Source organism: Siphateles boraxobius, unplaced genomic scaffold, assembly GCF_051911475.1.
Source record: "Siphateles boraxobius isolate OS27281-9 unplaced genomic scaffold, OSU_SipBor_1 68, whole genome shotgun sequence".
NCBI lineage: Eukaryota > Metazoa > Chordata > Actinopteri > Cypriniformes > Leuciscidae > Siphateles > Siphateles boraxobius.
The window spans coordinates 8,855,820-8,991,994 of record NW_027509195.1 but is presented as its reverse complement, the minus strand read 5'-3'; the positions used below and the strand labels follow the sequence as shown (position 1 = coordinate 8,991,994).

General features: G+C 38.9%; 7 protein-coding genes across 13 annotated transcripts; 1 reads left to right on the top strand and 6 right to left on the bottom strand.

Moving 5' to 3' along the window:
• Window positions 1–16,849: 16,849 nt before the first annotated feature.
• On the bottom strand, window positions 16,850–47,773 carry adnpb (activity-dependent neuroprotector homeobox b). 2 transcript variants are annotated; one of them, XM_077214625.1, is made up of 4 exons: window positions 47,388–47,773; window positions 37,019–37,134; window positions 20,871–20,963; window positions 16,850–20,761 (listed from the first exon to the last, which is right to left on the bottom strand). In XM_077214625.1, exons 2-4 carry the CDS (start codon window positions 37,124–37,126, stop codon window positions 17,948–17,950), a joined length of 3,015 nt encoding a protein of 1,004 aa, XP_077070740.1. In that variant the 5' UTR covers window positions 37,127–37,134; window positions 47,388–47,773; the 3' UTR covers window positions 16,850–17,947. The 2 variants fall into 2 exon arrangements, with proteins under 2 accessions (XP_077070740.1, XP_077070741.1); XM_077214626.1 differs by lacking the exon at window positions 47,388–47,773 and adding an exon at window positions 47,267–47,383.
• A 2,169-nt stretch (window positions 47,774–49,942) lies between these two features.
• On the bottom strand, window positions 49,943–53,013 carry dpm1 (dolichyl-phosphate mannosyltransferase subunit 1, catalytic). The gene is made up of 9 exons (XM_077214680.1): window positions 52,820–53,013; window positions 52,521–52,620; window positions 52,395–52,428; window positions 52,247–52,323; window positions 51,466–51,491; window positions 51,233–51,328; window positions 50,991–51,059; window positions 50,775–50,889; window positions 49,943–50,299 (listed from the first exon to the last, which is right to left on the bottom strand). Exons 1-9 carry the CDS (start codon window positions 52,948–52,950, stop codon window positions 50,195–50,197), a joined length of 753 nt encoding a protein of 250 aa, XP_077070795.1. The 5' UTR covers window positions 52,951–53,013; the 3' UTR covers window positions 49,943–50,194.
• A 131-nt stretch (window positions 53,014–53,144) lies between these two features.
• Window positions 53,145–82,801, bottom strand: LOC143722893 (collagen alpha-1(XX) chain-like). Its single transcript, XM_077214620.1, has 42 exons — window positions 82,685–82,801; window positions 81,592–81,713; window positions 78,709–78,813; window positions 76,239–76,382; window positions 75,012–75,167; window positions 73,433–73,621; window positions 72,651–72,818; window positions 72,127–72,246; window positions 70,682–70,846; window positions 69,941–70,099; window positions 69,676–69,845; window positions 66,626–66,755; window positions 66,047–66,192; window positions 65,820–65,949; window positions 64,607–64,746; window positions 63,981–64,107; window positions 63,761–63,900; window positions 63,493–63,625; window positions 63,267–63,409; window positions 61,634–61,763; window positions 61,381–61,497; window positions 61,105–61,251; window positions 60,342–60,398; window positions 60,012–60,050; window positions 59,512–59,650; window positions 59,287–59,429; window positions 59,057–59,166; window positions 58,165–58,323; window positions 57,507–57,584; window positions 57,316–57,402; window positions 57,136–57,189; window positions 56,561–56,656; window positions 56,423–56,476; window positions 56,272–56,325; window positions 56,124–56,177; window positions 55,962–56,033; window positions 55,810–55,845; window positions 55,663–55,729; window positions 55,342–55,530; window positions 55,166–55,243; window positions 54,549–54,707; window positions 53,145–54,442 (listed from the first exon to the last, which is right to left on the bottom strand). Exons 2-42 carry the CDS (start codon window positions 81,686–81,688, stop codon window positions 54,414–54,416), a joined length of 4,710 nt encoding a protein of 1,569 aa, XP_077070735.1. The 5' UTR covers window positions 81,689–81,713; window positions 82,685–82,801; the 3' UTR covers window positions 53,145–54,413.
• A 2,040-nt stretch (window positions 82,802–84,841) lies between these two features.
• LOC143722907 (solute carrier family 35 member C2-like) lies at window positions 84,842–98,164 on the bottom strand. 3 transcript variants are annotated; one of them, XM_077214655.1, is made up of 10 exons: window positions 97,771–98,164; window positions 97,188–97,328; window positions 96,882–97,032; window positions 95,396–95,459; window positions 94,381–94,453; window positions 91,817–91,985; window positions 89,295–89,378; window positions 88,803–88,978; window positions 88,452–88,581; window positions 84,842–85,730 (listed from the first exon to the last, which is right to left on the bottom strand). In XM_077214655.1, exons 2-10 carry the CDS (start codon window positions 97,296–97,298, stop codon window positions 85,603–85,605), a joined length of 1,086 nt encoding a protein of 361 aa, XP_077070770.1. In that variant the 5' UTR covers window positions 97,299–97,328; window positions 97,771–98,164; the 3' UTR covers window positions 84,842–85,602. The 3 variants fall into 3 exon arrangements, with proteins under 3 accessions (XP_077070770.1, XP_077070773.1, XP_077070771.1); XM_077214658.1 differs by having other exon boundaries at window positions 97,188–97,299; window positions 97,771–97,895; XM_077214656.1 differs by lacking the exon at window positions 97,771–98,164 and having other exon boundaries at window positions 97,188–97,351.
• taf13 (TATA-box binding protein associated factor 13) lies at window positions 97,257–100,302 on the top strand. 4 transcript variants are annotated; one of them, XM_077214677.1, is made up of 4 exons: window positions 97,286–97,359; window positions 97,694–97,741; window positions 97,838–97,932; window positions 98,889–100,302. In XM_077214677.1, exon 4 carries the CDS (start codon window positions 98,890–98,892, stop codon window positions 99,262–99,264), a length of 375 nt encoding a protein of 124 aa, XP_077070792.1. In that variant the 5' UTR covers window positions 97,286–97,359; window positions 97,694–97,741; window positions 97,838–97,932; window position 98,889; the 3' UTR covers window positions 99,265–100,302. The 4 variants fall into 4 exon arrangements, with proteins under 4 accessions (XP_077070793.1, XP_077070792.1, XP_077070789.1 ...); XM_077214678.1 differs by lacking the exons at window positions 97,694–97,741; window positions 97,838–97,932 and having other exon boundaries at window positions 97,257–97,359; XM_077214674.1 differs by lacking the exons at window positions 97,286–97,359; window positions 97,694–97,741; window positions 97,838–97,932 and adding an exon at window positions 98,653–98,775.
• Window positions 100,303–100,508: 206 nt separating this feature from the next.
• Window positions 100,509–104,783, bottom strand: tnnc2.2 (troponin C2, fast skeletal type, tandem duplicate 2). The gene is made up of 6 exons (XM_077214672.1): window positions 104,182–104,783; window positions 102,991–103,042; window positions 102,767–102,910; window positions 101,258–101,372; window positions 101,034–101,170; window positions 100,509–100,940 (listed from the first exon to the last, which is right to left on the bottom strand). Exons 1-6 carry the CDS (start codon window positions 104,182–104,184, stop codon window positions 100,909–100,911), a joined length of 483 nt encoding a protein of 160 aa, XP_077070787.1. The 5' UTR covers window positions 104,185–104,783; the 3' UTR covers window positions 100,509–100,908.
• Window positions 104,784–105,723: 940 nt separating this feature from the next.
• On the bottom strand, window positions 105,724–113,145 carry tnnc2.1 (troponin C2, fast skeletal type, tandem duplicate 1). The gene is made up of 6 exons (XM_077214474.1): window positions 113,040–113,145; window positions 110,763–110,817; window positions 110,453–110,596; window positions 110,208–110,322; window positions 106,765–106,901; window positions 105,724–106,253 (listed from the first exon to the last, which is right to left on the bottom strand). The coding sequence occupies exons 1-6, from the start codon at window positions 113,040–113,042 to the stop codon at window positions 106,222–106,224; spliced, it is 486 nt and encodes a 161-aa protein (XP_077070589.1). The 5' UTR covers window positions 113,043–113,145; the 3' UTR covers window positions 105,724–106,221.
• Between the last annotated feature and the right edge of the window lie 23,030 nt (window positions 113,146–136,175).

The following is a 136,175-nucleotide window of genomic DNA, read 5'->3' as shown; positions in this document are numbered from 1 at the left end:
CTGCGCATCAGATGAAAAGCATGGGGTAGTGAAAATCTCTCACTCTTGTGTCCAGTTTTGTTTTTACTTTAATATTTTATAGGCTCTCGCTCAGGAAAGCATAATAGTATTGTGCACTAACATACAGTGAAAAAATGTAATATATTGGAGTTTCTTAATGACTTCTGTGGGGTTTTATGTTGTCATTAAAGCTTTAGACATAGTCTTCCACAAACAAAATAATTCTGGCATCTCAGCATGTACCAAGGAGTTTGGTAACTGCATGGTCTCACGCCATTATCAAGTTCATCAGTCAGACTGGGAAATGAGAAGTCCTTTCTTCCAGTCTATAGCCATCATGTCTCTCTGGGAAGAGCTAGTTTCTTCTTAATGGGGTGAACCATTGAACCACACAGAGATCAGGGCAGCGATGCTGTACAAGGTCTATAGTGTGCCAATGGGATACGGACAGATGGCTGTGTAATTACGCAGGAACTAACCCGGTGCGTATGTAGCTTCCACTTTCGAATGCGAATATGCTCAATTATTCTTGTTTTCTCAAGAAAACAACTATCATGTCATTCCATGATAACTGCATGACAGATCAGAACAGAAAATTTTATGCGCTCTAATTTAGATGGTAATGCAACATAATGTGGAAAGAAATTCAACATCAAAGCTCATTGTGCTAAACACACTTTTAGCCTCAAGGAGTTCATTATGGCTAGCAACACAGAGCAGTAGATATCTAAGATATGGATATGTAATAATAATAACAACTGTAAATGTAAGGGATAATGTCATTTATTTTATTTTGTGATAATGTGACCGACTGAGTGTACATTATCTTGCTGCTTATAATAATCATAAATACACTTAATATACATAAACAAATAAATGTGTACATGAATAGTGATTCAAACTATTTTATAATTTTACCTGTACATAATATTAATCTGAGATTCAGTTAAGTAAAATTATCTTTTAGGCCTACAATGACAATGACATTAATAGTGAAGTCCTCTGAGGTCATCTTCACTTCATTCAATAACTGAGACAAAAAATGCCAGCAGTTGTGTTTGAATGAAGCAAGAAAATATGCGATTTTTTAGGAATCGGTTGAATGAATGATTCAGTGACTCATTCATAAAGACAGTCAGTTGTTTCGTTCCTAAATAAAATGAATCAGCTTTTTTGAATGAATCAGTTGACTGGATGATTCAATTGATTCACTTATAAAGACTGTTACTATTAACAGATTTGCTGTGTCCGAAAACTGCTCCCTATTTCCTATATAGTGCACTATATCGGATTTTGTAGTGGTGTCAGAATTCTGAGTGAACAACATAATTTCCTTACATTCCTATACTCTCTATACAGACAATGCACTCTGATTTCAAGTGTAAAATCAATATACACTTGGCAATAGACTATTTTCCATATTGCACCATGAGACGGTGAAAGACTTTTACAAATGTAAGAGTAACTTTTTACTGATTAAAGTACATAAAGATATTGTGGAGGGAAATGCTACAGATTGATTGATTGACAATAATTATTTTCAACTGTATTGTGTACTTAATGTATGTTCATACACTTGTTCATTGTTGTCAACAGTTATTTTGTTATGTTATTTTAAACAAATTAAACAAATAAAATAAGACAGTGCAGGCTATTTTTAATATAATAAACATAATAAACATGACAACTAGTTTTATTTTCTTTATTATGAACATACAATAAATGTGTGACAAATGAGTGAACAACTGAGCGATTCGGTTCGGACACAGTCATACAGTCTGACTGTCTGGAACGTGTACACAGACACTGAAATGCCACTCAGCCAATCAGATTTGAGGACTTGGATTCTTGTATAAAGCCAATGCAGTGTGACTTTGATAGTGCCACTTTTGGATAAAGACTTTTCAATACTATTTTTTTGGTTACACTTTATTTTAAGATGTCCTTATTGCAGTGTAATTATACATTTAAGTACTGAGTAATATTAATTAACTATGTGAACTTACTATAGGGTTATGGTTAGGATTAGGTTTGTTGTAGGGTTACTTGCATGCCATTATGCATAATTTATTATTACTATAGTAGTAGCTACATGTAACGTGTAACAAGAACACAGCAAAATAAAGTGTTACCTATTGTTCTAGTGGTTCCATTGAATGCACAGACATAAAACACCAAAATAAAATATAACAAAGCCTTACGTCAGACTTGTCTTTGACCCATGGTCCATAAAATGAAAAGCTCTATAATTAGCCATTGGGTTTTAAGAAGGGAGGAAATGGCCCCACTGGCACAGGCCTGTGTAAGACAACCTATAATTGGACCACAGGCACACCCATTGAACCAGCCACACAGTGTCCCTGCATCATGCATTACCATTTAATTGTAATCATTATATTGCCCAAATGCAGTTGCAATCGAAGAAGATCACGACTTAAACGACAATCTGTTCAATGCACATAAATAAGAAATCTGTGCAGTGGTTTACAAACACACACCGATCTGTTCATGTATTTCTGAATTAGGGATCAAAGGATGAAGGCAGCGGTTGCAATGCTATTCATCATACGGATATTTCTTGTGCTGGAACTAACACGCATTTGTCTTTTTCTGATAGCCTTTCAGGGTGAAATTTGGCTTTCGCCCACATGAGTTCACACTATGGCCTTGGGTTTGTGCGACAAAGCTTTCTTCAGAGAAAAATAATATCCTTCAAAAATATATAATAAAAATGTGCAGCAACTGTGATGTGCTTAAAGACAACATAGATTGAAATGGTGTGTGCTGGAGAGATCAAGAGCAGATGGATGTAATTCTCAACAATATGCTCCATTGAAACGGGTAAAACGAACTGTCTACAAATACAAATCTAACAAATAGAAACTGCAGGTCCTTGAATTAACTTAGTTACATAAAGGCAAAGCTTCTACAGAGAATATATGAAATAGGCTATTCTCTAATCTAAAAAGATGCAGAATAAGTTACGCAATATGCTTAGTCTGGTACAGGTTTTCTGATCGTACAATACGGTTAAAAGGAATCGTTCCCTGGCTAATGGGTTATTGGTCACGTGTACTAGATGGCCTTAATTATGAAGCTATATTTGAATGGGGATGTAGGGCAGGGATTACTCTGACATTAACTGAGTATAGAGGTAAATCATAAAGTGATATGTCCAGTCCAGCATTTGGGTCTGAATGTCATTGATCCAATACATGAACACACTGACAGTGGCGTATTTGTGTGAGCGTGACTTTTAAGTCATTAATTGGCTGGTTTACACGATTCTGTCCCAGCACACATTGATTAAAGTGAGTCGGAGGAGTTTATTAATCAACTGGACATTATGGCGAGGAGAAATATGGGACATTCGGTGATGGCTGATATTTTGGAAAAGGTGAAATTTATTTTGAAAACTGGATTTTTTTGTGTCTTTATTGGGATTTCTATGAGCACCTAAAAATAGGCACTATTTTTAGGCCTTTAGTGACTAAAAGCTGTCTTGTCTTCAGACAGAGGTCTCCAATTAGCCTGCTCTTTCCTCTTGGAGGCCATTGAAATCTAGTTTTCGGAGTACACACACATGCACATGCTATGCTACATCTCCTGTGTCTGTTTCTGTGAATGAAATCGCATACTCTCTTGATACTTGTTTTTAATAAATATTTACTTCATGACTGCTAAAAAAGTATGCTCCATATAGTATGAATGTGTGTAGTTTGAATATAATCTGAGCGAACTACATTCGTCATCTGACCTACCAGCAAAAACGTGTAATAATTGTGTCACTTTACTGTGATTTACAAATCCTCTCCCATGCCCTCATGGAATAGTAAAATGTCCATTGTATCCACACTTCAGAATCTCACCTGTGTTTTTCACCTATAGTAGGGAAGTAAACGATTTCTGGGGAAACCTATGTTATGCAGATAAAAGCTTTTTCAAATATTAATAAACAGTCAATCGGTTTTGTTCAAATAGTTCAAATGAGACGTGAAGAAAGAAAAAAGCAATGAGGACCACGAGTCTATTTCAAGATAAAAACACATAGGCTTACATGTGCAACTTTACCAGGGCCACTTCCACCATAGGTATTGAGAAGGACCCCCACCACCCACCCCAGAATAACTGTTTCATCTCCTTATTAATCTGTATGATGATATGCAGAAGACACAGGTTGTATTAGAAAATGAATGTATCTAGACCCAGAGCAGTCTTTCCCCCAGATTTTAGAGGTCACTAATAAAATGAGATGTACCCTGAAGAGAGAACGCATGAACTGGGTCAGAGTGGAGTTTCTTTCACTCACTAGGTGGGTTTTTTAAAGGCTTTTTAACTGTTTCATACATGCACTATTCAAACAAATGATAATGTAGGCTACATTCAGCCCCATAATAAGAGATACACCTGAAATCAATTGCTCTCTGTTTCCCCCCACAAGAACTGGAAAGGTTGAAGTGTTAAAAATAGCACAGAATTGTCTTTCTCTCAGTCCCTGGCCGTCTGTCTCTTCGAAGATAAATTCAAACTCCAATACTTTAATTAAACTCCAACCGAGTTACATATTTAAAATCATAGAACAACAGGCCGATAGCCTACTTTAGGCTACTTAAAATGATATCATAAAAAGGGGATGAAAAAATGTACACCCAGCAGGTGCATCAAAAAATAAACCTCGAGTAGGCTATGGCATTATAAATCATATTATGTAAAATATTTTAAACCGGCCAAAGCTAGTTTTCTAATTAGTTTGTCTCACAATTTTCTACAGAGTCCCTAAGGGGACACGGTGATGGAAAAGTACGAGATGGAAAAAATACATATTTAAAGTATTTTTAAGTTTTTGCGCTAGCTCGCTAAACTTCTCGCAAAAGTGGACGTTCAAGGGTGTGATTTCACATGAAAACTATGAACTGATGATGAATAATGGACTTATTTTGCCTAATAAAAAGTTTTGCTGATGTGACCACGCCTTGATATAAAAACCGAGAGACGCGGATATGACAGGTATGAAAGCAGTAACATTTTTAATGTCATTCATTTTTTTATGTGGTGACGGTTTTACAAAAGCAATTTAAGCACTTAAGGCACTTTATTGTGTAGCCTACATAGCTATAAAGTGGCAGGGGTTGCTTAAAACACCCTTTAGATTTGCATTTGTTCATTTAGCAGTTGTATCCAAAGCAGTAGCCTATTACAAATTAGGAATTGCCTATAACACGTGATTGATTTTAGATATTCACTAGCCTATAATCAATACAGCATGGCCTCAAGTGATGTGTGCAATATATAGGCTACATAATAGGCTATTAAACATCGATTATTCAGAAATTAATGTTAATTATTCACTGGCAGCATTAGTCTCTTCCTCATATTCTGCTACATTTGTCTGTAACAGGTTTCTGCGTGAAAACATTTCATTTGCACACGTCCCACTCAAGGTTTTTCCTTTGTATCCAGTTTGGCTCATCAATTTTTTTTGCAAGCAAAATCTCTAACCTTTAGTTCTCTCTCTCTCTCTCTCTCTCTCTCTCTCTCTCTCTCTCTCTCTCTCTCTCTCTCTCTTTCTCACACACACACACACACACACACACACACACACACACACACACACACGCTTCTTTAGCGTTAACTGAGGCTATGGCTGTTGCTTTTGTGTGTTGTTTCCCTCAAACTATTTCGCTGACCTTGAGCTTTATTATCAAGAGAATAAAGACTCTGCTTCACTCTGTTGAAGAAGATCGGAGTCATGTTGAGGCAGTATGAGAGTGACTGATTGAAACTGGTTTCTATTGACCAGATATGAGAGACCTAGAAACTGTAACCCTATATATATATATATATATTTCACCACTGTTTATAATCAAGGCACTGTCCATGAAATGAATGTACAGGCACATTGTCTGTGCTTAAAAACCAATTTTGGAAAATGAAGGATTAGATGAAGGAGGTGATATGTGAACAAAGATGGAAACATATCACCACCTTCAAGTTACAGACAAATTTTGCATAATGAGCAAAAGCTGTGAATAATGAATAATTTTAAAGAGAAAAAATTGTCAATAATTCATGACTCAATAACTGAAGCCTATTTTTTTTATATTGCATTGCTTCCATTTCGATCTTCTCCTCTCTGAATAAATGCAATTTATAGCCTAATCAATAGGCATGAATTGAAAAACTCTTTGAATTATTGATTTACCTTACAAATAGAAAAGTGCACTGATATCTAGCAGAGTATTTATTAATATTATTTTTTTGACTGCAAAATGACAGCAAAGGGATTCTTTAAAACATTTGGTAGACGACAGAGCTAATATCAAATATGTGGTGGATGTAATCCTAGTACGTGAAGCGGTAAACAGGCCATGTTTATAGTTCGGGCCATCAGGAACCCGGAGCGGGGCACAGATTGCTCTTGTGGCTAGGGACCAAAACAGGAGCAGAGTGGAGAACGTTCCAACTGTGCAATGGAAAGCCCCACTGAGATCCCCCTTACATAAGCACTCCAGCCTCAGTGCTGGCCAACAGGACCTATAACATCAGAACAGCCACTGATCTTACAGAAGTGCTACATGTATCAATTAAAATCTCACACTGTTATATGTATACAGAAGAAATGTTGAAGCAGAATGAATGAAACAATATTAAATGCGAGTCAGCAATTGCACGTTTAATAAGGGCATGAGGCTGCCAACACATATTTCAACACCAGCTCTTTTATTTTAGTACCCTTCTTTCTTCCTATTTTCCCTTTTGCTTTAGTTTTCAGCCTTGAATTGCAAAAGCTGGTTTTTATTGGCCCTGCACAACATCCTTTTTATAACACTGCCATCTAGTGATATAGACAACAACCTCATCCTGAATCTGACATTTTTACATCTGTCAGCAAGAGATTTTAAAAGTTTATTTTATTTTATTACAGTTTAATATTTCTGTGTAGTGATACAAATAACAATGAATCTGCAGGAAATGCAAAACAAAATTAAAATTCACAAAACCATTTTATTTTATATGAATGTAGAATTTTAATAAAATAATTAAAAAGATAAATAGCAATTACTTAAATGTTATTTACAGAAAACAGTATATAGCTATAAAAAAATTACTGGAAGGAAATGCTGAATAACCTAAATGTACAATAACCTTTTTTTTTACATTTCATTTATTTTATATAATTGGAAATTACTTAAATGTTAATTACTAAAAACAACATTTACAAATAACAACAATGCAGTTCTCTGAGAAATATGTTTTAAAATGCAGATCCTCAATTTGAATGAATAAGCCTGGTGACATTTACTCTAGAAACAGGCACACAAATGTTGACTCATATTTGAAGCAGAAGGAGCTTTTACGAGATTTCATAAAATACTTTTACACAGTTCTGTGCTAGAGCAACCTTTGAGCATGTCCTTGAATGTTTTGAGAAGTCAAAAGACCTCTTTGCATTCAGCAAAGCTTATGCTGTCTGTTTCCTTTCAAAGTCATTTTTAATGGTTAGTTGCCAGCTTTTTCCCTCACAGTAGTTCAGTTTTATGACCCAGTCCCTGACTCTCTTGCGTCCTACATTATCCATGCTCTTACCATGACCAAAAGACCTCACTTCTTCTTCTTCTTCTTCTTCTTTTCAAATTGAAACAACATGCTCCCCAAATAAATGTGCATGTTTTTCCAAGTAGAAGTCAGAGCTATATAAATAATAATCATTAACACATGTTTCAGTTTCTTCTGAAAATAAACAAACAGAAAACCCCATCTAAAAAAACTATAAAAACACAACAGCCATGAAAATGTTAACGTGTCAATAACAGTACCTTTCAAGGAATAGTGTGTGGGTGACTTTGGTAAGGTTTTCATGAGGTCATCATAAGGTACAAAAAGACTAAAGTAAGTCATCCAACTAAACAAATACAAATCCCTTAAACCAAAATTCCTATAGTATACGCACTCACCGGCCACTTTGGTACTTTAGGTACACCTTGCTAGTAACGATTTGGACCCCCTTTTGCTTTCAGAACTGACTTAATTCTTCGTGGCACATATTCAACAAGGAGCTGGGAACATTCCTTAGAGATTTTGGTCCATATTGACATGATAACATGATGCAGTTGCTGCAGATTTGTCACCTGAACATACATGAAGCGAGTCTCCAGTTCCAGCACATCCCAGAGGCGCTCTATTGGACTGGGATTTAGTGACTGTGGAGGCCATTTGAGTATAGTGACTGATTGACATGTTTAGGAAACCAGTTTGAGATGATTTGAGCTTTGTGACATGGAGCAGAAGATAGATACACTGTGGTCATAAAGGGATGGATATGGTCAACAACAATACTCGGGAAGGCTGTGGTGTTTAAATTATGCTCAGTTGGTGCTAAGGGGCCCAAAGTGTGCCAAGAAATATCCCTACACTATTACACCACAGCACTAGCAGCCTGAACCATTGATGCAAGTCAGGATGGATCCATGCTCTCTTGTTGTTTACACCAAACCCTGACTCTTATCTGATCTCAATCTGAACGATTTACAGAAATCTGGACTCATCAGATCAGGCAACATTTGTCCAATCTTCTGCTGTCCACTTCTATTGAGCCTGTGTGAATTGTAGCCTCAGTTTCCTGTTCTTAGGTGACAGGAGGGGCACCTGTGTGTTCTTCTGCTGCTGTAGTCCATCTGCTTCAAGGTTTGTCATGTTGTGTGTTCAGAGATGCTCTTCTGCAGACCTGGGTTGTAATGAGTGATCATTTGAGTTACTGTTGCTTTTCTATCAGCTTAAACCAGTCTGGCCTTCTCCTCTGACCTCTGGAATCAACAAGGCATTTCACCCACAGAACTGCTGCCCACTGGATATTTTCTGTTTTTCAAACCATTCTCTGTAAACTCAAAGAGATGGTTGTGCATGAAAATCCCAGTAGATCAGCAGTTTCAGAAATTCTCAGACCAGCCCGTCTGGCACCAACCAGGTACAGTCACTTACCTTTCATTCTGATGTTCAGTTTGAACTTCAGCAGACATCTTGACAATGTCTACATGCCTAAATGCAACTTTTTAAATGCATTTTAGCGAGGCAGGTAAAAATCTGAACAGTCCCATCAGTATCAGTACTGGTATCAGTGATACAGCCTTTCATTCATAGTGGTAAAAAGATGCAATTAAAAAAAGATTAAAACTATACTGTCTTTATGTTGTTTCTACATTATTTTGGAGATTCAATGTGGAACATACTAAAACTATACTGACATTAACATACAAGTATGTATAACTGTATAAAAAATAGTTGATTTTAATCAAAAACATTATGAAACATATTTGCTTCATAATGGTTTTATTGTGACAACATGACACATAATAGGTGTATATATACAATGTGTGGTAAATTATTTTAAAATATGTCTATCTTCTTGATATTTAATAGGCTACTTTTTTAATGAATCCATCATATTGACTCCAGAGGCCTGGATTTTGAAGGTCTTGTTGAATTCTGTACACTAGTGTCAAGTGTTATTATTTATATAGGCTACTATTATGAATTAGATTGTTTGTATGTTTTCAATTTGATTTTAGTTTGAGTTTTTGTAAATGTTTTTTTTATATATTTCTATTTATTGAATTTTACCATGACAACATTTCATATGAATTATATGATTTTTGAAAATAGTTTTAGTTAAATTTTTTTTTTGTTTAAAGGTGACATATTATGCACCTTTTCTCAAGATGTAGCCTAATATAAATGTATGGTGTCCCCAGTGTTGTAAACCTTGTTCTTCTTAAGTGTAGGAGACTTAGAAAAGAAAAACCAGGAGACGTTGGGATTGTATCTTTTAAGAAGGATTGTTTATTTGCTGTAGTCTGCTTCATCCAAAATCTTACCCAAGTCTAACTAAGGCAGTATACATTTTAGTTCATATACCCTTTCAGGGGGAGGAGCTAAAAAAAATTCTGTTGTAAACCTTGTTCTTCTTAAGTGTAGGAGACTTAAAAGCGAAACACCAGGAGACGTTGGGATTTTATCTTTTAAGAAGGATTGTTTATTTGCTGTAGTCTGCTTCATCCAAAATCTTACCCAAGTCTACCTAAGGCAGTATACATTTTAGTTCATATACCCTTTCAGGGGGAGGAGTTACATAAAGGTGGAGACACTCTGAAACAAAAGCATGTAAATGAGGCATACAAATTTAGGAACTTGCCCTAGACTGAGAGTGTTACCAATCCTAATCCAATCAGCATAACAGTGTAATTTAAATATCCTAATCCAATCAGCCAGACTCTTCACCGATACCTTCACATTATCATAGAGCTTAATGGCCAGGCAGTGCATAAAGACAAAAGGTGATAGTCTCAGTGCTCTGATCAATTTAACTTACAACAGAGAGAGCAGGACAGACAGGAACAGGCAGGTCTGTGACATCAGATGAGAAGTAACAAAACGGTTAATGTCCTATGCCTCAAAATGGTAACTTTCTCAGTTAAAATACTGTTGAACCTAAATTAAAACATTTTAATTATTTTGTAAGACTACACCAGAATGTGTCAAAAAAAACCCCAGATCATTTATTATAGCTTGACAAATTTAAAAAACACACCGTTTTGTGTGTCCCTTTAAATGCAAATGAGCTGCTGCTGTAATATTATAATAAGATCCCCTTCCTATGTCAGAAGTGGAGCGAAATCTGATCGGCTTATTTTTTGACATGCTTACCAAAACAAAGTTACAGGGTTCTCACTTTTAACGTTTTCTGGGTTGGTAGATGCACCGGGGACCCAATTATAGCACTTAAACACGGAAAAAGTCTATCTACAACCACAACACTGGTCACTCTGTTCATATTCCTGTTAATATAAATTCATATCTTCATCTGTTGTTGATTAGTAGTAAAGCTGAATGTGTGTGTATTATATATACCTATATCCTTTTTTTATGTCACATGACGTGTATTATTTGTCAAATGTTTTTGTGTGTAGGCCCAATTAAGGTGATTACCTGTTTCTATTTAAAGTCGACTTTACTCTTCATTGGTATTGTGACTGATGAAGACCTGAGGGTCGAAATGTTGTGCTATTAACACATTCATTTGGAGCACCTATTTTCATTGTGCGGACTTCACGCTTCTTTTTTCGTTAATATAAATTCATGACCATATATGTTGACATCACAGAATCCGCTTGTTAAGACATTATGTAAGGAAGACTGTTTCTGGATTCAAGCCTATACTTGTTTCATTTGAGAATACAATCTCAAGAGCTGTTTATGAACTCAGTTTATTTATTACACATAAGCTATTAAACAATTAAGCTATTAAACACATGGGTCAATTTACTGTAGGGTGCCTTTTGGTGTCCTGAACATAAATAACTAATTTTCCATTATAACTTAACATACAAATGACTATGAAAGGGTGTGTTATATAAGGCTAAGTGTTTTTATTCATAGCAGTAGCATTATTTGGCTCTTTAGATACATTTTCAAGATTTTCTATAGTTTTGATTAAGAGGATGTATGTTATTTTGCTATGTCCCAGGCACTGCTCATCAAATTTGAATGAGAGTTAAATAGTCAAATCATATTTATTTATTTTTTATTTTTTCCTATTAACATTTTGTTTAATAAGATATTACTCAAATTGAGTGTATTGATCAGTTTATAATAAAAACAATATTTTTATTTAATAAAAAAGAAGAATTTGTCCATGTCCCTTAAATGGTTGTCCACCCTGTCGTATTGTGGAATCTGCCCCTTTAAGAATAGGCCACCCCCATTAGTGACATCAGGACAACAGATTTTTGTATCTCTTCAGTGGCGGGAAATGCAACTGCTGAGGTGAGTAGCTGCTGATTTTACAACTAACAAATTTTCTTCATATGAGTTTGCTTACTTGTTTTGCCAAAGCTTAACATGTCCACCCTGTCGGCATAAAATATACTGGAAGTGATTATAATACAATAATTTCCAAATATGTACGTTTTAATATACCAAATACTCTTCAACAACCAGACTAACTATTTACCTAGTCACAGTTTGTTGTAAGCTAATATGCTAATTGAAGCTCAAAATGTCCACCCTGTCGTTGTTCCAAAATGTCCACCCTGTCGGCCACTTAGACTCGATAGGGTGGACATACACATGACAGGGTGGACATAGCATTCATTTGTAGTTAATATTGCAATTTATAGAAATGTTGGTAACACTTTATAATAACTGCACGCTATTAATCATCAGTTAAGCATTAGTAAACAGGTAATTCATCATTTATAAAGCATTAATAGACATTAATAAGCAGTTTATAAATACAGCAATAAATGCTTTATTCTTGATTTAAAAGCATATCTATAATGTGTTTAATAATTGTATTTTCATACTTTATTAATGATCAATTTATCATCTCTAAATTAACTATTGCATTATTTATAAACCAGTTATTTAAGAGTTGTCAGTGGTTCATAAGATTACTTAGAAAATGTAAGTAAATGATCAATAAACTATTTAAATGTACATTCATACATCTTATTATTCAGACATATAGTAATAGTTACTTAGTGTGTTCATAAATGCTTTATTAACATGCATTCATACTGTAATTCAGGGTTAATTCAGGTATGTATAAAGCATTTAGTAGTGGTCGGTTAACTATTTTTGTGAGCTCATTTAAAGTGAGGACTAGTTATGCCTTGTAAAGGAGGCATAAGGAGATTTAAAGGCTGTTAAATATTTCTATGTTCTGTATCACTGTGCTGTGTTTGTTTAATTTTTCTGTTTAGAAGATAACTGAGTCTGTAAATCTCCTTTATAAATGCTTTACAAGGCATGAATAGTCCTCACTTTAGATGAGCTCACAAAAAGAGTTAACTGACCACTACTAAATGCTTTATAACTACCTGAATTTACTCCATTTACTTACACTTTCTAAGTGATCTTATGAACCACTGACAACTCTTAAATAACTGGATTGTAAATAATGCTATACTTCATTTAGAAATTATTAATTAATCATTAACAAAGTATGAAAATACAATTATTAAACACATTATAGATATGCTTATGAATCAAGAAAAAAAGCATTTATAGCTGTATTTATAAACTGCTTATTAATGTCTATTAATGCTTTATAAATGATGAATTAACTGTTTACTCATGCTTAATGATTAATAGCGTGCAGTTATTATAAAGTGTTACCGAAATGGGATATTACATTTTATGGAAACATATAATATAATATAAAAAGACAATATTTTGTTATATAAAAAAACATAAAATCATTGCTGTTCTCAGGACATGCCTCTGAGTGCGGCAGAAAGTGCACGGCAATGCAGAAAACGCCGGGATGCAAACCCTGAACAAAGAGATGCGTACCTTAAGAAAGAAAGGGATAGATGGAGGAAAGATAGAGATACAGGGAAGAAGAAAGTTATTAATGACCTCACAGAGAGAGGAAAACGTTTACAAAGGAAAAAATGGAAGGAGGCAAAGAAAGCTGCCAGAGCAAAAGCCAGGACAATAGTGGAGTTGCAGACTCCAACTCCAGAACCACTGGAGCTGGACTGTCCACCACAGCTAAGTCCCTCAAGGTTAGTATAAATGTAGTATGGGAATAATATAAAAAAACATAACTCTCAGCCAAAAAATGTATTAATTATAGTCACCTAATACCTATTATATAGCTTCCCTGGTTATATTTGAATAATTTAGTTAGGGATGAAATAGGCCTAATCAACAGTGATTGGCCTAAAAACCTAACAGTAATTTATGTATTCTAGGCAATACATTCAAGGAAAAAGGATTCGAGAAAGAAGAAAGAAGAAAATTATGAAAGAAATGAAAGAGTTGAAAGCAAAACTGGCAAAGGAGAAGCGAAAGTTTAGATGAGAAAGTAAAGAGAAAGAGTTTAGATGAACAGGAATCTCTTCTTTAAAATGACTTATTGCTTGTTTTATTGTTTGTTAATGTATATCCAGATTTCTTTTCAGAAGTGTGTTTCTCTGTTATGTGGTGTTTACATTAGGATTTTAGTTAATGTAAAACCCAATAGAACCACACTGGAATACATTCAGGCAAGGGTCAACTGAAAGATCGAATCGTGTTCTGAACACAAATGTATAATTTATTTTTCTAAATATCAGTTTTAGTTTTTAAAAAACTAATTGTTACATTTAATGTACTTGCTTTTTCATGTTTTGTTATTATAATTTTCTTTATGTCAGAATCAGAAAGAGCTTTATTGCCAAGTGTGCTTGCACACACAAGGAATTTTCCTTGGTACTGAGGCTTCCAGTGCACATATACAAATACAGATACAACAAGTAATACTAATACAAATAGTTATGTTTACATTTTGCTGAAAAGACGGGCAGGTTTTTGAACTCCCTGCCTGTTTCATCTCAACCAGAGAGGCCATTCTAAATTCTCAGTTATATCAATGTGATCGAGAATGTAATTATATATTTATTTTTTTAAGTTGAATTAATGTTTTATTGTTATATTTTGTCATGCTTTTGTGTTGTGCTTTATGTGTCCACTCCGTCGTGTGCTTGTCCACCCTGTCGTGGGCTCGTCCACCCTGTCATCTTGGTATTTTTAAATAATATTTAAAATAGTAATTTAATCATACCTATATAATCCATTGTGCAGGGTGTGGGGGCAATAACATGCAAACAAAAAAACTGCATCCAAATAATCAAATATTTCTCCAAATAAGAAAAATACATGTGCAAATTGTATGAGTTTCTTTAAAAACACATGGTTTGCATAAAATCTTTTATGTATTTATAATTCGAAAGCAAACAAATAACCCTGTTTACGAAAGGGACATCAAACCTTTCATAAAGTATCATTTGTATCTTAATAATGCAATGAAAACACATTTAACAGTAATTTATATGTCCACGACAGGGTGGACATTTCTATGCTTTATGCTCTAAAAAATGGCCCATAATTAAAAAAAAAAAATTGTGGGAGCTCAGATAATATATTTATTATAGTGTTTGAGTGTCTACTATTATGACATGACGTAAAGCGAATGGTAAATTAAAATCAAAATGTGTGAGTATTGTGAGGGTTGAAAGGCACTATGGTGATATTGACCCACATACTCTATTAAATACTTATGGTGTACACTACAGTCCACGTGTTAATGTACCAATATTTTAACGATTCATAAAAGATGAATCACTGTCCGCCCATCTGAGATATGGAAATAAAGGTTAGGATCCAAATTTTTTCAGTAGCATTACATCACATCGGAAGTGTATATTAGCAACTTTTCCCCCCTCGCTTTTGGACCCAGAAGTGATGGTGTTTGATGTGAGACTTAACAGATAACTCAAAAGAAAGAACAGATTTAAAGCATGTGCAGTAGTGTTTCAGTACTGAAAGTCAGGACCTCTCCACCAGAAGTTGCAGAGCTCCTCTGTAACTGTAGGAGGCACTATAGAGTTTCCCCACAGACTTTCTCATGATCTCCTCTAGTCAGGCTCGAGTTCCCCTCCCCCATTTTGATCCTGCTCTGTGGACACGCACAGGCCTCCATCTGCCAGCCTGATAGGTCTCGTTTCAGTCTCTCTCCGCCAGTCCCCAACCCTTCCACACCCACTAACTGGAGCACACATGCTGCTCTCTTTCCCTCAGACTCGCATAGCAGAAAAGGGTCATTCTTTGAGAGTGACAGTGCACAGTCATAGCATCCCTCCATTTTGAAACCCCTACAATATATTATATTCTTTTAATAGTCATGAGTTGTTTGACCTCCAGGTCACAATCAGTACAATCCATCTACTCCAGCACATCCCAAAGACTTTCAATGAATTTAAGGTCTGGAGTTACACAAATCCATGTGTAAAAATAATTCTTTATGCTCCCTCCAAACCATTCTTTCAGTTTGAGCCTGATGAATCTGGGCTTTATCTTCCTGGAATATGGCCATGATTTGTCTTCCTACATGGTTGTTTAAGAAATGAAAAGCTACACACTCCATAATTTAGGGTTACATGAACTGTTGCCAAACATTTAAACAAAATAATCACTGCAATAAAGATCCAATCATTGACTTCTAAGCATTTGCTTATTTCAATCCAAAAATTTAAATCCACTTTTTTTTGACCGGACAGTGCATGTCAGCTTTCTTTTACTGTTTGTCATCAAGGCAAAAACAGCACTTATGCTCACGGTAGCTCCGGCGACATGATCGCAGGGGTTTTCTCCGGTTCTGAACGCGATGACTGGTCACCACACATGCACTGAATTTGTTCAGAATACATGTAATGCACATGTAAACGAGTACGTGAATCAACATTTAGTTGCAATCTAATAAATAAATAAATAAAAATTAGTGCATATAAACATATAGTGAGTTGTGGACAGTCTTAGGCATATTTGTGTGTGTAAAGTAAAAGCCTCGGTTTATCAACATGTCCCCTTTTTCACTTGTCATTAAAATACCCTTTTTAGCAATCCAGTACATCCTACTTAGAAATGAAATATTACAGTGATAAAATAGGTTGTGAATGATGTTTTATGTTGACTTATAAAGACATGTGTTAAGCAAAAATTATGTGATTAAATGTTCATTACTGTATACAAACTCTGTGCTCAAGCAAATGAATAAAAGCGAGATCAGAGAATTGGATTATGAGTTATGGGTTGAGGTTAATAACAGTGTTACTCAATTATCAGGCCAACCTACACAACTTTTTAGAGAGAATATTGAATATTATACATAATACTTTCCATTGGTTCACAAAAAAATGTCAACCCTGAAATGTGTAGTTTGCAGCAGTTCAAACCAGCAAAACCAGAAGTTCAAAGGGAAGTAGAAAAAGACAAAGATGATAGAGACTGACCAGGGTTAGAACCAATGTGAGATGGACAATACAGCACTTTATTCTTCAGAAATGCTTGCCGTGACAAAGAAAAATAGAATAAAGGGGATAAACAAGGACAACATAGACTGGAGGTTACAAATTTTAAACATACAGAAAGTTAGACAGAACAGAGATGCTCATTCTGGACCCCAGGTCACAACAGAGTCTAGCTGGAGGAAATTAAAAAAGAAAAGTGTAACTGCTATAAAAAGAAAACAAAAGCAGTCAGCAGAGGCTGAACCAAACACAGGCAAGTCTACTTAGCACAATGCAACAGTGGTCAATTTCAATTCCAAATACGTTAGGGCAGATGTGGATGTATGGAAAGCTGCTCTGGAAGCAAAACACAAGTTACAGGATGGTGAATATATTTATAAAAAAAAGATGCTTCAATTATAAACAGGCAAAACAAAAGCAAGGGATTAGGTTTATTTTATTTTGCATCATTTATATTCTGACTATTTTTTTTTTTTTTTTAGCAAAATGCTATACTTTTGTTAATAAAAGTAAACAGAAAAAAAAGCCACTGAAGCCACATCCATTGTCTATGTGAAACAATGTAGAGCATATAAACGTTAAGTGTGAGCACAAAAAGTATAGCAATTTTTTTTTTTAGCATTGAGTACACCTACACATCTCCTTAGACATATCTAAAAGACTGTACAAATATACACTACCAATGCTATAGGATAACATAAAATTTAATAATACCTGTTGGTTCTAATAATCACTCCTTCAGCCACACAAGCGGCTGAATGAACATGAACAAGTATGGTTATGTTTCTGGGTGTTAAAGGAACAAACTGAAGGCAAATCATGTATTGTTTTGTGAATGTTGAGTGTTTTCTTTCCCTGTCCTGAGGAGCTCAACCCCTGCTTCCCAATCAAACAATTTTCATTCATCTTCATACTTCAAACTGTAAAACATGACTTTTTTGCCTTTCTCAAATGGCTTTAGGTGTTGAGGGAAAAGCAGATCCTTATAGCATCTGTAAGGTAACCAAGGTCCAGAACCAGAAGTTCAATGAGGCAGCATTGTTGGTGTACATCAAAGTACAGCAAAAGTATACATGTGCATTAACCCTGTCCAGAAATCAGACCTGTTGCTCGGTTAACTGAGTCTCTGATTGTTCATGTTTGTTTGTAATACCTGACTGACATTCACCCTTTCGTTGCCTCGTTTCATTTAACAAGTCTTTCGAACCATAGCCGTTTTCGCTGTGGGCATCCTCCTGGATGTCAGAGTCACTGCCATCCCCTTTATCAGTTGTCTCTGGTTCCTCACTAAGCGACTGTATATTTAGACTAGCATTTTGCGCATTCACCTCATTATCGCTGTCCGAGTCGACAGCAATTGGTTCAGTATTGGCAAGTACTCCAGGTTTTAAGGTGCTCTTCATTGAATCATTGCAGTTGCTCCCTATGATGGCATTTTGACCATTTGAGTAAAGCGAGGCTTTAGCGGAACCCCTTGTTAGTGTCCCATGCTTCTGCTGCAGGTCACCATTGGTTGTAGCTCCTTGCCGAAAGCGAATGGCATTTGCAGATCGGCCTATGCGATACTTAGTAGTTCGTCTTTTATGGTCATGTTTATGGTTCTCGAAATAGCATTTTGGGTCAAAGTTAATGGGCTGATGCAAATCTACAATGTCTTGCATTTTAAATCCCAGGAGGACCCGAGTGTTTAACGTTTCACAATTTAGCATGCATCTCCTCCTCCTATTTGAGAAGTGACTCGCAATGTCAGATTTCCAAAGCCAGAGACTTGACGCAAGCTTCTCCACCTCTTGGCGAGTGGGGTAAGGCTGCTTGTTGAAGTACTGAGTGAGGAAAGCTTTTCGTGTCTCGTAGGACTCATTCTCGTAACCCTTCGGGTCCAAGGCAAAGACTACAGGTTCGTCTTGTTTTTCAGTTGAAAGTGGTGGGCTATGACCAGTCTGGTCATCGGTTCCGGATTTTCTTCTCTTTGGCTCAGTTTGGTCTAAATTTGCTAAACCTGCCCGTTTAAGACCAGCCCCCTGGGCCTGTGCAACTCTCGCAGAAGGAGCAGGCCGGCCGTTCTGGGTTTTGCTGACACCCCGGCAGTGCACTAGATGCAAAGTGATAGTTGAAGCAGTCATGTTACTAGTGTAGACACCAAGGCAATGGATACACTTGTAAGTCAACTTCTTCTCCACAGGATGAACCGTCTGTATAACTTGATGGCGGTCCCGCAAGTGGTGAGCTAGAGAATCTGAGATGGGTCCCTTAAGAATAGAGAAGCAAAGAGGACAAAGTGTTTTGCCTACATCCTTCTTATAAGGTACAGCCGCTTGAGGTGTAGCCTTAGCTGGTATGGCGTCTGAGGCATCTGAGGGTATCTTTGGGACTTGTGTGGTAACCTGTTTGTTCCCCAGCAATGATTGTGGTAATGCGTTGTTTTGGGCATGGAATGCCACAGATTCTTCTGGGGCATCCCGCATGTTATATGTGGTGACGATCAGCTGGACATTCTTGGGATTTCCCTGCTGAAGCGTGAGGTCAAAAGTAAGTGGGGAGTCTGTCCGTGGCCCGACGGATTCATTGGGATGTACCCCACGCATATGCGTCACCATTTTTTCCACATCATTGAATGTGGCCCTGCAGTGCGGGCAAGATAAGCCATGTATCAACATGTGGTTAAGAAGCGTGTCGCTGGGTAAGTAACGGTTGCAGTATAAGCATTTACTGGTGAAGTTGTGAATTTTCATGATGTAGTTGGCCACCGCCGGTACCTTTTCTGCTTTGTGCTCCTTTTCAAAATGAGAACTATACATGTTTTCTGGAAAGAGCTCATTGCAGATGGTGCAGATCTTCCATTTCTGAGTGTAAGATGTGCCGATGACAGAGTTGCCCTTCTTGGAGGTAACAGATGACACCGTAGTTGCTGCTGCCTGAACTCGAGAGTTCAGTTGAGGGATCTTTAGTATGGAAGTGGATGCAGATGCAGAAACCGGACTGCGGAGACTAGCAGAAAGCTGTGGTTTGCTTGTTTGAGTCTGCTGTGGAATTGAGAGCTGAACCTGTTGTCCTCCGATAGTCAAGGATTGTGTAGTCCCTGGCTTCAGACCAAATGCCCCCTGTTTCAGGTGAACACCTGACAGGACACCACTTGAGTTCAAACTTCCTTTAGGAATGACAATTCGGCTCAGCTGCTGAGTGGATAAAGGCCGTACCCCAGTCACTACTGTACCCTTTGGCATTACACCAATGAGGCCCTTATCACCCTGAGCTTTAGGGGACACCATAATCACAGGCTTCATCCGAGGTACCACTACATTGGTGTGTCCAATCATGGCAGTGACTTGATAACCAATGCGCTCATGGTCCTCAATGACATGCTGCACAAGGGCTTCATAGGTACGGGGTACAAAGAGGCACCGTTTGCAGTGGATGGCTGTGCTCGTACTGTTGGCACCACCAGAATCAGCATTGCTCCCTGTACCAGAGCCTGCTGTTGTCCCATTGGGTGGCATTATCTTCTCACCAGGCCTCACCAAGTATGGTGCCGCTACATGTTGAAAATGTTCCCGGTAGATATGCTTTCGCACCACATTATATAGTGGGTCTCTGTAAGTGCATTTCTTGCAATAGTACACGGCTTGCTCTATATTATCACGCGTTTTATCCAGTCGAGCACCATCTTTCAAACCAACTCCTGCTCCCTGAGGTCCTCCAACATTCTGGCGCACCACATTGGGCATATGAAACAGTCTAATGTGTGTCTCCAAAGTCTTTTTGTTCCCATTGTAAGTGCAATAGGGGCAGTTCAGGAGAATGCGGTTTTCAAAGTCCTCACTGTGCACATTACGAAAGTGACTCTTGTAGGCAGAGAAAAATTTGGAGGAGAATGTACATCCTGAACAACAGAAAGGCTTTGAGCGGTAGTCCTAAGAAGACAGAAGACAAATGGGTAAGGAAAATTTGAGATGTGCTCAAAAACAAAACAGACAAAATATTATTTTCCTTTCTTTAAGTAACACTTAAGATACTACTCACTTGTGATTTGGTCATTGAGGGATCCCACATACAAACATCGTCCCATGCAGTGTTTTTAATGTAAAACTCATTGGGAACAAAGTCCTTATAGTCCTGTATGGGAAAAATAAAAATAAAGAGTGAAAAAAACTTTATATGGTTGTCTCAATACAATAAAGATTAAGACCATCAAGTATTTTAGAAGAATTTTATCATATACTTTTGTACTTCAGTGCAAATAAGAGAAAGTTGTAGAAACAAAAATACAGAGAAAAAAAACAGACACTGCAAATAAAGTATGGTGAGCGGTGTTAGAAAAAGAATAAGGAATAATCAAACTGTGCATTCACAATGTTGCTTAATTTTTTATCAGCAACAAAAACTAAATAAATCATAAATATTCAATATACTAATGTAAAATATAAATATAAAATAAAGTACAATTTAAAAGATGGAACTAATGGTGCGTTCAAGTGGTGCCACCACAATGTCCTAAATAGGAGTGGGAAGCTCTGGATTTTCTTTAAGCCCCGATCTTTACGCGTTGGGGGCGTGTCAGTGAACAACATGGCAGAATACCACAATACTTAAAGGTATTTAGCAGTGATATTGTCAGGCTTTTCTATTTACAGCGAAGTAGGGTAATTGCCTACACAATATATTATAGCATAATATTATAACAATTAGGGATGCATGGCCGACACTGAGTTCATGTACTTGTAAAAAAAAAAGAGAGAGAGAGAGAGAGAGAGAGACAGACAGAGACATCGAAACATCCAAAGCGCGCCCCCCGAAAACCAGGGTCTCAGCGAGCGAATACTGTACTGAATTGTCTTACACGTCGCTTGCTTGTACGGAAGAATTCAAGTGAACGTCGATCGTATATTCAAATGAGGTCCGTGCGTTCGGTCTTAAAGGGGCAGCAGTCTTATAAACCTGCTGCTGTTTTAATGTTAATCAAACAAAGGACAAATAAATTACTCACTGCTCTTGACTAAGTAGGCTACCTTTTGTAACTTGACAAAAATATCCATCTATAGGCAACAAAAGTACTGAATTTATTAGAAACAAGGCAGGCAGCTTTTCTATCAATCTCAAATCTAAAAAAATCCCTGTTTTCTATGACCTACATTACAATCAAAAGAAACTGTACTATATGCTAGCAGAAAATGTACGCTTAATGTAAAAAATAAAATTAAAACATAAATGGTAAAAAAAGGGAGTTAACGATTGGTTGCAGATCAGTATCGGCTGAAAATCACATTCTGTGACTCGGTTGTATTCACACTAGGCATGATTGCCTTGTACAAGGGCTGCACATTATTGAAAAAAATTGACATTTTGATTGATCTATATAAAATTGATATTTTGTTTTTCTGCTAATATATATACACACACTTACCTAAAGGAGTATTAGGAACACCATACTAATACTGTGTTTGACCCCCTTTCGCCTTCAGAATTGAATTAATTCTACGTGGCATTGATTCAACAAGGTGCTGAAAGCATTCTTTAGAAATGTTGGCCCATATTGATAGGATAGCATCTTGCAGTTGATGGAGATTTGTGGGAGGCACATCCAGGGCACGAAGCTCCCGTTCCACCACATCCCAAAGATGCTCTATTGGGTTGAGATCTGGTGACTGTGGGGGCCATTTTAGTACAGTGAACTCATTGTCATGTTCAAGAAAACAATTTGAAATGATGCGAGCTTTGTGACATGGTGCATTATCCTGCTGGAAGTAGCCATCAGAGGATGGGTACATGGTGGCCATAAAGGGATGGACATGGTCAGAAACGATGCTCAGGTAGGCCGTGCCATTTAAACGATGCCCAAGTGGCACTAAGGGGCCTAAAGTGTGCCAAGAAAACATCCCCCGCACCATTAAACCACCACCACCAGCCTGTACAGTGGTAACAAGGCATGATGGATCCATGTTCTCACTCTGTTTATTCATTCTGACTCTACCATCTGAATGTCTCAACAGAAATCGAGACTCATCAGACCAGGCAACATTTTTCCAGTCTTCAAATGTCCAATTTTGGGGAGCTCTTGCAAATTGTAGTCTCTTTTTCCTTTTTGTAGTGGAGATGAGTGGTACCCGGTGGGGTCTTCTGCTGTTGTAGCCCATCCGGCTCAAGGTTGTGCGTGTTGTGGCCTCACAAATGCTTTGCTGCATACCTCGGTTGTAACGAGTGGTTATTTCAGTCAAAGTTGCTCTTCTATCAGCTTGAATCAGTCGGCCCATTCTCCTCTGACCTCTAGCATCAACAAGGCATTTTCGCCCACAGGACTGCCGCATACTGGATGTTTTTCCCTTTTCACACCATTCTTTGTAACTGCTGAACTTCGCCTTATGATAGCCAGAGGCAGGTGCCTGAGCTGAAAAGCAAAGTTATGATCCAACTAGCCGGCAGAGGCGAGCTTTATTTGTGGGAAAAAATACAGATCGGCTAGAAGGCACTCAGTGTGACACAAGCACATACATAATCTAGATACGAACTCGTAGTTCAACTAGCATCATGCTGATAGTACATTGGAATGCAATGTCGGGACCTGTAGGTTGTAGAACCTGATAAATGTGGACGGTGAGGCCCAGCCTGCCGCCGCACAAATATCCTCGATCGGTATCCCGCTCGACCATGCCCAGGAAGAAGCCACACTCCTGGTGGAGTGTGCTTTGACTCCCCAGGGGAATTGAAGTCCCGTAGCTTCATAAGCCAGTGCTATAGCCTCAACTATCCAGTGAGAGATTCTCTGCTTTGAAACGGCGGAACCTTTCGTACGGCCGCCAAAGCATACAAACAGTTGTTCTGTCTGTCTGAATAGGGCAGAACGCTCCAAATACACTCTGAGAGCCCTAACGGGGCAGAGTAGATTAGCGTCGTGTTCGTCTGCTGGAGACGATAGCGCAGTTAGGGAGATAACCTGTGCTCTGAAGGGAGTGGTGAGCACTTTAGGAATATACCCGTGTTTCGGTCTAAGGACGACCCTGCAGTCGTTAGGTCCGAATTCTAGGCAGGCAGCGCTTGTCGGAAGCGCGTGCAGGTCGCCCACTCTCTTGACCGAGGCGAGTGCCAGCAAGAGCGCAGTCTTAAGCGAGAGCTGTGTAAGGTCCACGGTTCGGAGTGGTTCGAACGGGGGCCCTTTAAGAGCGTCTAGGACAGTAGCTAGGTCCCCGATCGGCAATGAGGGTTCATCCTCCTAGCGCCCCTTAGGAAACGAATAAATTAGGTAGTTTCTTCCCAATGGACGTTCCATTACAGGGTCGTGTGACGCTGTGATGGCCGCCACATATACTTTGAGCGTGGAGGGGGTGCGGCCCGCCTCCAGAAGCCCTTGTAGAAAAGAGTACGTTCGTAATCTCGCATGTTTCAGGGTTCAGGCCCTTGGCATTACACCAGTCACTGAACACTTTCCATTTCTGAGCATATAAGCGTCTCGTGGATGGCGCCCGCGCCTCAGCGATGGTTTTTAGTGCTCCGCTCGTGAGGTTCCTGGGAACCCGTTGAGGGGCCATGCATGAAGGGCCCACAGATCGGAGCGGGGATGAAATATCATCCCGCTGGCCTGACTGAGGAGGTCTGGCCTGAGTGGAATCGGCCGTGGTGCAGATTGCATTTGCATCAGATCTGGAAACCATGTTTGGTTCTTCCAGAGTGGGGCTATCAGAAGCACTGCGTTTTTCTCCTCTCTGACCCGACTGATGACCTGTGGCAGCATCGCGATCGGGGGAAAGGCATATAAGGGGCGGCTCGGCCAGCTCTGGGCGAGTGCGTCCATGCTTTTCGTGAAGAAAAGAGAGCAGTGCGCGTTCTCCTTGGAGGCGAAGAGGTTGATCTCCGCTTTGCCAAAGGTTTTCCATAATCACTGAATCGTCAGCGGGTTGAGAGCCCATTCTCCTGGGAGAATCTTGTCTCTGGATAGCATGTCTGCCCCCTGGTTCAGGGCGCCTGGCACATGCGCTGCTCTCAGCGAGCGCAAGTTGTGCTGGGACCATAAAATGAGTCTCCTGGCCATTGAATGCATGGAGCTCGACCTGAGTCCACCCTGGCGATTTATGTACGACACTACCGTCATGTTGTCCGTTCGGACCAGGACGTGTTCGTTTTTTAGATGTGGAAGCAGGGCTCTGAGAGTTTATGTGTAGGCGCTTCTCCGGGTTTGACCAAAAGCCGAAGACAGGCCTGCCCTTGTAAAGGGCCCCCCAACCTATTTTGGAGGCATCTGTCGTTATCATCTTTCTCCTTGTGTTCACACCCAGACTCACGCCTGAATGGTACCAGTCGGTACCACTGGTACCATTGCGTGAGTAGGGACGCGGCTCTTGAGCCAGCGTTGAAGAGGGCGCATATCCAACAATCCTAGCTGGAGATCGGCCGATGCTGAGGCCATGAGACCGAGCATCCTCTGAAACCGCTTGACGGGGGCGCGCGCGCCCGCCCTGAATGATGTTGCACGGCGCCGGATGGTGAGCGCGCGCTCTGATGAGAGACGCGCTGTCATTTGCATCGAGTCTAAAACTATTCCCAGGAATGAAATCCTCTGGCTGGGAGATAGTATGCTTTTTGCAAAATTGATTCTTAGACCCAGGCATTTTAAATGGCTGATAATCCAAGATCTGTGTGTTATTAACTGACTCTCTGATTGTGCTAGGACCAGCCAATCGTCGAGATAATTCAGTATTTGCTCTCCCCTTCGTCTCAAGGGGGAAAGTGCTGCATCCATACATTTCGTGAATGTACGGGGAGCCAGGGACAGGCCGAACAGAAGTGCTGTGTACTGGTAAGACTGTCCCTCGAAAGCGAATCTCAGAAACGGCCTGTGATGAGGCGCTATTGGAATGTGAAAGTAAGCATCTTTCAGATCCACTGAGAGAAACCAATCTCCTGGGCGTACTTGCGCGAGGATATGCTTGGTTGTTAACATTCTGAACGAGCGAATCATTAGTGCTTTGTTCAGGTGTCTGAGATCTAGGATGGGGCGGAGACCGCCATCCTTTTTCGGAACGAGAAAATAGCGGCTGTAAAAACCTTCCTCGCTCATAGAGGGAGGAACAGTTTCCAGAGCGCCCTTTTCTATTAGTTTGTGCACCTCGGTGCGTAGAACATGTGAACACTCCTTTCTCACTTTAGTCTCGACCACAGTCGTAAAACGTGGTGGTCTGCGAGCGAACTGGAGCGAGTATCCGTGCTTTACTATATTCAATACCCATTTCGGCATATCTGGAATGTTTTCCCATGCCGCTGCGTGTACAGATATGGGCTGAATACAGGCTAGGGGCGAGCCGCTGTGACGTAGGGACCCGGCCAGCGAATCGCCTGAGCTCGTAGCTCTCAGAGGCGCGGGCGCGCGCTGAGCAGCTGAGTGAATGGGCGCGTGTGTGATTACAACAGCGCGCGCTGTGTCTGTAAAACTCGCAGCCTGAGCTGGGGTTGTGTTTGACACTGTAAGGACAGTGTTTATAAGTGGTGTAACCACCCAGAGTTTGGTTCCTGGTTTTCTTTCTTCGTTGGTAATACCACTACTATGCAGTAGGCGGCTCTAGGTGTCATACTCCCTTGTATGTAGCCATGTAGGAGAAGAAGTTAGGACAGGGTGTGGAGAGGGAAGCATGGTTCTTCTCTTTATGTTCACACACTTTGTTTAGAGTCCAGATTGAGAAACTATTGTTTCAAGCTCAATCAAGTAAGTGTTTTTCTTTGTCTTATTTGTTATGTCAAATAACTGAGGTTATTTCTGTGTAAGCTGTGCTTAGTTTGTTTTGGGGGAAGGGGTTTCGGCTATTGTTTGGTTTGTGACCAACATTTAATGCTAGTATGTATTTGTTTTGTTTGTAAAAGGACTTTTTGAATGTCATCTGTTTTTCATATGTTCGATGAGGCTCAAGGCTGGAATTCGACTTGGAACATGAGAAATCTATACACTAAGGATAGTGTTTTCAAAGCTTGACTGCAGTCATTTGGAATCAATGTGGAATACAACTTGTAACTGCTTCACCTCTGTCACGGGACGATTATTCCTTTGCTGTCCATCACTGCCAATTGAACCATTGACTCTATGATACAAAACCTTGGATGTACTCTATGGATTACAGGACAATGAAAAACTAAGGTTTTCATCTAAGGTTTATTTTCTTGCTACTCATCAGACAGTATTGCATTAGTGTTAAGCTTTAGGGTATGTTATTGTATATTCAGTGTTTGCTGGGTGATGAAGACATGTAAATACTTTTGTGTGGGTCATCGGATATAAAATGAAAGCATTTCTATTGGCGTATTGAGGTTTATCTTTCAACTGTTTCTTCGCTCATTATATTCTCAACAAAGTTTGGTCTGTGGGGCCCTCCCTCAAAATTATCTTGTAGCTTGTCTCACTAGGAGTGAATAGGTAGACGGTTACAGAATGGCGCCCGAACAGGGACCTGAAGGCCATCTCGATTTTGAATTAGTGTTTTTCACAGTTTTTTGGTCACTTAGAGCAATCTAACTGTCATCTGCCATGGATAGGGAGGGGGCTGTACCTAGTGAAGATTTTACCTCTGAATCTTTCATTGCCAGAAGAGAACCGCTGAAAGAGTTGATAAACACCTTCAGTGATCTGTATCTCGACTCCGTTGAGGAAAATGAAAGAGTTGTGAGTAGTGTTCCTGAGGATGATATTCTTTTTCTACCTCCACCACGATTGTAAATGGATGAAGAGGCAGACCGCAATCCTTATTCATCAGTGACATCCCTGAATGAACGCATTGCTAAATTAGAAAGTCATATGGCAGACATCACACAGGAGGTGGGTGAGCAAGTTTCTTGGGATAATTTTGATAAACAATGTAAAAAAATGGAAGATAGGATGACATATCATGTCCAACGGGAGTGTGAGAGGGTTAAACTACAATTGGAAATGTTAGTTAAGGATTTGGGACAGACCATGGTAGATTGTTTGAAAAGAAGAGATCGGCAATGGGAGCAAAAATTTCAAGCGCTGAGAATGTCTTCATCTACTCCAAAAATACCAGAAACCAATCCACAAGATAGTAAAACCCATCCTCCATCTAGTAATAACTTACATGACGTATAACTTACAACCCAGCCATATTAACAATCAGTCTTTAGTTCAACATAACCCTCCTGTAAAACTTGATTTGCCCAGTTTTAGCAATACCCTTAATGACGATCCAGTTCGAGCGGTGTGAGGAATACTTTGTTGTTCGACCCCTCAGAGATGACGAAATCCTGGCCTCACTCTCGGCTGTACTGAAAGGAACTGCAAAAGATTGGTGGATGGCAGAGAGGAGAAATGTGGTCAACTGGAAACAGTTTAAGGAGAGATTCCTGCACTCATTTTTAAGTGAGGACTACAAGGATGTAGCAGCTAGGAAACTGCTAGAAAGGAAACAAGGGGCCAAGGAAAGCCTCAGAGACTTTGCATTCCAGTATCGTGCGTTGTGTTTGCGATGGAAAAAGGATATGTCTGAGAGAGAAATGGTTCAGGCAATCCTGAGAAACTGCAACCCGCGGCTTGCCAGTTTGCTACGAGGAGCTGTTAAAGATGTGGGAGAATTGGTCAGGATTGGGACACAAATTGAGCGAGACTTTGATGAGTCCAAAAGGTATTGGAGTCAGGTCAATGGGGTGGAACAAAAGAAGAAAATGGCTCCTGTTCAAGAACCTCAGCGAAAGTTACCACAGGCTGGCAACAGATTTGTGCTACTCAATCAGAGTCCAGACCTTCATGCTTATAAGAACATCACCCTTCCCATAATTCTCAGAGATAGCTATATCATTGCCATTGTTGACACTGGAAGCACTTTTTCACTAATCCAAGAATCTTTGTGGAAGCGGTTAAATCATCATGAGGAATGTCAATCTAGTGGAGGCCAATCAGTCCTGCTGGCCAATGGACTGAGACAAAACTCCTTAGGCAAGGTCAGTTGGAGATGTGAAGTTCAAGGACAGGGTGTGGATGTAAATTTGTTTATCATGAAAGATGCTGATCTAACTATACCTGTTATTCTGGGAATTGATTTTCTGTTAGAATACAAGATGGTATTGGATTTTCACAAAGTCCAATACTGTATGCCAGCAATTTCAGAACCAAAAACTTTTCCTTTCCCACAACATGATGTTCAACCCTCTTCATATTTCTGTCTCGCTCTACCGGGATCTTCTTTTGATTAAGAAACCTGTCAGCAGATTCACAGTTTAGCCCAAGCATCAGACACAGATCTCCCTACACAAAAAGAGATAGAGAATCTCTTGTTAAGTTGGCCTACTGTGTGCACCCGGCAGATTGGTCGAACTAATTGTGTAAAACATTGTATCATAACCGTAGATGAGATTCCGACAAGAAAACGTGCTTACAAGGTTTCACTACCAAAGCAGCAATTCATCGAATCTCAAGTGCAAGCACTATTGGACAAAGGAATCATCCGACCATCTACTTCACCTTGGGCATCACCGGTGGTTATAGTTCAAAAGAAGGATGGAAGTTCTAGATTCTGTGTAGATTATCGAGGTCTTAACAGCAAGACGCATCTGGATGCATATCCCATGCCTCAAATTCAGGACATCCTCGAATCTCTCCATGGAGCAACGGTTTTCAGCACCCTAGACTTGAAAAGTGGATATTGGCAGTTGGAAATGGATGCAGAAAGTATTAAAAAAACGGCCTTTGTAACATCTAATGGGCTTTATGAATTTCTTTGTTTACCTTTTGGCCTGAAAAACGCTGCAGCATCTTTCCAACGGCTGATGGAATCGGTCTTACGTGAGGTGAAAGGAAAGTGTTGTATGGTATACATCGACGATATCGTTGTGTACTCCAAAAACATTTCAGAACATCTCCAGCATCTACAAAAAGTGTTCACATGTCTTCATAAAGCTGGTCTCACCCTCAATCTAAAAAAGTGCAACTTTATCCAGAAATCGCTCTCATTTCTGGGACACATTGTGACACCGGAAGGAGTAAAGACTGACCCATCCAAAGTCTCAGCAGTCGAATCATTTCCTATACCACAATCCATCAAAGATGTTCAAAGGTTCCTAGGTTTAGCTGGTTGGTATCATCGTTTCATACCCCAGTTTTCCGAAAAGGCAGCTCCATTGCATGCACTAAAAATAAAAAAATGCCACATGGGAATGGACTGAACAATGTCAGCAAGCATTTAACTCCATAAAACAAGATCTTGTGCGAGCTCCGATTTTGATTACCCCTGATTTCTGTAAGCCTTTCAGAGTGCAAACCGATGCAAGCGATATTGGATTAGGAGCTGTTCTTACCCAAGAGTCTGATGGAGAAGAACACGTAATCGCCTATGCATCTCGGTTGTTGAGAGGAGCAGAGAAAGCTTATTCTGTGCCGGAAAAGGAATGTTTGGCAGTAGTTTGAGCCGTGGAGAAATGGAGGCAATATCTGGAAGTACAAACGTTTGAGGTAGTAACAGATCATGCAGCTCTGACATGGGCATTCCAACATCCAAAACCTTCATCACGTCTCATACGATGGACCATAAGATTGCAAGGTTTTCATTTCACAGTGAGGTATCGGAAAGGTCAGTGCAATGTGGTACCTGACGTGTTATCCAGAAGTCACAATACTCCTCAGGATATGTTGCTCATCGCTACTGCTAACAAAACCATTTCACCACCATGCAACCTACCGGCTGACCTCTCACAAATTGCCACAGCTCAAAACAGTGATGTTGAGATTCAAGAACTAGTCTCTAAAGCAGAAAAACAAACCATTTGTGACATGGCCAGAGTTCATTATGTGATGGAAAATGTTTTTTTATTTCGCATTGTGCGTGATGGTAAAAAATGGCAAAAACTCCAATTGATCATACCTTCGGCACTACGGCAGTCCTTTCTGCAGTACGCTCACGATAACCCTTTGAGTGGACATTTGGGGAAGCTCAAAACTCTACTCAGGCTACTTGAAACTGTGTACTGGCCTAGCATCAGGGCGGATGTATGGAAGTACTGTAAAGAATGTCAAACCTGTCAAAAATACAAACCATCCATGACTAAGACATCAGGTCTGCTACAAAGTACTCCTATAGTTGAACCTGGATATATGTTGGGAGTAGGGCTGCAACAACTAATCGATAAAATCGATTATAATCGATTATGAAAATCGTTGTCAACGAATGTCATTATCGATTAGTTGGTCTGCTTACGTCACGGGGAGCGTTTACTGGTACGCACACACACGCAAGGTCTCTCTCCCTCAGGCGCTCTGCCGAGCGCGCGCGCTACACGGTTTGGAGCAGTCTCTTCTGTCTCGCATGCGCGCTCTTGCTTGTGCGCTCTAGATTTCATTTCGGGAGTTTGAACTAATTCGCGGGCATCAGGGAGCCGCAATCAATATGCGGGAGACTCCCGGGACTTCCGGGATGTCTGTATTTTGTCTCGAGCATCAGGTTGTGCAATCAGTTCGCTCGCAACGTAAGTGATGGATTAAAATAGCGCTACCGCAGAAATAGGTTAAATTAAAACGGTGTTTACAAAGTGAAGCATTAAATACAAAGGCAGTTAATAACAGCAGCAGTAAAATATTGTTTTTTAGTCACTGTACTCAGTGGTTTTCAGCGAATGCTTGTGCACTAATGCATAATTTCTCCTGTCCTTTACTCAAGCCTGTTAGCTTGCTGGGTAACGTTACCTCCATTCCGTTCTCTTTTTATAGCATTTGTCTACTAAGTTTTAATTGTTTTTCAAACGCGATCTACTGCGGCTCTACGTTCACACAATTGTTTTCAGTCTTTCTATATTTATTTAATCAATTTATCCTTATATTATATTATTTTATATATTATATATATAATATATATTATATTCTTTATCCTTATATTCCTTATATATAATTAATTTTAAATAAAAATTAAATGAATTATATATTTTAGATGTTTTTAGTTTGTTTTTAGTTCAGATATTCACATCTGAACAACATGTCTGTGTAAATTTGTTTTAACAAAAATTGTGTTAAAACATAATATGTTGGATATCATTTTTTTAACAATAATCATGTTTGTCAACTTGCCATCAGCAATTATCATTACAAACAATGCAAATATTGATATTAGTAAAACTCAATGTGTGGCTTTTGCACTTTTTAAAGTACACTTTTACACATAAATACCCTGATTTACGGTTTTATTTAGTTATAATAAAAAAAAAAATCTAATTTAATTTCTATCCGATTAATCGATTAATCGAAAAAATAATCGTCCGATTAATCGATTATCAAAATAATCGTTAGTTGCAGCCCTAGTTGGGAGTGGATCTTTCCCGAAGAGCAATAAACAACACGAGTACCTTCTTGTTGTTGTTGACTACTTCACCAAGTGGGTAGAGTTATTTCCTTTGAGGACTGCTAGAGCATCTCACATTGCTAAAATCTTAATAGATGAGATCTTTACTAGATGGGGAATACCAACCTACCTTGTGTCAGATAGAGGTACTCAGTTTACCTCACAGCTCATCGGCATTGTCTGCAAACAGTGGGGGGTAGTTCAAAAATTAACCACTGCCTACCATCCTCAAACAAATTTGACAGAGCGAGTCAACAGAAACGTAAAAACAAACGATTGCGTCCTATGTAGAGGATCAGCATCGACAGTGGGATAAGTGGTTAGGCGAATTCAGGTTTGCAATTAATTCTGCCTGGCATGAAAGTACAGGGTTTACGCCGGCAGAAATAGCTCTGGGACGGAAGTTGAAAGGACCAATGGAAAGAGCCCTACAACAGCTACCTGATCCTAACAGTCCAGTTTACCCTATACTGGAACGGCAGAAGGAGCTGGTCATTTTGGTGAAGGAGAATGCGGAAAGAGCCCAGATTAAGCAAAAAAATACTACGATCAACGTCACAAACCAACACAATTTCAGGTTGGAGACGCAGTATGGGTACGAACGCATCCCTTATCCAAAGCAGATGACGGTTTAATGGCAAAACTGTCCCCTAAATGGAAAGGTCCCGCTAGAATTGTAAAGAAGTTGGGTCCGGTTAATTATCAAGTCTCCCTTGTATCTGCCCCAGATATTATTGACACATATCACGTGCAACACTTGAAGATTTGTCATGGGTTTGTTAGTTCTTCTAATGAGGAGGTAGATATGTAACCACCCAGAGTTTGGTTCCTGGTTTTCTTTCTTCGTTGGTAATACCACTACTATGCAGTAGGGGGCTCTAGGTGTCATACTCCCTTGTATATAGCCATGTAGGAGAAGAAGTTAGGACAGGGTGTGGAGAGGGAAGCATGGTTCTTCTCTTTATGTTCACACACTTTGTTTAGAGTCCAGATTGAGAAACTATTGTTTCAAGCTCAATCAAGTAATTGTTTTTCTTTGTCTTATTTGTTATGTCAAATAACTGAGGTTATTTCTGTGTAAGCTGTATTTAGTTTGTTTTGGGGGAAGGGGTTTCGGCTATTGTTTGGTTTGTGACCAACATTTAATGCTAGTATGTATTTGTTTTGTTTGTAGAAGGACTTTTTGAATGTCATCTGTTTTTCATATGTTCGATGAGGCTCAAGGCTGGAATTCGACTTGGAACATGAGAAATCTATACACTAAGGATAGTGTTTTCAAAGCTTGACTGCAGTCATTTGGAATCAATGTGGAATACAACTTGTAACTGCTTCACCTCTGTCACGGGACGATTATTCCTTTGCTGGCCATCACTGCCAATTGAACCATTGACTATGATACAAAACCTTGGATGTACTCTATGGATTACAGGACAATGAAAAATTAAGGTTTTCATCTAAGGTTTATTTTTTTGCTACTCATCAGACAGTATTGCATTAGTGTGAAGCTTTAGGGTATGTTATTGTATATTCAGTGTTTGCTGGGTGATGAAGACATGTAAATACTTTTGTGTGGGTCATCGGATATAAAATGAAAGCATTTCTATTGGCGTATTGAGGTTTATCTTTCAACTGTTTCTTCACTCATTATATTCTCAACAAAGTTTGGTCTGTGGGGCCCTCCCTCAAAATTATCTTGTAGCTTGTCTCACTAGGATTGAATAAGTAGACGGTTACAGTGGGGGTGCATAAACAGTGGTAGGCACACTCGTCACTTTTATAATGTTTCCCGCTTTTACTGGGGGTGAATTTATAACTGTGTGAACAGTGCTTGTGTGTAGTGGTGCGTACATGACCGTAGGCACGTGATCTACATTCATGGGGCGCGCAGCCTGAGCTGGGCATGAATTTGGAACTGTTTTGACAGTATCTGGGAATGCACACTCTGTGGACATGTGAACCCTTAGTGACACAGGCAGAAAAAGACTCTTTTTGTGTTTTCTGTGCGTCGCCGTAAAAACGGCGTTTGTTTGCAGGTGAGCGAGCTCTTTGACTGGCCCATTGACTGCTGTAAGGACATATCCAGCCGCCTGTAAGGGGACTGGGTAATGTTTGAGCTTTTGCAGAGAGAGTGGTCCGGCTTTTGCGAGACACGCACTCTCTCTTCTCATTCCTGTGGCTAGGACGGCTTTCGAGGCTCAGGGTTCAGCACAATCTTGGGCCGAGGACCCCGTCGCTCAGAAGGCGGCTTGCGGTTGTGAGAGCGCGAGCGGCGTCGAGCGTCAGCCTGAGGCGCGGGCTGAGAGGCGGTGGGAGCTGTTCTAGCCCGCTGCGGCTGTGGCGGTCTCTGTCTGCTCTGCGATGAGCTGGAGCGCTTGGGCAGGCAATGGCGCATAGCTTGTGAAGCGTTCTGGGCCTCAGTGAAGCATTCGGCGAAACCCTTAACCGCCGGTCCAAACAGCCCGCTGGTAGAGATAGGCGCGTCGAGAAATGGCGGCTTATCCGCGTCCTTCAATTCCGTCAGAGTTAACCACAGATGGCACTCGAGAACAGTCAAGTTAGCCATGGCACGGCCAATAGACTGGGCGGTGGCCTTCGTGGCTCGCAGAGCTATATCAGTTGCGCTGCGTAGGTCCCTGAAGGCTTCGGGTTCGGGGCCAGACTCGTCCATAGAGCGGAGAAGATTGGCTTGGAACACTTGAAGTACCGCCATTGAGTGAAGCGCTGATGCAGCTTGGCCGGCGGCGGCGTAGGCGCGACCGGCGAGAGCATAAGTAGTGTGGCAGGGCTTCGAGGGGTGGGAAGCTTTGGCTTTCCATCCGGTGGTGGAGGGCGGGCAGAGATGATTGGCCAAGGCCTCCTCGAGGGGCGGTTTCCCTCGTAGCGTCTTTTACTTTGCGCCGTCCACAGAGGAGAGCGAAGAAGAAAAAGAAGGCTTTAGGCGCGCAGAGTGGGGGGCTTTCCACGACTTGGTGAGTTCGTTGTGAACTTCCGGGAAGAAGGGAGAAGGCCTTTGCCGAGGGGCCTGCTAGCGCCCTTGCAGAAACCACTCATCCAGTCGGCTCCGGGTTGGTTCTTCGGGAAAAGACCAATCGAGCCCGAGGTCTTCCACGGCCTTAGAGAGGACACGGATAATCTCGGTATCCATGGTGGAGCCCCCGCTCGTGCTAGCTAGCGTCGACGGGGCGGGGTCGAGAGTGGAGCCCGGCCAGTCGTCCGATGCAGCGTCGATGGACAAGCTGTCATCCATTGCCCCATCGTCCTTGAAAGTGTACTGTCCAAGTAGTTATAGAAAAAGTTTGCTGTCGTAATGATGACAGTAGCGCAAACAAATGTAGTAGGTGTTCCGTGCTTCGGAGCAGTTAGCGATCACACTACATGCGTACCCTGCCTAAGCTCAACTAAACTGCTAGTCAAATGAACCAGACTTTGGGGGTCAAACGTGCTCGGGAGAAAACGATCCCAAATTAAAAACTGTAAAAAGTCGCCACCCACGCACTTGTAAACAGTATACAGATTACAAACCATTGCGCCACGTTCTGCTTTTTAACTTCGCCAAACATTCGTAAACCATAGTAAAACCACACATTGTTATTTAGAGCTGGTTATCTTGATTCAAATGAGCCCATATACAACATGACATGTTGCGGAGATCTTAAGAAAATCCTCACATAGTGATATGCCTTTTTCCAACATCATTTGAAAGTTAAACCAATGGAAACTGGATCTCGGGTATGATGGGTAGGGACAATATGTCTAGACCATTTGGACACTGTTTTATAGCTGGAGCGCACTAGGATTGGATTGATCGGTCAGATTGACAGGTCTTGATTTAACATGCGCCATAAAACAGAAGCGCACAGCTGAAAAAGTGCTGGAAGATGACTCATCAACCAGGATCTTATTACTTCTTGTTACTTATTCTGTTTTTTTTTTTTAAATTCTTGTTACTTATTCTATGAAATTATAAATATGTGTATGCTTTATTGAGGCATTTACACATGTAAGTAGTTCTTATGTTCAGTAAAATACTCAGATCACTTGTTTGGAGACTAACGGTTTTTAAACTTTTGATAAAAAGGCTAAACACAAGATAAAAGATAAACACAATTTTACCCACATGCAGTTGACATGATTGTGAACAAGCCCAAAACTAATTCTATGAACTGTCATATACTTTCTAATAGTCATCATGTCAAGCATGTATAATAACATAATAAATCAATAAAGTGCATGGCTTTTTCAGGGGTTTTCTTAGCATTGTAACATAAGAACCTCCAAACATTATCAAAATCTATTTTCTTCAAAATTTGAAAGGTTTTCTATCAAATGAGACCAGACACGTACTTGACAATACCTAAATATCACTTACTTGGCACCACTGACAAATGTTCTTTGTATTGTAATCATTATGTTCACAACTTGCAATAATTACTTTTAACAAGCTCATTGTTTCATCCTAAAATGAATAGATGTTAGCTATGTGCTTGATTTATCATCTTAGAACTATACATTTCCAAAATATGGATATAGTGACCTCTGATAACAGACCACTCTAAATTGTAATGTAAAAACAATATGCTTTGAAGCAATATACAAATAAATGTGAACTGAACTTTTATAAAGTTTGAATAATCGGGATTGGCCGATCATGATGACAAGAAATTGGTAGTCGGTCTCGGCTGCAAAAATAATGATTGGAGCATCCCTAGTAAAAAAATACTAACACTGTGAGACAGAATGTAAAATGGAAACACAAAATTTGTGTTCTGTCTTAAGGTGAATCATATGGTCCATGATAGTGAGTATGTAGTACTTCCTTGCCTATAGACATTTAACAAGTAAAACATCAAATTTACTTACATCAATGTGCTCCCTGCAAAAGTCCAAGCCAATGTCACCCAGCACTTTTTTCACATTTTTCCTAGCTCTCCTTAGACTGCTGAGGTTGTTCACTGGGAGTTGAAACATTCTGTCACCTGAAATAAATCACATTATTACCATCACAAATGAGTAAACATTTTGTATTGTTTGAATGATTTCAGAGAACAATTTTTTTTACATCATTAATTGGTTATATCAATTATATCAATATCTCACTTATGACACTATCAATCTGACCATCACTACTGTACAATAATCCAGACCAGAAACACAAGCTTCATGTCAGAGAAATGGTCAAAAGGAGAGAAAAAGGTCAAAAAGCATAACAAATGAGTCAGTATCTTTCTTAAAATCCTCATCACAGCCTGGGAAAATTAGCTTGCTAATCACAAAATGCAAAAAAGCCAACTTACTTTTTACACCATACAATATTGCTTATTTATTTACATCAGTGTTTTCCAACTTTTAATGTCTTATGACTTCACCGACACCACCGCCAACAAATTTAAAGATGAATGACATACAGATGAGACATTTCACAATTGGAAACTAATTTTCAGCCTTTGTATGGTGGCATGTAATTATCATCAAAGGTACTACTTATACAAATGAGAATGTCAATGAGAACAACGAAAATACTAGGGCTGCCCCCTAATAGTCGACTAAATGTTAGTCGACGAGAAGAGGCTTAGTAGAAGAGAAATTAAAAAAAAAAACTCCACAGGAAGAGGAAGTCACGCAGTACGCGAGGGACAGATCATTAATGGCGGGTCCTTGTGGTAATTACTGTAAACCCTGTCACACAGAGCATTGATCCCGGGAAATTGCCAGAACGCCTTCTGTGTGAACGCAAACACGACCCGGGATTGATGCCGGGTTGGGGACCTAGTAACATTGCCGGGATCAGTCCATACCTGTCCACATTGAACATTGAAAATAAGGGAGATATCCCAGACTCCATCCCCAAAATAAGGGATTTTTTACACGATTCTTACCCACAAACTTTAAAAAAAGCACTAATCATTAACAGTCTAAAGAGTTTATAACTACATATAGGCCTACATATGTGAGAGAGAGAAAGAGACTGTGTGTGTGTGTGTGTATGAGAGAGAGAGAAAGAGTAAGTGTGTGTGTGTGTGTGTGTGTGTGTGTGTGTGTGTGTGTGTGTGTGTGTGTGTGTGTGTGTGTGTGTGTGTGTGTGTGCGTGTGTGAGAGAGAGCTAGAGAGAGACCGTGTGTGTTCGGGGTGTGACGGTAACTGTGAGACCGACGGTTATAGTTGAACACCGTCATTAGAACTCTATAACCGCCAAAACAGTGTTATTAAAATATTTTTTACAAACATTTTTTATCATAGAGAATGTTTAAATACTAATATCAGCTTACGAGGGAAACGGAGGCGGAGTTAGTGGTGCTTCAGAAGATCGGAGGCTGCTACTGCTGGAGATGATTCGGGAGAGGTCTGTGCCCATTTACCGATCAGAGCGCACGCTGACTCGGAGTTATGGTTAAGCTTTGTTTATACCATGGTTTCGTCGCGTCAGCACGAGCGCGAAGGTGCACACGGCAAAAATGACGAGTTGGTTGCGCAAGACAGGTGTTGTGCCGAATTTTGACTCCCTGCCAAATTATTACCCCCCTCGTTGAAATCAGTATCTGATTGCCTAATCCTAACCCCACCCCTAATCCTAACCCCTCCCCCACGACTAATCCTAAACCTACCATACTAGGGGGGTAATAATTTGGCGGGTGTCAGAATTCGGCACCACACCGGCAAGACCCCATTTCGCTTTGCTGTGTGCACGGCTTTTTTTTAACAGCACGCGCGGCGCCGCATCCGAGGGTGAACGACTTCAAGCCGAATCTGTCCGAGGTTGTAGGCCTACGTCTCACACAATCAGAGCGTAAAAATACGGGATATTTTACGGGAAAAAATACTAAAACGTGATGACGCTGAAGTGAAGTGAAAGCAGGCTAGTGAAATGGTACGTAATGTGCTAGTTTATGATCGAATCAGAGAAAAAATTGCACAAGCGTGGTTTCTCCAGAGATAATATAGCCTAGAGGATGAGACTTGGGAAAACACGTGCAAAGGATGTAATAAGGGCATCAACAGTCATAATTAATTGGAAAGAGTTTGAATTTTCAGCATCATTATTACTTCAGTGTCACGTGATCCTTCAGAAATCATTATAATATGCTGATTTGCTGCTCAAGAAAAATTTCTTATTACTATAAATGTTGAAAACAGTTGTCAGGGCCTGAAATTCGTTTTGGAAAATTGGGGGGGGGGGGGGGGGGGGGTTGTCCCCCTTTAGGTGATTCTTATGGGGGGATTTTTTAATTTGAGGGGGGGGAATTTTTAAAAATGACATTATTTACCTAAACGTTTGCTCACTCATTGTATTTGTGTCTTTACAATGGGGTCTTTTTTTTTTAGTTTACACAACAAAAGGAAGTTTGATTTCAATCTTTTAATTAAATTGAAAAAATGTGCACAAATAAATACATGACATAAAGAGAAAAGTTTAGGTTAACACCAGTATTCAGAAATACTACAGAAACGGAGAAAAGTAATGAAATGTAAAATAACATGGAATAGTCTTTTAGTTCTGTATAATTTGAATACATAGGCTATTAATCCTGATTCCTTACAATTAATGCTATCTTCTGTTGTTTTATATACAATAATGACAGACACATTTTAGGCTACTCTCACTTTAAGAGCTAGTGCACGGATCCATCAAGGGGCCGTTCACGTTGCGTGGAAAACGCAGTCCGCGCCACTTTCTCCTCTTTTAAAAAGGGCTCCCCGTTGCTAAGCAATCATGAGCCATGTTCTGATCGTTCAAATCGTGCGGGAGGTTCAGTTAAATTTGATTTTACAGTATACCCGTCAGCCGTCATTAGACTTCATGAATGTGAGAGGACTAAGCTTTTGTCAGAACAATGACAGAGGTTATGGCTGGCGAGGATAAACAGGAAAGAAACTCCCTCAAAACAAATATAAGTTAACACTTTGCAGTTTGAATGATGTCCTGTATGAACAAAATGACGAGGTATTAAAAACATACAAAAACAACATTGTTTCCACTGTTTGATCGCGCCCGCGCCCCCCTCTCTCTCTCTCTCTCTCTCTCTCTCTCTCTCACACACACGCACATTCCAGCATTGCAATCTCAGATTATGTCCCTAAAGAACCCGCGTATAAAGTAGTTCCGCATTACATAAATTAATTTGCACGCAAGTTTTATTTATTTTTATATTCATGCACTGAACCATGATGCCCGTACCGTTTCGGTTCAATACGAATACATGTACCGTTCCACCCCTATTCTTCAGTGTACAAATAAGTACATGCATATAACAGAAAGCACCGATGACTGTTTTAAGGGGAACATAGGAATTAAGTTGTGGAGGCTATGGCTTTTAATAGACAGTCTAGCATCATGCTACATTTGCTATGATGACTAATTTTCCATTGATTGCACTTGAGCAAACGTCACCAACCCAACCCTCTGCAAACTGATTGTACACCTCCAGTGATTTCCAGGCTCGGAATTGCTCACATGTGTAAAAACTCCTAGGCAATACCAGATAATGGTACACATGAAAATACTGTATCTGAGGCAAAGCTGCATAAATCAGTGGTCAGTGCTTCCTTCGTTAGCGCACACGGATCCACACCATTTATGACTGAAATTTTTGCATTGTACCTCTCCCTGTCTTGTGTTAATAGAGTCTCTTCATAATCTCTGTCATTTTGTCTCTTCATGATTTGCGTAACATTATAAACAGAAAGAAATATTCGAAATTTGCTGGTAAAACTTTGTAAACACCACAGATTATGCAATCAAAGATGGTGTCTCCGGGGAGGTCACGTGACATTAGTTGGCCTGTGGGAACTATGTATTGGACCCACTCACTTTTACCATCTCTAATTCAGCGCATACATGGATTTCTCGGCGACGTCATCACTGCTTGTGCACGCAGCCAGGGGGCAAAAGACCCGCGGTCTTCGTACCGGAGTAAAGGGTTTCTGCTGGCAGATACATTTTGATAGACGTACCCTGCCATGCATTTGCAGTTAGCCGTAAGGATGTAACCAAGGCCCTTATGGACATACACCCAGGCATCAGGCTTTAATGCCTTGCTTTTGACTAGGGAGCACATCTGACCTCAACACGCAAAAATCCGGTGCAGCATCAAAGTATTTGACGAGCTGCACATGACCACATAGCACATAGTTGTATGCATCAAGGGATTTGTACGCTCTAATCATTTCTCTTGTATACACACTTGGTGTCTGAATTAGACAATTATATATATACTTATATATGTATGGCCTGATATATATATCAGGCCATACAATTGCTGGCCACTTGTCATCCACAAACCAAAGATCGTCAGGTATTGCGTAGGGATCCGGCAAGATTTCACCATTGCTGAGAGTACGTTTTTTTATATAATCGCCACGGTCGGAGGTACTACTTCCCACATAATCCATCGTCAAATCTTTGATTTACAGTTAAGTAACGTTATATGTGTGCAGTCATGATATGTTGCAGGTCGTAAAGTAACGTAAACAAGGTTAACTTATATAAAAGCAAATTCGGGCTCTATAGAGGCTATTACATTACTAACTTAGTCTAAAATGATAATTCATTCATGCATCACCGTATTTCTGGATTTTGATTCGTAAACAGTTGGATCCAAACAAACAGATCCAACTCTGAAATTGCACTTTATTATTGAGTCAACAAGAAATTACAAACAATGCGAAATCTAAGTTAATTACAATGTTCTTTTACAGAACTCGGCATAACAGATAGCGTTTTTTGCCCCCTGGATGCGCGCGCATCTGGTATTGTTCGTATACAATAGGGTTGGGCGGTATTACGGTAATATCGTATACCGCGGGGTCTTAAAATAGCAACGGTATCAGTTTCAATACCGTCATTACCGGCACTTATATTTAATAAAATATAATTTATTCAATGCCTAAAAATGCTTATGTAGTTGTCATCAAGTGACAGTGTGGAGGAGAAAGAGAGAGAGAGAGAAGGGAGAGGCGGTAAATACTGAAATAAAAAAGGTGACCGCGAGAGATGGAAACACCTCTAACCTAATGTCGCATCTCCGAAACAACCCCCCACTCACTGCTGCGAGGATGCATTTTGCCCCGAGTTCATTAAATAAGTGCATTAGTTTATATTTTTTAAAATATTATAATGTTTTTTTTTTTTTTACGTTGGGATGCATCGGGAGTCAGACATTGACCACTTAATTAAGTTTCATTTTGTAAAAGGCCTTTCTTTAAAGTGAATTTCGTTTTGTATAAATTGTATCTTAATTTTAATAATTTTTTATCAACCAATTGCCTGGACTTAATAAATAAGAATCAAATATAGCAGACAACATAATCATGACATGATCGTGTGCTGGCGCGCCGCGGTCACTTGCATTGAAATCTCATCATAAATTAACCGAAACTCAGTGCATGTCTCACAGACATGACAGATAGGCCTATATCTAAATAAAGCTTGAAATTTCATTAAATGAAACAATTCAAAACGAAAAGAAATAGGCCACTCGCTGATTACTTAATCCATGATGTGCATTTCTCTCTATGCGCTTTCATACGGAAATGGCGATCATCAAATTCATTAAACGAAACTATTCAAAACGAAAAGAAATAGGCTAGCCTATTCTCTGATTATGTAATCCATGATGTGCATTTCTCTCTATCGTTCACCATGGAGATGGCGATTCGTCAATTTCTCTAAACGAAACAATTAAGGAAAAGAAATATAGGCAGCATACTCTCTGATTAATCCATGATGTGCATTTCTCTCTATAGGCGCGTTCACTACGGAGATATCAATCGTCAAAATTATTTGGCGCCACCATATTATAACGGCCCACGTATTAAAAATAGTCGAGTCTAAATAGGGCTCCGGCTCATAATTACATTTAATGCCGTCAGCCGGGATCAGACACAACGTGCACGGGTTGGCCTTGATTTTTGTTTTGGTTTTTTTTGCCCGATCTGGTATTCAGTTTCTGAACGGTGTAGGCACAAGCCAACAGTTTGGTGACGCTGTCTGAGCTTTATGTCATAATTTTTAATTAGTCACGGTAATACCATATACCCCGGTAAAATAGGGAGAAGGTTTGACGGTATCAAAATTTGGATACCGCCCAAGCCTAGTATACAAGAAACCCGTGTCCACTTGAGGAATGCCCTAACAAATTAAACTCCATTTCTGCCGAATCATTATATTTCTCAACGAGTCGCAACTGACGAAAATAACCGCCCGTTGTACTTTTCCAGTCAAATATTGCGTTGCAAACATCAACAACAGCTTTAAGTTGTCAATGCTGGCAAATGACCATGTTATCAGCAGCGGGATAATCCACGGATAGCTGTGCATTTAATGCGTGACGTGAAGCGGAGTTTAGTTGTGCAACCCATTTTGAGAGACAGAAGACGCTGCATTGGCGGCAACGCTGAATTACTCATGCTGTTTGTGAAATTGTGTCTTGCAGCAAATTTTAAAATGACTAATTTGATTTTATAATCTGTTAGGTTAAATTTACTCATACAACCTACATGCTAGATTGAATGAATGTTTGCGGGAATTTCCCGCATTATAAACGCAAGACCTGTAGGAATGATTAAAATTATGCGCTATACCCGCGCCGAAATTCGAGCCCTGAGTTGTGCTGCTTAATATTTTTGTGGAAACCATGACACTTTATTTTTCAGGAAAGGTAAAAAAGTACAGCATTTATTTGATATTGATTTTTTTTTTACATTACAGATGTCTTAACTCTCACTTTTGATGCATCTTTGTTGAATAAAAGCATTAATTTCTTGTATTCTGGTATATATATATATATATATATATATATATACACACTGTGAAATTTTTTTGTTGTTGATTCATTACATTTTTTCTTTTGTCAAATCAACTTAGATAATTTATGTGGTTCAGATAACACAATATTTTGAGTTTGTTGATCAAACCAATCTCCTTCATTGTAATAACTATTTTACTTTTTTTTTTTTTTAAGTTAAACCTAAAAGGAAATCACACACACTATCAATACTTGCAAAAAGCATCAAAAAATATTGATTAGCAACGTTTCGGTCTCATAACCTGCATCAGGTTTACCAACTTAAATGATTAACCTTCCTTATTTTAAGTTAAACCAACAATATTTATTTACAGTGTACATATTTTACTAGGGCTGCAACAACTAATCGATAAAATCGATTATAATCGATTATGAAAATCGTTGTCAACGAATGTCATTATCGATTAGTTGGTCTGCTTACGTCACGGGGAGCGTTTACTGGTACGCACACACACGCAAGGTCTCTCTCCCTCAGGCGCTCTGCCGAGCGCGCGCGCTACACGGTTTGGAGCAGTCTCTTCTGTCTCGCATGCGCGCTCTTGCTTGTGCGCTCTAGATTTCGGGAGTTTGAACTAATTCGCGGGCATCAGGGAGCCGCAATCAATATGCGGGAGACTCCCGGGACTTCCGGGATGTCTGTATTTTGTCTCGAGCATCAGGTTGTGCAATCAGTTCGCTCGCAACGTAAGTGATGGATTAAAATAGCGCTACCGCAGAAATAGGTTAAATTAAAACGGTGTTTACAAAGTGAAGCATTAAATACAAAGGCAGTTAATAACAGCAGCAGTAAAATATTGTTTTTTAGTCACTGTACTCAGTGGTTTTCAGCGAATGCTTGTGCACTAATGCATAATTTCTCCTGTCCTTTACTCAAGCCTGTTAGCTTGCTGGGTAACGTTACCTCCATTCCGTTCTCTTTTTATAGCATTTGTCTACTAAGTTTTAATTGTTTTTCAAACGCGATCTACTGCGGCTCTACATTCACACAATTGTTTTCAGTCTTTCTATATTTATTTAATCAATTTATCCTTATATTATATTATTTTATATATTATATATATAATATATATATTATATTCTTTATCCTTATATTCCTTATATATAATTAATTTTAAATAAAATTAAATGAATTATATATTTTAGATGTTTTTAGTTTGTTTTTAGTTTAGATATTCACATGTGAACAACATGTCTGTGTAAATTTGTTTTAACAAAAATTGTGTTAAAACATAATATGTTGGATATCATTTTTTTAACAATAATCATGTTTGTCAACTTGCCATCAGCAATTATCATTAAAAACAATGCAAATATTGATATTAGTAAAACTCAATGTGTGGCTTTTGCACTTTTTAAAGTACACTTTTACACATAAATACCCTGATTTACGGTTTTATTTAGTTATAATAAAAAAAAAAAATCTAATTTAATTTCTATCCGATTAATCGAAAAAATAATCGTCCGATTAATCGATTATCAAAATAATCGTTAGTTGCAGCCCTATATTTTACAAATGTATAATATCTGTTTTACATGTAATAATAACAAAGCAAAATTGAAATCATTCATGAAGTAAAAGTGCTTCAGTACATGATGTCTATGTACTCCTGGTTGGGATGGCACTGTTTCAAAATATGATGGCACAACCGAAAAACACAAACACATCCAACAAATCTGTGGCCAAAATTCTAAAGCATCAGCACTGCAGATCTGTGCTCTAACAAACATTTCGTAAATGAAGAAGTAAACGTGCACAACCGCAACGCTAAATAACTGCCCACTGCAACCTTCAGAAATGAGGTCAAAGATCAACTAAGGTCAAAGGTCATGAACCTATTTGACCTCTCTTCATGGAAAACCTGCATCAGCTCTAGGCCTCACTGATGACAAGCATCACACAGTACACCCTGCTTGAACAAAGAGCAGCAGTTTCACTTCTGCACTGAATGGGGGCTCTCTTTGGTTAGGCGTTTCTCATCTCCTCACTGACTTTCTCCCATCCTTTGTAGATGGCGCTAGAGAACAGCTCTTCCTCCATGTTATATAAGCCTCTCCCTGTTCTGCCTGCCCTTTTTCCACTCCCTTTTTAGTGCAGGCTTCTGCATTACAACCCTGGAATGGCGCCTCCTGTTGAGGCAACAGCAGAGGCCAGTGCATGGGAAGCCATTTCTGCAGTGTGGAGGTTATTTGATTATCCCCTAGAATACAGATGACTTGGTAAAACAACCGCAAAACTCAACTTATAAAACTGAAAATTGAAATATATGTGATCTGTCAGGTTGTGATTATCTTATGGTCGTCCATATCCAAAAACATGAACCCTGTGTTAATGAGGAAAACATAGGCTAATGCTGCCAAATACATTCAGCATCATATGTTCATCAAAGGCCCAACACCTGTACCAAAGTAAAATTGAATATATATATATATATATATATATATATATATATATATATATATATATATATATACATACAAGCATTGCTATTTGTTAAATGACATTTATACTACAACTACCAAGGATGGTAAATACTAAAGTAAAGTCCAAACTGACAATTCATAGACCAACCATCAACTGCATAGAGGAAAACCAAATACACAAGTAAATAACAACACACTGACGAGGAGAACAACTGACCAATTAGAGTCCAATAACAGTCACACGTTGAACTGTTTGGTTTGTTGACATGTCAAACGCCATCAAATCCAGTAAGCGCCAAGTTTGGTTCGTTATTAGTAAAACTACGACAGTTCACCAATGTATAATAATAATCATATTCAAATAATTAACCCTTATGTTTTTTCAAAAACACGACTTCCTTTTCCTCTGTGAAACACAAAGGGAGCTGTCAGGCAGAATGACAGCCTAAGCCACCATTCAGTGCATCTTTTCCCATGCAATAAAACTGAATGGTGACTGAGGCTGTCGTTCTGACTAACATAACATCTAATATTTAATTTAGTATACCAAAGAAAATGGATTTAGAACAACATGGGGTCGAATAAACGATGACATAATTGGTTTTATTTTTTTGGTGAAGGTCCCTTTAGGAATTGATTCGATGCAGCGCGAGCTATTCGTGATGAGTTAGCCTAGCAAACTGTCATAGCAAACGGATTTTTAATAATGAAACTTGGGTGAGTGAGTCTGATATAGGGTCTGTGTAAATGATAAAACCCCGTTCGGCTACCAAACCCTCAGTTACAGTTACAACGGTAAGAACATATAAAAACTTTATTTTTAATTCATGACCTGAGAGAACAGCTCAACAACTGTATGGCACATGCAATTAGCTACAATTTCCACCTGAGGGTCGGGTTTACTCCCTCCAGCTTTCCTCCGGGTCTTAGAAATGAATTACCAGGTATCTTAGTTGATTCGGATTCGGTTTCTTTTTCCCCAAACCCACAGCGATGAGAGAGTTTACCTGGCCCGCGCTCCCGCAAGCTGCAGCCCGTAATGTCACTTTCCCGCCTCCCGAGTTGAGCGTCTCGTCCTCCGCTTCACGGGCGGACACACCACGCCGAAAGAGGGAGCTCGACTCCTGTCACGGGCCGACCCAGAGCTGTCTGTTTCCCGGGAATGAGCTGCTGCAACTCATCTAGCACTGCCTGTGCTTGTCTACGGTGGTCCTGGAAGAAGAAGGAACGTGAAGCGCCGAGCGCGTGCTGCGTTTGCGATGATGCACAGTACACAAGACGCGCGAGAACGGTATAATTGACAGCAATTAACGTAATCCCCCATCCACTTAAACAATACGACCCGGTCCAGTACCTATACTATCCAAAATGGCGTGTGAAAAAGGGCGGAAGTGACATGTGTGTTTGATTAGCATAAAAAAGCATTGTGCCGACGGAGAGGTGTTTGGTGTGGGATTATGAGGTGAAAGGTGTCAGAAGACCACCAATCCAATATTAACCATCTACCTTAGCTTACCTGAAATGCACAAGTGTGTCTGTGCTTGCATATAGCCTTTTATTAAATGCTCCCGAAATTGGTGTAAACAGCCCCAGGATGCAGTTACATGAAATGAACCCACAGGGGGCGCTATCGGCTGAAACTTGATTGGGTAGAGGTGTATGCGTCAATTCTGCATCTGGTATCTACCCCCGCAGAGAGTCGGATGTATACAGTGCCTCAGTACTCAGCCAGCATCGGAGCATCATGAGTTCGGGTGGTGGCGCTGTACCGCGCTCATGCGCAACTCACCGGGACTACTTCTGCATGTCAAGTGCTGGGGTTGCAGGCTGTGAGCCATGGTGATTCCCCCACGCTCTGGGCCTTGAGCTCTAGAGATATACCCCCGTGGTGGTGTAGAAGAAAGCTCATCCAGAGCAATTCCTTACATTACACAAGTTTGGGGTGTCATTTGGGACTGAACACTCTAAAGTTTTAGAGTCTAAACCCATTTAGGAGAAAATCATTAATTTTGGTCATATAATAGTGTAGACACTTACTACTCTAGATTGAGGGCAGTATCTCATCATAGGATGTAGCCTATGGTTTTGACACTGTGACGTTGACTCATGTGTGAAATTCAGGGCACAATACAGCATTATTTTACAGTTTGATCAGAAAGCCATGTAAGTTAAAAGTATTGTACAAATATTATACATCCAGAAGATTGTCAAAATACATTGGATAAGCAAACTAATTTTGCAACATAAAATGTTTATTTCAGGAAATGCATCTTTATAGCCACTCATAAAAGTACAACATTGTTCTGAAGGGTTTTCCCAGGCTGTTAAAAAAAATCACTAAACATATAAATATTCTAAAATGCTATTTTCAGCGCAATGCAATAGAAGCAGTATTTTGGGTTCACCAAAGAACCTTTAGAGAACAGTTCTTAAATTATCATTTTTCTGTGAAGAACAATTTACAGGGCTCCAAACTAACTTTTTTTTTTTTACTAAGAACACTGTAGGCCCTTACTGAAAAATTATTGGAAAATGTAGAGGCACACCTTAAATCAACACGCAACATAATTATCCACATTTAAAGCTTTGAAGTGCAGGAAAAAGTTGTGTGAAGCACTTGAAAGTTCTTGAATTTCACACTCAAAAGGTTGCACGAACCCTGAAATGAATAATGTAAAAAAACTATGGGCCCTATCATACACCCGGCGCAATGCAGGTGTTTTCTTCCCTAGTTTCAGCCCGACGCAGTTATCATTTTCACGTCCTGTGTCACGTCGTTTAAATAGCAAATGCATTTGAAAAAAAGGTGTGTCCTGGCGCATTGTTGGCGTGTTGCTATTTTGAGGCAACTGAAATAGACTGCGCCATTGACCAACTGAAGCCTGGTCTAAAGTCAATGGCACAATATTGTTAGTGTTATTTAAAAAGCGCATTAGTAATACGCACCTATCTCCGTAAATTACGTAATCAGATTCCAAAAATGAAGTATTTGTAATTAGATGGTACTACATTTTAAAATAATCACACTACAGTTACTTTTTTATTGATTAAATGTTATTCTCACAATGGCAGCAAATTATTAATTTATTGATTTTCCCTACAACTTTATCTACATTTTACCTTTCTAAAGAAAAGCCTACTACTTAGGTTTTCCAGGTTTGTGGAATTGTACACACAGACCTCGTGCTGCGTTGTCTATTACAGCACCGCACTGTGCAGCTCCAATGAGTAGCAGTTTTGTTTTCCACTTTCGTTTTGTTTACCGTTTGATGTTTCTCATATGCAGAAACAGAAATGGCAGCTCTTTTATTAGTTGGGCAACGTGGTCGCACCGGCAGGAAAAAAAGGACGCAAGCACATGCCTGGAGCCTCGTTTTAATAATCTAAAGAACCCCTTTCTACTATAAAGATACGTTTGTGCAATGGAAAGGTTCCATGGATGTAAAAAAGTTCTTTGTGGAAGAATGCCAATAAATAACCTTTTAAAGAGTATAGCCTAGAAAATGCAGTGTATATAAATTAAGCCTTAGCACTTCCGACACCAGAAAAAAAGCCAGCTTCCTCAATTTGGTCCTTTTTATTAAAATGTAGTTTTTTAAACATTTTAATATGCATTTCGAAATATAGTCTAATGATTAACCAACATAAATGAAAGGTGGCAAATCCAAACAATCCAAAAGCTACTGTAGCCTGATATGCGACATATAACTCATCAAAATGAGCTAATTATTAGGAAAGCATGAATATTAGATTCACAACAGTGATCATTGCTGATCATACATCACAACACTAAACAACCAAATGAGGTCAAAGTTCATGTAGTGGCAAAAAGAGTGAACAGTCCTTTCAGGAAGGAGACGATTTCATTTCCACCTAATTTGGACTCCCCATAAACACGATCCACAAATGAAATAGGAACCTGTGTAATAGACAGACAAGACCACTTTCAGAGACCCATAAAATAAAGCAGTCTGATACTTTAAAATAGATTCACTTGAAAGTATAAATGCATGCAATGTAATTTAGTTCAGTATAATGTATAACAGTAATAGTTCACATTCATAACAGTCTTATAATTATGTAAATGCATTATCTAAAAACATTTAGGCCCGGTTTCACAGACAGGGCTTAGATTAAGCCTGAGTTTATTTAGGACATTTAAGTAGCTTTTAAAACGTGCCTTAGAAAAAAAAACATTATGGTGTGCTTCTTGAGACAAAACAATAGCATTGACATATTTTAAGATATGTCAGTACAAGTCGCTTTCAGTTAAAAAAGCTCAAACATGCATTTTAGTCTGGGATTAGGGTTAAGCCTTGTCTGTGAAACCAGGTTTTTTATTTATTTTGATAACAACAACATTAGGAAATGCAGAATGAGCGATGTGTGCTGACCTCCCCAACTGTATAGCCCAGTTGTCTTGCACGGACAATCATCTCCATCTGGAACACATAGCCTTTTGACACACACTGCTCTACTAGTTTTTCAAGAACCTCTGTCTTATAAAGCCTGAAACACATGATAGGAGGCAGTAATACAATCATGTAATATAAAAAACATGATGTTTAAATTTTTTTTAAATAATAATTCATTTATTAACATGCACTTACCTAAAACTCCCTGTGAGATCAGATGCTCCTGGTCGGAGTAGCACTTGTGAGATAAAGTTTGCCCCACGGCTAAAAATAAAATAATCGCCACAACAAAACATTGATGTGTGGCAGAATATGTGTATAAGTGGTAGTAATAAACTATATAGATAAAGTTTCAAAATGATGAGAAATTTCTAATATATTTGGCAATTATTAAAAAATGTACTTTCATCATTCAACGGAAATTTCCAGGCAAATACCTGATGAGTTTCCGGCGCAGATCCCATCCATACACACCACCGTCTCCTCTGTACCTTGTGCCAGACACCAGGTCAAATCCACCCTCTTTCTGTTTTCTGATCAAAGAATAAATCCATGTGAGTGGCTGCTATACAATTGTATGTGATAATGCTATTATAGCAAAACTACAATGAGCAGATAAAAAAAGTATTTAACAGTAGAACCATGAGGTAATAGAAAGGAAATTACTTACTCGATGAACTGTGGGATAAACTTTGGCTGTGAGAGAGAAGAAGAAAAAAAAATCACTCATTGCACATAAACGCTCCTGAAGATTTCACTCAGTGAAGCAGAAACAAATGATTTATTTAAATTTATGAAAATACGAGTAAACTTGCTTGAAGCAATCCAAAACTTTTTGACAAATCAATTTTCAAGACATTTTCAGTGGTTCTGAAAATTCATTCATATTCAAACAGATCTGCTAAGAAGCCATTCAGACTAATTTTGTGAACCAATTTGAATCTAAGGAAGCCAATTTCTGCTACATAAGAAGAAGAAAAAACATTTGATAAATCATAATTGACAAAAAAATTATAATTTTGTTATGCGATTAAAAATGATTTTGGCATAAATACAATTTTATTTTTGTCTTCACAATGACTTTTTATCTCATAATGACTAAGAATCTCATAAATACATATTTTTATGTCATAATTATTATTTACCAAAGCATTATTTTTTTTTTGGTGTCAGAAATGGGTTTCCTTAGATTATATAAATGAAATATTACTCACTACTGCTCAGGCTTGTAAGCATGTACTATATCCAAGATAAATATTTCACCAATTAAGAGTATAACTAGGAAAATATTTAAGGCATTATAGAACTTTTCATGACATAAATTTCCATGACTTTTCCAGACCTGGAAAACACAAATGTTTGCAAATATTTCCAGCTTTATTATTGCGGTAGGAATCCTGAATACCAGGATTTACTCTAGGAGGTACAAAACAGTATCGAGGAATTCTTACATGATGTGAGAGATCTGCATCCATAAGGATAACGAAGTTTCCTGACGCATGTTTAATGCCGTGGATGTAAGCCGTTCCTGAAATGACATGAATTTAAGTCAGGCTATGTAGCTCTAAAAGAAGTATTAAGACATTTGAGTCTATTTACCTAATCCCAGTTTTTGTGCTCGCGGTCTCAGGAGCTAAAACGAAGAGATATGCAATATTTTCATGAGTTCTTTCAACATTCGACGAGCTCTCAATCATGTGGAGAGTATTATTATGCACAACTCACAATCTTGTCAGCTCCGTAAATCTTCTGCAGCTGCTCGGCGATCTGCAGTGTTCCGTCTGGACTACCATCATCAATGACTATTATCTCGTAGTTGAAGCCACTGCATTAATACATGGTCATTTGAATAAGAATGCTCTTTTTAAAACAAATGACATATATTTTCTTCTCAGGGACTCTCTAATCAGATGATAATGTTGTGTAATGTCAGTGACACTTCATCAGTACGACTTCTAAAATTTGACAAGTGGTTGTTTTCCGGTTCTTGCCCATTACAACAATACAATTTATGTTAACGTTACCTCTCGCCGAAGTACTTCACTAGCAACCACACTATCAATGGTAGGTTTTCTCGCTCGTTGTAGGTTGGCAGTAAAACAGAATATTTGTCAGACTGCTCTCGGGTCTTCGCATTGGCTCTCCGGCTCGCCATGTTGGCGACGCGTCTCCTCCGACAAAATAAACACCGGATGTTTACATCAGATACGCAGTCCGTGGAAATCCCGGCTTCCAATTCTTTGGTTCCGGAGCTAATAACGCAAATAGTGTGAGTGAAATGCATAGAACAATGATCTTGTACAGTTGTACAATTGTAATGTCTTGTAATATAATTCACAATACAATTCGTTTAAGCATAAAGGTTTAAAGCTTTAATTTGCAGTAAAGTTGTATGTTGGAGACACTTTACATTGGGAATGGATAGTTTTAAGAAATCAATACTGTTCGAAGTTGCAAGCAAAATGTTACAATACGAATTAAATATACAAAATTTGATAGTAATTAGCCCTTTACTGGGCACACACAGTTAAAAAATAATGGGAAATGTTTTTATTTCTTTGCAGTTTGTACACCTTCTCGCAATTATAACGATAAATAATTGCATTGACATCTCACATCTGTCATTTACAATGAGATAAAAGGCTTTCCTCCAAACACTCATAGATTTTGTGCAATGTTGATTTGATCTGTTAAGCATGTCATTTGAAAATATATTATATCAAAAATATACGCTTGCCAATAAAAGTTTCATGAAAATGGTATTTTGTAAACAGCAGTGATAACTAGTTATATTGTCTGGAACCACCAAGGTGAATCCGAACTTTAACTTTCATTGACAGCATGACAGATCTGAGGTGAGTCAACTCTTTGATCTTTAACAGTTTCATTTCATTCAGGTTTACATAAACATGTATTATCAAAAACAAAAGACCATTTCACTTAGTATAATCCTATAAAATACTATGTATGAACAGCACTTTTACATATGTAAAAGAAAAAATATATATATAATATCACAGTGTATTTCATATTAACAGATGTATTGCTCTTGTAAAATATTTCTTATTTCATATTTTTTTTAAAAACACTTAATAAAAACCCCCAGAAAGAGATCAAGAAACTGGAATAGAAAATATTGAAAGTAATATGCCTTCAACAATATACATTTAAAACACATATAGTGCATTAAATACAATAAAATACATAAAGTAAAATAGTTGAAACAATCTTAGTGCGGATATTGTTCAGTAACACACTAGTTCCTCGTCTGGATACCAAAATGTCTGTCTCTGTAAAATAGAGTCTGAGTGTGTTGTGAGTTCCTCTGTGCCGAATAAATAGTTCTGCACATGAATCTGCTGTTGTGTCGTAGCAGCAGATCAGGTTGAATACTGGGTAACACAGACAGGGTCAAGGATGATCAGTGCTTTGGTGGTCTCAGAATGGGTGTATTGAGCTGAGATCAGCTACCACTTTGAGAAAATAAAGTTAAAAGTGTCCATCAAAAGGCTCATTCAAAGTCAACGTCTGAGAGAATCACTTTATCTATTATGTCACGCAATGTCTTTCTACAAAAGAGGATTCTGCAGTGCTGAAGTAAAAAAGCAACTTTTCAACTCAGGGCTGATATCCGAGGTATGGATCCTCTGAAAAAAAATATGAAAACAGACAATTGTTCAGACCCAAACAGACTCATAGTTCAAATATAAGCTTACACTGTTTTTCACGGTGGTCATGATGACATTTCTTCACCTGCAGCCGGGGGTCCTTGATAACACCCACTGTTGTCACATACACCAGGGGGGCCGATTTCACCTCGCTGACCTGAAGCTCCTGGAATACCTGGAAGTCCTGCTTTACCATCCTCTCCTTTGGGACCTGGTTCCCCTGTTTTAGTTTCGCCTGGAGGTCCTGGTGAAGCAGAAATAGTGGTGCAATTAACACTTAACAAATCATTACAAAGACATTATCTGGGTTTATCCGGAAGCAAAAGTATGTAAAACAACAAGACCTATTTTCAGAAAAGCATCTGAAATTCAAGAGTTGGGGGTCAGTAAGATTCACCACAGAATCCTGAAAAACATTTATCCCGGTTTCCACATATTATTGTGGAAATCTAACAGACCGAATGATAGTGCAAGTCTTAATATCTTAAACAATTGTGCCTCTCGGGTAAATTTATCTTATTTGAAAAACTTTTAGGTATTTTTAGGAAAACAAGACAAAAACACTGATTAATAAAAACAATTTGTTGCAGTGTTTTTTACACTTTTGGTACAGGAAACCTAAATATGATGATAAAAATGATGATGACCCCATTAAACAATTTTACCAACACAGCTGTGCAAAACACAAATATATTTCAATACCTGCAAAACCCTTTATTCCCTGTGGTCCCAGCATATTTGGTCCTGGAGACCCCTTCTCACCCGGCATACCTCTGCGTCCTAGAAGTTATTCACAGAATTAAGTACATAATTTAAATTCAAAATGCGACTATCATCAGATGTAGAGTTTCCCTAAGAAAGAAAGTGTTGAGGCTTACCCTGCTCACCAGGGTACCCAAGTTTCCCAGACTCCCCTCTGCTTCCTTGTCGACCCTGAGGGCCTCGGGGTCCAGGTGACCCTCTTCCCCCTGGTATACCAGGCTCTCCTGGTGGCGCTACTGGTTCCTGGATAGGCACTGGTTTCCGATTCATCTCATTCAGAAAAGCATCCAACTTTAGCACTTCATCTAGAACACAATTTATTATTAACTCATAATTAAAATGCAGTTACTCAGGCCAAGATTCCCATTAAAGCTGCTTTTTAAATTCTGCATTTACTGTGATTGAATTAAAACAGATGTAGTCATTGTACTACATACTGTGCACAAGCTTTTCACAGGCCTGTGTAACGAGCTGGTAGATCATGGTAAGAGACTGTGGCTCGCCCTAATAAACAGAAGAATCATTTAAATGTAATCATCTGTTTTAAGGTTTGCAAATAGCAAACATGTCATTTTGTAACCTACCTTCTCTCCTCTCTCACCCTTACTTCCAGAAAGACCCTGTGAAAGAGAAAAAAGTATGTGGTATTAAACATTAACCAAAAATCTTTTCTGGAGTTCTATCTTGGCTGGATTATGTGGATCAAGGACATAAAGAGTAATTGAGTTTTCCTCACGGTGGGCCCTACAGAACCTAGTGGCCCTCTCTCTCCCACTGGCCCTGGATGACCAGGCATACCCTGGAAACCCTACAAAAGTGTAAACATGGATGTAAAATAGAGGGCAATAAAAGCATGCATTAGATACTCAATGAATGCATATAGGTAAGGCTGTCTTACTCTTGGTCCTTGGATTCCTGGGCTTCCAATGTTACCTTCCACTCCTCTGGTCCCCTGTGGGAAATTTATAAACAGAAAGATGAATGACAGATTAAACAATTCAAATGCACATAGGAAAATAACAACCTTGAGACACACAGACACTTGCCTTAGGACCAGGGATGCCCTCTTCACCTTTCGGACCAGGAGGCCCTGGTAAACCCTGCAAACACAAAGTGAAGAAAGAGAGAGATATACCTGAAATCAGCATGAAAAACACTTCTAATATGATCAGCTACAACCGTGGCCTAAAAGCTCACCTGACTCCCAGGCCTTCCGATTTCTCCTTTTTCCCCTCTTGCTCCTGGTGGACCCTTATATAGACAAAGAGAGAGTTTTAATCAGTTCCAAATGCTCATATGCATTAGCTGTTCTCTGTAGAACAAGTGTAGACATACCGCTTTGCCCATTACGGTTATTCCTCGTGGACCAGCAGATCCAAGAGTACCAAAGCCGCCTTCAGGGCCCGGTTTACCAGGTGGGCCCACCTCACCCTGAAGAGATGCAGAACAGGGTCATATGCAAATATGCATTAAATTGATTAAAACTGACAGGAAATACATTTATGACAGTTTATATTACAAAATATTTCTGGTTCAAATAAATGTTCTTTTGAATTTATTTTGTCCACAAAAATATTAAACAGCACAACTGTTTTAAAAACTGAAAATCAGCATATTAGAATGATTTATAAAGGATCATGTGACACTGAATACAGAAGAATGATGCTGAAAATTCAACTTTGCCATCACAGGAATTAATTACATTTAAAAAAAATATTTAAAAAAAAAAATATTTCACAATATTACAGATTTTACAGTTTAGATCAAATATATGCAGCCTTTCAAACACCTTACCCACCCCAAACATTTTGAACGGTAGTGTATAATAGTCCATTATCAGTAATAAGAAAAATGTGGTGGTGTGGGATGTTGGTTCAAACCCCACCAACTCTGTATGCGAGTTGCCCTACCTTTTGGCCCAACTCTCCCTTTTCTCCCTTCTCCCCACGAGGGCCAGGTCTCCCCTAAAAACAGGCAAATCATTACACTACTAATTATCAGAACACTAATTATTCCAACCAACTGTTAAAATTATCACGCAAACTATCTAATGTCAGTGTCGGATTCAAAATGCAGCTTTGTAGACTAACAGGTGGCCCGATGTCTCCAGGTGCTCCAGGGACATCGGTGGTGCAGGTGCAAGCATAAGCAGGGGCTGGACAGCTCTCCTCGTCTCTCTAGAGAACAGAGAGTGAAGCAACTTTAAGGCATCCTGCACTACATAAAGTAAGTCAGTGCCATCCATATTGAGATGTTAACTCAACCTAGATTGATTGTGTACCTGTGAGGGCAGATCACAGCAGCTGTCTTCTGATGCCCAAGTAGTGTTGCACACGATCTCAAAGGACTGCAGCTGAAACTAGAGAAAAATACAATGCACATGGCCTTAATATGTGTTTGTTATATTTGGGATCAGCAAGATGTTTTTTAAAGGAATTAATACTTTTATTATACAAGGATGCATTAAATTAATCACAAGTGACAGTAAAAACATTTTTAATTGTAATTTTTTTTTAAATTAAATTAAAATTATGTTTCAAATAAATGCTGTCTTTTGAACTTTCGATTCATCAAAGAAATAATGAAAACATGAATAGCGGTTTACAAAATATATTAAGCAGTACAATTGAAGGATCATGTGACACTGAACACACTGAAGACTTGAGTAATGATGCTGAAAATTCAGCTTTGCCATCACAGGAATAAATTACATTTTTAAATAGAAAACATTTATTTTAAATTATAATAATATTTCACCATATTACTGTCTTTATTTTTGATCAAATAAATGCAGCCTTGGTGAGTTCTTTCAAAAACATTTTTAAAAATCTTACCGACCCCAAACTTTTGGACGGTAGTGTATGTGCTGTTTGTATATTTTTATATAATATTTGAATATGAAGTGAACAGTATGTTTGTGGTCATGAAGTGAGACTCACAGCTGCAGATCCGCTGTGAGGTCCACGTGTCCTCACTAGTTTACCCAGCATCTCAAAGCCATCAGTAGGCAAAGTTCCCAAGGGACGTGCGGGTCTCTCACCAACCCGCTGGCAGTCTACAGACAGTGATACGCTCCCCTGACTGACCGACAAATGGATCTACCCATCAAATCAGATAAAGAGAGAAAAAGAATCAGTGGCAGCTTTAGTGTTGTATCTCTTTTCTTCCCTTACTAAAAGACTCTTCTCCAAGTCCCGCCTTAAACCATTTCTGCCCATTCCTACCTAGCAACATTTTTCAGACAAGTGTTTGCTCTTTTTTAAGAAGGATCAGCGTGTTTGGACAGTTTTTAAACACTTTTTTGTCGAAATCCTTCAAAAAAATAGTAAAGGTGGGACTTAATTAGTAAAGGCTTATCTTTAATAAGCTGGATTTTTTCCCCTAAACTTTCAAATGAAGCTTTTCTCTTTTTTTGCTGTTCACAAGCGTTTGCCTCCGTTCTGATTTCAAATTATTGTTTAAAGGTGCAGTAAGTGTTTTCTGAGAAAAGCTGTTGAAAGTGGAAAGGACCGAGCACCAAAACACTCATATAGCGTACACCCTCATGAGGGGGGAGGGGCCTGTGTTACACAGTGTGTTTACGAATTTGGGGACGGAGCTATAAAGATATGAGTGCGATCCTTTTGGGCAGGGCCGTGTTTGTTTTGGTGATTTCAAATATCTAAAAAAACAGTTTCTCAGAAATCGCTTACTGCACCTTTAATTTTTAAAACATATTTAAAGTAAAATGCCACATAAAAATGTTTTGAAATGCCACAATGCACACGTACAAAAAAATAACCAATCATTGTCAGAAACGGAGCATCAGAAACCAGTAACTTTAGCACAAACCTTATGAAAACTGCCGTAGAAAACCGAGTGGACTTGTGGCTGGTCAAAGGTCAGTTCCTGTATCTCTCCTCTGTAATCAAGACTGAAATACAGCAGAAGCTTCTTCACGGCTAAATAACAGAACAGAGAAGAAGGATCTAATGAATTTGAAAAGGGATTTAAAAATTCAATAGTCTGGCTTTGAATTCAAACCATTCTTGAATTTATCTACAAAATGTCTAGGTGCTTACGGTCCAGCACTACCCCCATCTTGGGCTGGAAGTCATTGTCCGTGAGCTGCCAGAGGGCGAAGGGTTCCCGGGGTGAATCCTGCAAGAACCTAAAGGCCATGCTGATGGTGTGTTCTGGAGAAAATCCAGCCGGGTGGATGAAGCTGAGATAGACATGCAGGGTGTGAGCGGTGACTGCAGGGTCTAACTGGGCTGTTTAATGAAATGTCTGCTTGTGTTTCTTACCCTGTGCTCTGGGTCAGCTGTACGTCTCTATAGAGGGTGTAACTGGGCAAGGTGCTGAAGATGAAAGGTTCAGCTGCCACACCCTCAACAGTAGAGTGAGCTCTCGGAGTTAGACCGAATGCTTCCATCATGTTGAAACCTAGAAAACACACACACACACACACACACACACACACACACACACACACACACACACACACACACACACACACACACACACACACACACACACACGTAGTGTTTCCATGTTTTATGGGGACTTTCCATATCCATAATGATTTTTATACTGTACAAACTGTATATTCTATTCCCTTACACTAACCCTACCCCTAAACCTACCCATCACAGAAAACTTTCTGCATTTTTACATTTTCAAAAAACATCACTTAGTATGATTTATAAGCTGTTTTCCTCATGGGGACCAAAAAATGTCCCCACACGAACAAGGATTTCAGATATTGCCATCCTTATGGGGACATTTTGTATATTTAAGAATATACCTTTAATCACATGATTTCTGACTGTCATCTCAGGACACACTGAGAAAGAAAGAAAGAAAGACAGCATGTTATGTTTAAACCAGCGTATAGGCCTGTTCACACCAAAAGTGAAGCGGAAAAGCAAAGCCAATTGCATTCAGTAAGTTTCCATAGATTGATTAATAAAAAATGATCCACTCACCAAAGAAAAATAGCTTTGTTCTGATGTCAAATTAATTGGTTTAATATGAATAGATCAAAAAGGTATGCATTGTTTCTATTCAAAATCTTCTTTGCACTGAATATTCATGAAAATATTTGTGTTTAGTATAAATTGCCCTTAACTCTTACCTTCTCTTTGTATGGGATGCAGACGAGGAGGAACCTGAATTCTCACCGGAGCAGTTGCTTTAAGAGAGAATTACATGCTATTACCCAGAAGTGGACAGTAACAAAGTACATTTACTTGAGTACTGTACTTAAGTACACTTTTTGAGTATCTGTACTTTACTTGAGTATTATTTTTTTCTGGAAACTTTTTACTTTAACTTCACTACATTTGAAAGACAAATCTCATCATTTTTACTCCACTACAATTCTTTCAATGTCCTTGAGTAGAAAGTTTTTGGTTGCAGGGGTTGCATTTTGGTTGGAAATGAAAGTCGGGTTGACGTTGGAACCCGACTGATGTTGGTTTCTAATGTCGTCAACCCGATTTTCATCTTCAACGTTGGGTTTGGACTTCTAAATGTGAATTTTGTCATTGTTTTGGAGCACACTAGCTTGTAGATAACAGTAAGGCTAACATATTCATACTAAAAGCCAAGAAACTTTAAATAGGGCTCTATTTGAGGGAACAGCCATTTGGGTGTCTGAAACCATTGTGGACGTTATTAAGTGCACTTATTCAATCTCACATTCAATCCCACTACTGGAACTGTGTTTCAGAAATAAATTTGATATTGATATGAGGTTAGGTAGATTCAGAGGCATACTGTACAGTAAGTATTACATACAACAATAATAAAACAATGATTGACATTTACTTTTTACTTATAAAATAACATCTGTTCTTTTTTTGGGCAAAAAAATATGTGTCAAACAGGATTCTGACCTGTGGGGTGAAGGATGGTAACAGCAGCGCCCTCTACTGTTCCCAGACGGGAGTGCACACTGATGCGGTACACCGTTTCAGACTGCAGCTCAGAGAAACAGTGACTGCTGCTAGTAGCATCTACTATCTCCTCCTTAGTCTGTTTATCTAAGCACAAACGTACAGAGTGAGAAATAAATGACACAAAACAAACTGCCTGTTCTGCTAGTTTTCCAAACACGCACACACAAAAAAAAGCTCATGATGCATTATGATGGTTCATTTCAGAGCTGGTACCTCTGAGGGCCTGGATGACTATGCGATAACCACTGACTGCTGGTACAGGCCTCCAGGACACACATATACTGGAGTGGTCAGACCGCACCACACTCACGCTGCTCACCCGCAGGCTGGCTGGTTGTGCGGAGAAACACATAGGAGATTAAGTACAAGACATTGTCTGGTAGTGCAGTGGGATGGGCAAAGTACATACACACACTAAAGATACTGTACTGATGTGTGTGTGTGTGTTTGTGTGTGTGTGTCTCACTGGTTTTCCCCTGGGCTGAGGCACTGCCGCCCTCTCTGCTGCGGTACTCAGCAGTCACCAGCACACTGTAACGAGTGTCAGGCTGCAGATTCTGAAGCAGGACGCGCCTAGAGCTGCCTGGCAATGACACCTATTAAAAATAAACAACATTACACCAAAGATTTAATTTAAAATTAAATCATTATGATTTAATTTTAAATCATAAAGGGCCCTATACACCCAGCGCAATGCAGCACCAGGCGCATGCACCTGCACCTGCAGCTGCGACCCGCATCTCTCTGTAGGCAATGGCGTGGTGAGCTGGTGCCTGCTTACATCACGCAGTACCACAACATCCAATAGGAATATTTAACTGCAGAAACCACCATTCAACCTGAAGAGGGCAGCACTCAGATGTTTTTACAACATATATTGTAGAATTAAAACACTTTATACCCAAATGTCAAAAAATTTATTTGAATCAATGAACAGCATTAAAGCCCCAGTCTTACAGATCATTAACTAAAAAAAGTTGTTTTAGGGTTTAGTTACCCGTTAAACTGCGTTCGCTTTAGACCATGTGCTTAGATCGTTAAAATAGGGCCCACAGTCTTCAGTGTCACATGATCTTTCAGAAATCATTTTAATATTCTGATTTGATGCTCAAGAAACATTTCATATTATTATCAATGTTAAAAATACATTTGTGCTACTTAATATTTTTCTAGAAACCATGATAATTGTTTTCATTATTTGTTTGATGAATGGAAAGTAATATATAGGATACAAATCTTTTTTATAATTATAAATGTTTTTACTGTCCCTTTAGACCATATTCATGCATACTTGCTAAATAAAAGTACTAATTTCTTTTTCTTTTTTAATCTTACAGACCCAAAACTTTTTAACACTATATCATTTTAGTTTTTTTAGAATTAATCAAGATGGGTTGTAAGATTTCATAATATATGGTGTTAAATTGTTGTAGTGTAGTTTAAGGTTTTTTTTTTTCAATTATATTTTTTATTTGTTTTTCACTTATACATTTTTCATTTAGTTGTTGAGAACTAGATCTTTACATTGTCTGAAGAAAATATGACTGGTGTTTGGCCATTCAGAAGTCTAAATTGTCAGGCCATTGCTATGCGGTTGCTCAGGCTGTCACTAGTAGGCTTCTTTGGACTTTCAGTTTGTTTTAAATTTGCCACGTGTGTTTCCCTGTCTGAGTTTCCCGCCACCAATCTGTATCCATGGACACGGATCACCTTCCTGACAGCTGCCTGTCGTTTGTGTTCATTATCTCTGCGTATTTTGCTCCTGCCTGTATTCGGTTCGGTGTCCGGTATTGTTTGTGTGATACGCTGTTTGTGTTATACACGCTTTTGCATCTGTTTGCCTGTCTCTGGAATAAATTACATGTTGAAACTTATCTTCAGCTTCTGTCCTTCCTGAACCACCCCGTGACACAGGCAATTTAAGTGCTTTTTGTAAATGGTTGCTACAGTGTTCTTAATGTGGTTGCTATAATAGCCCACCACAAATAACATCAGGTCCCTCAATATGGAGTCTATAATGCAAGTTGATGGAGAGAAGGCAATTCAACTACATGAAGGCAATATAAAATAAAATGTTTCACTCTTCTAAAAGCACTCACTGTGTTCTCCCTCATATCCCCATTGATGGGAGTGTATGACACACGGTACTGAAGCACATGAGCGTTGGGGTGAACCCACGTGACCATCATACTGACTGCTGTCTCCTCTGAGATGGATAGACTGCTCGGACCACCTCCAGACACTAAAGCAGCACAAACAAATGCAACAAAGTCATTTATGTATTGTAGTCAAAGTTTTTTTTTATATATGCGTTTATATACTTACAGGTGCTGTATCGTATCGCCACAGCCTCACTCTGAGCCCCATCGGCATATAATGCAGAGAGTGAAATCTGATATTCCTTATCTTCCTCAACCTCTTCCAAGATTGCCCCCTCACTCTCTCCATCTACTGTCAGCTGGAATATACCCATGAATTACCATCTATTACCAAATTACTCTAGCTTCTTATAAAATTCAGGTAGTCATCAAAGCTATTTCAATCAGTATTGACTGCACACACATAACACTGAAGTGCTAGAGTTGGAGCGAACCTGCCTGAGGTCTCCTCCACTGAGGGAGATCCATTTGATGAGATAAGAGACCACATCATCCGCCGCGGCTTCCCATCGCACTGTTATGTCACTGCCAGAGAAGTTAGTGACTCTCAGATCTGAGGGAGCCGGGACCCTCACTGAAATATCAAAGAGCATTTAAGCAACAATCCAAACTGGAGTCAAAAAATGAAACTTGTCAAAAATGTGTGTAACTTACAGGTAGTGACATTAGCTGTGACAGGAGTGGACAGGCCCTTTTCATAGAGTGACTGGACTGATACCAGATACCTGGAGAGGGAAGACAGATTCTGCAGCAACACTGTGTTCACACCTTTGACCTCCACCTGAGAAACAGAGAGAATGAGTATATACTGTACACTACAGCACAAAAGTTTGGGTTTGATACATTTTTTAAAAACATTTTAAAAGTCTTTTATACTCACCAAGGCTGCATTTATTTGATCAAAAATACAGTAAAATCAGTAATATTAATGCATCAGTAAAATATAAAAGTCATTTATTCCTGTGATGGAATTTTCATCATCATTACTCCAGTCTTCAGTCGCATGATCCTTTAGAAATCTTTCTAATATGCTGATTTTGTGGAAACTGAAATGGAAATCTTTTGTAACAATATGAAAGTCTTTTGACCAATTTAATGCATCCTTGCTGAATAACAAAAACATATATATTTCTTGGGAAAAAAATCTTACTGACCACAAACTATTAAACAGTAGTCAATACTAGTGTTACTAAAACATGACAAGAAAGAAAGACTCAAAACTGTTCGGCACATCAGAACCTCATGAAAAACCTAACAAGAGACTTTTGGGATCTGCTTGCCTGCTTGACATCACTGCCATGATTGGTGCTGTAGATGATGCGGTGGGCAGGAACATCGACAGCTCCAGGGACCCATGTGACCTTCAGAGTGCTATGACTGACCATGGGAAATTGCAAACTGAGAGGAGAAGGCAATGGGACTGAAAAAAACAGACAGACGAGAGAAAGAACAGAGGGAATGAGCAAAAGACAGAGAAAGAGGTCTGCATTCCCATGGGATTCCTGCAGGACTTAATTCAATTTGGTGGAGCAAGGGACGATACTTCTGGTGGGAATCAGTTCTCAGTTTCCTGTACTGGTGGGAATTCCCATTCACAAATTTTTGTGAATTGTTTTTTTCAACAAATTGTTTCAAAATGATTCAGTGATTATTTTATATCAATCACCACAGGGTTCAACAAAGGTCCTTTTTACAAAAGAGCGTTCAGCATTTGTGTCCAGAGCAAAACCAGTTGGTGTAGAAATTTTACCACCAAATAATGTTTAATGTTTCCATTTCCAAATTTCATTTTTTGTTTACCTTTGAGAAACAAATAGGTTAATGTAGTCAACTGAACATTTTTGATAATCAAACAGTTTCCAATGACTTTCATTGTATGGACAAAAAAAACAATAAAACCGCTTTTCCACCATCGGGCCGAACCGGTTTGGTAGCATTCCGTGCCGATCTGGCCTAGCCGGTATGGATAAATACCGACCACTTTATGGAGGATGATCAGATCAGATATTTCTTTTAATTTTATTATCATCTTGCATTTACTTCGCTAAAATAGCGCTGGCAGCCAGGCAACAGACAAGTGACCAATCCTGAGTGATGATGTCACAACACAAACTCTACGGGAAAATCCAGGCTGAGAACAGTTTGTAATTTTGCCATACCGAACCAAGCTCATACAGTATGGAAATATAACTGGAACTGGTCCTTTACAGTTCTTAGAACCGTTTGGTTTAAGACATTTCTCAAAATATCCCTTTTATGTTCCACAAAAGAAAGGAAAGTCATACCGGTTTGGATTGACATGATGTTGAGTAAATGTTGATGTAATATAGGGTTTAATAAAAAGATCTGTCACACATAGGAAAACACCATATTTATGACACCGTAGAAAAAAAATGTAATTGCGGGAAGCGTATAAAAGTGTATGTAATCAGGAAAATCAGTTGTGCACAGACCTAATTTCTACGTAAATGCTGATAAAGAATCGATAATTACTTGTGGTTCCGATGGCTGTGATTGGGTCACTAGGGTCCTCATCATACAAAGCATAAAGTGTGACTGAGTAATCTGTGGATGGCATCAGATCCAGCAACTCCACATCCGTCTGAGCAGGTCCAAACTTCACCTGGCACAAAAAAGCACAGGAAAGGCCTCAAACAGATTTAACATAATTAGAAACCCTGAGCCACATGTTGAGTCATCACAGGATTCCAGACTCACACCTCTTTGGCATCATCAGGTTCTCCATCATTAAGAGCTGAGTATAAGGCCATGTACTGTGTGGCTCCTGCGGCTGGTTGCCAGCGCACCCGCAGACTGCTGGGGGAGGAGGCGGTGACCTCTAGAGCTTCAGGTATCGCCAACGGTACTTTAAAAAGGAGAGCAATTCATTAGACCAAAATATAATATTAGCATACAAATTTGAGCAGGAAAGTTTTAGAAAAAACAGCATGAATTTTTATAATGACTTTAATGAACTTGAGCTGCATAAACTCCACAAGTTTGTGAGAAACCTGATGATCATGTTCTCCAGAATGATTTGAGATGATCCAGAGAAGCTTCAGTAGAAGAAAGCATATCTGACCGAATGTTCAAAAACTCACATGATCAATGTCACAAATGTGCTTATTTGATCAGTGACCTAGATATAGTGCAGAATCTGTAATATTTCTAAATCATTTTTATCATATCCTTTACTGTATTCTTATTTCCAAGTTTTAAATCCTAGATTTTCAATGTGGTCTTGGAACAGCATATATAAGGAAATGTTATAAATTAGCATTTTCAATGCTGAAACTCACACGTGGTGAAGGTGCCTCTGAGAGCAGAGCCCACATTATTCTCATAGACGGGGAAGATGGACAGGTGGTACTGTGTCTGTGAGGACAGTCCTGTCAGCAGTGCAGTGGAGTCCGTTCCATTCACCACCACCTGAGATCAATCAACAACATGACTACCATGCATGCATGAAGTGAGTTTTCTGAATGCAATTATAACTACAGCAGAGACAATGTCCTGTAGGTGGCGCCAACAAACCAACCTTTCCTCAATTCCTGGGGCCTCATGTATCAACACTGCGTACGCACAAAAACACGGCGTACGTCAGCTTTCACGTTCACGGCCAGATGTACTAACAGTGAAATTAACGCGAGAATGTGCGTTCCTCCACGCCGATCTCATGTCTGGCGTACGTACATTTCTCATAGTTTTTGTCCGTTGGCGACTCATAGAGGCAATAAAGTGAAGTGGCAAACATTACACTACGAATTGTTCTATCGCACCACCAGCTGTCAGATATTGCTTATAATTTGTAATTGATCAATTATTTGACATATTATTGTCACACAAGTCTTATTAAAATGTTCTATTATAATTATGCAATTAAGTAAGAACATATATAAAGCATGTGCAAACTGATACAACCCGTCTAGCAATGGCAGCGTTGGCTTTATTAGAGGACATTGCTATGGCAGAATCCGAAGAGAACGAGTTTTTAGGGACCACAATGATTTTCTGGCCCACGATGATGACTGGCTTATCAGCCGTTTCAGATTTCCACGGCCTATACTCTTGGAACTCTGCGCTGAGTTGGGTCCGAATTTGGAAAGAGAGACAGTGAGGAGCCACGCATTGCCCGTTCCTTTACAGGTGCTTACTACACTTGGTTTCCTGGCAACTGGTTCTTTCCAAAGAGAACTGGCAGACCGCTCAGGAATAAGCCAGTCGTGTTTGAGCCGTGCAATGCCAGCTGTATGGGACGGGATCATCCGCTTGTCTACCAGGTATATAACGTTCCCATACGATGCAAGTGACCAGCCAAACATTAAAGCGCAATTTGCTGCGATAGCCGGTTTTCCTAATGTAATCGGAGCGATCGACTGCACACATATTGCTATAAAGGCGCCATCTGAAGAAGATTTTGTATATGTGAATCGGAAACATTTTCATTCAATAAATGTGCAGATTATATGTGATGCACAAATGCGCCTAACAAATATTGTGGCAAGGTGGCCTGGGGCAACCCATGATTCATATATCCTTACAAATAGCATGGTTGGGATGAGACTCCAAGCTGGCAGGGTGCGCGATGGGTGGCTACTTGGTAAGTTATGCATTTAAATGTATGGTTCTATCTAAAAGTTTAATTTTTGTGTGTTATTATTCAACTGCCCATCAGGAGACAGTGGTTATCCACTAAAGACGTGGCTGTTAACCCCCTCACCAACCCACAAACTGACCGAGAGCGCAGATACAATGATGCCCATTCTCGCACTCGGTCAGTTGTGGAGCGGGCGATTGGGCAGCTGAAATGTCGGTGGCGTTATACCGCCCTGACAAGGTTTGCCACATCATACTGGCCTGTGGAGTGCTGCACAATGTCGCGCACAGGCATGGCATACCCCTTGGTGAGGTGGCAGCACTGCCACATGACTCTGACCCAGGACCAGTATATGTGCAGCACAATCAACAAGCCATTCAGGCCCGTCAACGTGTAATTGCGACAATATAAATGGTACTCAGACACAAAGTTCATTTTTTCACCAATTCCTTTAATGAATGCCTTATTTCTGTGAGTGCGTCAGTGACATTTTTCAGGTGACTGTTAATTTCTCCAATGGCCCTAACAATTTGCTGTTGTGACTCCAGAACAGCATGCGTCAAGACGCGGCCAGATGGACGGGCTTCAGCACTGGGGGGAGCATTAGAGACACCGGAGACGCTGGACTGAATGGGCTCTGGCTGCTCGGGTGGTGGAGACTCTGGTGGTGCGGACTCTGAGTGCGTGCCAGTGGACGTTCCTGCTGTTGTTCCTGCGGTTCCTAAGTCCAAATAAACACAGCCACATGTTAACAGTAATTTGAATCGGTTCCTTATTAATGGGTACACGCATTTGCAATAAAAGCAGTGGATACGAAAAATCTCTGGTGTACTTTTTGCTACATTGCATGCATTTTAAAATTAAAATGGTGGCTGGTAGGCTATATGTATCAAAGTTAAGGAAATACATTTTACATTAGTTACCTTGCTGGCAGTCCTGCAGTATATCCGAGTCTCCCACATCAACGGATACGATTCCAGAGATTAACGTGTCTCCTACAATAGAGGCAACTCTCTGATCAAAGGGTGAAAGTTCATCGGCCCCTGTACCACCGCCTGTTCTGCCCACACTGTGGCGGTGCGCAGCAGTTCTCCGCTTAACTTCCACCTTTATGTCAGACCATTTCTTCTTCAGTTCATTTACAGTGCGACTCTCAGATCCCACCGCGTTGACGGCATCAGACAAACTCTCCCACTCTTTTTTCTTTCTTTTGTTATTCATTCCAGAGGACAAAGTTCCAAATAAAATATTTTTTCTTGTTTCTACCTCTAATAGTAGGACTCTAATTCATTTTCAGTGAAATTTCGTTTCTTGCTTGTTTTAGCCATGTTCTTGCAGGTTTCTTTTTCCAAATTGGACTAATTACCATATTTAAATGATTTAATTGAGGGAGGAGACTGGGTGGGGCGTTGTGCTCGTGCATGTGCGCTCAATTTTACGTTAATTGGGATGTACAAAGAGAATATGCGTGGGAACCTTCGTACGCAGAGATTCATACATCTGTTTTTTTTTGTGCGTACGCACATTTACAGCTTTGTCCGTACGCAATGTTTTAGTATGAATTCAACGCAAGTCTTTGTACATGAGGCCCCTGGTGCTCCAAAGACAAAATAAACACTGCCATCTGATACAAGAAATTATAGCTTTTTACATATTTACGGGAAAACAGCCTCAAGTGTGTATCAATGGGCGGTAGATGCCAACTCTTAGTCTAACCTACGCAGACATTTTAGTGCTGGACACTTGGCACACCTCTTTCAGACTCTGTCCTTCAGCTGTGTGATAAACGACTCTGTACTGTTGGGGACCTTTGCTGGGGGCCGTCCAACGCAGGCGCACCTCTCGTGAGCCTAGTCCTACATACCGCAGATCAGATGGGCTGGGATAGGACAGAACTGGGTCCTCAGTGGGTCGCTCCATTCCTTTTTACAAAAGATATTTGATGTTTCGTTTAAGTACATAGAAGAAATTTGTAGGATCAATATAATGAAAACAAATGTGTGTGTGATTGACCTACTCTTCGCTTTTATACGGTCTTCAATCTTGCCACAGAGGATGCGTGCTAGTCTTCCCACCAGTTTACTGAGCAGAGGAAAATCATTCACGTTATATACATTCAACTCCAGTGGTTCAGACGCCACCTGCCTCAACTCTGCCTCATCTGCATTTTTCACACCTGGACATGAGTGGGAAATAAATAAAAATAAAAACATAAATATATGTATATATATACATTACTACAACAAAGGTCATTTTAAATATGTAATATCATATATATATATATATATATATATATGATATGATATATATATATATATATATATATATATATATATATATATACACTCTACCATTCACAAGTTTGGTGAGAGTATTTTATTTTAAAAAGATAATTTTATTCAGCAAAGATGCATTAAATTGATCAAAACAAGTGACAGTAAAGACATTTGTGATGAATCAACATTGATAATATTAAAAAAATGTTTCTTGAGCAGAAAATCAGCATATTAGAATAATTTCTGTAGGATCATGTGACACTGAAGACTGGATTAATCGTAATAATATATCACAATATCACTGTTTTTACTGCATTTTTAATCAAATAAATGCAGTCTTGAGACGTTTTTAATAAACATCACAATCTTACCAACCACCAACTTTTGCACAGTAGTGTATTCATTAGCAAACAGTGTTCATCTTCATAGCCTCTCTTAAATTCATTACACTCCATGTGCGATTTGCTAAGAGAGGGTCTTACCTATAGCAATGATCTCCACACCGGCATTCTTCAGCCTATTGGCTGCAGCAATGGCATCATCCTGTGATTTCCCATCAGTCAACAGCAGCAGGAATTGTGGGGTGTTGGGCCGTGCCCCCACCTCCTCCTTTAGATTGTTCTCAAGAGCGTGGATTAAAGCCTGACCTTAGGTACAGACATCATGATGTTGAAAATGGACAGGGAAGTAGTTCACATTTGCAGACAAATTCAAATATTGGTTTCATAAAAGAATCGTATCATCACTGCTGGTTCTGTGCAGTAATACGTATTAAGATTATTAGACAAAAAGCAATAAACCACAAGATGCTGTGCATTTCAGTGACTTTACAATGGTCAAGAGGTGTTCTTTGGAACGATGAAACCCTCTTTACCACAGGAGAAATAATTGCTTATAAATAGTGACAATGACAGTATGATAAAAGACATAAATGTTTAATAGATATTAAAGTGCCCCAATTTAGTTTTTTTCCAATATTCCCTTTCATGCAGTGTGTAGCTGTTTGTGAATGTAAACTTTCAGCAAAGCTGTAAAGTTGTGTCGAAAGTACATAATCGACTCTGAACCGCCTTTACGAGTCGTTTGTGTTTTGAATCCTATTGCTTTAGGGTTCTACGTCACTTGAAGATACATTTGTATAATGCCCGCCTATGTTGTATATTGTCTACCAGCGAACAACTTGTCCAGCCCACAACATGTTGTTTTACTGACGACTGCTTCTCAAATCTCGGAGTTCAACACAGGATTCGCAAAACGCTTGCTCTTGAAAGATGGGTCAGTACCCAGTTTATTTGGACCAGCTTGCTCCTCACAATCTCCTCACAACGTGTAAGTATGAATAATTATTGATGAATATAGTTTCTACTGGTTGTTCAAAATACTTAGTTTTGTGTTTTATATTGTGTAAGTTACCGGCTAACTCACGTTATTACCGTCAAATAGTTCTTCTAATCAGCAGTGGGCCACTATTACCTAAAACTCTGTCTATTAATGCAGATTGTCTGTCATTCTTACTACTTTGAGTAAAGATAAAGGATGGAGCAAGATTTGTTTTACAAGCGTTTGTTACATCAGTCATTCACGTTAGAGCTGGCTGAACATATGTACGTTATTGATACAGTTCCCACATGTGCACCGCAATAAATTAGAAATATACACATCGATTTTTTGATGGACATACTCTTGTTAATGCTGATGGTGAGGAATTACAGTTAAACCATCTCATAATGTACCTTAAACTGAGTAGCGTATCACTGAGGAACATATGGTATATTTAGACCGATAAATTTACAGACAAATGCTGTAATGGGTTTATATGTTTGTCAAGCATCATTATACATTACTATAGAACGTGCATTCACAGGGGTGCATTTAAGTTTATTAATATCAGGTTGGTAAGCAATATAAGGGTAAAATATCTAGTTACCAGTGAAAGTGTTGCCTCCCTTGTATCTGAAGTTCCTGATGGCCTCCAAAAGCGGTTCTCTAGAGGTGAAGTTATTCAGATGCCACTCTGTGCGTGGATCTCCACTGTACTGAGATAATGCTGAAACAACAACAAATTTAGTTGTTAAACAGTAATGATGTATTCTATTGATCAAAGGTGACAAATCAGCATATTATAATGACTTCTGAAGGATCATGTGACTGAAAATTCAGCTTTGTATCACAGGAATAAATTACATTTTAAAATATATTTAAATAGAAAACAATTATTTAAAACTGTAATAATATTTCACAAATACGACTGCTCTAACTGTATTTTTGATCAAATAAATGCAGACTTTTTGAGCATAAAAGACTTTTTGAAAAACATAAACAAATCTTACATTTTCAACACTAGTGTATAAACTTTAATTAAGTAAATATTTAATTGAATAAAGTTGAAATGTTACTACTAAAATGCACATCTGACACCGCAATGTATATATCCATGAAATAGCATCTCACCTATCTGCACGCCCTGTGGGCCGATGTAAAAGGGGACAGCCAGGCCCTCCAGGAAGTCACGCACTTTTCTGAAGTTTGTGCGGCCGATGCTCCAGGATCCGTCCACCAGAAGGACCAGATCTGCCTCAACGCCAGCACTGCATTCAAACGGCTTTCGTGTGGAAACAGCTTAAGACACATTGGGCAAGATTCAAACTCTGCTGTTTTAATAAGGCAACATAAACTGAGTGTGAGAATGTCTTTTAATGTCTCTTAGCCTGTGCATGCTTGCAGTTATATTTTACTGTGAGGGATATTTATGAGTCTTTTCACACCTACAAACATTAAGCAATCATCTCTGCTCCTATATCAAGCACTTTGTGAAGTGATTTTTGCAAGATAATTGTTTCTGTCAATACATATACAGTATGTGTGTTCCTCCACAGTGCATTCCAATCTATGCGTGTGTTTTTTATAGATGTGAGGAAGGAGGGAACAAATTTCAGCCCTGAGGGCCATACGAGGGGCCTTGATAACAACCTACAGTGTCATTAACTCTGGTTTGTCTCTAATTCGGTTATTAGCCCTCACTATACAGACACAGGAAACATCAACACAGCTCATTAACTCTGTTAAACACTGACCGTAACATGTTCCTGTATCACGGGAGACTCTTTGAGTCAATGTGCATTTGACATTTATATTCACATATGTAAGAGGTCAATAACATTGTACATTATCTTTTTAATAGCTGTTTGTCCATCTGGTTTATTTTTAATCATCTGAAATGTGAGTGCTATAACCTGTGACAGGTTGGGTTGGGGTGGTTTTTCTCGGTTTGTTGGTGTTGGTAACCTCTTCTCTCACTGACTTCCCTCCATTATCTTCTTGATCATTTTTATCCTCATTCTTGGATCGATTCTTGTCTTTTTTTTTCTTTTCTTTAGGGCTTCTGTCAACTTCCGGCTCAAGCTCAGGTACAGCAGGAGGCTCTATAGTAGCAGAAAGACATTACGAGTGAAAGATAAATAGCTAAATAAAATTTTTAAATGTACTGCAGCTAAATAAAGCAATCTTGTCTCAGATTGATCCAAAATTCATAATAACTGCGAAGCTGAGTTTTAATGACCTTAAAAGTGGGTGAATTTGACTCATGACAATCAACACATTTGTACATATAATTGTGGTTATAAATGGTTAAATAGATGGAAGACTAATCACAATGAAGTTTACAAGAAATGCAAGAAGACCATATGCAAGTCGGTATACAAATACAATTATTACTATGACACCATCACAGAGGTGGAGATTTTAAACTTTAATCCTAAATGTATTTAAAAGTAAAGTTTACACACACAAAAAAATAAAACCAATTATATAATATCAAAAGCTTAAATTACCTGCAAACCAAAATCTGAATGTATGTTAAGTGGTTTCAGAAGAATATTTGAGGATTGTTTGAGAGATATCAAAATACAGAGTATAGCTAGTGATGGTGTCTGCATTCCCACACCCCGCACATGTGGACAGAATCCCTTCCTTGTCCTGTCCTGTCCCATTAAGGCACCATTGATTACAGGTGTTTGGGGGTGAATGGACTCTTATTAATAGGTTAGTGAAGGAGCTGGCGCCAGTTCAACTATCTGTAGCCCCGCCAGTAAAAAACGGATAATGACAGAGAGGCCGTGGGACAAAAGCTCGGCACAGAGTTACTTGCCTTTGTACTCCTGGTTGGGCAGAAGCATGTTTGGTTTGTCTAAGAAATTTTCATAATTTTAGTAACACCAATTCACACATCTGGAGCTTAGAGTGAAAACTGCAAAACTGATAAAATACACTGATATTTCCCACTGAAAATGCAATTTATTTACGTCAAGTACTTCAATTATTAAAAACAGAAGTCCTCAGTGAAAATGTTGTATTTATAAATGTTTTATATTGAATGTTTTATATTGAATGTTTTTATGATGTTTTATATTGAAAATGTTTTATTTATGATAATGTGCATAATTAGGCCTAGAACACAATATTATGAAATACACACTACAGTTTTAATGTTTGAGGTATGCTCACCGAGGCTGCATTTATTTGATCAAAAATACAGTGAAACAACAATATTGTGTAATATTATTACAATTTAAAATAACTTCTCATTTAATATATTTTAAGATGTCATTTATTCCTGTGATGGCAAAGCTGAATTTTCAGCATCATTACTCCAGACTTCAGTGTCACATGATCCTTCAGAAATCATTCTAATGTGGCGATTTGATGCTCACAAAACATTTCTTATTATTATCAATGCTGAAACGGTTGTTATTGACAAACACATATATGGTTAACTCCTGGGAAACAGGCAGAAAATGTTAGCGGGTTCTCTACCTGTAGTCGTTGGTTCTCGGTAGAGCACGGTGGGAAGGGCTGCTAGAGCCTCCGTCACGTCATCCACTTCTCCAGAGCCAGAGCCAATGGAGGGAATTTTCTTCTTCTGCTCCCTGTTCCCGCTGCGGATCACCTCTTCCTCACGCAATCCATCGACTGTGAGAAAATGAGGAACAGGGAAATTGAAAAATACTGGGAGGAGGATATGAAAATAAACAGATAAAGTGTGTGAAGGCCTATAAGTTAAATGTCTAATTAATTATATAATTATATAATATTATAAAATTTATTGGAAACTATTTGGCAAATCAGATTACATAAAACAAGTAAACCGTGTTTAAGCACTATTTTGTTAACACCAACACCTTTTTGACATATAAGCAGATCCACATCGAAAAACAGAGTGGATGCTTTGGCTTTTATGAGAGAACAATGGAATAATCCCCTATCAGACAAGCAAGCATGACCCTCTATCCAAACCTGTCCAGACCTGCACGCTCGACATAGTAACCTACTCTCTCTCCCAACCTCTCATCCCAACGTTTCACAGATGTTTGGCATAGTCTGCATCTTTTGACAATGACAACACCAAGCTCTTATGAAATAAAGTCCAGTCTACATTCTTATTTTAGCACATTCACAATTTCAAATGCAAAGCCTGGTTCTTTACTAAGGCATTTCATCATCTGATATCAGGTTTCTTTCAGGGTGGTCGTTTCGGTGGAATATTACTGTGTTTAAAAGGGAATTCCAAAAGTGTTTTGTGCCTGTAAAGAAACAAGAGTCAGTCCCAGCCTTTAATCCAGCAGGAATCCACCATTTGACAGTGTCAATTACAGTTCCCTGAACACTGTCTGTGTGTGTGTAGTTTGTGATGTGTTAAAACAAGGAATGGTTTCTGTACTTTGGGTCTGTGTTGACAGCTTCTGACCACTGGGAACTATGACATAAAGATTTCTGCTTCTCGCAGAAAGTTCCCCAACCACCAACAACAACTGGATGGGAAACCTCTAGCGCTGATATTAAACTTTGAGGTGTACTCTACCCCTTTTTGATACAGACATGAATGATTCCTCAAATCATGTGGCTTGATGTGCAGAGATTTATAATTAGTTTCCCAAAGTAATCACACTTATTATTTTAGCCTGGCAGATGATAAAATGGGTGAAAAACTCAAAAGAAGTTATAGGAACCACATAGCAATGTTCGGTCATCCTCCACTCTTACTGGTAAAACGTCTTTTTGCAACGAGTTTCTCCTGTGTCCCATTGAGCACCAGGACTTGGAGGAGGTATTCCTGTCTGGAGTCCAGGCCCGCTACCGTGGCCCGGCCGCGTGTAGTCGTCAGCATCAGCTCTGGCTGTTGAACCTCTGGAAAAAAAAAATATTTAGATTTAAAGCTCATTTCAGTCAGATCTTAACAGTTGGAGCAGCATGTGTCAGTGAAGATTATTTTTTAAATTCACAATGTAACACAGCTTTGGAAAGTGGCTGATATCAAAGTACATGGTTATTAAAATACAGTTCACTTTGGACTCCACATCAAACCTGCAGTTCACTATTGGTCAGAGGGTGGAAAATACAAAAAAAATACACAATTCAGACTGTTTTAGGCAACAGAAAATACTTAATATTTAATCGAGATGTCAGCATGTCTCATTTCAGAAAAGTAACCATTATAAAACTGAATGTTATTTCTCATGAGGTGTAAATTATTGTAATTTCATTCTTAATTTAGAATGTAATGGCTGCTTTTCTGAATAGAGGCAGGCTAAATGACGCTATGTTGCTGACAAATGTGACCTCTGGAGGGAGCGGACTTCGAAATGAGACACAGCATGGGGTTTTCATTTCAAGGTACTGGGGAGGGGAGAATTATCGGAAGTAAGGCATTATGCTTATTACACAGAAGATAACTAAATACAATCAAAATATGGCAGTGTGAGAGTTTATTACGAAACATGATTGCCTATTTCTGTCTGTCTCTGCCTGGAGCACTGTGGGGCATGTGTGGTGTTTGTTTTGCTGTGTGAACTTTCTCGAGACTGCAACAGACCTGTCTGGACTCACCTAACTGAGCACAAGGGCGGAACAGTAGATAAGAGAGACAAAGATAAAGAGAGAGAGAGAGAGAGAGAGAGAGAGAGAGAGAGAGAGAGAGAGAGAGAGAGAGAGAGAGAGAGAGAGAGAGAGGAGACACAGAGAGAGAGAGACAGAGAGAGAGAGAGAGAGAGAGAGAGAGAGGAGACACAGAGAGAGAGAGACAGAGAGAGAGAGAGAGAGAGAGAGAGAGAGAGAGAGAGAGAGAGAGAGACAGAGAGAGAGAGAGAGAGAGAGAGAGAGAGAGAGAGAGACAGAGAGAGAGAGACAGAGACAGAGAGAGAGAGAGAGACAGAGAGAGAGAGACAGAGAGAGAGAGAGAGAGAGAGACAGAGAGAGAGAGAGAGAGAGAGACAGAGAGAGAGAGACAGAGAGAGAGAGAGAGAGAGAGGAGACACAGAGAGAGAGAGACAGAGAGAGAGAGAGAGAGAGAGACAGAGAGAGAGAGACAGAGAGAGAGAGAGAGGGGGGGGGAAGAGAAGTGGTTTCACAGACACATACAGAGTGGTAAAAGACAAGATGAAATGTCAGACAGAGGTGATAAGAGCAAAGGCTATGACTATCCTCATTCCATCATCTCTCAAAAATCCTGCTTTCCCATTCCTCACCTGTTCTGAATGCTTATTCATGTGCCCTCATTATCTTTAATCAAAATAGAAACAATGATCCAATCAATTCCTGATGGACAAAAGATTATTCTTGTTCGAGAAGCCATTTTACTTGTTTACATGGCACAATAGGGAATCACAACTTCTGTTTCATGACGACTTTAAAAATGAGTAACATAGTTTGATTTATTTACTGACAAGTTTGTTTCAAAAGTGTCAAAATGCGGCTGGTAAATAAAATAAAACTGAGTGCTTCAGTGGAATCCAGTTTCTGTTATGTGTAGCGGCCAAAATGTGGGTGTTTCCTCAGAGCAGCGGAGGGTTTAATGTGCCCTGGAGCCAGCAGGTACGGCTGCTAAACACTTCACCTTTTTGAAACATAATGTACATTATGAATGCACATTGAATACACTGCTGTTCCAAAGTTTATGGTAAGATTTATTTATTTTTTGAGAGAGAGAAATTAATACTTTTATTCAGCAAGGATGCATTAAAATGTTACAAAATTACAGTAAAGAATTACATTGTTACAAAAAAATGCTGTTTTTTTTACTTCTTATTCACCAAAAAAGTCAGAAAGAAATGTATACGTAATATTACAAAATTATATTAAGCAGCATTAATGTTTTCAATCTTGGTAATATGAAATTTGACACTAAAGACTGGAATAATGGCAGCTGAAAATTCAGCTTTGCCTTCACAGTAATGATTTGCATTTTAAAATATACTGAAAATCTTAAATTCTTTCAAAAACATAAAAAATCCTGCTGTGCCCAAACTTTTGAACGGGAGTGTACCCATGTTATAGCATGCAAAGTTTTTGTCCACAGCAAAAAAAAAGCACTTCAAATGTAAAAAATGCCATCAAGTCAAGCATATGACAGTGAGAAAAAGTAACAAAAAGTTAAAAAGTGTAAATGTAAATGTTACATTTAGTAAGAAGTAATGATGTAATCTTAATGATTTACCAGTAACTAAAGCGGTCTCACCTGTGATGGGCCGCACACGGACCTTGTAACCCTGCACTGGCCCTTCCGCCTCCTTCCATTTCATCTGCAGTCGATCTTCAGACAGAACAGTCAGCTTCAGCCGGGCTGGAAATGCATTCAAAGACTTTACAAAACAAGCTTTGTGGAAATGCAACGTAACAACACATTATTAGCAAAGAAACAGATCTATTACGACTGATAGACATTTGATATGTCTGATGTGTCCTCTATGACAAAACAAGCATGTAACTCCTAGAGAGAATCATGGGAAAAGAGGCCTGTATGTGGGACTAAGATATGTACGTCTTGAAAGATCAAAGTATTCCTCTAAAAGCTTCTCAATGGCTTTTTTCACGCCTCTAATATTTAAACGGGAAGTTTTTTTATTCATTCCTCCTTTTCCTTCATCACTGTTCTCTTGCTCAACTCTGCCCTTGTCTTCAGCTTATCTGCATAATTTCCACATGCCAGCTTGTCACAATCCCCTCTTTCATGTTTCCTTCTCCGTCTTTCCCTCTCCCCAGCTGTCCGCGAGTGCTCAAAGCAGGCCCTGTAATGCCCCGCAGGGTAACAGGGGGTTGAGGACCACAGGAAATCTGCTTTTCGGTGGGGTTGAAGGTCAGCCTGAAGGGGATGCATGCATGTAACGTCATAGCCCAGATGAGTTTTACAATGGGTATGACCCCAAAAACATGAAGATCTTTGTCCCCTCTTACTGTAGTGTCTTTAAACTCCGCATTATGTCGGGGGAATAAAATCAGAGAAATGGAGAAATGATTGTTACATGCACTGTAAAATAAATAAATAATTAACAATTTTTATCAGGTCTTTGTCTATATTCTTTATCAGGTAGGAAAAATATGCTTCATATATAACGTAACATCTAAATTAACAGGTTTAATTCGGGTAAAAATATATTTTATTTATTTATTTATTAATATTATTATTATTATAAAATGAGGGAATGTTGAATTCTTAGGTTGCATGCACTGTAAAAAAAATTTATCAGGTATAGAAATTACAATTAATGTGGTAACATCTAAATTACCAGGTTTAATTTAAAGCAAAATATTTTGTTTATTGTTATTATTATAAAATGAGGGGAATGGTCAAATAATTGTTTTCAAGCATTATAAAAAGGGTTTTTATCAAGAATAAAAATATGCTTCAAGTGGGTTTTTTTTTTTTACTTGAATTAAGTCTACTAATTAAGATATTTTATTTATTATTATTATTGATGTTATTATTATTGTATAAAAATGATGCTTCGTGTGGTAAAACCTAAATTAACAGGGTTACTTTAAACAAAAATATTCATTCATTCATTTCTAATGAATGGTGAAATGCGTGGCATTATGCATTAGAAAAAAAATATCATGAGGGATAATATATAAAAAAATATGCTTCATGAGGTAACGTCTAAATTAAAAGGCTTAATTCAAGTAAAATATTTTATTTATTATCATTATTATTAAATATGGCAATCAACTGCATTAGATAGGCTAACACAAATGAACATTAGTTTTAAGGGTCAAATCTGGTAGAAATAGTTCCTTAAGGTAACAACATTTTTTACAGTGGCAACAAATAAATATCCATGCTCTGCATTAACTGGCAGTGGATCAGAGGCAAAAGGAAGCTTTCTGGCCGACACAGCAGCACCACCAACCCAGAAATCAACAAATGTGCGGCCAAATGCTCAGACAAAAACAGTGTGGAAAACACACGCACAGCATGTATTCTCTAGGGAAGACAGAGATAACAAGAGGCCTAGAAAGGACATAAATTATTCCAAGCTTTTTAAGGCAAATTTCTTTCCCAAATGTAGCAATGTCCACCAAGAGCTATGTGAAGTTGTCTAAGGATTCCGCAATGTTGCACAAGGGCCTCGGGCAGGAATTCTGCATTCTAAAGCCTATTCTATTCTGGTGTGCTGCTAACCAAAAATTGTCTTTCCTTGGGGAAAGTTACAATTTAGACAAGAGTTGAATTAGTATCATTTGATTTTGGCTAAAAGTGTCTTTAGAGTCTAAATATTTATTTCTAACTGTTATAGGTTCTTCATTGTTTTGTGGGGTTACAATACACTTTGTGGGTTGTAAATTCTGTCCCCTTAGATAGACTTTTAGGAATGCAGTTGACATTCCACAAACAAAACAAAAGATGTGTGTTTTCTGGCAGTATTGGAGATACTATCAAAATTACAAAGACAGAATAAAACATTTGAGAATGCCTTTACTAATAATATTTTCTTTTTATGTCTGAATTAACAGTTAAGAATATAACTAACATGTAAGAAACATTATACAATTATACACTTGACCTTTGAATGAATTAAAAAGCGAATGTATTCCTGTCCCACAAAAAGAGCTATATGTGGATTGTTATTTTGTGGGCATGATTGCTACAGTGCTACTTGACCCTTTATTTCATTTTGAAGTGCACAGGCCTTGCATTTTGGTTATAAACGAGGACATCTAATTATGGAAACATCAGGCACCAGCAATTATCCATGGCTCTTAAATTCTGAACATTTTCAAGGATGCAGAGACGTGCGTAAAAATACAGAAATAGCAGAATTTTAAGTGTTAAGGGACTTAAGTCCACAGGGATAAGGGACTTCAAATGTTAGTTTATCGTTATCTGCCTTTATTTTTATTTTTAAGTGTGCATGACCATTTCCCCCATACTTACATTTAGATTACCTTTGATTTTAGTTTTCCGTGCTTTACTTTTCATATATTTAGACAAAATAGCATTAAGCCATTGATAGTACATCAGCCATTTTTCTGTTATCAGTCACAACATGCAAAATAATTCTCAACATCAACCAGAATTGTAATATTGTGTATATTGGTATATAGGTAAAAGGAAACATATAACCTTGGGTATGAACTTCAAAAACCAGCATAAGGAGAACCGTCACCAGGGTGAGTGTCATTCGTTCTGGGAGGACGAGAAGAGATTTGTGGGCCGTCATGATTGTGCTGGTATTAATTAAAGACCTGTGGGAAAATAGTCACTGTGAGCAATGCGAAAAATGAGTGTAACTTTCATTCACTTAAAATAAACATCAAAGCGAGGTGATCATAATAACATAAACAGCGGTTATGGACGTTGGCACCGTAAAGCTGATGTTCTCTGATGAAGCTGCGTACAGTATTCCAAACCCTTTAATGTAACACAACTTTAAATATACCATCCTAAACAATAAGGGGAAGAGAAAGAGAGGGCGAAAGAGATGGGACATTTACAAAAAAGGCTGCACCAGAAGTGGTCATTACAGGCCCATTGAAGACAATTACAAGTTGAGGGAGGGAAAGCTGAACACCTGTAACCAGACATGTCTGCAAATCCTTAATGTAAAGCATGTAATTCAGCAAGTGAACCGACTCGTTAAAATCCGAACTGTCCACATCAAAAAATCAATGGAGAAAACAGCAAATCTTTTCAGTAGTGCTGGTCTGATTCACACAAATATTATGTGTGAGAAGTGCAATTATTTGGCACCTATTTTAATTGGACTCCTTCCCTCCCCATGCTTTGGGCCATAATAACACGGCATTTACATGCATTGGCTTGTTGTACTGACTAGAATAGAAACAGATGAAATGGGGAACTTTAAAGCTCCGAATCGTCGAATCTGTTGTGATACCACACCTAAAGTGAGCTGTCGAAAGCTATTACCGCTAACTAACGTTACCTAAGAGCATTTTGAAACCTAGAACTGAAGCAGCCCACATGAACTGCGCATTAGGTGGTCTACTGTCTTTCGCATTAACTCAAACATTACATGACTTAACGTTATATAGATAGGCTGCTCAACTCTGTTAATACTCGGATACCTGAACCACTAGAAACAATTACAGCAAGTCAAATGGAATTCTAACTTTTAATTTTAATACAGCAAAGCATTGGGAAACACACACATAATATCTGACTCTGATAAGGGTCTATTGGAAATAAAGTAGTTTACCTGAAGCGTGTACCTGACGCATTCCACACACAGGTATGGGATGTTAACGCATTGAGTCCCGGTCACTCACTTCCCATTCGCTCCCGTTTAATGCTCTACTTCGGTTGGGTTAGGTGTGAAATATGATACGGGTGCAGTACCCTCCTCTAGTAATATAGAGGCGGAGAATATATACTCAGGGTTGTAGGCCTATATCAGCTGTTCTGCAAAGCGAGAGAGAGAGAGAGAGAGAGAGAGAGAGAGAGAGAGAGAGAGAGAGAGAGAGAGAGAGAGAGAGAGAGAGAGAGATGCTGTCGAAGTAGACAACTCAGTTTGTTTTGAGAAACAAGCCCTAGATTACTGTAAATTTAAACTTCCATAACTTTTTCATACTTAAAATTTTTGAAGTGCTTTCACTTCAGTAATAATCTGCTGATTGTTTTCTTTAAAACAAGACCAAACTTCGGTCTATATTCCCAAGCATTCTTGAATTACAACCATTTAAGTTTGTATAGTGCATTTTAACGTCAATTATCAAAAGGGGGGGTGACACTTAAGGGGTTAAACTTTTGCAGATAAAATCAAATAACTTTTATTAGATTAAATTGTAGTTTATCTGTGATGCATTTTTATAATAATAATAATTATTATGCTGCACTTTTTGCTTAACCTGCCAATTTCAAACCATTATGCTAATACAGGTTATGGTTAGCTCAGGTTATGGCTGACAAGGGTAGGGTAGGTAACACCTTTAAAAAGTGTTACAACCATCCCCCCTTACATACAAATAAAAACATTTTCTTTTTAATGATTTTACAGAATGCGTAGACAGTGGAAAAGAAAGACAGATGTGTCCCTGCCAGTGGTTTTTTCTTTCTTTCTTTTTTTCTCAATTTGATGAGGTTTCAGGTCAGGCAGATCAGTTGTCAGACGACAATGTTGAAAGCCAGTGGTGAGGATTCTGAGACCAGACAATGAAAACTTTTATGTTGCCTGTATGTAGCGATTTGGCAACTCAAAGCCAAAGGAAGTGTGGGTAAAATGTGCCCTATGTAGTTTCTGGGCCCACCCAGTCTGCACTCCAGAGTTAAAAACACAGATTATTCACTATTGTTACTCTGATTGAGAATATTCACACAGACACACAAATTTACACTTTTTGTTTTTTTGTTAGTCCTACATGTTCTTTACAGATAAACTGCAGTTTAGTGTTCATTAAGCATAAAACCCGCTAAGGAAGTTTGTTCTAGTATATTTTATATATATATATATTTACAGACACATGCACACAGTCAAACAGAAAATGTATTTGAGCTGTGGTCAATCACAGAAAGAGAGGCATTATTTTGTATTGTTTCAGTGAACCTAGTGGGGTAGATTGTAACAAAAGCACACCATGTATTTGACATCAATTCATAAGGACTGTGATATTCTTAAAGAGGTTTGAATGGGTGGCTTTTTGTATTAAACAAATGTGGGTACTTTCTATAAAAGTTTGAGCACTCAAGCTCATAAATTCATTGTGTTACAGATGCTGAAGCAAAAAGTGTTACAACCATACCCGGTCTTGCCCTAATGCACTTATTAAAGAGCTGTCAGGGTAAACACACTTTATTCGTCAGAAGACCACATTTTTGGCAGTAACAATCAGAGGAGGGGACTAGCGATGGAAACTGTACCAGTCTTTTAACAAATTAGACTTTAAGCTTTGAACACGTAGATAATCCTAAACAAACAAACAAAACAAAAATCGGCCGGTAAAGCATCTATGAGTTGCCGAATGTAAATTAGTATGTTGCATAATGCCTTTAAAAATAATTAAATAAAGTTTACTTGCGCTGCATGTGTAGATTTATGCGAGACTGAAACATAAATTCCACTTAAGTGAATTCATTACCATCTCCTGAAACAACTGTTTTCTCTTGATCTTCAGACTATTTGGAACTGAACAGGCCCTCTCTGACTTCATGATTAATCCACTAAACAAACTCAATGAAGTTCATGAATTTATAGACTTCCCTCTACCTGCATGAAAACTCCAAACAAATCTAATTAGGCTATATAATCTGCTTTGCTGAATTCTGCCTCTAAGAGTTGATAACATTTGCTCAACCATGAAGTGAATGCATGTCATTCATAAAGCTGCCTTCAAAAAGTTAAAAGGAAAGGAATTCATGATGGAAGAAATCAAAGTTCATTTTATTAAAAGAAAACTCACATTCTGTGTCATATTTAGTGAAATCATTATTTTAGGCAACTGAAATAGAATTTATATTTAGTAAATATAAAATAAATCCTTTATAGTCATGTAAACAAATGTGTAAGGCCACTAGGAGATTGGTCCTGTGCTGCGTTTGATGCCACGTCAGTTTTAAAGGTATAACTTACCTATAAACTTAAAAAGTCTAATTTACTCATCCTAGTGTCTTCCAAAACGTGTGACTTTTTCTTCAAAGGCTAAATTCATTTTTTATTGCAGAATGTCTATCATACGGCTTCAGGGGCCTTGGAATATTGCACACAATTCATATGAATTTACAATTTTGTAGCTTGATAGTCCCTGGTCCCCATCCACTTTCATTCTATGTAAGATACTCTTAAAAACATCTCCTTTTGTGTTCCACAGGAGAAAAGTCATACAGGTTTGAAATGACAAGAGGGTAAGCAAATGATGACAGAAGTGAATTTTTTGTGTGAACTATACTTTTAATCACCCAGTGGCTTTTAAGAGTCCTGTCTTCCCAAGAGCATAGTGTCCTCTCAGCATCCTGGAGAGGCAGACAACACGAATGTACCCTCGTACATTAGCTGTATAGTCTCTTCTCATGCTTATTCATAACACATCTGAGGCTTGTTCAGTACCTGTGGTCAATGTGACCATTGATATGAGCCTTTAAAGCAGAACATTCCATGAGTAGGACATTCATGTCTTTCTCAAACTAGTAAAGAATCTCATGCTCCTCTTCATCATTGGTGTCTTCACAATAGTCGTCTTTTGTTTGCAGAAGTGGAAGCTCAAGGTCTGGGTTGTCTCTGACTGGTAGTTGTCTCACCATGAGGCCATTTCCTATAAAAAGACACAGAGATGCACACACACTAAGAGCAGCACACTAACAAACAAAACAATTAGTGTTTCAAAAACAAGCTTTGAGCATTTTCTTCTTCTAGAAGCCTGAAACCTTCTAATGCCTAGTGCAGACAACACGATTTTAGCCCGATTTTGGCATGATCCGTTTGACGTAGGGTATAGTGAGGATTATGACAATGGGCGTTGGGATGCAAAAATCCATAATATTATCTCGTATAGTGTGTCATAGTTGCTGCGATGCTTCACAACGAAATACTAGCACGTTAAATTATTTTTCAGTTTTCCACAGCTTTCAAACATACAAAAGCTATGCCAGTACTCCAGCCTTTATGATGTTTCCCAGAGGGACTACCACGAAATACCATCAAAAAATATAAACGATAACGGAGACGCTTCAGCAACCCGGTGAATAGGCAACATTTATTTTTACTATTGGCTAAAAATAAAAATATGTTACAAGTTCTCTTTGGAGAATTCTACTTTCCTCCTCGTGCAATCTAGAAATGTGTCAACTGTCAGGTTGTCTTTTTTGGGGGGGGCTTTTCTGAGGACAAGACATCCAGTGCAAAACACGATGCTTCGGTAGCCATTGTTTGTTTACGCTCACAACACCTGTCGGGTGATAGTTCCGCATTCTCCATGACATCACACACGCAAGTCAAAAAACGCATAATCTGACAGTGACTATTGTAACAGAAAATATTGTGTCAAAACCGCAATCATGTGTAAGACTGCCGACCTGACTGCTGTCCAGAAGGCCATCATTGACACCCTCAAGCAAGAGGGTAAGACACAGAAAGAAATTTCTGAACAAATAGGCTGTTCCCAGAGTGCTGTATCAAGACACCTCAGTGGAGAGTCTGTGGGAAGGAAAAAGTGTGGCAAAAAACGCTGCACAACGAGAAGAGGTGACCGGACCCTGAGGAAGATTGTGGAGAAGGACCGATTCCAGACCTTGGGGGACCTGCGGAAGCAGTGGACTGAGTCTGGAGTAGAAACATCCAGAGCCACCGTGCACAGGCGTATGCAGGAAATGGGCTACAGGTGCCGCATTCCCCAGGTCAAGCCACTTTTGAACCAGAAACAGCAGCAGAAGCGCCTGACCTGGGCTACAGAGAAGCAGCACTGGACTGTTGCTCAGTGGTCTAAAGTACTTTTTTAGGATGAAAGCAAATTTTGCATGTCATTCGGAAATCAAGGTGCCAGAGTCTTGAGGAAGACTGGGGAGAAGGAAATGCCAAAATGCCTGAAGTCCAGTGTCAAGTACCCACAGTCAGTGATGGTCTGGGGTGCCATGTCAGCTGCCGGTGTTGGTCCACTGTGTTTTATCAAGGGCAGGGTCAATGCAGCTAGCTATCAGGAGATTTTGGAGCACTTCATGCTTCCATCTGCTGAAAAGCTTTATGGAGATGAAGATTTAATTTTTCAGCACGACCTGGCACCTGCTCACAGTTCCAAAACCACTGGTAAATGGTTTCCTGACCATGGTATTACTGTACTCAATTGGCCTGCCAACTCTCCTGACCTGAACCCCATAGAGAATCTGTGGGATATTGTGAAGAGAAAGTTGAGAGACGCAAGACCCAACACTCTGGATGAGCTTAAGGCCGCTATCGAAGCATCCTGGGCCTCCATAACACCTCAGCAGTGCCACAGGCTGATTGCCTCCATGCCACACCGCATTGAAGCAGTCATTTCTGCAAAAGGATTCCCGACCAAGGATTGAGTGCATAACTGAACATAATTATTTGAAGGTTGACTTTTTTTGTATTAAAAACTCTTCTTTTATTGGTCAGATGAAATATTCTAATTTTTTGAGATAGGAATTTTGGGTTTTCATGAGCTGTATGCCAAAATCATCAGTATCAAAACAATAAAGACCTGAAATATTTCAGTTGGTGTGCAATGAATCTAAAATATATGAAAGTTTAATTTTTATCATTACATTATGGAAAATAATGAACTTTATCACAATATGCTAATTTTTTGAGAAGGACCTGTACATTGTCATATGCAGTGTAGTGTTTTAAATAAAATGAAACGTGTTATAATGTCTTACTGATGACAAAACAGATGTTGCTCACTGAAGCTTTTATTCAGTCTCTCTGAAAAGCCTGCGTCAAACTGTGACTAGTTTAAAAACGAATCTGCAGTAAAAATGAAGCGAACAAACAACTGACGTGATCTGACTGGAACTTCGTTAAAAATAAAGTTCATCCATGCTTTCTTAATGTTAAGATCACAAGGATGTTTTTCCACAACGTGGCACTTAGAGGCATCTCTATCGTTTTGTTGCTGGAGTAATCCAGTGTTTTCTTCTGTCTAGTATTTTCTACTACATGACATGCGCAAATTGGTGGGTGGGGCTAAAGAGGCATGGTATAGAAGTAGGCACTGACTGTCTTTCGTCACGCGATGAGGTAAAAATTCCAAAGCAAGACACTTTCTGAGCTTGGTTTCAATAAAAGCTGTTTTTGTACAAATTAAGTTCTGAAACTTACAGGATGTTTTTATAGTACAATTACCTCTTATGTCAAAACATCATTGATTCTTTTTCAATAATCTGTTACACTTGAAAACATCTGTTGCTACTTCCATTTCATTGCGACTTAAAGTTGCCTTTAGCATTATACCCAAACGCCTGTAGAATCATTGCATAATAAACATTTACAGGCATAATCAGGATTATGATTGTCTTACCTTTGTTATAGAATGTTTTGAGGCTAATATGCAGTGTTATGCCAGAGAGACACACAACAAAGCCCAACCAGTTCACTGTGCTCATTTTATCCCCCATGAACTCCACTGCCAGCAGCAGAGTGCACACCTCCTACAGAGAGAGACAGAGAGAATGTCTTTGTGAAGAAAATGAATGGTTTACGTCTAATGAAGGCTTTAAAACCTAGCCGAGCTAATGAGAAATGGACATTAGGATGAAGAAGCAAAAAGTTTCTGCAGCTTTTTATATTACTTATAGGTATGTACAATAAGAAAATTGCAAATAAATTGCAATCAAAAGCAAATAAGAAAATCCTTATGATGTATTCTCACCTTAAAAATGCCTGCAATGGATAGCGTGAGGCTGGATGTGCGGGACACCAGCAGGAACTCGGAAAAGCCCAGACCAAATGCCAGCATGCCACCCACAGACAGAGTCACCAGAGTGTAGAGTAGGTGTGAGAGCTCACTGACCCTGAAGAGCTTCTCTGTGGTGCTCACACTCAGTCCTACTCATGAATGACAAGATGAAGAAACAGGCAAGCAACAGGTTACTTGAGACACAAATGTACTGGTAACCAAGAACCATAGCAAATGGCAAAAAAGGTCCAGTTGATTTTTTTTTTTACCCCAAGAGGAAATATAAATTATATATTGAATCACGAAGTTGAAACGTATTTTAGAACCATTAAGATGTATTTGTGAATTTAATTTCAAAGGGGGAAAATATATGATATGTAAATTGTAAAGTATAACTAAGTATATGTTATGATTATATATATATATAGATTTTGTTTTTTAGAAAAAACCTGGTGCCTGACTGACCCTCATTGAGAAGAAACAGAGGAAAGAGGCTCAGGAACATAAGGGGCTGTAGATGATACATGGTGTCTATGGGGTTCTGAAGCCCTGCGTGGCAAAGAGAAGTACATAAGAGTCACGAGAATTGACCTTTCGCCGGCCCCTCCCCCAAAACGGCCATTGTCCAATCACACATCATAGCAACTGTTACTATGTGAGCAGGTCATAGTAGGTCAAACATTGAGCAGGTCAAACATTGACTCCAAGCAAGATGGTGAAGCGGTGCGCCCACAGCGTTTGTAAATCGGACACTAGGTACCCCGAGAGATTGTCTGGAGGAGTTGTGTTCTTTCCGTTTCCAAAGCCGAAAACACAACGTGAGCGGTGCCTACAATGGATAAAAACAGTGTGGACGGCCCCACTCCCAGTTAAATGTGTCGAACGTGGTTAAAGGTACAATATGCAGGATTTTTCGCCACCAGGGGTCGCTAACCTCTTACAATAACAAAGGCGTATATTGATGACGTATATTCCACATTAAGCTGAATTATGGATTTTGTCGTCAAGCTGATGGATCTTTTATAGATGAGTGAATACATTGATGTTTTTAACATGACTGTGGTATGAAGCAGGGCGTGATTGCTAGACGTATACCAGCGCCACACGCAATGCGAGTCCGGCGGATATAAAGGAATAAGGACATTTCATTCTACCAAACTACACGCAAGTGCTGAATTAATAGCAAGTGCTAACAGTAACAGAGTTGGACTGGTGACCCAAAGGTTGCAGGTTCGATTCCAGTACCGGCAGGAATATGACTGAGGTGTCCTTGAGCAAGGCACCTAACCCCCAATAGCTCCCCGGGTGCCACTCAAGGCTGCCCGCTGCTCCGGGTGTGTGTATCCACGTTTGGAGTGTGTGTGTGTTCACTACTCACTACTCTACTCCTAATATGTGCACTTACTTGGATGGGTAAAATACAGAGGTCAAATTCCAAGTATGGGTTACCATACTTGGCCATCACGTGTCACTTTCACTTTTCACTAAGTATGTTAAGCTAGATCAACATTAGAATAACATACAGATCATATTCTAACATTTCATAATGTTGAACTAAATAATATTGATTCGTTTTATGTACATTTGCTCACCTGTCTAATAAAGTACATGCAACACTCGCGTCTCTGTCAAGTCAAAGTTAATCGCGGACGTGGAGCTCTCGGCATCTAGAAAGATGTTGATCTTCATTTTAGTCCTTTTTTTGTCTCAAAGTCTGCTTGCCATGGTCCATAATGTTTGAACAAAACAACAACAGCGTGAGCATCCTGCTAAGCATAACCCAGTTGTCAACGTCTGTCCCCATGGTTACTATGGCAGTACGAGGTCAAACCTGGCGGAAACCGAGGGTAACGCGGATATGACGCCATTGCCTGGCGACTCCTCACAAGGCTGCTCACAAGCCCCGTTTCCTTGGTTAAAATCGCAATTTTCTCACGATTTACAAATAGTTTGAAACATTTGGCATATTGTAAGTAATCAACTTAACAAAACATTTAACATTGGCCTAGTGGTTTTTGGATATTTTACTGCAAAAATCCTACATATTGTACCTTTAACTGGCGTGCACTATGAGTGAGACTGAGACACTGGGATTAGTCAAAGAAACATGGAGAAAGCAGATCAAGAGGATCCACAAAGGAATTACGTTTTCTAAAGGGTTGTTGTTAACATGATATTTTCAGGGGGAAATGAGCAGCAGTCACTAGCCGTGCAGCACCGGTAGACTACAGTTTAAAGGAGTGCACGTTCGCAACGGGGAAAGCCGTGAAGCTTACTTGACAACATCAGTTCATATATCAATATCTTAACGAATAGAAATAACCTTATATAATGTATGGTTATCTGCATCTTTCCGTCTCTTATGTATAGTTACTTTTAAACATGAAAATCGCATTCAGCATGACACGCAAGCGGATGCCGTGGTAATGAACAACCTGCTTGAATGTATAATCCTGTATATGAGGCAAAATTACTTAATAAGCAGCGTGAGTTATATATTTCTAACTCCAAACAATTAGCCACTGAACCAGCTTATAAAATCTTCTTCAAGGCTGTGCTGGTTGCATTTGAGGTAACTTAACGATACAGGTCATGGGGTTTCTCAGATTTCGCTTGAGATCGGTATAAGCATAAGCCTCGATAGTAGTCGTGTCTCCTTCATTGCGTATTTTTATATTTTGAATATATCCCTCCGCTGCATACTGTAACCCCTTTTGCCTCGATCTGGAGGATATCGCGGAGGTATTGCTCCAAAAAAGGTCACTGACACGCACGGGATACCTCTTCCCGTCATGGCAATCTATGGCGCTGGTCGTGTTTGACCATTAGTTTGACGGGCGTAGTAACAATAACTAGGGGGCGTGGCTTTTGCGAACGGTCAATTCCCCACTTCACCATACAGTCCAAACACAGGTCATATCAACATGCTAACACAGTTCAGTGATCTTAACAGAAACTTTCAATGTTCTCCTCACACCAAGACTTACCAAGCTCTGCTTTCTGCATGAGCACTTGAGTGAGAGTCCAGCGGATCCCTCCGATAAAAGAGGCCAAAAGGACCATAAGGAAACCCTCCAGATTAAACTGAGTCGACTTGAGAGTGAACATGAACAGACCGCTGGCTATCAGCAACACCACCAGGATCAGGAATGGGTTCTGTTGGGTTCAAAAGAGTATGGCAGTACACATTACCTACAACAAACACCAAGCCAAAAGAGGGGTCAAGTCCTTCAATATCTCTCGCCCCAACATCTTGTTTGAATAAGAAATACATCAACACAAAAAAAATAAAACTGCATTCATGACATTTCATGGTGTCTTTAATGCAGCCAAAATCAAACGTGGTCTTGGACTGATTTATACTGACATGATTTTACCCTCTTAAAACACTGGTAGGGTGATCACCTGGTTATTGCTCAGTTGCAGGACAGTACATGTGATTTTGCAGGACAATGCGGGACACGTGTTAGAGATAAATTTACTACTATTATTCTATGTAAAGATTCAATTACATTAGCTGGAAAGCATATTTGCCATCACATTGGATGATAACATTTGAAATAGTTAATAAACAGTTAAACTTACAGGATTTTCGGGATTGTCAAGCAAAATGTGGGACAGGTGGCCACCCTACACACCGGACATGACCGTTGTCACGCTGCAATGCACATGACGCTACAAAGCGACCGTTGCAAATCCATTTGACCTTTGTATCAGAAGTAGCGAGTGCTTAGAGTACATCGGAAAAAGAACGGGCATCAGTTTACAGTCTGGAATTTTTGAATGCTAACACAGTTCAGTGATCTTTTCAGAAACTTTAAATGATCTCCTCACACCAAAGCCTCTTTCACATAGAGATTTCGGAAAATACATGGATAATGTGTCCAGGGATCGTTTGATTTTGGTTAATTCACATTGCCAGTGATTTTCCGGAATCTGTTCACACACATCCCGTAAAGACACGTGACGGTAGGATGTGACGTGTAACATACACGTCAAAAACATGTTGTGGTACAACAGCGGAAATGTTTGCATTGCTTTGAACAACATGGCTCGACCATTTTTTTCCGGATTCGGTCGCACACTAATTCATTGGGTACCGTTCTCAGCTCTGCTTCATTACAGTTTGCAGACATTTTTTCGTTCTTTCTTTGTTGTTGACAAACACAAACTTTCTTCTAAGAGCAACAGAGTCGCACGATAACTACATTATTGCGATGGCACGTGCGTCATCACTACGACACACCCCTTACGGCATTGGTTCTGGCTTTTGTTCACACAGGGCACGTTCCGGGACTGATCCCGGCAATGTTACTAGGTCCCCATCCCGGCATCGATACCGGCATCAAACCCATGTCGTGTTTGCATTCACACAGAAGGCACTCTAGCAATTTCCCAGGATCAACGAGCTGTCTGGAAGGGGCTCAAGACTTGGTCATAAGGTCTGTGGTGAACAAGCTCAAGACACAACCAGTGTGATGCTAACTGCCGACAAATTGGCTGTTGAATAAAAGAAAAAGTTAATTTCAAACCCTCAGATCAACTAATCAACTTAATCTGTGTCTGTAAAGGTATGAACCAAATGGCTCACACAGCCAAGTGCTCCATAAAATTAGAAATTCAAAGGGATACTTTTTCAGGGTCCTAAGTGGGTGGTAAAGTACAGTCCCTTTTTTCTTTTCGTATACAGCTGTATGATTAGGCTTGGAGCTAAACTCTGCAGGCTCTATAGGACCGAAATTACCTACCCAAGGACTTGCCACTTAAACTGCTCAGCCAAATGCAGAAAAATATAAAAACTGTTGAATGTACTTCATTAACACAGTGGGAATGCATTCTCTTTAAAATGCCTTGATGTACTTTAATTCCATTAAGTAATGGGGGGAATTATTATATGGACAGTAGAGATGCGCGGATGGGCTATTATTTCATCTGCAACCGCATCATAAAACTCATCATCCGTCCGCCATCCATCCGCACCAACGTTTTTGACCAAATTTCCCGCCCGCCATCCGCTAATACAAGGCGCTGCTAATGACAGCCCCGAGACTAGAAACCGCCCGCCACCCGCCCGAATTTAATTTAAATATTTTTTTCCGTCACGTCATCCGCAGTTTATCCGCGGACTCCGCGGCTATAACCGGCTATAACCGCGCATCTCTAATGGACAGATATGGGCAGAGAACAGCCAGTTCAGCAAAGATAGCAATGAACAAAAATGATGATTTCAGATGCAAAACCTCTTTTCTTTTTTATTATTTAAGCATTTCAATAACTGACTAATAACCTTTTCATTGCCATTAAAGTGAAATTACTGAACCTAAATATAGAGCCTGATAAAAATGCTCATTTAAAAGAAAAATGTCAGATGGACTTTTTGCATGTGAAGTCTTCAAATGTCTGAAATAATGCATGTTGCTGCACCTTGATGCAAACTTTACATATGCAAAATGTATGTTTAATGTATCTGAAGTAAAAATAGCTTCTTTTGAACGATAGCTTCCTTTTCTTTACTCCTTTATTCAAGAATCAAGTGTATAAACACACTTACCGGCTCCTCAAGTTTGAAGACGAGGGAGAAAAAGAGAATGAAGAGAACTGCTGAAGACTTGGTCATGGTGTACCTACACAGGAAACCCAAAAATCCCGGGTAGTTTTAATTTAACTTGCATTTCCTGAAGCATACATATGTACATACAACACAGGTCAAGAATAGCATACAAGTTAAGGCTGGAATAAACTACACGACTCAGAGTTTAGCTTCAGAGTTTGATCCCATCCCTTCAGGGAAAATCAAACATGTTTGATATTTTGAGTCGATTTTAGATCACAGATAGTTTTCATTGTCATGCATCTCCTAACAATGAGACGGATGTTTCTGCATAAGTTTGTTTAATTTGGAATGACTTGAATGTCTGGTAGTGCGTGATGCTCAGTCATTTAGTGATGCCCAGTTTGTCTCTGTAACCATTTACAAAGTTGGCAACTGTATGATGCCTAGTGTTTAAAAATCTGTTAGAATTCTAAACACACATTTAGTTTCTTCTCAGCTCCATACAAGATGGATGTGAATTGTTTAAATATAAGCACAGAAGACTAATCACAGTATTTAGTCACAGTAATCACATTTAGTATAAAAATTTTAAGACAATCTTATCAGACAATGTCAGAGAATTATTTTGCAATAATGACCAGCTGATTTTACATTTCTCATTAATCATATAACTACTCAATAGCAAATATATTAATAAACGAAGAAGACATTAATATTCATTTTAATTTACATAATTTTGTGAGAAGAAGTGTCCTATGAGACAATATTTGAAAACTGAAACAGCACTAATATATACATTGATTCATACATTTTTATAATTGTAATGGTCATTACACAAAATATTTGACTGCACAATCAAATGGCCGACCAATCAGAATCAAGTATGTAATAAAAAAATATGATTTCACATCTAACACTGAGAATATCTACAAAAAATGTTTGATTGTCTGCGTGTCTGTAGTACTTAGGGTTAAGGGATTTTTTTGTAGGTAGTAATAAACAACATGCTTACAAACTAATAGTGATGAAAAGGAAGCTCCAGTTGGACAGTCCAATATCCAGCGCTGTCGCCAGGGCTGATGGACAAAGACAAACAGTTGTATAGATATTATGAAACACTATCTCACAATAATAAAAATGTTAGTCAGGATGAAATAATCTATGGTAAAACCTGAACATGAATTGATCATGAATGTATGATGCTGAGGGTGCAGTGTTTCCAACACATAGACTAATTAGTGGTGGTGCGCCACAGAATCAACACCAGCCGCGTTTCGTTATTCTTTTTTTTTTTAACGCCATTTAAAACACACAGCGTATTCTTTTAGCTGCATTTCCTTTCCCTGCTCTCCCTCCGTCTCTCTGTAACTCACGTGTCTTTCTGTCTCTCTGTAACTCACGTGTCTTTCTCTCTCTCTCTCTCACACACACACACCCACACACACACAGTCTGTCTCCATGAAAACGAGATCATCCCTGGAAGCATGGAAGCTTTGCCTATTTGGTGAAGTGAAGACAGCTGGCGAAAAAGGTTGGCATCTCGTGAACACCTTTACACAATCACACATTAAAAAGTGCTATAAAAAATATTTTATATTCTGAATACAATGTTGTCAGTGTGTTAATGTTGGAGTCCAGACCCGACCCTTAGCAAACAAGCAATTGTGCCTTCTTTAGAAAGTTAACTAATCGCAAGTTTGCGGTACAATGCAGTTGGGTTGCCGAGGTCAAAACACTATGTGTAGCAGCTGTGAATCAAATAAACTTATTATAAATAATGTTATGTCCTTTTTTTATTCTTACACTGAATGTTTGCTGCTTCAATCTAGATGAATATTGAAAATTTTCCGCGACTGAAAAAGGCACGTGTTGAGGATGAGGAAGCAAGCCCTGCAAAATCAGGTGCTCTGACAAAAGTTGCAGACTTTGCAGCAAGTAGGCTGTTTATACTAAATTTAGTATAGTGTGTGAAATCTGTAAAGCTGTGGGATTTGTATAGGGTGTGTATTTCAGATAGAAGATGTGTAGATTTTTGGTACAGGAATGTGGATTTTGTAGAGGTAAAGAAATTTGAATGGGGTGTGAATTTTGTATAGGGTGTGTAAATTCCGTGAAGGTATGAAGCATTTTTGATTAATATTTAAAATAATAAAGTTCTGTGTAACGAATAATAAACGAAGGAATTATTTTGAACGACCCCAGCACAAATTGCTTTCTAATCTGTGGGAAACACTGGGGTGTAGTTAATTTATAGCAAGCAAAAGATAATGGTCTTGTGGACAAGCCCCTGAATATTCAAGCAGAGAAAATCAAGCAATTAGATTCTCGTTCTTGGCACAATCAATGTGGACTTCACCCTCCCAAACTGTGTTGGATAAAACCAGCTATCTTTTTGTTTATCTCTTCAGCAACCATTATGACACACATTCCAACACATTTTTGGTCTTTGGACTCACTGAAAACTTTTTTCTAAAACAAAAAAAAAGAAAAATGGTCACCTGTTGGGGCTACTTTAGAAAGGTAAACCTTCCAAGGAAGAATAACTCGAGGCTTTCCCGTCCAGCACTGCATGGCAAAGCGTGTCAGTGTAGAGAAACAGAATATTATAGCAAGATGGACCAGGGTCATGAACAGAGGAAAGTGGAAGTCCTGGGGCAAAAAAACAACAAAAAAAAACAGACATTATACAAAACCAAACAGAACAAATAAGTGCTCTCTCAAAAAAAAAAAAAAAAACAACAACACTTAAATTCAAGTTTCAAGAAGGAAAAGGCGGATTTTTATGCAAAAGAACTACAACTCACCTTCATGAGCCACTTGTTGTAGAACGTTATGCCAATGGAAAACACATAGTAGAAAAGCACCAGGCCCACAGTGCGCAGCGCCCTGCAGAGGAACTGCATCGGCCACGCCATCCTGGACAACCCGGATACAACAAGGCGCAGCTGAGAGAGCACATGTTAAAAAGAAAGGAAGGTAATAAGAAGTAACCAGAGCCAGTCACAAAGTGTTAACATGTGGAAAATCAAACTCTGAGTAGGTTGATATGAACATGCAGTGCCAAAAATACTCAATGTGCGCGACTGTGTCGTATTGATCAGAGAAGCACTTGTTGAAAAGTGCAACCAAACAGCTGTAACGATACCGTTATAAAGACTGGTTAAGTGCCTGCTGAAACGTAGATGTCTTGTTTTGTTAACGTTAGATATTTAAGCAATAAACGCTAAGCTAGGTTTCTTTTTTTACTAAAGTGTTGTCCTAAGCCCTTGCGAGCACTAAAAACCTTGTTACCTCACTGATGCTTTGACAGTTTACCCACGCTGACTGTGCCATTTACAGCTAACCAGTACTAGCTAAGGTCGGTGTCGTGATCACATATTTTCTTACCTCACTGTTTACATAGTCCTTGTAAACGAAAAGCTAGTAGCAGACACTATGTAACCATCTCTTGCAGGCGTGCTTCTTCTTACAGCACTAGGGTGACATTAGCGCGCGAGTCTGCCATAGATTTGTGCAATTCAAATAACTTGTTTGTGAACCTAACATACGGTCAGTCAGACACCCCTGTGTAGTTACTTCTGCTATGACGTGGACGTTGCTCTGCTGACACATGCGCTGCAGCCCGGGAAATTTTGAAATCTAAACAGATTACTCGAAATGTTTTGAAATTAGATATTTATTATCATATTCTTCTGCTGCTCGGAAAGTCGGAATGCTTCTATCAGCTACGCGTTTGCTCTGTTACATTCGTTCTTTTGTGTTCGATTTTTTTTGGTGAATCAGTTGAACCGGTCTAGACCTAAACAAATCTTTCTCGAATCAAACTGAGCCGACAGCTCATCAAAAATATAAAATAAGATTAAATTAAAAAAGCCAGTTCAATGTTTTACTTTTAAATTTTCTTTAACTCAAATAAAATAAAATAAAGTTGTTTTTTTTATCACTACACTTAGTCAATAAACTGAATAAGAAACACCACCGTATATAACTTTAAACAGTTTAAAATTATTAATTTTGCTTTTGTGCATATGAAATTTACGATAAAAAAATAAGATATCATTTATGATTCAAATTACATAATTACATCTTTGCGAGTTACATCAAAAGTATGCCCATATTTCTGTTCACTTCTCTCTATATGGCTCTGGTTTGGAGCAAAGAAAGAATGACTCGTTGTGACGTAAAAGAATCACTGAATTGATTTGTTCGAAAGAGCCAATTTCCGGGAAATGTTTCGAACTTTACACGGTATGCGTCATCCAGAACTCTAAGTGGCGCTGCCGGTTGTAATGCCTCCTCCAGTGTCGTGTTAGGATGTAAATGAATGAACAGAATTTCCTGTCTTTGCATTTGCTGTTTGGGGTGTTTTGTTTTGCTGTTCGATTATTACATGTAAGTTATATTATACCTTAACATGGTGTCTGTTAGTATTTTTATAAAACAGAAAATTGTACTCTTGTGTTTTCATGGCTGTTTCTAATTAGTACGTTGTATTTCGTTTAAAGAATGGCTGAGGAAGAGGAAGATCCTGGTTTTGACGAGGATTTAGACGACGGAGGTAATGGGGTAGATTCGGGCCAAGGTAAAAGAAAGCGGCTTTTTTCGAAGGAGCTTCGCTGCATGATGTATGGGTTTGGAGACGACCAAAATCCGTACACCGAATCAGTGGACATACTGGAGGATCTGGTCATCGAGTTCATCACGGAGATGACACACAAGGCGATGTCTATAGGGCGGCAGGGCCGTGTGCAGGTGGAGGACATTGTCTTTCTCATCCGCAAGGACCCTAGAAAGTTTGCTAGAGTGAAGGACTTGCTCACCATGAACGAGGAGCTGAAAAAGGCTCGGAAAGCATTTGACGAGGCCAATTATGGGTCTTAACAAGGCCATCGGTTGCTGTTATTTTGTTTAACGTTAATCGACGTTAAAAGTGTTTATTCTTGACTGTTCTTGACCTAAGCCCACTTTTCTCATTTCTGTGTTTTTAGAGTTGCAAGACAGTTCACAATTAATTTCAAAGATGATTTGTAACATTATTATAGTTTTGTTTTTTCAGTTGTTGTACATTAAAGATATATTAAACCTTTAATGGAAGACACACGGTTTTATTATTTTAAGAAGCATCTTGAAAATTTCAATAAACATGGCAATTTCTTATTTATAAGATGACATGTAAAGCAACCTTACTATAATTTTTTTTATGACAGTTTAGCATATACTAATATTAGGCTAATTTCCCTTAAAATGTTTTGTATGTTGCAAGATACTCCTAAACATATTATAGCATGCAATGAGAAGACCAGCAGGTGTCCTTTACAATGAAGATACATTGTGTGTGTGTGTGATTTAATTTTTTTGGTTATTAAATATTTTGAATAAAAACTGAAATTATTGCAAATTGAAGGTTAATCTAAGTGTAAAAGGAATTGCTTTGGTAAATAGTGCCTCATAGTGTTTAGAAGTATAAAAAAGCATTTACATTTTTTGCATTTGGTTAATAATGTAAATATAACTAATTGAGATTTTTGCTTTGGATATTTTATGTCACATTATATGCATTCTATTTATAGTTTAGACATGAATGTATACAGTACACTAATGCGTGTTGCAGTATAAACCGGATTATTATACTCATTCATTGTTCTTTTAACATTTGGTAGTTTTTTTCAGTGCATGCAATAATGAGGAATGGATTTAATTTACCAGCTTTCAATTCTCAGTTATTTGCATCATTAGTGTTCAATCATTTAATTCGCGAATAATAGCAGCCATTTACCAGATAAACAAGACACAATTTACTGATTTCCAGTTTCCACACTTGTTGCACACAAAAAATATCATGTTGAAAATCTAAATGTGCAATAGAAAAGCAGAGCTATTCCTACAGTATGTCTAATAAAGCAGAATGGCATATTTTAAGTGAATTGTGATGTTTATATTTGTAAAAGGTTTGGGTTTTGCTTCTACATAAACAGTAATAGTATATATATATAGTATAATAGTCTTTAGTATATACAGAAATGGTCAACTAATTGGGGTCAGAGACTGGAGAGAAAAAAAATAATGTTTAATTGATCAACTCAAAACAAAACCATACAAATCAAAATGTCAGACCAACTAAACAATGTGTTTTTATTTTTTATTCTGTTTTCAAGCAATTGTTCTTAAATACAATTAAGTGGTTGTGGCTTTGGCATTGGTCTATGCAGCGATAATAAGCTGCTGATCTAGACTAAACACCCACAAACGTGGGGTCTACCATGTCATATGCTTCCAGCAAACTGAGCGCCATCATAACATGATGAACCTGTGAACCACACCACAGCTTGGCTCCTTGGGTCTTGCATGAGGGTCAGTGGGAGCCCAACCTTGGCAAACCCCACACAGGCGTTTATCTGTCTGCTGAAGAGGTGAGATGGAGGCAGAAATAGGACAAAAGGGGAAAGTGAGTTTGAGTGGCATTGAGAGGGCAGGGTTTCAGTCGGCAGGGGTGAGAGGGGAGAGGAATGTCCGTGAGTCTCTGTTTTACTGCACGTTCTCCATCATCTTGAGGAATTCTGGGGGGAAAGGGACATTGTGTTACTTCAGTATCTGATCCGAATCCAGAGTTTACAAGTAAAATTAAATAGAATGTATAAACTGCATCATACCATCAAAGTCCAGCATGCCATCGTTGTTCTTGTCTCCATCTTTAAGCAGCTCATCAATCTCTTCCTCTGAGATGGATTCGCCAGTGCTGCGGATGATCTCAGCAAACTCTTCTCTGTCGATGTAGCCATCACCGTTCCTGCAGATTGACAGCATTTCATATGCTAAAATGAGACAAGGTCACATTCAAAAAACAGGTGTACATGGAAGATATCATATGACATACCTGTCCAGTACACGGAAGCATTCGGCCAACTCTTCCTCACTCTTGCCAGCCTGGTCCTCCTTTAGGAGTCTCACCATCATGACCAAGAACTCCTCAAAGTCGATGGATCCGCTGCCTACAATTTTCCGCACGAAGTACCTTAGTTATTACAATGAATATTTTTGCATTTTTATGCTTTTAAGCAAACATATATTATGATTAATCTGTCAAAATGTATGTAGACATCATCACGTAGCACATATGTTCTACATATTATACATTCATAAGCACATATGCGAACACAGATGTTGAACATACTTGACGTGTTCTCTTCCATTGGCCTGAAGGATTATTCATATATTTTTTACTTTAAACGGGATGTTAATTTTCAGACAGCAAGATTCTTTTCAAACTGTTCCTCTGCCTTTGTTCACTCCAGAATTAAAATTTCATGATAATTTTCTCACCCCCATGTCATCCAAGATGTTCATGTCTTTCTTTCTTCAAGTCAAAAAAAGTAAAGTTTTTGTGGAAAACATTCCAGGATTTTTCTCCATATAGTGGTGGACTTTATCGGGGACAAACGGGTTGAAGGTCCAAATTGCAGTTTCAATGTAGCTTCAAAGGGCTCTACACGATCCCAGCCGAGGAATAAGGGTTTTATCTAGTCATTTTCTAGACAATATATATATATATATATATATATATACAACTTTTTAACCACAAATGCTCGTCTTGCACTAGGTCTGCGATGCGCGTCCACGAATTCACACATTACTAAATCACAATGGAAAGGTCACGCGTGACGTAGGCAGAAAATGTAGGGTAGGGCGGAAAACTCCATGTCATTTTCTCCACCAACTTCAAACCTGAACTCTGACATCATTGTTTTACCTTTTTTTTTTAAAGGGTGTTTGACTTGGTATTTGCACGTTCACTTAGTAAACACTGGGTCGGTGCCACACATGACCTTTCCAACGTTATTACGTTATGCATGAAGTCGTGGATGCGCATCGCAGAGCTAGTGCAAGACAAACATTTATGCTTAAAAAGTTTATTATTATAATTTTTAATTTTTTTGAAAATGACCAATCTTTTCGCTAGATAACACCTTTATTCCTCGGCTGGGATCGTGTAGAGCCCTTTGAAGGTGCATTGAAACTGCAATTTGGAACCTTCAATTTGTTGGGTCCCCGTGAAGTCCCTATATGGAGAAAAATCATGGAATGTTTTCCTCAAAAACCTTCATTTATTTTCGACTGAAGAAAGATAGACATGAACATCTTGGATGACATGGGGGTGAGTAAATCATCAGGAAATTCTGGAGTGAACTAATCATTTGGCCTGAAAGAAATTACTGAAAGTAAAAGACATTATGTCTAAACCAGGGTCTACTGTATCGCCCCTTGTGGCAGAGCTGAGAATGCAGCAAATTGCGAAACACAAGAACGCACAAAAATACGCTACATTGTGTATTTCGGTCCTTTGTGTATTATGTATTGTGCTATGTATCTGTGGCATTTTGATTACCGTCTTCATCGACCTCCTCGATGATTTCTTCCAACTCCTCTCTGGTTGGATTCTGACCCAACATCCTCATGACGGTACCCAACTCCTTGGTGCTGATATCACCGCCACCATCGGTGTCGAACATGTCAAAGGCAGCCTTGAACTCTTTAAGATAGACGCATGGTTTAATAAGACAGAAAGACGTGGATATTGGTGACATATCATTTTTCCGAGTTTACACTCACCGGCAAGCATCTCCTCGCTCAGATATGAGCGGGCCTCTTGTTGCGCGTCAGTCTGTGAAGCGAAAGTGCTTACATTAGGAACAGTTAGTTTCAGATATGAACAGTAGGCTACAATGTGTTAATTTGATAAATAGGGAATCCTGGTTCTTCTGGCGAGTAATTTGTTTTTGTTTTACTAATCTGTATGAATTAAGACAGGGTTTCAGGCCTTGCAAACAGCAGATGGTGCCCAGAAAACCCTTCCAGGACAATTTTGCAACTATTTTAAGACTCAACACGTTATCCCCTTAGTCAGTGACTGTACATGGTAATTACGAAATAGGACCCTTGGAATGTTTCGCCTCAGTTTTTAGCTAACCCATTTAACCTAACCTGCTGACCAGCTTCATATCAAATAGCAGGATGTTAATCTCCACACACTTACTGATTTCTGACCACCATATATATATATATATATATATATATATATATATATATATATATATATATATAAATGTATATGGTAATCAGACGGGGCAACATATATCTTGGAAAAATGTAACTCTTTCATGTCTCAGTCATGTTAAAACTATCGTTTTAACATAAAGAAGAACTAAAGAAGAAAAACTTTACAGTGGATTCTGCTGTGGGATGGTATTAAAAAAACTAAAAATAAACCAAATAGGCTTTGCTCTTGCTATAGCAAAAGTTAACTAGCAGTCAATTACTTTAAAAGTAGGCTATATAACACAGCATCTAATATAATACACCCAATAAAGTTACTCTCAGATTATGTCAGACATCTCTGCCCAGAAAGAGATGAGCCCAATATAAAGCATTTTTTCTTTAAAATGAGAAAAAGAAATTGGCACTAAAAAAAGGTTTTATTATATTTCAATATATTCTTCAAACCTAGAATGATTGTTTTTTGAACAGTACTATTTTTTTTTGAAATCATCATTATGGACAAGAAAAGTTACACTACCTGAATAATGTCCCATTTTTATTCTTTATTAAATGCTTGCAAAGAAAATGCAAGGGAACTATTAATAATAGCCTACTGTAACCTTATAATATCCTTTCTTAATAATGACAGATATATACTTATAGATGTAATTTGAAATACTTTTTTGACTAATAGGCCATCTGCACATTTTTCGTTTTCATCCGTCCATTAGCAAAACTGACCGCTTAGATTATTTAAACTCTTACCATGGTTGTGGATTAGCCTCCCTCACTTATATCCACGAGAAAAGCAGTGGTCAACGCACTCACACCCCAACAGAAAGACTAGACATCAAGTGACAGTTCTGACACACTTTAAACAGGCCACCCAAGACCCGCCCACAGGCCTCCAGATTTAGAATCCTGAACTTTTAGGGTTCGGCTGCTCCCATAAGCCAATAGAAATGTGAAATGAGTACACTTTAAGAACAGTCTGCAAGAATACAGGAAAATGGTTATTCTGCCGTGTATACTATCAGAAAGCCTGTATTTATTGGAAGAACTGATAAAAGACACAATAAAATAATTATTTATTGTGTCTGTTAATACGTTATTGTGGAAATGTTAATGTTGACCACACTAATGTTTGGGCATGATTTCCTAGCAGTCTTTCATCATGAGACTTTGCTTTTTCCCCTCAGATTCCCCTCAATTCCTACTAAGTCTACAAAATTAAATTAACTAAAGCTAATAGTGTTATAATAATTTAAAATAAGTAATCTTTTTTTCTTAATTGCACAGATGGAAATTCATTCTTAAAATGGTGAGATCCACCACACGTTCTGCACACACACCCTATCCCCCCCCCCACCCTCCCCCACCCCCCCACCCTTTTGGTCAAGCCGAGAAACCCTAAACCTCTTGGGAAGGTGCTGTGTTGCAAATCTTCAGTGCGCCCTGAATAGCAGATTATTTAGATCTCCACTCCACCCCACCCAAAGTCTGCAATGGCGACACAGGTACCCCAAACCCCGAAGAGCCTAAACTCGAGTTTCCATGTATAGCATGTGTTTTCTGAGCGAGGAATCGTACGACGTGGATTGGAGAAGGATGTGGGGGATCTCGGAGGAGGGGGTTGCAGACTATATACTTTCAGGCAGAAATGGAGTGATTTAAAAGGAGATTTTAAGGAGAGCAGAGATGTCGGGTGCGCAGTTTGCATATGAGTGCGGCTCTGGAGATTTGCATTTACAGCACTGGCATGAAATAATACCTCCATCAGTATTGCCTGAAGACGACGAGGTGTTAAAAGGATCACTTTCCAAGAAGAAAACATGGAAATCTGACCTTTTGTCTCCGATCAGAAAATATGTATAACTTGCATGCTCCGGGCACAAAAGGTTGTCTTTAGGATTCAAAATTGATCTTTTTTATGACCTTTGTTGGCCATGGGAAAACTATGTCCTGAACCGCAGGGTAAGTATGAAAAATATCGGATGAGACTAACAGACGAAAAGATAAATACAAACCGCAAAACTATGGATCTACTAGATGGACAAAATGTTGTCTATTTTGTACATGGGGTACTGGAAACCAACATGCTGGGATGATCCTGTTTTTCTGATGGGGGGTAGTGAAATTATAGGCGAGGTGGCTGATAAGATCACATGATTCTCAGTTAGCTTAAAATGAAATATTTAGCCTGAAATTCCTTTTATCTGTAAATTAGCTGAAATTTTCACACACAAGGAGATTAATAATATTGGCACAAGGAGATCATTTTAGATAATACAATCACAAACAAGTAGGTAGATTGCCAAAACATGTATTTTTAATAGATTTGCAGAAACCCTTTTAACATGTGAGCTAAAGGAAAGAGATTTCTTATCTCTATGACAACACAACATTAAGTCAGTTTCCAAGGTAAATACTGTAGCAGGGCTATTTTGAAACTGTAAAGGGAGAGGGGAAGGGGCTTGAAGGAAGGTTGGAGAATGTCTTGGGAAGAAGCAGGTGTGATAGGGGACAGCTGAGGGTAAGTGGTTTCCTCTTAAAAGGTTTGGATAGTTATTTATAGAGACCATCATATTGTGGTCCCTGAGGAACATTGCCAAGAAAACAGCATTGATCTATAATATTCTCTGTCCCTCAATGCAAATTCCAGACCATTTTTATATTTGGTGATTTAAATTAGGGTGTTGTTGTGTCCTCAGCACTCTTTTCCTTGAAAGATCTCAGCATGAATTGTTCTTTAACACCTTGACTTGCTTTCATTAAGATTTGGAGGGGATGGAATGTATGTTTTTCTTACTGGACGTTCTCCATCATTTTAAGAAACTCTGGAATGAAAATGGAAAAAGAGATGAAATATCATATGAACACATTTCCTGGCATTGTTCACACACTCTCCACAAATCTGAACATCCTTAGCATTGAGTTATTGTGATTATAAGATGTCTTCCCCTCAAAAATTGGGATTCAAAAGAACTCATAGTCACTGGAGGTCAAGAAAAAAAATCACCATGAGTATTAATGTATTTATATCTGTATATGCATTACTAATCTCTCTTAAAATAAATAAATAAAGGTCCTTTATTGGCATTGATGGTTCCATGAATAAACTTTAACATTAATAGAACCTTTCATTGCACAAAAGGTTCTTCATAATGAAATAGGTTCTACAGATTATTTAAAGGGGGAAAAGGCTGTTTAAAGAACTGTTCACTGAAAGTTTCTTTGGGGAATCCAAAATGGTTCTTCTATTGCATCACTACAGAAAACCGCTTTTGGAACCTTTATTTACCACAAGAGAGTAGCACATAAAAATAGAACAAATAAGATATTCTTTACCATCAAAATCAATCTTTCCATCTTTGTTTGTGTCCGCATCTGCCATGAGTTCATCTACATCTTCTTCTGCCAACGGCTCGCCAGTGGCGCGCATGATATCCCCAAACTCCTCACGATCAATGAACCCATCTTGGTTCCTGTTAAAAAATATACATTAAAAACATTTTAAAAACATTATTGTCTTGTGTTTGTTCCTCTATTAAACTGATGACTTAACGTGTTTAAGTGATGCTGTCATACATAAAGAAGCACAACATTTTGAACATTTTAATTTTGAAACATATAAATTTGACAAAAAATACATATCAATATAACTTTATTATAACTTAATTATAAGTATGAATCCATATGCAATGCAGGCCTGTTTTATTAAGCTCAGAATACACCACACTCGGTCTGAGGTGTTTTCCACACGGGATTTGAACTCAGAAGCTTTCATTCGGGTACGTAGAGGACACAAGTCTGTGCTAATCCCAAGGATGAGCTTTCACTGTGAGAATGAACGAATAAGCTGTCAAGCACTCTAAATGATTAGAATGCTAGCTAACTTTGCTGCAAACTTAGGTTATGTTCATCCTGATGGCCATAGAGCAACATTAGAAAGAATGATCAATGGTTGTAACATAGTAGGCCTAGCCTAGTCCCTAGTGTATAAGACAACCATCACAGGCACGGTTGACTTTTGAAAGCAGTAGTGAATATAAATATATCTGTTCAGTCATTTCTGTGTGGCTTGGTCCAAAGTTCATCTGAGATGATTTTGGGACAAACTTGGACAAAATTTGGAGAAGTAGCAAAAAAAAAAAAAAACACACAAATAAAACAGTTTTAAATATACAGCAACATTTGAGAAAAATTGACAATTGAGATCGATGGAATTGTCATGAACCAAGGATTGTAAAGACATTAAAAAATTAATTTAAGACAACATTTTCAAAAGTTATATAAAAAGTATTTTTTCAGATATATCTTCTGAACTTAAGGTGGCGCCATGTTCAAACTTTTCAGGTAGGCTACCTTAAAGTCCGCCTGTAGTCAATAATTGCATCCCTTAAAACTCATCTTTGATCACCAAAATTACATATTTAAAACGTTTTTCCTTGAAAAAAATTAATGCCTTAAAACAGCTACCCTTGCCTCATTTAGTATACGCAGATCTATGAATATGCAAATTAGCCCGCCTCCATTCACTCACAGCAGCCCAGATACCCATTTGTTAACGTGATTGGTTACAAGGTAGTTTGTGACATCAGAAACACCAGCGATTTCAAACTGCGATTTTGAGACTTTGGTTCAATGCAGTTTTCAGAAGAAAATACTCAGCAAACTTGGTGCTGACTTAAGAATTTGCACATGGTTTATCTTAAAGCGTATAAAGAATTTTTAATTCACACTTTAAAAACATAACAAAGGTTGTTTTTTTTTTCATCAGAGGAACATTGCACGTATTAGACCATTTCTCTCTAGGCCTGATGCAGAGAGGCTTATCCATGCCTTCATCACGTCAAGTCTTGATTATTGTAATTCTCTCTTTGCTGGTTTACCAGAGGTTGCAATATATACGGAACTCTGCCGCACGTGTTTTGACTCATACATCCTCATGCCGTCATATTACACCCTTGCTCCAGCAACTGCATTGGCTTCCAGTTCAGCCACGTATTGATTTTAAAATTCTGACTTTAACCTATAAAGCAGTACATGGGTTGGCTCCAAATTACATCTGTGATTTGGTTACTCCATCCATTCCCGCTCGCTCTCTCCGTTCTGCTGGCTCTCTCTCTATCAGCCTCGTTGTAAATTGAAAACTATGGGGGGAAAACTATGGGGGGAAGAGTCTTTTCCTATAACGCGCCTAACTTCTTAAGGCACATCTTTTTAGTTAAGCTTTTAATTTAGAATTTTATTATTTTTGTGTATTTTTTGATACTTCTATATATATTTTTTTACTTCCATTTTTGATTATTTTGTTCTGTACATGCTGTAGCGCTTTGAGTCTGAGAAGGCGCATTACAAATAAAATGTATTATTATTATATTAATAACAGCACATAGACATATAAACAACATCAAAAACTTGATTTTCAACACAGGGGGAATCAAATTCTGTGCCAATGTCATAAAGCGCCCAAAGTAGGTCAGATTAGTATTCAGGACCACCTCTATCAATACCCTTTATCATTTTACAGATAATAGGGCTGCCTTAGACTCCCATTCAGGAATAAAAAAATAAAAAACTAAGATAAATAAAAAAAGATAGTGATGTCTTTTTTCCTCCTTTTACTGACTTTCTTTTCCAGACACAAGTGGACGCTTGCTATAAAATTATATATTACGATGACTTTTTTTTTTTGCATGTAGAGATTTCACTGCAGTGATCATGCTTGACTGCTTGCTAGATGAACAATATGTTATTAACTTGTCCAGCAAGATATTGTAACTGCACCATCTGGGAACAAAAAGCATTGAAATATGAATGTCTACTCTGACAATTTGGCAATTTATTTGTTTAATTGGCAAAAATGTATTAAATGACAAGTGGCATGATGTGAAGGCTAAGTAAGGTTACAAGTCTCTCTAACTAACCATTAGGCCACAACTGCCCAATTATGATATGTTTTACCAGTATCAAATTAAAAAAAAAATTAAAGTGTGAAATGGACTGTATGAATTTGCATTTGCAGAGAATCAATAAGATCCAAAATACCTGAAGAACAACATCGGTTAATAAGCTAATTTATCTGTTAACAAGCTTAATTCGTTTAATCACAATTCCTCGGCTGCCATAGAAGCTTTGTTGATAAATATATGTAGTACCTTTTACTACGTAAAATAAGCAGCTTATTGAACTCATATTCAATAAAGATTTCAAGATGCATATATCAAGCCAAATACTGTAATACTAAATAAGGGATTGAGAATTCTCTGGCATAGAAATCAAGCTCTTGAACCTAAAGGGATAGTTCACCCAAAAATGACAATTCTGTCAATATTTACTGGGCAACACAAAAGCAATATTTTGAAATGTCTCAGTGATTGTATTTGTCCATAAAATGGAAGATTAAGGGCAGCAAAACTGTTTGGTAACCAACATTCTTCAAAATATCTGTTCCACAGAAGAAAGAAGGTAATACGGGTTTGATGACAAAAAAATGATGACAGAATGTTCATTATGGTTGAACTAGCAATTTTGTATGCCTTCCTTCCATGGACATGAAAGACCAATCCAATGACTTTTCCTCAAACTGCTATTTTGTTTCATTTGCTGCGGATATAAGGCCAGCTAGTGAGAGCTGTGCAGGTAAACCTCATTCTCCTGATCTCAAGTGGTGCGCTAGCGGCTGATGCTAGAGTTAGGGTCCTTGTTAACGCGCCCTGCTCCCATGCCAGAGATGCCAGTTCGAGTCCCGCTCGAAGCAGGGCGAGTAGGACCGGAGGGTGACCTACTTGTCAAAGACACGGAAGCATTCTGATAGCTCCTCTTCGGATTTGCCAGCTTGGTCTTCTTTTAGCTGCTGCACCATCATGACCAAGAACTCCTCAAAGTCGATAGTGCCACTGCCTGAGGATGCAAAACGTAGATGTGATGGGACAGACTGAAATGCATAGAAGAATATACAGTAAAGAGAACCATTTTGAGCATTTGGTTTCTGAAGTGTGGTGGTACAAACCATTTTTGTGTTGCGACTTACCATCTTCATCTACTTCTTCAATGATGGCATCCAGCTCCTCTCTGGTTGGGTTCTGACCCAACATCCTCATGACGGTACCCAACTCCTTGGTGCTGATATCACCGCCACCATCGGTGTCGAACATGTCGAAGGCAGCCTTGAACTCTTTGATATCAGATGATAAAAAGATATAAATAATAATAATACAATTCAAAATAGGATGTGAAATGCTGTGTGAGCAGAACTTTTTATTTTAACATTTGATCTCAGAAAAGCAAGCAGTGTGAATCAAATTTATCAAATCTAATTAGCAAAATTTTCACACACTCACCAGAAATCATTTCCTCACTCAGGAAAGAGCGGGCGTCTGCCTGGGCATCAGTGGGCTAATGAGAAAGAGATTCTTATTTGATTACTGTATAATATGAACCTCATGGGGCTTTAAATTTACTGAAATTGACTGAAAATTTCAAATGACTTTGGAAATAAATATATAAAATATATATTCATGACAATTAAATAACAAATCTAATCAGATGGCATTTGCAAACAAATGCCATCTGGTTTACCAGATGTTTACCAGATTTAGTTTACCCCTAAATGGTAATTAATGCATTAACTATCAAACATGTACAAACAGTTAAGGCTGATGTTATTCATGCATGAATCCTTATGCCTCCTGTTGTAGTTAAGAATAACAACACAGAACAACTCCAGCAAAGTGACAGCAAACCTCAATATTCACCCTTCAGACCATGTTTCCACAGAAAACGTCACATAGCCAACATCAATGAAAGAGCTCCAATTGCTAAAAAATCTCAGTCACCACTGGTAAAATGTGAAAAAGATGATGTTATGATCATAAACAGTTAGAGCACCAAGATGTACTTCTGCCCTGGTCAGCTTAATCACCTAACTGTTGTGAGAAGCAGATTCCCTCCTTCAACAGGATATGCAATAAATAAATAAAATAAATGAAGTAACATGACAGAAGAACTCCTTGATTTAATAAAATAACGACGTGCTCAGCATCACAAAGAATTGTGTAGGACGTGGACAATTGACTCCTTTTATACCATCCATATGTAATAACGGGAGGCAGATTTAATTTTTTTTTTTTTATTGTTATTGAAGAGGTAAAAGGAGTTATAAAAATCAAGATTATTTACATAGATTGGTTCTATAGCCAGAAAAACAATGAGAATGAGAAAGAATGAAATCGAATAATACATCTAATGATGACAATTTCTCTCATGTCACACTTCATGAAGGTCTGTACATGAATCTTACATGGTCCAGAATACATTTGATGGAGAAATCTTGCAAATGTTCCCAGTACAAGAACACATTATTAATGACAATTTGATTAATGTATTGTAGCCATAGACCACATCTCATATAATGTATGGAAAAGTACTTTTTTTTTACATTGCCTTCTTTAGGAGGTTCTTAAACACTAACATTAAATATAATTTTATAAAATGTATACACTTTAGATTCAATATTATGTTCTTGTAATACAACATAAGTATTTTTATCATTTTATCAAAGTGGCATTAATGTGTTCCTGTACTGGGAATATTTGCAAAATGTCTTCATCAAATGTATTCTGGACCATGTAAGATTCATGTACAGACCTTTGAAATGGAAGCGGAACTACAAGACATCTTCCGAACATCTCTGAACACAGTGCTTAAATATAGCAGTAAATAATAACTACAAAGAAAAATGTCATTACCAACACCTCCTGCGTCACACATGTTCACCATCACTATCTTCTCTTGCGTGTCTGGTCTTTTAATAGGTGGGGCACAAAAGCTCTAACCAGATACAAGAAGCATTGTTTCTTATTATCTTGTGTAGCAAATACCCATTGTCTCTCTTGTCCGGTCATCGGTTTTATGTATAAAAGCCAAAATGAATAGACAACCCTCTTATTCTCTTATAGAATACTTGTGTCCACGTGTACTGTAAACAATTACGAGGAACACAACATGACAATGCAAATATCAAAACACCATGACAGTCTCAGCAATGTTATCAAACCCTATATGTTCCCTCTTTTTGATAATTCGGATTACCACATGTATCCGGAGACCACAAACAAGGCCAAACATCAAAGATGACAGGCAAAGAAGAGGAGTCAATCACTTGTAGCATGTGAATTAAACACTTAACAGTAGCGATAGTTCACTAATAAATGACTACTGCGCTGCTATTAATTTTACTTGAACTGTAAACATACCAGCAAACCTCAACAAGCCAAACAATTCAAATTCAAGCCTTGTAATCTACCAAGCTTAGTTTTGACATACAGTTCTACACTTCTAAAAATGTGCTTTATGTGTAACATAAACTGGTTTTATTCAAGTAAAACTATTATTTAAAATGACTGAATCAGCTTGATGTCATTAAGTTAGAGCAAGTACAGTATATGGGTTAGAGGTTTAGATCAAGTAAAAATTACTCCTTGTAAAATGTAAAACCCTCACATATACACTTTTTCATTAGATCTTCTAGAAATGATTCCAGTCATAAGTATGCATCCATATAAAGATCACTGACTGACTGAAGCATCTTGTCCACATCCACTTTCCAGATATCTTACCATACTGTTAGTGAGATCAGTGTGTATCTGAAAACAGTAACGGTCTTCAGTCCAGCAGCCTTTCTCCTAAATGTGCGCTGATGGACAAATGTCTCCAGACTGCCCTAATAAAAACTCATATAATTCTCACCTTTCTAGAAAATGGCCAGGATTGGACAAGAAACTAAAGACAGTGAACTTGTCAACCAATGTCTGTGTAGCCTTTAAAAAGCTCCACCCCTCTTCTTCATCCCTTTCTAATCCATCACCACCTCTATTTGCCCTCCATTGCCCCATATTTAGCTGAAGGGTGGTCTCAAATGTCCCTGCCAAAATTAAAAAATAAATAATAATAATAAAATAAGGAAAGCAATGAGAGGTTATTTAGGTAGTGGATAAACAGCTTCCAGAAACAGATGTAGGCTAAACTCACTTCCACATACAGGGAAGGATTTGTGCCCTCATCCACATGCCTGTATTTCTTCAACCTTATCTCAATCTGTCCATCCATCAGTCATCTTGGCTGTGTATCCCTGTCTGTGCTGACTGTCTCACACTTGAATCAGTAACACTCTGAAACACAAGAAACAGAGAGTCAAAACGGGACAATGAGAGGTGGCTTTGCATGTGTTCAGAAAGTCAGTCATTGTAGACACATGTGGACATGAAGCATTGATTTCAACCTTTCATTCCGACTCTCAACTTTTTTAACTACCCAGTTGAAATTTTTAGTTGAAACCTACTACTTGCGCAGAATTTTTTTTTTTTACTTTACACCTAAAATATTGTTATTTTATAGGAGTAGTCCTGGTTTCATTTTTACTAGAACCTACTTTTTTAAGGGTTGTGAAGTTCATTCTTCATAAAATGTAGCCTAGAGCAGAAGGCCTTCCTACTCAAACAGTATATGATTTTGGATGCTTTTAATGTGTTTAAAATGGTAAGATAATAAGATTCTTTAAAATGGAATGAAATGCCTGTACCCTTAAAGAAGCTTAACAGTCAACTTCATTCTTAAAAATAAAGGTTCTTGATTGGCATCTATGTTTCCATAAAGAACCTTTAACATCCATGGAATCTTTCCATTGCACAAAAAGTTATCAAAATATTCTTCACACTAAAGACAAAATGGTTGTTTTGAGAACTGATCTCAAGGTTCTTTGGTGAACCAAAAAAGAGCGTTGGATCATGTATGCCTTGATAACTACAGTTATCACATTATAGCCTTGATGTCACTGAATTGCTGTAAAGAGTTGTATAATAGAAAATCACTGGTTACAGATTTTCTTTGATGTGACAGAACAGAACAAGGAGTGACCATGTCAGATTCTCAAGGCTTGTCATCATAACTCTTCCATGCCTTATCCGGTTTCTCGTAATAATCCTCTGACTGCTAGAGTTTCATTTGCTTTGCAAGTATATCTACTTCCAGGACAAGTCAGAGTAGTTAGACTTGAACCACATGCTTAACACAACTACACACTATTACTTAAACACTTGTAACTCAACTTGTAATACAGTAAAATCCAATTCATCATGATGTGTAAAGATGTCATTGCCAAAAGTAGACTTGTGTCATGATCCCAATTAAAGTCACAAACTGAAACCTTGCTTTTGGATATCAGACAAATATGCTAGCTTGTGTTCGAAAATGTCATGCCCCTATAACTGAAGCTCTACTCAGATGTAAATATTAACGATGGCGTCAATTTCAAACCATTTCAAGCCCGATTCAGACCCTGACAATGTTAACGGTCAAGAGGATCATCCAGAACGGATTTCAAGCACGGACCTTGCAAGCATGGATTTCACAGGACGTTTCAGAGTGGAATGTTTTTTTTGTTGTAATTTTCTTAGATACGATGTTATCCACCATTTAATCATATTTGTTGGAAAACTATGGTAATACAAACAGTAATCGATCGCAAAACCATGGCTAATTTTCCTAAGGACCGGTGAACAGCCTTACAAAAGCAAGAGCTTATAAAAGTTAACGTAAACACTACATCAATACTGTAACGCTAGTTAGAAGGCTTTGCCCTTCATTTACATCATATCTATCATAGCAACTACATAAAACGTATAATTGGAACTGTTAATAGAAAACACAACTACAAATAATAAGACATTCTTACAAGTTGTGATAAACAACAGGTTGTCCCAGCAAAATGGGAATGGCTAAGTCTTTCAGGAGAAGCTTTTGTGCGTATAGTCTGCATTTTACTTTCCTGTGTAAGCTGTTCTCTGTACAATGTGCAGCGTATAGACAAACGCTGAGGTTTATACTGAGGTTATAATGTTCAGAAATAGTGTTAAAAATAAATTTTAACCTCTCCATCAGCCTCAGGACAAAGTTTTTCAAACAGCGACAACAACTCTTCCTTTCCTCTAAAGCAGCCCAACCCCCTTTGTTGTGTGTCCACCGGTTTATTTTATGATTAATAAAGCCCATCTCTCTGTATCACCTCACCTCATCCCTTCACCAAACACTGACATAGACAGACAGACACATAAAGGACACATGTTCACATAAAGGCTGAAATTTCACAAACAAAAACAATTAAATTAATAGCTGTAAGCAGCAATACTGGGCCAAGCCGCTGAAAGTGCTGTATCGCAATGCAGAGCCAGAAGAGCAAATACAGCAGAAATAGAATGTACATGAAGAACAGATAGGTTCAGAAGTACAGATAGGATGAAATCAGAATGAACAGAAGATCTGATGAGAACTAACACAGAATGTAGAAAACCCCCATGCTAAGCTAACTTAATGCTAATGTAGCTTATGGTTAGCCAGATAGCTGAAGAGCCACATTAGAAAGAATGGCATCTGATTAGCATGCTAACCAATTAGCATGCTAAGCTAACTAACATAAGGCTACAGGCAAGGTCGAATATGCTACACATACAGGCAAGGTCGAATTTGAAGACGAATATATCGGGAATGGTAGTGAATATCAAAAATCTGTTCAGTCATTTCTATGCGGCTTGATCCAAAGATCATCTGATCACATTTTGGGCTAAATTGAGCAAAATTTGAAGGAGGAGTTGCAAAAAAAAAGTTTTTCATTTGCTCCAATATGGCGGACAGTCACATTGTTGGAAAAGGATAAATGAGATATCGTCGGAATCGGCATGAGCCAAGGAATACAAGGACATAAAGAAAATTTGAACAATGTTTTCAAAAGTTATAAGCGTTTTTTTGCTAAATTTTGTGAAGATATGTCAAATACTTTAAAAGATATTGCAAATTATGACAAAATTCAAAATGGCGGACACCTGGTACATCCAATCCTGGCAAAATCAGTATCCACTGATTTCAGTATACACTGAAACACAAGGAATCCAAAGATATCAAGTTGTGACAAACAGTGTCAAACTGTTCAAAAGTTATTTGGTCAAAATAGCAATTTTAAATATCTCATGACCTGTAGGTGGCGCTGTTCCCAACTTTGGCATGGACCCTCAGATCATGCTTCCGATTAAGCATACCAATTTTTGTTTCGATTGATCAAACCTTGGCCGAGATACAGCCTCTGAACCAATTTTGAGTCGACCTTGTTAAGTTTGCAACATCATAACTTTTTTTTTAACCAGTATGTCATGAAATTCTGTTCAGTCATTTATGTGTAGCTCAGTCCAAAGATCATTTGAGAAAATGTTTGGACAAAATTGGACAAATTTTGAAAGGAGTAGCAAAAAAACGGAATACTGTAATTTTCAAAATGGCCACTACTGTAATGGGCGGAGTCTTAATGTAAGATATTGATTGTGATCATCATAATGAGTGGAATCAGGTGTACTAAGTTTAATTTTTCTAGATCAAAGGGTTCAAAAGTTATAACCATTTTAATGTTTAAATTTTGAACTGGTGGTGGCGCTATAGAGTTGGTCCTAGAGCCTCAAAAATTGGTCCAATTACTTTTCATGAGCATCTCTACAAGTGAGCCCAAAATTCATAATTATCCTACTTACGGTTCATAGGGCTGTCATTGACTCCCATTTGGTAAAAATAATAATAAGAAAACTAACGGATACAATAGGGGCATACGCCCTTTCAGGGCTTGGCCCCTAAAAACTAACGGATACAATAGGGGCATACGCCCTTTCAGGGCTTGGCCCCTAATAACACCCACCCCCACACTGTTCACATATACATTTAATGAATGAATGAATATAAATCGATAAATTACCTCTGTCTCTCTAACTTTTAGTCTCACTAACCTCTATAAATAAAAAATATTTTCCATTAACTTATGACGATGAATAGCTGAGCATCAGAATAGCTGCTTACTCATTTCGGATAGATTTACATAAATGAACAAATCACTCAGTAGAGAGTGAGTGTCCTGTCATTGCTGTTTCTAATCCAGCCCCCTGCTTCAATTCATAAGGCAGAGTGTGATGGTGGGGACGCTGCACATAGGTAACCTCTGGGAGCTAAGTTAAAAAGCATATATTTTCTGTGAGTGCCTTATGTCACCCCAACCTCTCCAAGACACTTAAGCGGAGGTAAATGACAGCAGCAACTGTCAACCTCTCATTCCTGTCTCTCTGCCTAACACTCCTCCTTTTTTTCTTCGCTCTATTCTTGGACATTCTTAAGGACAGCAGCTGAATCTTCGAGAACAACTAAAAGTGTAGCAAGCTAAATAAGGAGAGAGCATACACCCTCAGGTTTAGGCGTAGGGTTAGTGTAAGGGCATAGAATATACAGTTTGTACAGTATAAAAACCATTACGTCTATGGAATGTCCTCATTTGTGTGTGTGTGTGTGTGTGTGTGTATGTGTGTGTGTGTGTGTACATGCAGACAAAAGGTGTTCTAATGGTGTCTAATGGCATGTTCATCTACTCCCGTCAATCACAACTCAAGGGAATATAAACAATCGCTTACCCTCATGCTGTAACAACTCTTTCTTCATCTTTCCACAACCACATGTTCAGTCTATTTTTAATCCATTCTATTAACATTAGAATATTCCTCCAGTAGTCATGCCAGAAGACAAAAGAAGACAAAATGGAAAATGCATGTAATCAACGCTTGAAATGACAACTGTATTTACAAAGCTATGTATTCCATTAGTATGCTGTTCATATAGAGGCATTTTTTTTTTACTTTATCTTAATTGTGTTTTATTTGAATAGTCTACCTTTGACATTGAATGGACATTGTGTTTAAAGTCAAGGGTACTTGCATTTTAACCTTTTCATGCATGAATTATGCATTCACATCTTTACTTTTTTTACACATAATTTACAAAGAGATTTTCAGATGTCCACTTGAGTGGACAGTATGCGTTTGTTTCTAACTGATAATACTATATTAAACATAATAGAGTAATAGCACAGTAATACTATGTGTATTTAACAAACCAATTAATAAAATTACATAACTTTTTTTTTTTTAAAGAATACAGCTTCAATTATTGCAAACGCAATTGAGTTTGTTCCAGTTCGACCAGCAGACAGAAAATAACTTCATACAAGTTGAATGTCACATGTCTTTGATATCAGAACATGAGGACGTGATTCCATCAAATATTTCTAAAACAATGGACAAATTTAGCTCTCCTCTCTGAGAAAACCTCAGACTAACATCAACAATGATCTATTGATGTTTTCAGTCTTGGAAAAACTAGCGATCAGGTGTTTTCAAATCTAATCTGAAATGAGCTGTGTTGAGGGTAGTAACGTAACACATTAGATACGTGCATTACATGATCAGATTACTTTTTTGATGTAACAAGTAAAGTAATGCATTACAAGCAACATGCATTACATAAGCAGATTACTTTTTAATGTAACGAGTAAAGTAACCCATTACAAGTAATGTGCATTATGTAATCAGATTGCTTTTCTGATGTTACGAGTAAAGTAAGCTATTATAAGTAACGCATTATGTAATCAGATTACTTTATTGACGTAAATGCAAACTACAATCTAATAACACAGATATTTATTTACAGCCAAAAAAGTTACTGCAGATGAAGTATTAGAGTTCAAAAGGTGCAGCACGCACATCCAAAACAATAAAACTGGGTGCTGGGCAGATAGGTAGTTGCAAAAGTAAACAATGAGTCCGCACACCAGAAAATGCTCCTCAGCGATTTAATAGTTGCTCAGCACGAGTAACGTTTCGGGCCCAAGCCCTTCATCAGACATAAACAAGTGGGGAGACACACCTCCATATATACAGCCATACATGGTCACATGATCAATGATAGGACCAATCTAGTGAAAAAGCAATTACACCAGAAAAGCAGATAAAAACATGTAAGAAGTATATACCAACATTTATAATACAAAATAATATATTAGAAATATATTAAGTAGTTAAAGAATGGCCACAGATCAAAGTCTTCATTCAACCTTTTTGGAGCTAAAGTGTCCAGGGTATAAATCCAGAATGCTTCTCTTTTAAGTAACAACGATTAAAGTCTCCTCCACGGGAGGGCTGTTTCACAAGTTCAATGCCACAATATCTGAGAGAAGAAATGTAATGAGAGGCTTGTAAAAAATGCACCGCTACTGGGCTTTTGGTGTGATGATTACGAATGTTTGAACTGTGTTCTCAGATTCTTATTTTCAGTGGCCTGGTTGTTTTACCAACATAGGCCAAGTAAATAAATAACATTTTTTGTGTTACAAGTAATCACACCTTTGATATCATAAAGTTTTCCAGTGCATGGGTGATTGAAGGTGGTATTTTTATTTGTAAAGTTGCATTGAGTGCAGTTGCCACATCTGTAATTCCCAAAGGGAATAGAAAAAAATGTGCTGGAGTCAATGGTGGAAGATGAGCTCTCACCAACATATTTTTGAGATTAGGTGCTCTTTTGTACACAATGCGGGGTGATGTAGTAAAGCATTTAAGGGCTGGATCAGAATCAATAATGTGCCAATGTTTTTTAATGATGGATTCGAACTCTCTGCCAAGAGGTGAATATTAGACAATTCAGTTAATTCTAGACACATAAGTTCTGGGTCTGGTGTTGCTGAGACAGTCAATTTGCGATGTATTTTCAAAACGATTACGTGCTTGGGTAATCAATTCATGTTTGTATTGTCTCTGTTGAAAGCGTTTTTCCAAATCGACTGGGCTTGGAAATCACTATCAGAAATACAGATCCGGCGAATGCGACTAAACTGAGACAAAGGCAGACTCCTCTTGAGTGGAATGGAATGAAAAGATTGTCCATTAAGAATAGAATATCTGTCAGTGCTTTTTCGGTATAAGTTAGATCCTAGTCTATTCAAGTCTCTGTAAACAAGAATGTCTAAAAAGTTCATCCTGTGCTTGTCATAATCCATTGTAAATTTCAAATCACTACTATTAGCGTTGATAAAATCTCTCTCTTTTTGGAACTCTTTTAACTGAGTCTCAGAGCCAAATGAAAAAAATATAATCTATATACCTCCTCCAGTTGGAAATTGAGGGTAGGAATGGGTTGCATAGTTGATTCAGGATGATTTCCTTTTCAAGAAGTCCGCAGTATATTGATGCAAAACTTGGAATCATTTTATCTCCCATAATCGTGCCTGACACCTGGAGGTAAAAGTCAGAGCCAAAAAGAAAATAGTTGGATGTTAGAACGATTTCAGTGAGGTCCACAATACAGGAGTGCTTGGGGTGCAGCTGGAGCGCTGATTTAAAAAGAATTCTACTGCTTTTAGCCCCCCTTCAAACGGTACGTTGGTGTAAAAAGACTCAATGTCCATAGTCACCAGGAAACAATGTTCATCTGATAATTGGATAGATTGAATCATATTAATGAATTCAATAGAGTCTTTTACATAGGATGGAAGAGAAGTGACGATTGGTTGGAGAAAATGATCCACGAATGCTGTAATTTTCTCTGTTAGAGACCCGATGGCTGCCAAGATGGGCCGTCCTGAGGGTACATTTGTATAGGTTTTATGGATTTTGAGTATACAAAACTGTAGTGACAGGAAACTCTACCATGAAAGCATGATCTAGTTTTGTTATTTCTCCAATTTGTAGGAGGGAATCTAACTTCCTCCTAATACGCTGTTTGAACTCCTGTGTGGGATTACGATTGAGTTTATTATAAAAAATCGTATTGCTCAGCTGTCTCTGAATTTCCCCATCATATGCTGTCCGGTCCATGATGACAATGGCACCACCTAGGGCTACTCGATTATGGAAAAAATCATAATCACGATTATTTTGGTCAGTATTGAAATCACGATAATGTAACACGATTATTTCACATGACTTTGGGAATGTGTTGCATTTATTAAAAGACACCTTTCAACAATTCTTAAAAAAATCGAAATTTTAACATTTATTGTACTTTTTGAACAATTAAACGGTCTCCAAACTCACAAGTGGTGAAAAAGGTGACATGTTTACAAAGTAATTTGTTGTAGGGGGTCACCAGGGTGTTATTTACCTTTATAAAGGACAATTTATTAAACCTAACTAAATATATGTTTTGTGTCAAATTCTTACATTTGATCAAATTCAGTTTTCATAAAAGGGCTTTTATCAATCAAATTAATTTACATTGCAAAATTACAACTGTAAAAATATGATGAGATTAATAAATTAATAAAATAAAAAATAAAATAAAATAAAAGAGTTTATGGCTTCGGGAGGGGCGGATATGCGCGTGCGCGAGTCATTCAGAACACAAGACAAAATAGCAAAACAGAACAATGCAAAATAATCGTTTTTACTCGATTGTACTATTGGAGATCGTTGGAAGCCGTTGGGAGATTAATTGCACAGCCCTAGCACCACCCTTGTCTGCGCTTTGGATCACCACTGACTTATCGTTTTTTATAGAGTTCAGTTCTATCCTCTGACCCTTAGACAGGTTATTGGCTACCTTATAATCCCTCTTTTTGCCTAATAGGAGGGAAACATCCTTCTCCACTATTCTGCAATAAGTATCTATTGATGCATTTCTTTTATGAGGGGGAATAAAGGTGCTTTTCCCTCTAAAAGAAGTCCTTGGTCCAGAAGGAAGCCTGGAGCTTAAGTCACTCTCCCGTTCTAACGCAACGGGTAAGTCATCTGGGTCCTCAGTACCTTCCATCACATTGCCAGCAGAGTCTGCCTTTGTCTCAGTTTAGTCGCATTCGCCGGATCTGTAGTTCTGATAGTGATTTCCGAGCCCAAGCAGTTGATTTGGAAAAACACTATCAACAGAGACAATACAAACATGAATGGATTACCCAAGCACGTAATCGTTATGAAAATACATCGCAAATTGACTGTCTCAGCAACACCAGACCCAGAACTTCTGATTCTAGAATTAACTATATTGTCCAATATTCACCTCTTGACAGAGAGTTTGAACCCATCATTAAAAAACATTGGCACATTATTGATTCTGATTCAGCCCTTAAATGCTTTACTACATCACCCCGCATTGTGTACAAAAGAGCACCTAATCTCAAAAATATGTTGGTGAGAGCTCCTCTTCCACCATTGACTCCAGCACATTTTTTGCAGTCTATTCCCTTTGGGAATTACAGATGTGGCAACTGCACTCAATGCAACTGTTAGGATATCTTTCTCTTTCAGCATACAATTGTCACAGTGTCTGGTTGTGTTCCCTTGTCTATCACTAGAGGTCCTCGTTCGGCCGCCCGAGAGGTCTTCACCGCCCTGCCGCCACCCGAGGGGTCTTCACTGCCCTGGCCGGCTGAGGGGTCTTCACTGCCCTGGCCGGCTGAGGGGTCTTCACCGCCCTGGCCGCCCGAGAGGTCTTCATCGCCCTGGCCGGCCGAGGGGTCTTCACCGCCCTGGCCGCCCGAGGGGTCTTCACTGCCCTGGCCGCCCGAGGGGTCTTCACCGCCCTGGCCGCCCGAGGGGTCTTCACCACCCTGGCCGCCCGAGGGGTCTTCTCCACCCTGGCCGCCCGATGGACTGTCTTCTCCGCCCGGGCCGCCCGATGGACTGTCTTCTCCGGCCTGGCCAGTTGATGGATTCTTGGTTTCGCCCTGGCCGTCGGCTAAGCCCTCACCCCCTGTTCCTGTCTCCCTTCATGGACCTGGCCCACCATCCCTCCCCCTGATCCTCCACCATTCCACCTCCTCCTGAACTCTTGTGTCATGTTTTAGTGTTGTCGTGGAGCGTCTGGTAGCCGCTCCGTAGAGGGGGGGGTTACGTCACAGTGTCTGGTTGTGTTCCCTTGTCTATCACTAGAGGTCCTCGTTCTCACGGTGTCCTTCACATTTGACTTCAATTCGCAACATTCTGTCTGTCACTGTCACTCATCAGTTCATTGCACTCAGCTGTTCCCCGTAATCATTGTTCCCAGCTGTTCTGTGTTAGTCTTGTTAGATTGTGTGTATAAATACCCTGTCTGTTTTAGTATTTGTTACGGATTCCTTAGTTTGTCACATCACTTCAGGTCTGTGTTTATTCTAGTTCCTGTTTTGTTTATTGTTTTGACGGCTTTATTTGGATTGACCCCTGCATGTTGACAACGAGTTTGGATTGCCCTTTTATTAAAGAAACTACTGCTCATGTATTATCTGCTTCCCGTGTGGTTTTCGTGACAACAATATAACAGTCTATGTACATTTCTTTATTCTAGCCAGCACAACTGCCACGTCTGTACATTTATTCTTTTCCATTTGTGTAAGCTAAAACATCTGGTATTCATTAATGGAGGATGGAATCGCCTCCTCCCCTGAATGTTCGTTCTTTCTATACATTGTGTGTTTGAAAAGCTTCTAGGGTCCCCGGGATATGTTGGAAATCTAACAGGATACTGCCCATATAAAGAAGCTGTTATGTAACGTGTATATGATATCTATGATGTAATGTTTGATTTTATTGGTTAGACTTGTATTCTTTTCTTTAAGACTTTCACTATATAAACCCTAGACAAAGGATATTGCATCTACTCCAGCTTGCGCCGGTGTATTGTATTATCTATTCATAATAAAAGACCAATGTTTGGGGCACTTTTCGTTTGGACCATTTCATTTCCATTTCTAACAGCAACTTTACACATAAAACTACCACCTTCAATCAGCCAGGCACTGGAAAACTTTATGATATCAAAGGTGTGATTACTTGTAACACAATTTTTTTTATTTATTTACTTAAATGTGTAATTCGTTTTTATATAACAAAGGAATAAAATAAAAGTGCAAGGGGAAATACATCTAACAGTTAGTTAAATTAAATCTTAAGTCCATGTCCAACTCTAAATTGTAAGGAACTTATATCTTTGATTTCATAGTAACGCTTTACAATAAGGTTCATTTGTTCATTACTCATGTATGAACTAACCATGAGCAACACATTTGTTACTGTAGGCTATATCTTAGTTAATACTACAACTGTTAATTGTTTATTCATGTTATGTCACAGTCATTTTAATAATGAAACCTTATTGTAAAGTGTTACTGATTCATGATAGCTAACACTGTCTGTAAGAGCCATTTTGTCTTTATCTAAACCTTATGCAGGTGTGTGTCCAGTAGGGGTCTCTCTTTGGGTAATTGGTTGCTGAATATAGGTAGGAACCTTCCTTCAGGTGACATGTGTTGCTGGAGGGAAGGTGCACACAGTTTTTTGACCGCTAAGCTATGCTACACTGAGCTATGGTGTGCCATGCTGTGCAGTAGGAAATCTGCCAGGGTGAAGAAATTGTAACTGTGGATTTATTGGCTGTTTGTTGGACTCTTGCTTACATGGAAATGAGGACCAGTCACGGTAAAATAAATCTACAATGTAAGCATATTAAACTTGGTGTGGACATTGCTGTGAATAACAACCCAAGCGAGCGCGTCCATTAACAAGCACCGTCCAGCAGCCATCAGCTGCTTAAAGTAATAGACTTGGCTGCTTACATTTAGTCAAAAAACTGTTTACTCAAAAGGAACTGAGTTTACCTATTTTTGCATTGGAGTTTCATCATCTGTGGAACGAGATTGAGTGGATTGTTGGAGGAACTTTGCATCGATTTCGTTTACAACTGAGATCAGCTGCAGCCACGACAGGAGGACATCGCATATCTGTGGATTATATGTGCGCATCTTTGCTTTTGGGTCAGGGACCATCTACCAGCGCGAGGAAAGACACTGGAGCTGCTCTACAAACGTCAGCAGAGGAGCTGTGTTCATATGGCGCCCAACGTGAAGAGGTATGTTCAGTAGCGCTACTTATTGTTGAATGGCCATTAAACTTTGTGTGCACACAACATGGGGACATAATTCCAATGCATTGGTTGTCAAAGAGTATAAATAACTTTGCGAACTAGATTCATTGTTGCTTCGATCGTGCTTCGCATATTCGGTGGATTATGGAGCCTGCTGAAACTGAGCACAGGTCTATGGAAGCGCTTCAGTTGAACAATGGTGTTTTTACTGATGTTGATGTTCAAATGGACAAACAAAAACGTGTTGTGAAATTAACTCCTAAAGCGTTTGTAGAAAAGGTTGAAAGGTTGCAGAGTGATAGAAAATCTGTATTAACTAAAGCTACAAATTTAAGGAAAAGGATACAAGGTTTGATGCAACAAAGAAATGTAAAAGAGGTACAAAGTGCTTTTATTGATCTTTTAGATTTGTGTGAAGAAGCAAAAGGTATTCATGGTTCTTTGATGGGTATGTTACCTGAAAGTGAGAAGGAAAAACATGACATATGGTTTAAGGCAAAAATGATTGTAAATGATGATTTTATTTCTGAAGTTAAAATGTGGGTATCATGTAATGAAAATGATGAAATTACTACAAATGAGGTAATAAATGACAAAGTTGATGGGGTCAATCCAGATGATAGCATTTCAAATGTTGGTAGTAGACATCCAAGTAAAACGAGCCATTGCAGTAGTTTTTCTTCTGCCAGAATTATAGCCGAGGCAAATAAGGCTGCACTGCTTGCTCGTATGGCAGCTTTAAAGGAAAGACAGGATTTGGAGGAGCAAGAGCAAATGATTAAGAGGAAAAAGGAGTAACTGGAAATGAAAGCAATGCTATTAGAATCCAATGCTAAACTTGCAGTTCTAAAGGCCTCTGAAAGTCGCAGTGTTTCTAGTGCCTCTCATGTTGTGAAATCTCATTTGGAAAAGGAAGAGGGGAAAGCAGCTGCAACTACATTAAATCCACTGGCAGAGGAGTTTGAACTTGGTGGATATAGCAAAACTGCAAATAAAGTACCAGCACTGGATCCCTCTTTGACGTCTTATGTGCCGTATCAGGAAATTCGTCAGCAGCCTTGGCATGAATGTATGGACTCCGAAAGGAAGAATTCCCAGCATGCACTAGGAGACACATCAGTTCAACCTCGTAGACCTCTTGCATCTGAAATGATTTCTCGACCCGCATCAGTTCAACCTCATAGACCTTTTGCATCTGAAATGGTTTCTCGACCCACATCAGTTCAACGTGGACAACAAGCATCTGAAATGATTCTTCGGCCACAAATGGAGAGTCCGTATGGTGACATTGGCACTATAATGCAAAGGCAAAATGAAATAACATCAGTTCTTGTCCAACAGCAACGTTGTTCATCTTTACCAGCCAGAGATATACCTTTATTTGTTGGAGATCCTTTTCAGTATGTTTCGTTTATCAGAGCATTTGAAAAGGGAGTGGAGGAAAAGGCAAGTTGTAGTGATTGTTTATATTATTTGGAACAGTTCACTAGGGGGCAGCCAAAAGAGTTAGTACGTAGTTGCCTACACATGAACCCTGACCTTGGTTATGCTAAGGCAAAACAACTATTGCAGGAACATTTTGGCAATAAGTACAGGATTGCCACTGCTTATCTGGAAAGGGCCTTGTCTTGGCCCTTAATAAAAGGAGAGAATGTCAATGCTTTGCAATCGTATGCCCTTTTTCTGCGTGGTTGTTGCAACGTCACTGAGGAATTGCAATACCTTCAGGAGTTAGATATGCCAAGCAATATGAGAGCTATTATGTGTAAATTGCCTTTCAAGCTCAGAGAGCGGTGGAGAACTGTCGCACATAGAATTCTGGAAACTACTCAATGTAGAGCTTTGTTCAAAGATCTTGTGGAATTTATTGAAAGACAGGTTGGCATACTAATGGATCCCTTGTTTGGTGATATTAGGGATTTGCCAACTATCCCAAGACCTGTTAATCGACCAAGGCTATCTCCAGAAGGCAGAGTTAAAGGAAACATCTTTGCCACTAACATTGCACCAGTGGAATCTGGTGAAACATCTAAGAATATGAGGACAGAATTGCCACCAAACAATTCTAAACTGATTCCATTATGTGTGTGGTGTGCTAAACATCATGTATTGGAGTACTGTCAACAATTCAAACGTAAGAAGCAAAGGGAAAAGATGGGCTTTCTAAAGGAGAAAGAGCTTTGCTTTGGTTGCTTAAGTGCTGGCCACATGAGTCGTAATTGTGGCAAGCGGTTGACGTGTAGGATATGTAGTCAGCACCATCCCACTGTGCTTCATGTTGACAGATATACAGCCAATTCAGAGGAGGCGGAGGCATGCAAGTTCTTAGGATCTGCTGAAACATGTGGTCATACAGGGGCCGGAAAAGATCACTGTCTGCTTTCTATCTTACCAGTTCAAGTCAAGGCCAGTAAAGGAGACCAGATAATCCAGACGTATGCATTCCTGGATCCTGGCAGTTCTGCGACTTTTTGTACTGAAAGTCTTATGCAGCGGCTTAATCTTTCTGGTAGAGGAACTCAGTTTCTGTTACAAACTATGGGACAGGAAAGAGTTGTATCGGCATACGCACTCTCAGGTTTGGAAGTGTCTGCTATTGATGGTAACATCTTCTATCAGCTTCCACAAACACTCACACAGAAACAAATGCCTGTAAGTTCTGACAACATTGTGTCTAAAGGAGATTTGTCTAAGTGGCCTTACCTGGCAAAGGTTAAAGTTCCCAGCATAATGGCTAACGTTGATTTGTTGATTGGAAACAATGCTCCTAAGATGTTAGAGCCTTGGGAAGTCATAAACAGCCATGGGGATGGCCCTTATGCTATGAGAACGGCATTAGGTTGGGTCATCAATGGTCCTTTGCATGCAGGCAGCTTTGAGGCTGAAGACTGTTCTGCAGTGGTTAACAGGATTTCTGTGTGTAGATTGGAGGAGATGTTGTATAAACAATAATCAATCAATCAATCAATCAACTTTTATTTGTTAAGCACATTTAAAAACAACACGAGTTGGCCAAAGTGCTGTACAGATTTAAAAAATATAACCATGACTTCAATGAAAGAGCTGCAGAGGAGCAAGGATTATCAAGAGAGGATATTAGGTTTTTGGAGATTGCAGAGAGTTCTGTCAAGCTTCAGGACAATCATTATACCTTGAAGTTGCCATTTAAAAAGGAAAATGTGTATCTTCCTAACAATTTCTCTGTGGCAAAACAGCGGATACTCGGATTAAAAAGGAGATTCCAGAGAGATGATCAGTTTTATCAGGAGTATGTATCATTTGTAACTGAAATGATCAAAAAGGGATATGCAGAGCAAGTGCCCACTCATCAGCTTAAAGGTGAGAGCGGCAAGGTGTGGTACATTCCTCACCATGGTGTACGTCATCCCAAGAAGAGGAACTTGCGGGTGGTTTTTGATTGTGGTGCCGCATTTAATGGAACATCTTTGAATCAAGTCCTTTTACAAGGTCCCAATTTCACAAGCACATTGATTGGAGTCCTCTTGAGGTTTAGGCAGGAGTCTGTAGCAGTCATGGGTGACATACAATCAATGTTTCATCAGGTCCGGGTGGCAGAAGAGGACCGGGACTTCATCCGTTTTTTGTGGTGGCAGAACGGAGATTTTACAAAAGAAGTGGCAGTGTTTCGTATGAATGTCCATCTCTTTGGAGCTGTCTCGTCTCCGAGTTGTGCTGCCTTTGCTTTGAGAAGAACAGCAGATGATCATCAATCTGAGTTCCGAGAAGAGGTTGTTCAAACTCTCAAAGAAAACTTCTATGTAGATGATTGCCTTAAGAGTGTGGCATCTGAAGATGAAGCAGTTTGCTTGGTTGAAGATCTTTCCATTCTTTGTCAGGGAGGTGGTTTCATTCTGACAAAATGGAGTAGCAACAAGCGCACTGTCCTGCAAAACATTCCCGAAGAGCACCGAGCCAAAGAGTGGAAGGAGCTTGATCTGGAAAGGGACAGCCTGCCAGTTGAGAGAGCCCTTGGATTGCTTTGGTGTGCGGAAACTGACTCATTTAAGTTCAAATTGGAGGTCCAGGAGAAGTCCTGCACAAGACGTGGGATGTTGTCGGTTTCCAGCTCCGTATACGATCCACTTGGGTTTTTGGAACCAGTTGTGCTACCTGCTAAGATCATGCTACAGGAGTTATGTCGTAGGAATTACGGATGGGATGAGACTGTGCCCTACGACATTTTGCGTGACTGGACAAGGTGGTTGAAGGAGCTGAATGCACTGTCTGAATTCAAAGTTGAGAGATGCGTTAAGCCCATAAGCTGTGGGTCTTGCATGCATGCTCAGCTTCATCATTTTTCAGACGCAAGCGAACAAGGGTATGGCACAGTCACTTACCTTCGAATCCAGAATAGCAACAATGACATTCATGTTGCCTTCCTCATGGGCAAGGCCAGAGTAACACCTTTAAAGGTCATCACTGTTCCTCGTTTGGAGTTAACTGCTGCTGTGCTTGCTGTTCGTGTTGACCTGATGTTAAAGAAAGAGCTGAGGCTCCAGTTGCAAGAATCTGTCTTTTGGACAGACAGCACATCTGTGCTTAAGTATGTTATGAATGAGTACAAGCGTTTTCATACTTTTGTTGCCAACAGAGTCTCCATTATCAGGGAAGGCACAAAGACATCACAGTGGCGATACGTTGGCTCAAAGGAGAATCCAGCTGATGATGCATCCAGAGGAAAAAGGGCTGGAGATTTTATTAAGAAAAACAGATGGATAGAAGGCCCCAAGTTTCTGTGTAAACCAGAAGAGGATTGGCCCAAAAATCTTGTACAGACTGCAGTAGGGGTTGACGACCTCAAAGTCAAGAAGGAAGCCGTGGTAAATGTGGTAAATACTCAAGGTTCACTGAAGGGTACAGATTGGCTGATGGGTTACTTTTCAGATTGGAGGAAACTTCGAGTAGCAGTTGGCTGGTTGCTTAGGTTGAAGAGGATATTATTGTTGAGAAGAACTCTCAAAAGGATGGAGCCAGATATTGCTGATGCCAACAAGCAGAGTGCTTTGGTGCAAGAGAGTCAGATAGTTAAAGATGCAACAGGAGGACAAATCTTGTCAGCAGAAGATCTTATGGAAGCGGAGCTGGCTATAATCTGCTACTGCCAACAGCAAAGATTCCCTGAAGAGATCGATGCTTTGTCTTCTGGGAAGGATATAGTAAGCAAACGGAGTTCCATCTATAAGCTGGACCCATGGTTGGATGATGGGCTTTTGAGAGTCGGAGGGCGGCTGACATGATGCTCTTTGCCAGAAGACACAAAATATCCACTACTCCTCACTAAAGATCAGCATGTGTCTACCCTTATACTGAGGGATTTACATCAACGGCTTGGCCATAGAGGGCGTAACCACATGTTGTCTACGTTAAGAAGAAGGTATTGGATCACAGGTGCCACCTCAGCTGTGAGAAAGATCATAGCAGAATGTTGTTTCTGTAAAAGATATAATGGTCGGATGATGGGGCAAAAGATGGCTGACCTGCCCAAGGAGAGGATTCTGCCAGACCATCCGCCATTTACCAACACAGGTGTTGACTATTTTGGACCAATAGTGGTGAAGAAGGGAAGAGGCACAGCGAAGCGTTATGGTGTCATCTTCACCTGCTTGTCCAGCAGAGCAGTTCACCTTGAATTGGCCACTTCTCTTGACACGGATGCCTGTATTAATGCTTTGCGTCGATTTATCAGTAGAAGAGGGCAAGTGGAGCATCTTCTATCAGATAATGGTACAAATTTCATAGGGGCAAAGAGAGAACTTAGGGAGGCACTTTCATCATTGAATCAGGCTAACATTCAAGGAGTTTTATGCCAGAAGGGCATTAAGTGGAGTTTCAATCCTCCTGCTGGGTCCCATTATGGTGGGGTTTGGGAGCGGGTCATCCGCATGTTGAGGAAAATCCTCACTGCAGTTCTCCAACAGCAGATGCTTGATGATTATGGTTTCCACACAGTCTTGTGTGAAGCTGAGGCCATTTTAAATGATCGACCAATCACAAAATTGTCTGACGATCCAATGGATCTTGAAGCTCTGACCCCTAATCATATCCTGTTGCTGAAAGGAAAACCGACATTATCTCCTGGATTGTTTGATGTACATGATTTGTATATAAAAAGGTGGAGACAGGTCCAATACATTTCAGATCTCTTTTGGAAGAGATGGGTGAGAGAACACCTACCTTTGCTGTAGGAGAGGCAGAAATGGAATAAAACTAAGAATAGCCTCAAGCCTGGAGACATTGTGGCCATTATGGATCCAACGGCGCCTCGAGGCTCCTGGCCACTCGGAAGAGTTTTGGAAACATTCCCTGACAAAAAGGGGCTGGTTCGTTCTGTGCGTTTACAAACTAAGACCAGTGTTATAGACAGGCCTGTAGCAAAGCTTTGTTTTTTACACGAGTCTATGGGCTAAGGGGTTTTGTGATAAGCGTCATGTGTGTTTATTGTGCTCACTATTTGTGGCTCTTTGTTATGTATTGGGAATTGGTATGTTTGATTCATCCCAATTAGGGGCCGGTATGTAAGAGCCATTTTGTCTTTATCTAAACCTTATGCAGGTGTGTGTCCAGTAGGGGTCTCTCTTTGGGTAATTGGTTGCTGAATATAGGTATGAACCTTCCTTCAGGTGACATGTGTTGCTGGAGGGAAGGTGCACACAGTTTTTTGACCGCTAAGCTATGCTACACTGAGCTATGATGTGCCATGCTGTGCAGTAGGAAATCTGCCAGGGGGAAGAAATTGTAACTGTGGATTTATTGACTGTTTGTCGGACTCTTGCTTACATGGAAATGAGGACCAGTCACTGTAAAATAAATCTACAATGTAAGCATATTAAACTTGGTGTGGACATTGCTGTGAATAACAACCCAAGCGAGCGCGTCCATTAACAAGCACCGTCCAGCAGCCATCAGCTGCTTAAAGTAATAGACTTGGCTGCTTACACTGTCTCTGTTTCATACATATAATACATACATTAAATTTACAACATCAACAACACTAAAAATTTATTTTCCATAATTACCTTCTTGATTCTCTCTGTTTTGTTTGGTTAAAGGGTTAGTTCACCCAAAAATGAAAATTAAGTCATTAATTACTCACCCCCATGCTGTACCAACCCCGTAAGACCTTCGTTCATCTTCGGAACACAAATGAAGATATTTTTGATTAAATCTGAGAGGTGGATCACTGCTACATAGGCTGCCAGAGGGAATGAAACTTGACGGCCCAGAAAGTCATTAAAGAACATGTTTAAATATTCCATGTGGCTACAGTGGCTCAACTATAAGTTTATCAAGCGACGAGACTACTTTTTTTCCGAAAAAAAAACATAAATAACGACTTTATTCGACTATTCCTTTTCTTCCTTGTGGGCCTGAGACGAAAGTTCAAGAGATTTCCACGACGCATGCGCGAGAACTGAACAAGAAGTATTAGAAGAAGAACGTCCTCTTCTCAGTTCTCGCGCATGCGTCGTGGAAATCTCTTGAACTCTCGTCTCAGGCCCACAAGGAAGAAAAGGAATAGTCGAATAAAGTCGTTATTTATGTTTTTTTTTCGGAAAAAAAGTATTCTCGTCGCTTGATAAACTTATAGTTGAGCCACTGTAGGCACATGGAATATTTAAACATGTTCTTTAATGACTTTCTGGGCCGTCAAGTTTCATTCCCTCTGGCAGCCTATGTAGCAGTGATCCACCTCTCAGATTTAATCAAAAATATCTTCATTTGTGTTCCGAAGATGAACGAAGGTCTTACGGGGTTGGTACAGCATGGGGGTGAGTAATTAATGACTTAAAGGGTTAGTTCACCCAAAAATGAAAATTAAGTAAATAATATTTAGTAATATTATCATAATTTCCCTATTTTCATTTGATGTGTTATGCATTCTAATAATTGTATCATCATATTTTATTAGAATGCCAAGGAAAGAAAGAATAGAAACAAAAAAAATCAAGAAGTAATCATTTTCTTTATTTAGTGCCCTTTTTGGTCCCTCCGCCCCTGCCCCTGAGGAGGTCTGTGCACGCCACTGCAAGTGCAGAATAGAACCCTTAACCTCTGACATGCTTGGCAAAAGATCAACCACTAGACTATTAAAAAACTCAAACAAAATGTGCAGATCGATGGATTTATTTACGGGTTGAGCAGAGAGGCTGCACAGTTTGACAAACTGGGTAGGCAAACTAGGCACTACCCTGCCAAAATTCTTTTTTTACTGTTTATTCTTGTTTTGTATTTATGCAATATGTGTGTTATTCCAATTGTTTAGACGTTATGGTGACAAATGTGGCAGTTATCAAATAAAAAACAAATGGTAGAATAAGAAGTGCTTTTACTGTCTACTAGCATTTTTCTTTTACTAGCATTTGTTTGTATGTTGCGCATGCGCACTTCGATCCTGTATTCTTCAACATGTACGGCAAAAAGCACAAATCTGCTGTGCCTTTGGACGTAAATATTTTATGCCAGTAATCATCTCCGTTACGTATCAGACATGGACCAATTAAAATCGAGATATTACTGGACATTTGCGCAGCTAACGTCATTACACCACAGCTAGTTAATCCCCGCCAAATTCAAAGTCAAAATGACAGCACAGGTGTGGTGCCCAATTCTGACCCCCGCCAAATTATTGCCCCCCCTAGTATGGTATGTTTAGGATTATTTGTTTGGGAGGGGTTAGGATTAGGGGTGGGGTTAGGATTAGGCAATCAGAGATACTGATTCCAACAAGGGGGGTAATAATTTGGAAGGGAGTCGAAATTCGGCACAACACCGGCCGTGATCACGGAGTTGAAATTGTTCTTTTACAAAATCTGAGTTAATAGCAAGAGGGAGGTCTACGCCAGCCTTAGATGGACTAATGCAGCAAAAGGGCCCAAAAATTGCCCGATCGTTTCAAACAGACTGGAATTAAAGAAAATATGTGATCGACGTCTTAATGAGAACGGCGGATGGATTTTATGTACAAATAATCTACCGATTGGTGAGTCAAAAACTATTTGGGGCTTAATATTGAATTGATAAATGTGGTTGAATCAATGCAAGCCATTTGCCTTCATATTCAATTGAGCAGTGTTTGATTTTACTTTTGCTGACTGACAAACATAATTGCCGCTGTGCAACAATTAAGGATTAAGAATGGTTGCATTCTGATGCTGGAGCGGACATAACTACGTGTGTGTGTGTGTGTCTTGATATGCCGCGCTTGTGCGTAACGTTTACTGTTATTACGTATTATTATCATAAACAATAAATCAGGTAATCTGGCTTTCAACTCAGTGCCTATAGGTGGTGGATGCCCAATTTTACCAGCCACTTGTATTTTTTTTACCAGCCACTTTTTTTGGAATTCAAATTTATGAATGAGAACTGTGACTTTGATAACATTGACGTCCATTACAAATATGTAATTCGTTTTATCCATTTAACAATATGAGTTATGCTGCACTCAGGCGCCAATTTATGTTTTCCTCCATGGGTGCTCACGGGCGCACGCCCTTTTTTTTTTTAAAGCACTATTTCGCAAAAAACAGGGCTACCATAATATGTGAGCAACATGTACGTTTGTATTTTTGAGAGAATTTTATGCATGGTTATTTTACAGTTTATTTTTTAATATTAGTTAAGTCTGTATGACCATAAATGGAGTATTTAAATGTATTTTGCTGCTATTTGAAAAAAATCCAGCAAAATGCGCCTGCGCGTTTGTCGACCCCAGAGGGTTAACTCGATAATAAAGCCGTAAAGTAAAGTTAGGATATCTTTCAACTCAGGACAGCACCACTTCTCACAAATACAGATAGGATTGGAGATGAAACGTTTAACTGACACGTAATCTCCGGAGCACCCACGGTATCGGCTAAAACTGTCGCTGAACTAAAAAAACGATAGCTATTTAGCCATCACAAAACACAACTTCAAGTTAGTAATTTACTTGCACATCCAAACGTAGTCCCGAAAAGGTCTGCCCTTTTTGCCGATCGCATGGACGTTTCTGAATAGAATTGGTCACATTCATTATTGACTCTATTTTAAGGTAAGTTGTCCCTCTAACGAACGAATTGTTTGCATTTTCGGACGACACAAAGGTTCGACAGTAAGTACAGTGCATGGACTGTTCGACGGGAAGGTAGGCTAACCATTTCCTCGTTTTCCCTTCGTCATCAATGCGCCACTTGTTCGAAAAGTACCATTCACTTTTTATTTACTTCGCCCTCAACAGTTTGTACATTCATATACTGCTGACTCCGCGGCGGGCCTCTTAACACCGGGTATATGTCGCCACATTTTTTAAATTTTCCTTTTGTCTGTACTTCAGCTCAGCTATATGTGTCACGGTCCGTTCAGCGCAGTGTCCGTGCGCTGTGTCCGTGACGCACGTACAGCGCTGAAAATCAAATTAGTTACTCGACAAAAGTGCATTATTTTTACTTAGCAACAGCATTCTTTGACAAAAGATGTCCAATCCGTTACAAGGAATGTTTTAAGCAGTAGCCTAACCAATAAAAATATGTTTTACGATCTACCCGCCACTGTGGCTGGTATACAAGGCAAAGTCACCTAATGAGTCGTGCTAATTTCCCACCCTGATGATGATGATGATGATGATTGGATGCTTTCAAGTTGGTCAAAATGACTGATGTAGATTGGATGAATGCATGTTGTAAATTGAGTAGCCTACTTGTCTGAAAACGTAAGGCTTTTTTCTTCATAAAACGAGTCGGACATCACATTTTTGTATACATTTTTTTGTATTTATGGAGGTCTGTGCACCTAAGTGGAAAGAGATAGAGCAGGTTGTGAGAAACGCAAGGGCTTCATCATCTCCAGGGCCTAATGGAGTTCCGTACAGAGTGTACAAGAGTGCTTCATGAGTTCTACGAATTCTGTGGAAATTGATAAAAGTAGCTTGGGAAAAGCAGGTTGTACCTAGAGCATGGCGCCGAGCAGGGGGAGTCTTTATACCCAAAGAAAAATATGCTACAAGCATC

What these genes read in the sequence shown, in the direction of transcription:
- LOC143722893 (XM_077214620.1), bottom strand. Translation starts at nt 81,688, where the DNA reads ATGACGGCCCACAAATCTCTTCTCGTCCTCCCAGAACGAATGACACTC. An exon ending in GCATCCCATACAAAGAGAAG is followed by an intron (nt 60,051 to 60,341) that starts GTAAGAGTTAAG and finishes TTTCTTTCTCAG; the next exon opens with TGTGTCCTGAGATGACAGTC. An exon ending in CTGGAGACATCGGGCCACCT is followed by an intron (nt 57,190 to 57,315) that starts GTTAGTCTACAA and finishes GCCTGTTTTTAG; the next exon opens with GGGAGACCTGGCCCTCGTGG.
- taf13 (XM_077214674.1), top strand. Translation starts at nt 98,708, where the DNA reads ATGAACAGAATTTCCTGTCTTTGCATTTGCTGTTTGGGGTGTTTTGTT. An exon ending in TTGCTGTTCGATTATTACAT is followed by an intron (nt 98,776 to 98,888) that starts GTAAGTTATATT and finishes TTTCGTTTAAAG; the next exon opens with AATGGCTGAGGAAGAGGAAG.
- LOC143722907 (XM_077214655.1), bottom strand. Translation starts at nt 97,298, where the DNA reads ATGGCGTGGCCGATGCAGTTCCTCTGCAGGGCGCTGCGCACTGTGGGC. An exon ending in TCTTCAAACTTGAGGAGCCG is followed by an intron (nt 91,986 to 94,380) that starts GTAAGTGTGTTT and finishes TGAACCCAACAG; the next exon opens with AACCCATTCCTGATCCTGGT. An exon ending in CATGCAGAAAGCAGAGCTTG is followed by an intron (nt 89,379 to 91,816) that starts GTAAGTCTTGGT and finishes TTTGCCACGCAG; the next exon opens with GGCTTCAGAACCCCATAGAC.
- tnnc2.2 (XM_077214672.1), bottom strand. An exon ending in CGAGGAGGTCGATGAAGACG is followed by an intron (nt 101,373 to 102,766) that starts GTAATCAAAATG and finishes GGAAAATTGTAG; the next exon opens with GCAGCGGATCCATCGACTTT. An exon ending in TGCTTCCGTGTACTGGACAG is followed by an intron (nt 101,171 to 101,257) that starts GTATGTCATATG and finishes GTCAATCTGCAG; the next exon opens with GAACGGTGATGGCTACATCG.
- tnnc2.1 (XM_077214474.1), bottom strand. An exon ending in TGCTTCCGTGTCTTTGACAA is followed by an intron (nt 106,902 to 110,207) that starts GTAGGTCACCCT and finishes ATTTTTTAACAG; the next exon opens with GAACCAAGATGGGTTCATTG. An exon ending in TGGAAAGATTGATTTTGATG is followed by an intron (nt 106,254 to 106,764) that starts GTAAAGAATATC and finishes TTTTCATTCCAG; the next exon opens with AGTTTCTTAAAATGATGGAG.
- dpm1 (XM_077214680.1), bottom strand. Translation starts at nt 52,950, where the DNA reads ATGGCGAGCCGGAGAGCCAATGCGAAGACCCGAGAGCAGTCTGACAAA. An exon ending in ATGCAGATCTCTCACATCAT is followed by an intron (nt 51,492 to 52,246) that starts GTAAGAATTCCT and finishes TCTCTCTCACAG; the next exon opens with CCAAAGTTTATCCCACAGTT. An exon ending in CTGCGCCGGAAACTCATCAG is followed by an intron (nt 51,060 to 51,232) that starts GTATTTGCCTGG and finishes TTTTATTTTTAG; the next exon opens with CCGTGGGGCAAACTTTATCT.
- adnpb (XM_077214625.1), bottom strand. Translation starts at nt 37,126, where the DNA reads ATGTTTCAACTCCCAGTGAACAACCTCAGCAGTCTAAGGAGAGCTAGG. An exon ending in TTTGCAGGGAGCACATTGAT is followed by an intron (nt 20,964 to 37,018) that starts GTAAGTAAATTT and finishes TTTCCCATACAG; the next exon opens with GACTATAAGGACTTTGTTCC. An exon ending in CCTCAATGACCAAATCACAA is followed by an intron (nt 20,762 to 20,870) that starts GTGAGTAGTATC and finishes CTGTCTTCTTAG; the next exon opens with GACTACCGCTCAAAGCCTTT.